The sequence below is a fragment of the Chlorocebus sabaeus genome, chromosome 17 (assembly GCF_047675955.1).
Source record: "Chlorocebus sabaeus isolate Y175 chromosome 17, mChlSab1.0.hap1, whole genome shotgun sequence".
Classification (NCBI taxonomy): Eukaryota; Metazoa; Chordata; class Mammalia; order Primates; family Cercopithecidae; genus Chlorocebus; species Chlorocebus sabaeus.
Window position 1 is genome coordinate 26,483,583 of NC_132920.1, and position 118,836 is coordinate 26,602,418.

A 118,836-nucleotide genomic window follows, 5' to 3' on the forward strand; every position below is an offset into this window, starting at 1 on the left:
AGATTCCATTTTAAAAAAGCAAACAAAAAAATAGCTGGGTGTGTTGGTGCACACCTGTAGTCCCAGCTACTCTGGAGGCTGAGGTGGGAAGATCACTTAAGCCTAGAGGTTGAAGCTGCAGTAACCAAGCCTGGACAACAAAGCAGGATGCTATCTCAATAAATAAATAAATAAATAACCAATACCCGAAGGAAAGTAACATCTCAATAGTGCCTGTTTAAAAAGTAGAGAGGGGCTCCTCAGGAAGCTGACTTATTCCTGATTCTATGTGACTCTTAAAAAGGTAGAGAAAGGGAAGAGAGAAGAATCTCCAAAGGCGAGACCCCTTCCCACTTCATGTCACATTTTCCCCATTCCTACTCACCTCCCCTTATTCTCACTTTCCTGATTCTCCTCATTTCCCATACCATATTTATTAGTTTGGAGGGATTTAAACATCAACTCCAATGGTTTCATTTTTTGTTTCTTTTTTTTCACAAGTCCTTTCTCATAATCTCTCTTATCTCCCTCCTTCTGTCTCTCAGAAAGATTCAAAACTTTTTTGAGATGATCAGGTTGGACTTGGAGCCACTGTTTCTTGCTGTAGGAGGGAAGAATGGATTGGAGCACAGATGCAGCAGGCACAGAAGGCCCTGAGTCGCCCCCGACCTCCACACCACCACGCAATTAGGGGGAAAATGCTTCCTCAGAGTTTCTCATCAACTTTTCTGGGGTATTTTGTTTTAGCTCCCTTACTCTAAGAGTGATTCTCTGCTCAGTGGCTGTAACATGCCTCAGACTTCCCATTTAGACAATAATTTTTCTTTCAGAAATGAAATGGGGGGGAAACAGAGAAACGATGAATTTACTTCCTGATCCATTTCACCATACCAGGCTATTTGTCAGGAATGTTCCATCCTGGTGGGGATTTAAACCTTAAGCATGTGCTTGGATTCATACCCTTTGTGATGATTTCCAATCAAAAGTCATCTAAATGTTACATCTAGAATCTAGAAAATGATTCTAAGTTTTTCAAAATTGGAAGGGACAATAAAAGTTATAAAAGCCAAATATGGCCAGGCTCAATGGCTCATACCTGTAATCCCAGCACTTTGGGAGGCCGATGTGGGCAGATCACCTGAGATCAGGAATTTGAGACCAGCCTGGCCAACATGGTGAAACCCCATTTCTACTAAAAATACAAAAATTAGCCAGGCGTGGTGGCGGGCGCTTATAATCCCACCTACTCAGGAGGCTGAGGCAGGAGAATCGCTTGAGCCCAGGAGGCGGAGGTTGCAGTGAGCAGAGATCGAGCCACTGCACGCCAGCCTGCAGTACAGAGTGGGACTGTCTAAAAAAATTAAAAAAAGAAGAAGAAGAAGAAAGAAAAAAAAAAAAAAAAAGCCAAAACCTTTTAGACCTGAAAGAGAATGAGGGCTCTGACTGAGAAAGAAAAAAAGCAGGCCTGACAGCTATCAGCTGAGAACAGGTCAGGCACTCCCAGCTAGGCTGTGTGTTTCCTACTGAAAATAAGAAACTTCACAGAGCACTAAATATCAAACAAGGCTATTCTGTGACTGTGATTGAGTGAGATAAAAACAAGACCACTTCATAACCATTCCAGATCACAGACAAAATGACCATACATCCCCCTCTCCTGGCTAACCAGAGTAACTACTGCTTCTTTACCAACTACAACTTGAGCCTTCTCTGTTCTCCCACCTCCTAATAAAAAGCACTGGAATAGGGCTGGGCGCCGTGGCTCACACCTGTAATCCCAGCACTTTGGGAGGCGGAGGCAGGAGGATCGCTTGAGCCCAGGAGTTGGAGACCAGCATAGTGAGACCCTATCTCTACCAAAAATACAAAAATTAGCTGGGTTTGATGGTACGCGCCTGTAATCCCAGTTACTGAGGAGGTTGAGGAGGGAGGATCGCTTGAGCCCAAGAGGTGGAGGTTGCAGTGACCTGAGATGGTGCCACTGCACTCCATCCTGGGTGACAAAGTGACACCTTGTCTCAAAAACAAAAACACAAAAAAAATTGTCTACTGCTTGATGATATTCATCCAGATAAATCCATTGCTTCCTTGAACATCTCCCAAATCACTTACAACAAATTCCTTCCATATTTTCTCGTGGGTGATGTGCTTCACCTTCCAATTCCCCATGGTATGTGTGATCTGCCCACAGGGTGTGGAATCCAGGCTGCTGTAACAAGTATCCATAAACCCACTTGGTTGGGTTCCAGGGGGCTCTGGCTGATGAGGTTCAGCATGGTCACAGGTCAGTGCCCACTATAATCCTCCCAGTGCCACTCTACCCCCCCCAAACTTGGCCCTAAGACTTTTCGTTCCCAGGTACAGCAAAATTTCCTAGCATCTAAAGCCAAAAGGAACTTCCCACAGATTTCTAAGAACAAAAACTGAAACAAAAAGCATGTTCATGGTTTACTGATAATGTTTCAGTAATCAGGTATTCACAGAAGGGAACAGTTGTTTCATTGTATGTTTCATGCACACATTCCATCTCCCTTCCCATGTCTTTAACTCAAATGATAATTGTATTTTTTTTCATTTTCTAAATACACTCATCAAAGGGCTTGAAAAACTCTGAGTTTTTCCCCCTATTGTTCCACAAACAACAAACCTTTTACAAACCCCTCTGTTACTGCAAAATGGAAAAGAGCACAATTGTGTCCAGGTCAGAGGCTTTTCACTTCTCCAGGATTCTGAGCTCCTTCCTCCCAAGGGCTCAAGGCCTCAGGATATATGAAAATGGATAATATTTGAGACCCTGTCTCTACCAAAAAAAGGAAAGTAGGATGAAGTCAGGACAACAATGAATTCGTAGGCGGCTCCTAAGATGTCTAAGTCTTGCATTTTCACATTTATCATAGCTTGTCCTCCTGCAGGAGAATGTACACCTGCTTTGGAAGGATCTACCCCACCAGGTAACAGGAAGAAAGACTAAGACGAACAGATATGGAAGATAGCTCAGAGGCTGCAATGGGATAAATTCTGGGCAGAACTCAAACAGTGGTCCACAAACCTTGATCCCTTCCCTGAACTCTTTCTCTCTTGCTCAATCCAACCTCAATTTATTGGCTCCTGTAAGTTCCCTGTCTACCTCTCTTGTTCTAGGAACTCTCCATTTCAAAAGAACTTCCAAGAATATAATTCAGGGATGTCCACACTCCACCAGATCTCAGCCTTTTGCTTCCCCAGGGCAAACCCCTGCTAATCCCTCTTCCACACAGAAGTCCACCATCTTCATCTCCACACCATTTTTGCTTCACTTCCCCTCCACTTTCACATACACAAACTGTTGTGCATAAATTATACAAATTATAATTATAACATTATATAAACTCAGTATGTATAATTTTAACACAGGCTTGATAAATAGTGGAATTATGTCACTATAATAATGTTGAAGTGCCATTAGGTCATATCTGATTATTACTACCATATCAATAGTGTGTGCCCCCAAGAAAGAGCAGCTGACCACAAAGCTGACTAGCAAGCCACAGAAGAATACAGTATTTACATGATGCCCATTCACCCCAGTCCTTTGTCTTGGCTCAGTATGGCCACATGTAAAACAAGCCTAAGACCTCGAGCCAGAATCATCCCTCAGAGGCATCTCCATAATTTATGCAGAGCTGGTAGCTGCCTCTTCACAGAAAGCTTCTGAATAAGGAGCAAGATCAAGAGTTATAGCTGGGTGGGTGCAGTGGCACGTGCCTGTATTCCTAGCTACTGGAGAGGCTGAAGTGGGAAGTCCCTTGAGCCCAGGAGTTTGAGTCCAGTCTGGGCAACATAGCAAGACCACCCCCCAACCTCGCACCCTACACCCCCCCCACCCCATCTCAAGAAAGAAAAAAAAAAAAAAGAGCTGTAGGCTGTAGATCTTGCCCTGTGGACCTGTGGACCTGTGGACCAGAGCAACCAGCAGTGAGAATCCTGGTCCTATTCCAGACCTACTAAATCAGAATCTCTTTTTAAGTAAGACCGAAGTGCTGCTCTGGGAAGAATGAAGAGAGGGGATTGATAAATTACCTGATATACTTGACTATGGAAACTGTGCTTAGAGTCAATTAGAGGAGTAGGAAAAACCTGTGAGGGGAATAAAGAAAGCTAAACAAAGGAACAAAAGTGATTCATTTCACCCCCTCCCTACTCCTAAAAAAACAAGAGGTTGTACATGAAAATAAACGTAATCATATATGATACTTGGTCCTGTAAAACTATAGTTACATAGCCACGGTATTGGAAATACGGAACAGAAGTTGTGATGTATACTACTGGTGGTATAACAGAGCTAAATCATAATTGAGCATAATAGGGTATAGAAAAGTAATATCTAGAAATGTATATATAGAGAAATAGCAGCATAGATATGGTATTGTCTCTAGAAACATGCAGATAAGTACCAGATAAAACAACTGAGCACTTAAAGAAGCTGTTTCTGGGGATTCAGGAGTAATAGGTTGGAAGTGGGAAGTGGGACTGACATTTCTTAAAAGCTCTTTGTCCTTTAAAAAAAAAACAAAAACCTGTTTGTATGTATTACTTTGACAGAATATGATACTGTCTTGAGAAATATGTAGATAAGTACCACATAACACAACGGATCTACAGTAAACTGTTTAAAAACCACATTTAAAAAGAAAAGACATTGACCAGGCATGGTGGCTCACACCTGTATTCCCAGCAGTTTGGGAGGCCAAGGTGGGCAGATCACATGAGTTCAGGAGTTCAAGACCAGCCTGGCCAACAAGGTGAAACCCCACCTCTACTAAAAGTACAAAAATGAGCCGGGCATGGTGGCGCATGTCTATAATCCCAGCTACTTGGGAGGCTGAGGCACGAGAATCGCTTGAACCCAGGGGGTTGCAGTAAGCTGAGATTGTGCCACTGTACTTCAGCCTGGGTGACAGAGTAAGACTCTGTCTCTAAATCAATCAATCAATAACTAAACACAAATGGTTGCCTCAGTGATGAAAGTCAAGTAAGATGAGAATGAGAGTAACCATTGAATTTGACAAGAGGATAACACTGAGAAATTTCAACAGATTATAGTGAAAAGCAGGGAGGGGAAATAAATGCTGACATTTTATCATTAGGTTCCATATGAAGCATATTACATTCCTCAGCCCAAATGATTTCATGTCTAAAAGGAAGAAGTTTTTGTTTCCATCTCCCAGTGGGCCTGGGAAGAGCAGGAACTTCCTAAGAGCAGCCCCACCTCACAAGGCTTCTCCCAGTCAGGAACCATGACAGGCAGGGGCATTCTAGGGGCATCCTAGAGGTTCTGTTCTCTAAACCTTGGGAAATTCAGAGATCCTGTCTTTCATTGTGTAAGATGATGACTTGGTTTCTGTCAAAATGACCCAGATGTTATCCAATCAAAATAGTGTCTGTTATGCAATAGCTTGAGCTCTAAGTACTTTCTTCTTTCCCCCAGACCCTTTCTTTTCAGTATGGCTCCCTAAGTTGCAAGTAAAAGCTCTTTTGTCCCCCTGAAAACAATCTCTTATGAGAATATAAAGCATGAGACAAAAGTCTTATTGAAAGGGGCTGATAAGAGAAGTGAGATGAGGAAGGGGAAATAGAATATAGATGATATGATCAGCAAGTTAAGCATGAAGAGGAAAATGGGACAGGAGCCTCTTAAACTAGGAAGACTAAGGAATGATGGGTTTGAATAAAGCCACAAATTATATTTCAGTCTATATGCTGATGAGAAGACAGGGAGTAAGAACTAGAAAAGCTCAGTTTAAGAGGGGAAGATAAGCTTGGAAACAAGAGATGACAATAAACACATCTGCTTCTGAAACTAGGGCTCAGATCAGATGTCTGCCATGAGAAAGGGACCAAGTGTCACAGCATACACCTGGCCCATCTTCCAGGAAAGTCTACTTCTCTTGGAGGGGACAAAGGCTAATCAGGAGAAGCCCTAGAAGTGAGGTTGCATCTGCTTGATGCAATGTCTGAAAGACATTGCAGAAGGTGCAGCCCTTACATGAGCTTTTGAGGGAAGAATAGAAGTTTATCATAAAGATAAGAGGGAACAGGCCAGTCGCGGTGGCTCACACCTGTAATCCCAGCACTTTGGGAGACCAAGGCGGGTGTATCACTTGAGGTCAGGAGTTCAAAACCAGCCTGGCCAACATTGGGAAACCGCACCTCTACAAAAAATACAAACAAAGCCAGGTGTGGTGGGGCACGCCTGTAGTCCCAGCTACTCAGGAGGCTGAGGCAGGAGAAACGCTTGAACCCGGGAGTCAGAAGTTGCAGTGAGCCGAAATTGTGCCACTGCCCTCCAGCCTGGGTAACAAAATGAGACTCCATCTCAAAAAAACAAACAAACAAACAAACAAAAGTTAAGAGGGGACAGAATATTCAGGAAGAGGGAAGGCAAGCACTGCTATCTGGAGGCCTGAGAGGCATTGTGGGTTGAGGTAACTACACCCACTTCAAATTCAGCCTGTGGGTGGATAGGCAGGGAAGGAGAAGGGGAATGGAGAAAAGGCCCTCAGGAAAGAAGCAGGGAGACTGCCAGAGTATTTTCTTGACCAGATCAAGCTAGACCTACAGCATTTTCCTAACCAGATTAAGGTGCATAAACTTGATGCTGAAGTCACTAGGGAGAAGTGGAAGGATTTTTAAGCAAAAAGTAATATGATCAGATTAGCATTTCAGAAAGATCATTCTCCTGGCAGTCTGGTGGGTGAAATGGAGTAACTGTCTTTCGTCTTAATCACAATTCCAACTCAAAGATAAATAACAAAACTGGGAAGAATGTTTGTTACTATAATTCAGGATTGATATTTTTAAGTTATTAAAAGTTCACACAGATTGCTAAGAACTAGCACCAGCACCAGTCTTGAAAACAATGGGCAACTGGCCTGTAAAGCTCATTTCTAGAATGTATTAAATGTCTAATTAACACATAAAAACTCCAGCCTTGCTATCATATAAAGGCACAATAAATAACAATAATTAACTTGACCCATCCCAATAGTAAGGATGTGAAATCATAACTTCTCAGTGCTAGCAGGGATTAGGTGACGGCACTTATATTGAGGGTGTGATGGGTTCAACATTTCAGGAAGGGACTGTAGAAATATGCTGATACCATGTCAGGCATGGTGGCTCATGCCTGTAATCCCAGCACTTTGGGAGGCCGAAGCAAGCGGATCACTGGAGGTCAGGAGTTCGAGACCAGCCTGGCCAACATGGTGAAAGCCCGTCTCCACTAAAATACAAAAATTAGCTGGGCATGGTGGCACGGCCTGTAATCTCAGTTACTTGGGAGGCTGAGGCAAGAGGAGAATCCCTTGAACCCCAGAGGCGGAGGTTGCAGTGAGCCAAGATTACACCACTGCACTCCAGCCTAGGCGACAGAGAGAGATTCCGTCTCAAAAAAAAAGAAAAGAGAAAAGAAATATTCTTATACCATTTGATCTGATGACTCTATTTCTGGAAATTTATCAAACAGCTTATCAGGACATTATCCAATTTGTAAATAAAGACTTATATATAAAGTGTATTATTTATAATAGGACAAAAATCCCAAATGTCCCACAACCATGGCAATTTTACAACTATTAACAATATTTTGAGTTACACAAAAAGTCTAATTGATTGTTTTTATGATATACATAGGCATAAAATAAAACTTGGAAGGAAATATGCCAAAATGTGAATTGAGGCTATCATTAGTTGGTAGATTAAGTGTGACTTCCATTTCATAAAAATATTTTTCTGTATTTTTAATTTTTTTCATAACAATGAGAGGTAGGTTTAGTATAAATTCAGGAATTGTGGGTCTCGTGATGAGTTGCTTCAAGAGAAATAATTGTCAGGGAGGCAACTTTGGGGCCCTATAAACAGAATTACACTTCATGAGCTGGCACATTCACAGCCTACCCTTAAGACCGGCCCTTAATGGAGTTGTGCCAACAGACACAGCACCTTCAGTGGACACTCCAGTAACGAAGACGGCTGTAGCCAGAGGCTACTGCTACCTTGGCCTCTGGGCTTTCATTGTTCAACCTACATAAATAATAATAGAATAACAATTTATCCTCTGCTGAGTTCCTACTACGTGCTAAGCAGTTTACCTGTTTAATCTCATTTAATCCTCCCAACACCTCTTCAAGAAAGGTATGTTCAACATTATTACCATTTTAGAGATCAAAGAACTGAGGCTTGGAAAGAGGAAATAACTGGCTGACACCCTCACATCTCATTTGTGTGTTTCCTTGCCTCTCTTGTTTTTTTCTCTTTTCCCCCTTTCATTTGGTCCAGCTCATCAATGCATATCTTGATTACTGAGCTGAAGACCACAAATCCAGTTTTCCATCTCTCTGAAAAACTTTTCATATCCTTTTTTTTTTTCTCAAAGTGAATATACCAGGCCACCTGGAGGCAGGCTTTCCTGAGAGCACCTCCCCCTTCCTTTTCCTGATGGCTTTTAACTTTTGCCCGGGGGGCCACTTTCTCACTTGGTAGCAGTGGCCTCTTGTGCCTTTTTCTCCAAGATCACCCAGGTCAGTATGTGCCATTACTCTCAGTTCCCTGAAAGAGTGAGAAGCCAGGAGGGCATAGCATAGTTATCTCTCTCCAGCTCTTTTCTCCTTGGTCCTAGCCCTCTACTCTTCAAGCCCTTTTGCTTGCTTCAGCTCCTGCTTCCTGTGCCATCTCTTCCCATCTTTTCTCTCTTCTCCTCCAATTCATTTCCTTGAACTCCATTTCTGCCTTTATACCCTTATCTTTTTTATCATTGCCAAAAGCAAATACCAAATTCTTGTATTTGAAAAAAGACTGGCTGGGTGCTGTGGCTCACACCTGCAATCCCAGCACTTTGGAAGGCCGACGCGGGCAGATCCCGAGGTCAGGAGTTCGAGGCCAGCCTGGCTAAGATGGTGAAACTCCGTCTCTACTAAAAATACAAAAAAATAGCCGGGCATGGTGGTGTGCGCCTGTAGTCCCAGCTATTTGGGAGGTTGAGGTAGAAGAATCGCTTGAACCCAGGAGGTGGAGGTTGCACTGAGCCAAGATCGTGCCACTGCACTCCAACCTGGGCGACAGAGCAAGACTCCGTCTGAAAAAAAAAAAACAAAAGGAGACTTTTTTTTTTTTTCAGTGCAGTGATTCCAAGAGTTGTTCATCAATGTGCAACCAACTAATGAGTGTTATGCCTCACAGTTCCCTTCTCCTAAGTTTTAGAGTTAGGGTGGTGGGTGGGAAGGTGATGATCACAGTGTAAACTAAAAATCCATACTGGGGATGGAGGCTGAGAGGAGGTTTCAGGGGCAAATGACCAGAACACTTCCTGCTGGAAAGAAGTGTAGAGAGGATTTTGAGGGTTGACAGAGCCGATAGCTGTTTCCTGTCCATTCATCTCCTAGGCTGAAGCTCCTGAGGGACTCACATCAGTTATCTTGCTGCTCCAGAAAGGTGGGAGATGGCAGTTTTCCCAAACTTTGGCCTCCCCAGATGTCTGCTCACCCTCATTCTCCTCCAGCTGCCCAAACTGGATTCAGGTAGGTCTCTTTCTCTCTCTCTGGCCTGCATAATTGAAATATCTCAATAAATGTGAAATAAACAATCCCACTTGGCTCTCCCTGGAGACCTCCACTGGATTCAAACTCAGCTGTCAAAGGAGAAGAGAGCACGGGGCACTACGCTTTGGCGGGAATCTGGTCCGCGTCTGTCCGCAGTTCCCATATCCACATCCCGTCTCATCCCACTCGTTTTTCCGCAGCTCCCTTTGATGTCATTGGACCCCCGGAGCCCATCCTGGCCGTTGTGGGTGAGGACGCCGAGCTGCCCTGTCGCCTGTCCCCGAACGCGAGCGCCGAGCACCTGGAGCTGCGCTGGTTCCGAAAGAAGGTTTCGCCGGCGGTGCTGGTGCACAGGGACGGGCGAGAGCAGGAAGCCGAGCAGATGCCCGAGTACCGCGGGCGGGCGACGCTGGTCCAGGACGGCATCGCCGAGGGGCGCGTGGCCTTGAGGATCCGCGGCGTCAGAGTCTCTGACGACGGGGAGTACACGTGCTTTTTCAGGGAGGATGGAAGTTACGAAGAAGCCCTGGTGCATCTGAAGGTGGCTGGTGAGTAGACGGGCTTTGACTTTCTCCGACGACTCCCCTGCTGTATATACTTTCGTGTGGATCAGCTACTTTGTAAACCATCAGATTCATTCTCAAAATCTCCTTTAGGTTGATGTCGCCGGGGAGGGACGACTATCTGGGCCGAAGGCGCGGTGGGGACGGGGGTGGGGGTTGGGGTTGGGGGTGGGGGTCAGGTAAAAGAATTTACCGAGACAGTTGTAAAGGCAGATTTACTTTTAAAAGTATAAAAACACTTTGCGAGGAGGCAAAGGGCAGGATCAGCAAAAGAGAAACTGATTGCCAGGAAACAAGGGCTTGCTGGAGAATTTGTAGAATAGTTTTTATGCTGTCTGTTGAAGAGAGCTTTGTGCAGTATCTGTAAGGCAAAGGTTGCAGTGAGCTACCTTGCAGGTGTTTGGTGATAGTTGGACACAGGAAGGATGACTGTGAGTTATTTGCACAGGAGGGCTGTGTACTGGACCATGAAGAAAGGCAGACTTGTAGCTTATCTGCCTTATCTGTTTGCTTTCCCCTGATTAGGACTCCACAGCTAGAAGGTACTGAAGGTCCTACAGTAGATCAGTGAGAAAGGGTTTTGAGTTGAACACAGAGAGAGCAGTGCAATGTTTTTATTGTAGAACTGTATTTCAATTATCTCCAGCCCTTTTTCAATAATAGGGTAAGCATTTCTTCATGAAATAATTAAATATATGTAAGAGTTATGTAACAGTCTTTTATACAAGTACACCATAATTTACTTCATTGAGTCCCTGAATTGTACATTTAAATTGTATTTTTCACCATTACACACCTTATGGCTGTGGTAAGCATACCACACACTTTAAGGCTGGCTTATGGATTAGTTTCTAAAGACTGACATCCTAAGATTGGAGAGCATGGCTATTTGTCACATTCCTGATTCATATAGAAAAGATTCTCTTCTTGTTCCCTTTTTTGTTTCAAGCCAGAACTCAAAGGGAAACGATAAAGAAAATAATAAGCTTTGAGGAGGAAAGTACGCATTGAGGTCTGACTTTTTCAATTCCTAGTGAATGACATCAAGCAAATCTCTTTCTGATTTTAACTGTAAAACTGAGGATGCTTTTATCTAAGATTATTTTTCAAGAGTAAAATAGTCTGGGAGCAGTGGCCAACTCCTATAATCCCAGCTCTTTAGGAAGGAGAGGCAGGAGGATCTCGTGAGCCAAGAAGTTCAAGGTTACAGTGAGCTGATGGTTGCCACTGCATTCCAGCCTGGACAATAGAGTGAAACGCTGTCAAAAAATAAAAAGGTGGGGTGTGGTGTCTCACACCTGTAATCCCAGCATTTTGGGAGGCCAAGGCGGGTGGATCACTTTTGATCAGGATGTTCAAGACCAGCCTGGCCAACTTGGTGAAATCCCATCTCTACGAAAGAAAAAAAAAAAAAAATTAGCTGGGACATACCTGTAATCCCAGCTACTCAAGGAAAATCGCTTGAACCTGGGAGGCAGAGGTTGCAGTAAGCTGAGATTGCGCCACTGCACTCCAGCCTGGGTAACAGAGTGAGACTCATCTCAAAAAAAAAAAAAAAAAAAAAGAATAAAAGAAAATTAGACAATATATGAGAAATGACCTCGCCAATTCTAAAAACATTATAGATGTATTAGCTACTACACTGTGCCTTAAACTGATCTAAAACATATAATATACAAACATTGCCTTTCACATATATATCATATATGCATGTATTATCTATATCTAGATGCATATTATATATATATATACACACATAGATATATATTCAAGTAAACATAAAGTTTGAAAAATACTTGGGTGAAATGTGGGTCCCTGCTTCACAACAGGGTCCCCCAGTTGCAGCATCATGTATAATTTAAATATTGACATTTTGCTTTTAGGGAAGAAGCATCTTAAAGGTTCATTATAAAAACCTAGAGATTTGATGGCATAAAACGTGTTACCTTTTATGAGTGGCAGACACTATTGAGAATCTGCTGAAAGTGGCAGCTCCTTCCATGAAAAGAATATACATTCTTGTATATACACACATTCTTGGAACGTGGATTTTAACCAGTGGTTGTGGAAATGTGTTGAAGAGCTCTTTTACGCAACTCAGTTTTTCTGTGCCATGTGGAATTAGAGAAAAAAATAGGCTGAACACACAAGAATAGCAGCTTTATGTTTATATATAGCAGGCCACAATTATGTGAGGGAAGATGAAGTTGAGACCATTTAAGAAAATTTCTGAATCAACATCATAGATAAAGAAAGCTTAAATTGTCAACTATAATCTCAGGTCAAAGAATCTCCAATCCTCTACTCAAGGATATTCCTCTGTTCGTCCCAGTCCTAGTTCTCCTCCTCCCCACCAAAGCCTTCTCATAATGCTCTCAACCATAGAGCTATCATTCAGCTCTGAGGCTCTCAACCTAGACTACTAACCCACCTCTGAGTTATTGGTCTTAGTATTCCTACTGGCTGGACAAGCACCCCCAAGTCTGTCCACCAAACTGCCGCAAACATTTCAAAGGCTTAATCCCAACAAGGCATCCCTCTCTGATAAGGTATATGAAATTCATTTTATTGGTACTTCAATTTCATTTAAAAAAAAAAAAAAAGCTTTTTTAGAAACAGCATTTCACTCTGTCACCCGGGCTGGAGTGCAGTGGTGCCATCACAGCTCACTGCAGCCTTGAACTCCTGAACTGAAGCAATCCTCCAACCTCAGCCTCCCAAGTAGCTAGGAATACAGGCAAGAACCACCATGCCCAAAGAGATGGGGTCTCATTATGTTGCCAAGACTGTCTTGATCTCCTGGACTCAAGCAATCCTGCCTCAGCCTCCCAAAGTGCTGATATTACAGACAGAAACCACTGTGCTTGGCCCTCAGTTTCCTTGTGTATTGAAATATGGAGATGAGTTCTTCCCACTACTAGTCCACTTGTGCCTTTCTCTCTCTCTCTGTCTTTCTCAAACTATGTACCTCTATGGTTATAAGGCTCTCAAAAGGGGTCCACTAAAACATTAATTCTCTCTCCATAGCTCTGGGCTCTGACCCTCACATCAGTATGCAAGTTCAAGAAAATGGAGAAATCTGGCTCGAGTGCACCTCAGTGGGATGGTACCCAGAGCCCCAGGTGCAGTGGAGAACTTCCAAGGGAGAGAAGTTTCCATCTACATCAGAGTCTAGGAATCCCGATGAAGAAGGTTTGTTCACTGTGGCTGCTTCAATGATCATCAGAGACACTTCCGTGAAAAATGTGTCCTGCTACATCCAGAATCTCCTTCTTGGCCAGGAGAAGGAAGTAGAAATATTCATACCAGGTTAGTGGAACCAATGCTGCTGGATTCCTATGTTGACACAGCTTCAGAGCCATACCACCTGGGACACCTGCCCACATGTGACGTCACGGCAGAGTTGTCTACTTTCCCCACCTAAGCTCTTGTCCACTGACTTAAAGGAACCCCATCAACTTTATTAGAAGAGTTAAGATACTGAAGACATAAATCTACCTTGATCTCATATAAATTTCAGATTATTTATCTATTTAATTTTTGAGACAGTGTCTCACTCTGTTGCCCAGACTGAAGGGCAGCAGCAGAATGATCTCAGCTCACTGCAAGTTCCACTTCCTAAGTTCAAGCGATTCTCCTGCCTCAGCTCCAGAACAGCTGGGATGACAAGTGCACACCACCATGCCCAACTAATTTTTTGTATTTTTAGCAAAGGCAGGGTTTCCCCATGTTCCCCAGGTTGGTCTTGAACTTCTGGCCTCAAGCAATCCACCTGCCTTGGCCTCCCAAAGTGCTGGGATTATAGGTGTGAGTCATTGCACCCAGCGAAATTCCAGATTTTCCATTTTAGGAGATCTAAGTGAGATAGAGAAGCTTTGTCCCTGGAGACCTTCCTGATCCAGAGCCTTCTCGCCTCAAGTAAACAAAAAGACTAAGTTGGCTGGGCTTGGTGGCTTATGCCTGTAATCCCAGCACTTTGAGAGGCCGATATGGGCGGACCACGAGGTCAAGAGATCGAGACCATCCTGGCTAACACGGTGAAACCCCACTTCTACTAAAAATACAAAAAAATTAGCCAGGCATGGTGGTGGGTGCCTGTAGTCCCAGCTGCTCGGGACGCTGAGGCAGGAGAATGGCATGAACCTGGGAGGCAGAGCTTGCAGTGAGCTGAGATCGCGCCACTGCACTCCAGGCTGGGTGATAGAATGAGACTCTGTCTCAAAAAAAAAGACTAAGCTATTTTTCTACTTTTGCCATTTCCACCCATACCCACTTCTCCCTCCCATCCTGTGCTAGAGTTCTGTCTAGGTTTCCAGGGTCCTCAGGAAAGCAAATCCTCTCATTATTCCCCAGATACTGTCTCTGGTTCAGCCAGGAACTTTCCTTATTCTTTGGTCAATGAGTCCCATTCTGTTACATACAGAGGCACATTTCCCTTTCCTTATTTACCTCCTTCATCCTCTTGGCTCCCATTGTGCACTGATAGTTAAGGAGGAATTTCCATAATGACATGAATTTGTCCATTATATTTATTATTTCACAGATCCTGTCCTCAAATTACTCTTCATTTCTCTCTTTCTCTGCTGACTCCTGCTTGAAGTCAATTTTTTTTCTGAAAATTTTAGAGTGGCATTGGAGTGACTATTTTTTTGCTATATGAGGGAGGAGAGTGGTCCAGGCCATCACCTGTTCCACCCTTCTTTGGAAACTGCAGAAAAGCCAGACTTGCTCAGTGTTTCTCAACTAATGTCCTTCTTGGGGATTTTGTTTTAGCTTCCTCCCTCCCAAGGCTGACTCCTTGGATAGTGGCTGTGGCTGTCATCCTGATGGTTCTAGGACTTCTCACCATTGGGTCCATATTTTTCACTTGGAGACTATACAACGAAAGATCCAGAGAGAGGAGGAATGAATTCAGCTCTAAAGGTACATCATAGAATCCACAAGGGCTACGTGTCAGGAGTGCTTCAGAGGCAGGCTGGATCCAAATCCTTTAGAATGACTTCCTTTAGGATGACGGGAAGATATTTGAGGCCGGGCATGGTGGCTCACACCTATAATCCCAGTAGTTTTGTAGGCCCAGGCAGGTGGATCACCTGAGGTCAGGAGTTCGAGATCAGCCTGGCCAACATGGCAAAACTCCATCTCGACTAAAAGTACAAAAATTAGCCAGGCTTGGTGGTGGGTGCCTGTAATCCCAGCTACTTGGGAGGCTGAGGCAGGAGAATTGCTTGAACCTGGGAGGCGGAGGTTGCAGTAAGCCAAGATCGTGCCATTGCACTCTAGCCTGAGCAACAGAGTGAGACTCCATCTCAAAAAAAGAAGAAGATACTTGATTCTAGAATTCTGAAAATTGGAAGGAATCATAAGGCTCCTGAAGTCACAGATGCCAATATGAAGAAGCACAGAGGTTTGGGGCATAGGCAGAGTCTAATCAAGATATCAGGCCTGATGTTTACTCACTACCCACCCTCAGACCCTACTCCCACTTTTAACTCAATTACTCAGTACCAATCTTATTATTAAAGATCTGAGGCCGGGTGCAGTGGCTCATGCCTGTAATCTTAGCACTTCGGGAGGCTGAGGTGGGTGGATCACATGAGGTCAGGAGTTCAAAACCAGACTGGACAACATGGTAAAACCCCGTCTCAGCCGGGCACGGTGGCTCAAGCCTGTAATCCCAGCACTTTGGGAGGCTGAGGCGGGCGGATCACAAGGTCAGGAGATCGAGACCATCCTGGCTAACACCGTGAAACCCCGTCTCTACTAAAAAAATACAAAAAACTAGCCGGGCGTGGTGGTGGGCACCTGTGGTCCCAGTTACTTGGGAGGCTGAGGCAGGAGAATGGCGTGAACCCGGGGGTCGGAGCTTGCAGTGAGCCGAGATTGCGCCACTGCACTCCAGCCTGGGTGACAGAGCAAGACTCCGTCTCAAAAAAAAAAACCCCGTCTCTACTAAAAATACAAAATTTAGCCAGGATGGTGGCGCACACCTGTAGTCCCATCTATTCAGGAGGCTGAGGCAGCAGAATTGCTTGACCCTGGGAGGTGGAGGTTACGGTGAGCTGAGATTTCACCACTGCACTCCAGACTATGTAACAGAATGAGATTCTATCTAAAAAGAAAAAAAAAAAAATCTGATCCCAAGCCAGTTCCAATATGTAGGAACTTCCTGCATCTTTCTTCAAAAACAAAGCAAAACAAAATCCTTGTTCTTGATTTATTGGCAATGCTTCAATATTCAAGTAGTCATGAATTAAACAGTTCCTCCTTTGTGTGTTTCCCATACGAGTTTTGTCCCCTCCTTTACATCCACTATACATCGAGGTATTTTTGTTTGTTTTCCAGAGAGACTCCTGGAAGAACTCAGTAAGTTCTGTCTTCTTGTTATTTCACCCACAGAGTTTTCTCTCTCTATTATATAACCTGTCAATGACTATCTTTCTCTTTTGTTGCAGAATGGAAAAAGGCTACATTGCATGCAGGTCAGTGGCTCTGAACTTCTCTAGGGCTCTGAGGCTCTATCCCCTAGGAATTCAAAGTGCTATGATACTTGGAAATGAAAACACTAACACACTTTAGTGATGAGGACAGGAAGGAAACCAGTAATGACAAATGGCTTCAACAGTTTCTGTGAGGCACACAGAGAACCCTCGGAAGATGGCCAGGAGACAAGCCCCTTCCAGCAGAGTCCCATTAGGCCCTAGGCACAGTCAGCTCTTACATCACCCTCTAGCTGCTGGTAAGAGGGGATCCTGTGGTGAATGGAGGCCCATGAGCAGGCCAAACATCTCCCCACCTCCAGGAGACCTGTCAACTCCTACAACAGTACTCTGTTTCTTAGGAGAAGGAAAGACAGTCCTGCAACCTGTAATATTCACTGATGTCAGACCTGCTGTTTCTTTCTCTCCAGTTGATGTGACTCTGGACCCAGACACAGCTCATCCCCACCTCTTTCTTTATGAGGATTCAAAATCTGTTCGACTGGAAGATTCACGTCAGAAACTGCCTGAGAAACCAGAGAGATTTGACTCCTGGCCCTGTGTGTTGGGCCGTGAGACCTTCACCTCAGGAAGGCATTACTGGGAGGTGGAGGTGGGAGACAGGACTGACTGGGCAATCGGCGTGTGTAGGGAGAATGTGATGAAGAAAGGATTCGATCCCATGACTCCTGAGAATGGGTTCTGGGCTGTAGAGTTGTATGGAAATGGGTACTGGGCCCTCACTCCTCTCCGGACCCCTCTCCCATTGGCAGGGCCCCCACGCAGAGTTGGGATTTTCCTAGACTATGAATCAGGAGACATCTCCTTCTACAACATGAATGATGGATCTCATATCTATACTTTCTCCAATGTCTCTTTCTCTGGCCCCCTCCGGCCCTTCTTTTGCCTATGGTCCTGTGGTAAAAAGCCTCTGACCATCTGCCCAATTGCTGATGGGCCTGAGGGGGTCACAGTCATTGCTAATGCCCAGGACCTTTCTAAGGAGATCCCATTGTCCCCCATAGGGGAGGACTCTGCCTCTGCAGATGCAGACACACTCCATTCTAAGCTAATCCCTACCCAACCCAGCCAAGGGACACCTTAAGGAATATCCCAGCTCATCTGTTTTCCTTTCCTCTAACCCCTCTCCTCCATAGCCTTCTGAAGCTTCACCAGCCAGCTTCAGCCAGCCTGTTTCTTCCTGTTGGGTGGCGATTAATTCATCCTGTGAAGGTTGCATTACTGCTGCTAGAGAAGGTGGGGATTGCACCTTTCGAATCTGTTTCTGTACCAATATTTGGAGGATGGAGGGGTGACTCAAACTGCTTCTTGTGTTCTCCTAATCCCTTAAGACTAGAACCTATAGGAAACTACTTGGAGCAAACTCAAAGGACAGATTAGGGATCAAGATCGGGTCAGGTTAGCATAGGGTTGTGGTTGAAATGTCTTGGTATCCAGGATAAGGGTATGTGGAAAAACAGACTTTAGGCAAGTGGAAAATTCAAAATATGCTGCAAAAGGACAATCTCAGGCTGAAATCCCATAAAGGAACTTGGAGGGAACATTATGATGGAGGGAAGTGAGGTGAACCCAGGCACATGATGAACACCTGGCTCACCCACAGAGTTTTCACAGCCTATATCTCAAATTTTCTAAGCCATGTCCCATAGGATAGAGGAGACTGGCCCCACTTCTATGGGTGCTGAGCTCTGGAAAAGGGGGAGCAGAGAAGAACTGAGATGAGCAGGGATGAAGGGTCAGGCAGAAAGTGTGATAGAGGAGAGAATTTTTGACAAAACTCGAAAGTTGTTTGCACCGCTGTCCTTTGTGCCCTATTCCTTTCTCTGTGCCCTCCTGTTTCTCCCTTGCCTGGAGATCATTCCACCCTCAGTTTGTTGACTCCACAAGTTTCCAGTTGTCCTCTTCTTTTTGTTATAGCATCTCTCCATTTCAAAGACATTCCTAGAAATCATCCTTCAGTGATATCATTACTTGATCAGCCACCATCTCAACCTTATGTCACCTCAGCCCTCATCTCAATGCCCAAACCCCTTACGCACACCTTTGGTTAGCTTTAACTGCCTCCATTTCCACACTGTGCACCTTTCAGTGTTTCCCTACCCAGCTTTTCTACATGCTGCCTCTCCTCGGGGTCCCCTGAATGCTGCATTATTGTGTTTAGCACAGCTGGACTGACTGCACCTGTGTATTTGCCCCTGAGCACTTTCCTGTATACATGTGGCTTGTCTTGCCAATAAACTCCAGGCTTACACCTTCCATTTCCATCGTATTCTCCATTTTCCAGGATAGATGTTGCTCATTGTCTTTACCTAATAAATAAATTTGCCTGATTGCTAAGAGCAGCCTCTTAACCTTTCTTTATGTGAACTGAAACATAATAAAACATAGAGAAAGAAACTTGCATGGGAATGCAGCTGTCCAAAGCTTTGTCATTGTATGTGGTCTAAGGCTCATCTCTAGACCTGATGGCAGTGGGTTCACCAGGGCAGGTGCACATAGGGGCTGATGCCTCATGAGGGAACAACTACTTACCAACGGTCTTCAAGCAGGAATACAGAATTTCAACTCAGGAACAATTTTGTGTTAGTCCGTTCATATATTTCTGTAAAGAAATACCTGAGATTGGGTAATTTATAAAGATAAGAAGTTTAGGCCGGGCACGGTGGTTCACGCCTGTAATCCCAGCACTTTGGGAGACGAGACGGGTGGATCACGAGGTCAGGAGTTTGAGACCAGCCTGACAAACATGGTGAAACCCCACTTCTACTAAAAATACAAAAATTAGCCAGGTGTGGTGGCAGGCACCCGTAATCCCAGCACTCAGAAGGCTGAGGCAGGAGAATCACTTGAACCCGGGAGGCAGAGGTTGCAATGAGCTGAGATCGTACCATTGCACTCCAGCCTGGGTGACACAGCAAGACTCTGTCTCAGAAAAAGAAAAAAAAAGATAAGAAGTTTAATTGGTTCATAATTCTGTAGGCATGACAGCTTCTGCTCAGCTTCTGGGGTGGCCTCAGGAAATTTACAATCATGGCAGAAGGCAAAGGGGAAGCAGGCAAGTCTTAAAGGCCGTGGCAGAAGGAAGACAGCAGCAGGGATAGGGGAGGAGGCGGGGGGAGCAGGGGATGTGTTACACACTTTTAAACAATCAGATCTCATCATTAGTCACTCATTCACTATCACAAAAATAGCATTGGCCAGGCACAGTGGCTCACGCCTGTAATTCCAGCACTTTAGGAGGTCAAGGTGGACAGATCACCTGAGGTCAGGAGTTCAAGACCAGCCTGGCTAACATGGTGAAACCCCGTCTCTACTAAAAATACCAAAAAAATTAGGCAGGCGTGGTGGCACATGTCTGTAGTCCCAGCTACTCAGGAGACTGAGGCAGGAGAATCGGTTGAACCTGGGAGGCAGAGGTTGCAGTGAGCCGAGATCATGCCACTCACTTTACTCCAGCCTGGGCGACAGAGAGAGACTCCATCTCCAAAAAGAAAAAAAGAAAAAGAAAAAAATATAGCACTGAGGGGATGGTGCTAAATCACCCACGAGAAACAGCCCCCATTATCTAATTACCTCCCAATGGGCCACACCTCCAACATTAGGGATTACAGTTGAACATGGGATTTGGGTGGGGACACAGATCCAAACTACATCAAATAATTTCCAAAGATCACCCACCCCATTTTTTTTCCTTTAATTACAAGGCCTTACCATTAAAGATTTCCCAAACATTTCCTCCTCTTGGAAAAGTACTGTTAATTTAAAGAGCTGGCTTCTCTTACCTATACCATCAATCAGGTTACCTTTACAGTAGTAGAAATGGAGTCACCACCCAAACAGGGGCAGAGGGTAGGTAGCCACTGGCCTTGTGGCCCTTTGGATAGCTGAACACCTGGAGGTTCCTGGAGGGCGGTGTGTGTACAGAGAAGGATTGGGAGCTGCATGCCCCTTCCCACACACCTTGGCCTATACATATTTTCCATCTAGCTGTTCATCTGTATACTTTGTAATATCCTTTATAATAAATCAGTAAACATGTATTTGTAGGATAGGTTGGATAAAATCAAGAGTAAACTGTACTGAAGGAAGGAGGAGGCTTAGTAGCATCAGTCCCTGGATTTAAAAGGGATGTTTGAATGAAACTGGGATTCCAAGAAGATGAAAGACTAAAAAAGGAACTAAAAGAAATTGCTCGATCTATTTATAATACATTATGATGCATCATGAAACTAAATACCACTCTAATACTTTCAGGATATATTATAATCCTCCCTGCACTTACTTGCTTAAATCCAACACCTGTGTCTACAATATTAAAATCCTCCAAAGCATTCTATTTGTTTTAGGGGCAAGTAGGCAGTGGAGAAGCTGTGAGCCTGCATTGCATTCTAGTGTGGGCCACAGAGAAGAGGACTCTCAAGTTGAAGAATGGATGGTAACAGCCAGAAAGAGGAAAATGGGCTTGTTTCTGGAGCTGAGGGGAGAGAAAAGGGGGTCAAATGGGAATTCACTTGGGGTTATGCATTACATTCGAGTGTGTATTTAGATACAAGCCTTTACCTCAACACCTTCCTTACCCCCATTCTGAATAGATTTCACGCCAAAGTAAAAACAAAACCAATTCATAATCATTCTATTAAAAATAGTAAATATTTAAGAACCACAGGCAGTAGTTTACTGATTTAATGTGTAATGTACATCCTAAAATGTATCTCTAAACCTCACCCAGAATAGATGGACTGCCACAGAAATCCCCCTCTGAGAGTAGGGAAAAAGAACAGTCACAGATTATAATCAGCTCTATGACTCCTCTTTCCTTTTTCCCCATGACCTTCCAGGAAAATGGTCACTGGGCACAGTACTGAGCTTGTGGTAGATTCTTAGGAGATACCATGTCCTCCTTCCTTTTTCCCTCCAGCTCCAGCCAGACACACCCCTTAGAAAGAATTTATGTGGGCCAGGCACAGTGGCTCACAACTGTAATCCCAGCACTTTGGGGAGGCCAAGGCGGGCGGATCGCTTGAGGCCAGGAGTTCTGAGGCCAGCCTGGTCAACATGGCAAAACTCTGTCTATACTAAAAATATAAAAATTAGCCAGGCATGGTTACACACGCCTATAGTCCCATCTATTCGGGAGGCTGAGGTTGGGGGATGGCTTGAGCCTGGGAGGCAGAGGTCACAGTGAGCCAACATCATTCCACTGCACTCCAGCCTGGGGGACAGAGCCAGACACTGCCTCAAAAATAAATACATAAATAAATAAATAAATAAATAAAATAATTTATGTGCTAGAGCTAAGAACCTGCCTTTGGCTCCCTGTCCTGGTGGCACCAGCTATAAGAACTGTGCCCCAGAGATAAGGAAATTATCAGTCTCAGTATGTCTGGCCTTATTTCCAAATCTTCTAAAAGACAAGAAATGTTGCATCGCCAATGCTTTACTAAAGCCTGTGTTAGTCACCCAGGCAAAGTAGGTGACACTGTGATTTCAAAAGCACTGAAACTAACTGAAGTATTTGCTAATGTCTGATTTTTTTTTAATCTGGAAACAAACACCTTTCTGCCCTACAACTAAAAATCATACTAAAAATGCACATACACCTAAAATGATAACAGCTGACTTTATTTCACACTGCCAAATGCCAGCTCTGGTAGTCACATGTTTCTGGGAGCCTGCCTCTATTTAACAGAGACTATGAGGTAACTAAACCCAGACATTCAGATTGTGAGAAAAATAGCTGAACTACTTCCCTATTCCCTAATCAATAGCACCTCTTCCATGCCATTCCTCCACACATCTTGAGTCATGTCTCTTCTGCCTACAGACAGCACTCATATTTCCTCAAATACCCCTCTTGCAATAGTCTTTGACAGTCTACTCCCAACTACATATACATTTACTCTTGCTCTCATTGTATTATTTTAAAATGGAAATAACTTATTTTCCTGAAAATACATGAAAATGTATTTTACAAAGTAAAAATAGTCTGAAATCTCATCACTCAAATATGATCAATGCCAATATTTGGGTTTATCCTTTCATTTAAAACATATATACACACACACACACATATATATAAAATATATACACACATATATTACATATTATATATAATATATATTATAATCTATTATATATTTCATATATATTATATATATATGTGGTGCCAAGAGTTTCCAAGGAAAGGTCAGATGAGCAACAATCATCCATCATAGAAGACTGGCTGACCATGGAGGAGAACGCTGCACAGGGATTCCCTGCATACTTTAAAGCATTGCTACTCATGCTGATTCTGGACTGGCTTGTTAGAACCACAAAACCTTAGATCCCACTGAGACCTCCTGAATCAGAAACTACATTTAACAACATGGTGATTCATGTGCACTTTACTGTTTGAGAACAGACTACATGTGTGCTTCAAAATATTATGCATCTACTTGGGATTGAAGATCTTAGTTGAAGTAATAAGAGTTTTTCTAGAGGAATGTCTTGCTGGGTGTGGTGGCTCATGCCTGTAATCCCAGCACTTTGGGAGGCTGAGACAGTGGATCACCTGAGGTTAGGAGTTTGAGACCAGCCTGGCCAACATGGTGAAATCCCATCTCTACTAAAATTACAAAAATTAACCCAGCGTGGTGGCCCACGCCTATGGCGCCAGCTACTCGGGAGGCTAAGGCAGGAGAATCGCTTGAACCTAGGAGGCAGCGGTAGCAGTGAGCCAAGATTGCACCATTGCACTCCAGCTTGGGTGCAAGCTGTCTCAAGAAAAAAAAAAAAAAAAGAAAGAAAGAAAGAGAAATATCTCCAAATTTTGATAATTGTGCAAAATGCATTTATGTAGCGACTGAATATGCATACTCATAGTATTAACAGTAACAAAGTATTTATTATGCATCAGGTCCTGTATTTTGCATGCTGTAATTCCTGCCATTTTTCAGACTTCTAGGAGGTAGGTAGGTATCAGTGCAGTCTTCATTTTACAAATAAAGAGTCTGAGGAAAAGAGAGATAAAATGGCTTCTATCACCTGCTGGAGAGTAAGCAGAGATGAGATTTGACTCCAGACCATCTGACTCAGGGTCCATGCTGTTGGTTAGGTACAAAGTACACTGTCCAGAAAATGACTTTCAAACAATCCTATAAGCTGAGCAAATCTTGTGTTAGTTTACAAAGCAGTATACGACTTAGAACCAGTAGGAGGTAAGAAAGTTAACATAACATCAAGCCACTGCCACAGAAAGACCTTGTGCTGGACTATACAAGAATTTTGCCTCATGTTCTTCTAAGAGAGAGAGGTGAAGGCAGCCACCAGTTCCATTCAAACAGCAAAACAGCCGTGGAAGATAATCAAGTGTCAGGACAGTGGCTTTGGATTGTAATAACCACAGTGAGGCACTGTTACATTGTTGTAGTTGTTGAATTGCAGTTCTGACGAGTTTATTGTTGTTTAAAGCCTTTTAATCCTTTTTTTTTTTTTTTTTTTTTTTTTGAGACGGAGTCTCGCTCTGTCGCCCAGGCTGGAGTGCAGTGGCGCAATCTCGGCTCACTGCAAGCTCCGCCTCCCGGGTTCCCGCCATTCTTCTGCCTCAGCCTCCCGAGTAGCTGGGACTACAGGCGCCCGCCACCGCGCCTGGCTAGTTTTTTGTATTTTTAGTAGAGACGGGGTTTCACCGTGGTCTCGATCTCCTGACCTTGTGATCCGCCCGCCTCGGCCTCCCAAAGTGCTGGGATTGAGCCATCGCGCCCGGCAAGCCTTTTAATCCTTTCAAGAGCCGCTGAAGACTGAATTTTTCTCTAGGTCTGCAACATTAACTCTCACCTATCGGCTCACTACTCCTGAATTGATGACTCTGGCCCCAACGTGGTTTCCAGATGGCCTTACTTATTCTACTGCCTCTTGAACATCTTCTCTGTGATAAATAATAGGTACCTCAAATTTAAGGGAACCAAAGTACAACTCTAGATTCCCTCTGACCAATTTACACCTTACTTAATCTTTTCTACTCCATTAATGACTCTAATTGTCATCCATTTTCTCGAGCCAAAAATATAGGCATAAGCACTAATTCCTCTTTTTATCTCATTTTCCACCTCCAAACGCCTAGTAAGTCCTGTCAGCTCTGCCTTCAAAACATAACCTGGACATGAGCACTTCTTTCCTTCTTTACCACTAGCTCCCTAAGCCATCATCACTTCTTACCCGGATTTTTTATATAGCACCTGCTTCAACCCTTGCCTCTATGGTCAGATACCCACAAAGACCAGAGTATGGTTTGGTTTGGTTTGGTTTGGTTTGGTTTGGTTTGGTTTGGCTTGGTTTGGTTTGGTTTGGAAATAGAGACTCACAGCCAGGTGTGGTGGCTCACACCTGAAATCCCAGCACTTTGGGAGTGCCAAGGCAGGCGGATCATGAGGTCAAGAAATTGAGACCATCTTGCCCAATATGGTGAAACCCCATCTCTACAAAAAATACAAAAATAGCTGGGTGTGGTGGCGTGCGCCTGTAGTCCCAGCTACTCGGAAGGCTGAGGCAGGATAACTGCTTGAACCAGGGAGGCAGAGGTTGGAGTGAGCCGAGATCGTGCCACTGCACTCCAGCCTGATGACAGAGCAAGACTCCATCTCAAAAAAAAAAAGGAAAAGAAAAGACAAAGAAATAGAGTCTCACTCTGTCACCCAGGCTGGCTATTTTTTGTTTGTTTGTTTGTTTGTTTGTTTTAGAGACAGGATCTCCCTGTGTTGCCCAGGATGGTCTTGAACTCCTGAGCTCAAGCCATCTGTCCTCCTTGGCTTTACAAAGTGCTGGGATTACAGGTATGAGCCACTGTGCCACGCCCAGAGTATTGTTTTCAAAGACAAATCAGATTATGTTATTAAAATTCTCCAATGGCTTCCCAATGCAGCCTCAGGATTAAATTCAGGCCGTACTAACACCATCTGGTCCTTGGCTATATCTGCAGTTTCATCTCTTTCATTTCCTTATTCCTTTTCTCCAGACACAGAAGCCTTTTGTTGCTCCTTCATTCTCTCCCCATGTTCTTTGCCCTTGCTGTGCCCTCTGTGTGTCCCCTGGATATGTGTGATATGTGTTTGTCTTGCCCCCCATTTCATTCAGGTTTCTGTTCAAATGATGTCTCTAACCACCCTCTGTAAAATAGCACCCGCCTCCCACTTTTCTACTTTCTGACCGGTCACCCTGCACTACTTTTCTTTTGGGAAAACTCCTGCACAATTACTAATTTTCTTAAAAGTACTTATTAATACTTGAAACTATATGCATTTTTTTAATAGTCTTTCTTCATCACAGAGGCAAGAATCCACAAAAGCAGGGATTTTGTTTTGTTTGTAAATAAAGTACCTGGCACATATTAGTTGCTCAATAAATATCAGCCGACAGATTAAGTCATGATTATGCTCAAAGTTCAAGGAAGTTTGAAACTGACCTGGAGGTCAGGGATAGTATGGTTAAACTACATGAGAGAGATGGCTGCTGGATGTTTTCAAACACACGTGGGGACAGACCAAACCCTGCCTACCAAGTAGGCTTTTATTGACTCAGCCTCTTTGGGATTTAGCAAATAATGTATTTTAATGTTGGACATACTTAAACTAAAAAGTCATTCATGGTTTATCTGAAATTCTAATTTAACTATGTATCCTGTATTTCATCTAGTAATCTTATTTGAGAGCCCTGAGCCCTTATACCCTCTGGCTGAGTAAACCCCATGCTTCATCAGAAAACAGCTTACCTCAAGAAATTTGTATGAACACTCACTCTCTATCCTCTTCTTATCTTTCACCTAATTTTCAATTTTGTGTCTTACAATTTAGTTTTTCAATTCTAAATTTTGTTTCTTCTCACTATGCTTTAAGATTACTATAGTAGATGGTTGTACAAATACACCTGGGCCCCACCCTTGTAGTACCCTCTGCCTACACTGCCTTTGGTTTGGGCCCTGTGACTTGCTTTGGGTAATGTGAGGCAAGCAGAAGTTCGATAAGAACGTGCACACTGGGGCATGACCTCTGGGAACTGCTTTCCCATCACGTCTAGCCTCCTTGGGAATGAAAGACTTTATGAAAAGAGAGGCTTGGCATCTTGACTGAATGGCAGGCATAAATGAGCCTAGGCAAAGCCAGCCAGAGCTGGGGGTGGGGGATGGAGAGGATGGGGGGGATGGGGAGTGGGGGATGGGGGATGGAGGTGGGGGTAGGGGGTGGGGGGAAATTTCATTCCTGTTGTCAAGGCTGAGGTGCAACGGCAGTCTTGGCTCACTGCAACCTCTGCCTTCCAGGTTGAAGCAATTCTCCTGCCTCAGCCTCCCAAGTAGCTGGGATTACAGGTATGTGTCACCTCGCCTGGCTATTTTTGTATTTTTAGTAGAGACGGGGTTGAAACCCCCACTTATTGGCCAGGTTAGTCTTGAACTCCTGACCTCAGGTGATCCGCCCGCGTTGGCCTCCCAAAGTGCTGGGATTACAGGCGTGAAGCCACCACGTTCGGCCTTAGTTTTGCTTTCCATATTTTTAACCATTTATTTATTTGAGACGGAATTTTGCTCTTGTTGCCCAGGCTGGAGTGCAATGGCACGATCTCGGCTCACTGCAACCTCTGCCTCCTGGGTTCAAGCGATTCTCCTACCTCAGCCTCCCAAGTAGCTGGGATTGCAAGCATGTGCCACCACGCCTGGCTAATTTTTTGTTGTTGTTCCTGTATTTTTAGTTGAGATGGGTTTTCACCATGCTGGCTACGCTTGTCTCGAAGTCCTGACTTCACGTGATCCACCCGCCTCGGCCTCCCAAAATGGTGGGATTACAGGTGTGAGCCACTGTGCCCGGACATTTTCAACCTTTTATAAAACTATCTAGCCAGGGCAACATAATAACAAAAAAATAAAAAATAGCCAGGACAGCTGATGTGTGCCTGTAGTTCTAGCTACTGTAATCCTTGCTCCTGTACTCCTCCTTGGGGAGTTCAAGGCTACAATGAGCCAGCATCATGCCGCTGCTCTCTAGCGTGGGCAACAGAGCTAGATCCCATCTCAAAAAATACATATATTGTTTCTAAATTGGACTTTTCCTCTCCCACGTCTCTTTCTTTAGAGGGCAATTCTAATTTTCATTAGGAACTAAGCTGGGATTTGTCATGAGGCCTACAGACTGCAGTTAAAATAACTACTTTATTAGAGCCTCAGCTTCTCTATTTTATTATTTTTTTAATTTTGTATTCTTTTTGTAAAAAATGGAATGCTTTGGTCGGGCACGGTGGGTCACGCCTGTCATCCCAGCCCTTTGAGAGACTTGAGGTGAATGGATCGCCTGAGGTCAGGAGTTCAAGACCAGCCTGGCCAACATGGTGAAACCCCGTTTCCACTAAAAATACAAAAATTAGCCGGGTATGGCGGCGGGCGCCTTTAATCTCAGCTCCTCGGGAGGCTGAGGCAGGAGAGTCGCTTGAACCCGGGAGGCGGAGGTTGCAGTGAGCCAAGATCGCGCCACTGCACTCCAGCCTGGGCGACAAAAGCGAGACTTTGTCTCAAAAAAAAGAATGCTTCACAAATTTGCCTGTCATCCTTGTGCAAAGGCCATGCTAATCTTCTCTGCATTGTTCCAGTTTTAGTGTAAGTGCTTGCCGAAGGGAGAACAGCTCTGTCCATTTTATTTCATGTTTCTTGGGCTCACTGCCCCATTATGGTGTAAGCCCTTCGATGGTGGAGCTTCTTCTGTCTGTTTACTGTTGGATCACCAGCACCTAGAACTCTGCCTGGCACATAGTGGGTACCCAATAAATATTTCCGGTATGTTGGATGAATGAATTGCCTCTCTCCTTTCTCGTCTCCAAAGTTGGTATCCACCAGTATACTACCCTGTGAAAAGAGCAGAGGTGACTGCATTTTAGAGGCCTTGCAGAGGACTTATTAAACACTTACTGTGGGATTCTATCCCCATAACTTCTTAATTTGCTTATTTATATTTTTAAAATCAACAAAGATATATATATATTTATGATGTACAAAATGATGTTTTGTTCTATGTGTACATTGTGGGAAGGCTAAATCAAGCTAATTAACATATCCAATCATCACATACTCATCTTTTTCTTTTTGTGGCGAGAACATTTAAAATCCACTCTCTTAGCAATTTTCAAGTATTCAATAGCGTTGTTATTAACTGTAGTCACCATGTTGGACATAGCACAACTTCTGAATTGGTAGGCCTGGGAAGAACAGAATTTGCGTCTAATTGATTCCCTGGAGATGGGAATTTAATGCTTAATTTAAGGGATTAAGCATTGTATTCTATCAATTGAACTCACGATGAAACTATTATAGGTGTCTAAGAAAGCTGTTTCTAATGTCCACAGAAGCAAAATGACTTAAGATTCTCCAGGTAGTTAGTGACCAGTTCTAGTGCTGTATGAAATTCGTATTCAGGTCCCCTGACTTCCAGTCAGTGATATTCCGACCCATGGCATCCTGACTGCTAACCCTTGCTAACAACATTTGAAGTAGGTCACCTCTGACCTTTGTTTATGTTTAGAAAAGTTGTGCTAGAGGCCTTCTATCAAGTACCCGCTGCGCCGGGTTTAGTAAAATACATAAGCTACTCCCCATTTTTGTTGCTGTTGTTTTTGCTTTTGCGTTTTAAAGTTTTTATTACAGTATAACATCCACACCGAAAAGTACACAAATCCTCCATAAACTCCGACCGAGAGGCAAGACAAGCCAGCCTACCCACGCTCCCCGCCCCCTCCACCCGCCCCGCCAACGGTAACCACGTGCTAGGAGATTTGCAGCAGAACGCAAAGGAGAGGGATCAGCGAGCACCTTGTTCCAGCAAAAAACTGGAGTAAGCCTAAAACTTCCTGGGAGTTAAGTGTAAATTTAAGCCAGGTAGTCTAGCAATGTCGAGTTCAACAGGATTGCCATTATTTTAACTAGAATTCAGTTGAGAGTAGGGCGCGATCGCGCGATCGGCGTCTTCCACTGTAGTCACTCGGCCCTGAGCTTGCTCACTCGGCCCTGAGCTTGCCCCTCGCTCCGCCCCGCCCTGCTGCTCCCCGCCCCACCCGCCGCCGCCCTCCCCGCGCAGCCTGCGAGCGACTGGGCGTTCTCTCGGGAGGCGCCGCTCTGTGGCCCAGACAACCAGTCCTATGCAGTGCTTCAACTCCGGATCGCCGTCCGAGGCAGTTCGTGGAGTGGCGGCTTACCTTTTAACCCAGTAATGCCCATATCTTGAGAAAAAGATAAACAAGGGGGTGGGCGGGGGTGGGGACTGGGGGGACAGGTGGAGGGGGAACGAATAGGGTTTAGATAGAGACAGAAGTGAGTTCTGAGCAGAGGGCGAAGTAAGGCAGTCAGGATGGCCGAGCGGTCTAAGGCGCTGCGTTCAGGTCGCAGTCTCCTCTGGAGGCGTGGGTTCGAATCCCACTCCTGACAGCTGCTACTTTTTAAGTTTACGGTACGTTTTCCTACCTGCTCTTTTAAAAAATAAATTATCTGAGTTCCGGAATGAAAGCACTCTGTTTTTATTAGCCACTCCAAGGACAGCAAAAAGTACTCTACTCAGAAAATAATTTCAGAACCTACTGGTGTTTTGAAATCTCACCTCCTTTCCCTGTTTCTCCTGTCTCTAGTTGTCTTTCCCTCTCCCTCCTTCACATGCAGAGTTGAATGAATGCTACTCTTCAGTTCATGGCTCATTATCATTACTGTAGGGCTCTTCTTTATTTAGTTATAGAATTTTTTAAATTCCCTTTCCTCAGTCTCATTCCCCACCTCATCCTGACTCCCCATAAGAAATCACTGCAAGAGTTCCGGTCCGGCAGAGAGCGCGGAGAGACGCTGAGCGCGGCCCCGCTCCTCCTGGGCCCCCCAGGCCCTCCGGCCCCGGGTCGGCGGGTGAGCTAGAGGACACCGGGACAGGCCGCGCCCTCTGCCCTGCAGATACGGGAGGCCTCTGCTGTGACTGGGCCCAGGCCTTGAAGCGGCGTTGAACCTCTCTTCTCCACCCTATCTCGGTGACTGATGGCGGCGTTGTCCTCTCCCAGCCCGTACCCCGCCGGCCGTCGGGTCTCCCGGCCCAAGCCTGCTGGGCGTGGCGGCGGGAGTGCCGGGCCGGGAAGCATGCCGGCCGCTCGAACGCTGCGCGGCGGAGGCCGTTAAGGCGTGGAGGGCCCGAGAAGGCGGCCTAGGGACGCAGGCAGGCTCGGCCGCCTCTTCAGGCCACGGAACCGCCAGATCTGGGTCCCGGGTGACCTCTCTGTCGCCGTTGGGCGAGACCTACCTAGTCCTGACGACAACGGACAAAGGCCTTAACGGGCCTGCGAGGTGAGCGAAGTCCCGAACGACAATGGGTGGAACGGTTAGCGGACGTCGGGCGGTTGGTCTTCGTACTACCAGACCTTGCTGTCGGAAGAGAGAAATGGTAGAATGACAGGCCACGTTTGGCCCATTGGAAATGCCCACCACCCTCTGGGAAGATTTACTGGCCGTTATGGAAGGCCTGTGTATATAATATGAAAAAGCTGCTCTCAACTCCACCCTAACCTTTTAATAGAAAACATTTGTCACATCTAGCCCTTCTAGTTGGAAAGAGGTTGCGGACATATGATAGGGTTAGAAAGTCACACATCTTGTAAATTCTCATTTATTTAAAAGAAATCGTAGAAAATACATGTCTTCTGGAAATGACTTTTGGAAATGGAGTTGTTAGATGGCCTCTGGAAGCGATACGTCCACGTTTGTTCAGTGGGTTAGATGACATGGAGCTGGAAGACCCGAAAAGGAAGAAAAGAACGTTCTATGCTAGACTGGTCATATTTAGAAGATATTTTCATATTCTATCCAGTATTTTGTGTGCATTTTATTCCTCACTACTGTGTATATAGTTGACAATGCTAAGCTTTTTTGAAATGTCTATTCTTTTTAGATATTCTGAAGTGTCTGATATATGTTAGAATTGGAGGTAGTAAAATCACATTTTGTAAATATCTTTTTGTTACAATTCATAGAAATGTTGTTTTTTGGGGGAATGGCCAAATCACCTGTTGAGTAATACTCATTGTGTTTGTGCAGTGGTTCAGGGGAACAGAGAGGAGGGGAGGTGCAGAGAGCTGTATGCCATCCTACTTACATTTTGTTTTACTTATCTGTGTGTATAGTACACATAAAGGACAAATGAGTCCTAATTTACAACATCTAGTCTTTCTGGATGTTAAACAGGTTGCCAGTGTATGACAAAAGTAGAGTTTGTAAACTAATATATTTTGTACATTTTGTTTTACAAGTCCTAGGAAAGATTGTCTTATGAAAATTTGAGCATTCTTGCCCACTGGGTTGATGGAGATAGGAAGGGTTCTAGGCCAGAATGTTCACATTTGGAAGACTCTTTCATATTATAACTGTTGTTACATGTTTGCAGTTTATTCAAGACTGCTGTGTACATAGTGGACAAATTAACTCCTTACTTGAAACATCTAGTCTATCTAGATGTTTAGAAGTGCCCGGTGTATGTTAAATGTAGAGGCAGTAAAATACCACTTTGTAAATGTCTTTTTGCTAAAATTCACAGGAAATGCTTTTGGAAATTGAATTGCGAAGTCACCTTTGTAAGCAGTATAGTACTGTCTATACTTGTTCAATGGTTTAGAGGAGGTGGGAGGGAAGAAATTGCAAAAGATAATATGCTGGTGTGTTCATACTTGGACATTTTCAGACACCATTTTTCTGTATGTTTTGTGTGTTTTGTTTTGCTGTGTATATAGTGTATATAATGGACAAATAGTCCTAATGTTTCAACATCTAGTCTCTTGGTGTTAAAGAGGTTGCCAGTGTATGACAAAGTAGTAAAATTAGCATATTTTGTATACTTTGTGTTGAAATTCATAGGGAAACTTGTCTTCTGTAATTGACTTTTGCATAGGAATTTGTTCAACAATCTCTAAGCATTACACGTGCCTGTACTTGTCCACTGGATTGAAGGCAGAGAAGGAAGAGTAGAGGGAATGATTCAAGGCCGAAATGGTCACATTTAGAAGATAGCTCAGATGATAACCATTGTTATGTGTGTGCAGTTTTATTTAACAGTGCTGTGTACGTGGTAGACAAGTTATGAAATGTCTAGTCTTTAGATATTTGGAAGTGCTTGATGTATTTTAAATTAGTATTAGAATAACACTTTTTGTAAATAGCTTTTAAAAACTGATGGGAAATGCTGTTTGGAAGTGGAATTGTTGAACCATGTGGGAGGTGGGAGGGAAGAAATTGCAAAAGGTTTTGCCATTGTTTATTAGAACATTTCAGCTTAATCCATTGCCTATATGTTACATGCATTTCATTTAACTTTGCTATACTGTATATATTGTGTATATACTGGACAAATGAGTCCTGATTTTATAATATCTGGTCTGTAGCTATTAAATAGGTTGCCAATGTATGACAAAAGTAGAGTTAGTAAACTAACGCATTTTGTACATTTTGTTAAAATTCCTAGAGAGGCTGTCTTGTGAAAAGGACTTTTGGAAGTGAAATAACGTCAGCTTGAAGTGACACATGTGCCTATATCCACCAGTTTGGTGGTGGAGAGGAGTTGGAAGGAATGAAGGGTTCTAGACCAGAATGTTCCTATTTAGGAAACACTTTCACATATAACCATTGTTACATGTGTGTAGTTTATTCCACAGTGCTATGTATATAGTGGACAAACTTAAGTCCTTATTTGAAACATCTTGTCTTTCTAGATGTTTAGAAGTGCACAAAGTATGTTAAAAGTAGATGTAGTAAATAACACGTTTTGTAGTTATCCTTTTGATATGAAATATTGTCTTGGAAATTGAACAATTCTCTGAGAAGTACACATTATGATATTTGTGCTGGTTCAGGGTAAAGGAGGAGCACAAAGTACAAAGGGCTTTCTGCCAGTGTCCAGTGTGTTTATGATGAGGCACATTGACCATTGTCCCTTAGGTCTGCATTTTCATTTACTGTGCTGTGTATATAGTGTATATAAGCAGACGTAGGAGTCCTAATTTACATTTAGTCGATGTTAAAGATGTTGCCAGTGTATGACAAAAGTAAAGTTAGTAAACGAATACATTAAGTACACTTTGTGTTAAAATTCATAGGGATCATTTCTTAAAAACAAGTGAAATTGTTAAAATCCCCCCTAGGCATTACAGATGGCTTATAGCTGTCAACAGGGTTGGTAGAGGTCAGAAAGGGAAGGGTTCTAGGCCAGAATGTTCCTATTTAGAAGACACTCAAATTATAGTCTATGTTATGTATATATACCATTTATTCAATGCTACTGTATATATAATGGAAAACGTCAGTGCAGTTTGAAACATCTAGCCTTTCTAGGTGTTTAAAAGTGCACAACAGCCAGGTGCAGTGGCTCACACCTGTAATCCTGGCACTTTGGGAGGCCTAGGCAGGCGGATCACAAAGTCAAGGGATTGAGACCATCCTGGCCAACACGGTGAAACCCCATCTCTACAAAAATTAGCTGGTCGTGGTAGCGCGTGCCTGTAGTCCCAGCTACCTGGGAGGCTGAGGCAGGAGAATCGCTTGAACCCGGGAGGCAGAGGTTGCAGTGGGCGGAGATCATGCCACTGTATTATCCAGCCTGGCAACAGAGCAAGACTCTGTCTCAAAAAAAAAAAAAAAAAAAACAAAACAAAACAAAAAAACAAAAGGTGCACAACATGGGTTAAAAGTAGAGGGCTAAAGTAACACGCCTCTAAGCATTTGTTTTCAGTACTTCTAGGAGTGGTTGCATTTGGGAATAGAATTGTTAAAACTTGATGCTTAGGAGTGTATGCTGACTATTCATTGGGTGGTGAAGTAGAGGAGGGGAGGAGGTATGCAGGGAGAAGGGTTCTGTGCCCCTGAGTTAGATTAGTTCAGATAGTCTAACCATTGTTCTATATGTGCATTTTAGTTAATATTCTGTATTAAAGGATAAACAACTCTTAATGCTCAAAGTATGTTAAAAATAGGTGTAGTGAATCCGTCCCTTTGGGAATGTCCTTCTGTTAATTTTTAGGAAAGCCTGTCTTCTGGGAGTGACCTTTATTAGTCCACCTCTTGGAGCTAGACGTCCTATACTTAGTTACTGGGGATGGTGGAAGAGGGAGAAGAGGAAGGGTGAAGGGAAGGGCTCTTTGCTAGTATCTCCATATCTAGAAGATGGTTTTAGATGATAACCACAGGTCTACATGAGTATTTTTAGTAAAATGCCTGTGTTTATTGTGGACAAAGTTTATTATTTTGCAACATCTAACCTTTATGAATGTCTGAGGTGACAACATATGATAAAAACTAGAGCTAGTGGGCCGGGTACGGTGGCTCACGCCTGTAATCCCAATACTTTGGGAGGCCGAGGCAAGTGGATCACAAGGCTAAGAGATCGAGACCATCCTGGCCAACGTGCCGAAACCCCGTCTCTACTAAAAATACAAAAATTAGCTGGGTGTGATGGCGCGCACCTGTGGTCCCTGCTACTCAGAAGGCTGAGGCAGGAGAATCGCTTGAACCTGGGAGGCGGATGTTGCAATGAGCTGAGATCGTGCCACTGCACTCCAGCCTGGGCAACAGAGTGAGACTCCATCTCAAAAAAAAAAAAAAAACAAAAACTAGAGCTAGTGAATTAGCCAATTTGTAAACACCTTTGTTATAATTGATAGAAAAGATGCATCTTGGACATGGAATTGTTAAACCACCTCTGAGCAGTATATGTCAGGACTTGTTCATTAGGTTGGCAGCAGAGGGGCAGAAGGAAGTATACAGGGAGAGAGAGATGTATGCAGATGTGTCCATATGTGTCCTTATTTACATTTTGATGATAGCCATTGATGTATGCATCTCTTTTGGCTGTACTATAGGAATACATTAAGTCAATGGAAATATACCTTGCTTATATTATAATGGTATAGCTCTGCTAATGAATTCTCTTAGAAACATTATACTTAGTGTATACTGTTGCTGTATGTTTCATTTTAAATTGAGCATTAAGGGAATGCAGCATTTAAATCAGAACTCTGCCAATGCTTTTATCTAGAGGCATGTTGCCATTTTTGTCTTCTATGAAATTTTTGTCCCAAGACAGGCAGGATTACATTTTTTTTTTTTAACAGATTGAGTTGGTGTAGTGTATTCTTGGTTATCAACATACTTGCATAGCTTTGGGATTTTGAAAAATATTCATGATGTGTGAAAAATCATGATACATACTGTATGATCTCAGTCCCGTAAGATTGGATGTTGTGCCTACACACGCAAAGGACCTAGAAGAACATGTCAAACAATAAACTGCTTGTGATTGTGAATAACTTTGTTCTTTGCTTCTTGTGGTTTTCAGTTTCCTATAATGTACATATTAACATATTAACTTTTAAAAATACAGGTTGTTTTAAAAGCCTGTTTAAAAGAAAAAAGAAATCACTGGAAAAGGCATCCTTTTCTTTGTATATGCTTTTGTAGAACAGGTATGATTGGTTTGGGTGAATGTGTTTTTAATTTACGTAAGTGGTACTGTGTCATAGATCTCTTTCTTATTCCATTAGTACTGCAGTTTTGAGTTATGTTGCTTGTGTACATCTAAACCAATTATTTTAATTGCTGCATAGAAGTCTGCAATGTGAAGTCACCTACTCTCCCACTTTGCCACTACAAATAAGGGTTCCATCAATGAACATCTTCGTACATTTCAATTATGAGGCCGTGTAAGATTTTCCTTGAGATACAGCAGGAACACATTGCAGGTCATGAGATCTGACAATCTACTAATTTTGCAGTTCAGAACAGGACCTGGTACCCAGGGAGCATGACGTAGACACACGGAAGTTCATGTTTAATGACATCTCCAGAAATATTCCTCAAATTCAAGTTTCCTGATGTTCAGCCTGATCATATTGAGCATTAATAGCTACCATTAGAAACATGAATAGGCAATGTTTCTATTTTGAGCTCATAATTTACTGCAAAGCCTCAATCAAAAACCTCAGATGACTGGAATTTTCTCTTCATCATTCCTTTTTAAAAAAAGAAATTCAATCTGATTACCAAGTTACCAAAGCAGAATATAGAGTGAATCTGTTTTATGATCATTGATATTCAAAATTTTTCTGCCCTCTTTCTCTCCTAAAACTCTCAAAATTCACAAAAAGATTCAAGCATGCACTAAAAGAAAAATGAATTGATATGTGTTAGAAAGATCATCATCAGCAAGGCTAGAAAAGAATAAAGTTCCCCCTTATTGCCCAAGTATTCACTCCACATATTCACTCCATTTCTGCCTACCCTGACATTCTGATCAAACATGGCTTTGAATCCCTCCTTCAGAGGTGGCAACATAAGAGAAAGGAAGAAATGACAAATAGGTGTACCCCCTAGGGTAGCAGAAAAAACACTTAAAGGTGCTTGGAAGGCCAGCAGATTAGTCGAATTCAATTCAGGCTGCCTAGGCCCATCTCTGGATGCTGCCACTTGTCACCTACTTACCTTCCAGGAAAGTGACTTTGCATCCTTGTGCCTCAGTGCCCTTCTCTTTAAAACAGAGGAAATAATTGCACCTTTCCTTATAACTATTCAGTAAGGATTACATGACTTGGAATATGTAAAAAGCTTAGAAGAGTGTCTGGCAAATAACAAATGCCTGGTACATTGTATTTTTTTTTTTCATAATTGAGTACCTGCTTGTATTAGGGTCCTTCAGAAATACCGAACTAATAGTCTATCTGTCTATTAACTATGTATGTATGTATGTATGTATCTATCTATCTATCTCTCTCTCTATCTATTTATGCCTGTCTATCAAGAGAGAGACAGTAATTTATGATAAAGAATTGGTTCACACAATTATGGAGGAGGCTGAGAAGTCCCACAATCTGCCATTTGCTAGCTGGAGTCCCAGAAAAGCAGGTCGTATAATTCAGTCTGGATCTGAAGGCCTGAAAGCCCCAGGAGTCAATGATGTAAATCCCAATCCCAATCCAAGAGCAGGAAGAAAAAAATGAGATGTCAAGCAGTGGGATAGGGGGAGAAGAGGTGAATTCCTCCTTCCTCAACCTTTGTTCTATTAAGGCCCTCAGCAAATGGGAGGGATCATACCGGGGAGGGCAATCTACTTTACTGAGTCCCTGATTCAAATGATAATCTCATCCAGAAACACCCTGAGATAAGTTCTCGCTCTGTCACCTAGGCTAGAGTGCAGTGGCGCAACCAGGGCTCACTGCAGCCTCGATCTTCTGGGCTTAAGCATTCCTCCCACCTCAGTCTCATGAGTAGCTGGGACTACAGGTGTGTACCACCACACCTAGCTAATTTTTTTTTGTTTGTTTTTTTGTAGCAACATGAGGGTCTCACTATGTTGACCAGGCTGGTCTCAAACTCCTGGGCTCAAGCGATCCTCCTATCTTGGCCTCCTCCCAAAGTGCTGGGAGTACGGGCATGAGCCACCAAGCGCAGCCAGAAACAATGTGTAATCTGAGTATCTAATGGACCACTCTAATTGACACATAATATTAATCAACACACTGCTGTTGGCCAGTCCCTGTGCTGGTCTCTGGAGATACAGCAGTGAAGAAGACAGGCACAGCCCCTGCCTTGAGAAGTAAACAGGCTAGCTCAGATAGATATGAGCAAGTAGATGAGCATTGCTGCTTAGAATGCAATGGGAAGCACAGTCCCTTCTAGTTCCACCTGCCCATAGGAGAACCTCAGCAGCCGAGCTAGAGGCCCTACTTAATCCACAACTTGTAAATTCAAATGCTATCCAAACTGCTTTGGTAAGGCATTGTCTTTTTAAAAGAAAGCATGAAACACCTGACACTTATCAACTGCCAAGTCCAATGTTCTCTAGCTATCTCCAGACAAAAAACAGTTTTAAGACTTGCACATACCCTCACCTAACTACCTTCCACTTATCTGAACTGCGCATTCTCTTCCTCACCTTTAGTTACACAGTATTTCCTTTGCCCAGAGCGTCTATTCCACTCCTTCTCCCACATCTACCCTCTTGCCTTGATAAGTTCTATGTCTCCCTCGTGGCTCAGTGCGGGTATCACTTCTTCCATAAAGTCTTCCTTCCACCTTCGCCTAATCAGGGTTTTTGTTTGTTTTTCTGTTTTGTTTTGAATTTTTCAGCCTCAACCTCCTGAGCTCAAGAGATCCTTCCGCTTCAGCCTCCCGAGTAGCTAGGGCTACAGGTACACACCATTATGCCAGGCTAATTTATTTTATTTTATGTAGAGATGGTGTCTTGCTATGGACTATGTTGCCCAAGCTGGTCGTGAGCTCCTGGCTTCAAGTGATCCTCCTACCTTAGCATCCCAAAGTGCTGAGACTACAGAGGTGATCCCCACTGCACCCAGCCCCAACACAGGTTTGTTTCCAAATGTAACTGCAGGCCTGAGCAGTGGCCCACGCCTGTAATCCCAACACTCTGGAAGACCTAGGCCAGAGTATGGCTGGAGCCCAGGAGTTGGAGAACAGCCTGGACAATATTATGAAACCTTATCTTTATAAACAAAACACAAAAATCACCTGGACGTGGTGGCAAACACGTAGTGGCACACACTGGTAGGCCTAGCTATTCAGGAGGCTGAAGCAGGAGGATTTCTTGAGACCAGGAGTTCAAGACTGCAGTGAGTTAGGATTATGCTATTGCACCCCAGCCTGGGCAACTGACCCAAACCCTGTCCCTAAAAAAAAAATAAATAAATAAGCAAATGTGGGGCTGAGTGTGGTGGCTCATGCCTGTAATCTCAGCACTTTGGGAGGCCAAGGCAGGTGGATCACTTGAGGTCAGGAGTTCGAGACCAGCCTGGCCAACATGGTGAAGCCCGTCTCTACTAAAAATACAAAAAGTAGCCGGGCGTGGTGGTGGGTGCCTGTAGTACCGGCTACTTGGGAGGCTGAGGCAGGAGAATCGCTTGAACCTGGGAGACAGAGGTTGCAGTGAGTCGAGATCACGCCATTGCACTCCAGCCTGGGCAACAGAGAGAGATTCCATCTCTAAATAAATAAACAAATAAATAAGCAAATGTGGCTCAAAGCACCCTGTACTCCCAGTAGTATTACATCCCACTATACTATAACTGCCATTAAATTGTTTTCCCCTCCCATTAGCCTCTTCACCCATGTGTGATCAGCATGGTAACTGCCACATAATTGATCATTGACAAATAGCCACTCACTAGACAAACAAGCATCTGATTGCAAACCGTTTCCACTTTTACATATAAATTGTTTCCATGATTTATCCATTTATGGAGAGCTAGGAAGACATAGGCTTTTGGGAAAGATGGTGAGACTCATCACCTGGAATATTCAATAGCTTCAGTAGCCAGTACCACTACTGCCAACTCAGTAGTACAGACCATGCAATCTGTTGAGGGCCACTTGGCTACAAGCCTCCTATAAAGGTATTTCTGGAGCTGACAGAGCAGGAGAGTGGAAATGAGGCAGGGTTGGTAAGGGAATGAATTAGTGATTTAGTGTTGACATCTGCACCAGTGATCCAGCCTGTCTTATCATTTGAGGGAAGTTTGTATCTGGGCCTAGGGAAAAAGAACAGAAGATGGAAGGCTCTAGTGAAAAAAAAAAGGGTCTGCCTTTCCATTGCTGCTTGATGTTTGTAAAGAAAACTGGGGAATTGGCCGGGTGTGGTGGCTCAGGCCTGTAATCCCAGCACTTTGGGAGGCCAAGGAGGGCAGATCACCTGAGGTCAGGAGTTCAAGACCAGCCTGACCAACATGGTGAAACCCCATCTCTACCAAAAATACAAAAATTATCTGGGCATGATGGTGGGCGCCTGTAATCCCAACTACTCAGGTGGCTGAGGCAGGAGAATCACTTGAACCCTAGAGGCAGAGTTTGCAGTGAGCCGAGATCACACTATTGCACTCCAGCCTGGGTGACAGAGCGAGGCTTGGTCTCAAAAAAAAACAACAAAAAAGAAAAGTGGGGAATTAAGCTGAATGGGAGTAGAAAGTCTCCATAAAAGTAGAGTTGCTTCTGAGCTGTTCCTCCAAGTGCTGGGGTTTTGTCTCCGGAGCTAGAACAGGAAATCATATTTCAAGCATTGACAATCTACACAAAATAATATGCTCTGAAGGCAAAAGCCAGAGAAGTGGAACTTTCTGTGCCAGGTGAGCTGGGGGCTGGGTTTTGGGAGATGGGTAAGAGGGTTGGTAATAGTTACAGTGAACTTCCATTTTCTTGTGTTCCTATGTGGAGAACTTCTTCTAAGAGTAAAACTGACTTCTTTCCTACTTCTCAATTTCTCTTTCTTCCTCTTGGAGAATTTGGGAGAAGGCATCTCAACCCTTCCTGGACTTCTTCAGGTCAGCCTGTTCTAGTGGGCTCCATAAGCAAATGGAGGCTTCTCTCTGACAGCTTCTTTTCTCAAGTCTCGGTGACAAATATTTGTTTTTGCTTTGATTTGTTCCTTTCCAAAAAACTCTGAGTACAATGCAATCTTTTAAAATAGCGAATCACAACTTGTTTTATGTGGCCAGATCTTACTGTCTGCTGTGAATTTTCAGAGATGCTACAGCCTTCTCAACAACAGATTATCAATCATTCCAAAGATTGACCTTCCAAAAACATTACCTGCAGATTCTAACAATGAATCTGTTTAGGATGTCCCCAGGAAAGAAAATAGAATGACCAAAGATTGTGATGTTGCAGGTAGTTTAAATTTGGTGTTTACCTTCGGCTTTCCCTGGTTCTTCTCGTACCTGTTGTAAGAATATAACACGTGGAAGAAAAATGTAAGAAAAACAAGAAATTCACAATTTCATTATTCTAAAAAGAAAGCCAAATTGATGTTTGCTTTTTTTTCATAAACAAGTTGGTTTCACACCAGACGCATATAAAACATTTCGAGGGAGCCCCACAGCGGAAAATAACCTTTCACATTATACTTCAACGCTTCCGTGAGTACTCCGAAGGCAGTAAAATTACGACAGGCCCCGCTGGGATTCGAACCCAGGATCTCCTGTTTACTAGACAGGCGCTTTAACCAGCTAAGCCACGGAGCCACCATGCTCGCTTCGTTCCAAATGAGCATAGAAAAGAGATGATCTTTGCCTTTGTTCTGTGTATTGATTTACTTTCTTGTTACTGAGGTTTGAAAGTACTTCTTCAGACGCTGAAGATTAACCTTGGCTTCGCCCCAAAAGACCTAAGAAACCGCTCAGTTGCAGGATGACGAAGTTTTTCGCGCGGGGGAGGTGAGGGGTGAGGAAAACACTGGCGATAGCCTGACCCCTGCCCCGGGGCGAAACAGCAAGCAGCTCATCCTAATGTGGGTGGGTAAAGTATGACCTCGGGCTTCAGTGAGAAGAGGGTAGGAAAGCGGGTAGCCAGTCACATTTACAGAACACTCCTCCGAGTCGTGTAATACATTTACACCAGAGCACTTACGGCACCAAGAACTGATCCTAGCAGGAAGCAAGCTATTTATTTCTTATTTCATGGCTTTTAAATTAAACTGGAATTAGATTAAAATTCCAGTCATTCCTTACCCCATTTCTTTCCGTTAAAATTGGGCTCCCCCTACCTGCTTAAAGATTAACTAATGGAGTTCCAGAGTTGCTTCTTAAAAACGCAAGATTTGGCCGGCTGCGGTGGCTCACGCTTGTAATCCCAGCACTTTGGGAGGCCGAGGCGGGTGGATCACAAGGTCAGCAGATCGAGGCCATCCTGGCTAACACGGTGAAACCCCGTCTCTACTAAAAATACAAAAAATTAGCCGGGCGTGGTGGCGGGCGCCTGTAGTCCCAGCTACTCGGGAGACTGAGCCAGGAGAATGGCGTGAACCCCGGAGGCGGAGCTTGCAGTGAGCCGAGATCGCGCCACTGCACTACAGCCTAGGCGACAAAGCGAGACTCCGCCTCAAAACAAAACAAAACAAAACAAAACAAAAAAAAACAAAAAAACCCGGCAAGATTTAAGAATTAACAACTTAATCTTGGAAAAAGATAAAGAAGTTCCCTTCCCGGTATAGCTACACAGAAAGAGAAGCTTTCTTGTCCTGATACTTGACCAAAGGATCTGATTTGATGTGTCAAATTATCATTATGTGTGTGTGTGTGTGTGTGTGTGTGTGTGTGTGTGTGTGTGTGTACATAGAGAAAAAAATTCTATATCGTCATGGGGGCTTATGTGTTCCCAACTTATTCTGTTCTCTATTAAAAATAAATCTGATCTTGGGAGTATAATTTTAACAAAGGGGTTTAATGAAATTCTGAAGAGTATCCAAATTGTTGGCACAGCTGTGAAAGTAACTTCCCAAATGAAACCTGTAATTATATTTGGCTTTTTTACTTGAAATCTGTTGTCCTGGTGATTATGCTGAAACAGACATTTCAGTATTTCTTAGCTGTATCAATATTTGGAGGATTTCTCTGTCACAATCTAAGGCAGACATTGGCATGTACCTTTGCCTATATATGTGATGGGGGGAACAGTAAAAGGCCACGCCGACTAGAGTTTTCATTTTTATAAAAAGATGCAAGTCTATGAACTCAGCACTCACTTTGATTGAGACTCATGGAATAAGCACTTATTACTTTATTATTATACGATTAGCCATCATATTATGAGTGTGCTTGGAGCCAATATAATCATCATAAATAGCACAGTCACACCTAAAATGGCTTTAACCCAACTGTGGCAGGCACTAGACAGCAGAGCCAATAGTATTTTATTTTGGTTTTTCCTTTGACTGGCAGCTGACGAAGTTTGCACAGAATTTCTAGGATGTCAAAGGAGTTGTTTAGCCAGAGATAAGCCTTGGAAGCAAATTGAGACTTTGAGCAATCATTTACAGAACTCTTGGTGTGAACCGTATCTTCTATTCAGTTCCCACTGTGATTAGGATGAACCGTGGAACTCTCACGTTGGCTCCGCTCCACACATCTGAAATTGGAGAGGATGCAGGTGGCTGTGTCACAGCCTGCTGACAGTCACGTAAAACAATGTGAGAGTGGCAGATGGTGGAGTTTTCCATATACCTGGGAGTGAAACTGAAAAAAAATGCACTGAAACACAGAGGAGAAGAGTCCACCACTGTGATAGTTGTATGTGTCAACTTAGCTAGGCTATATATTACCCAGTTATTCAATTAAACGCTAATCTACATGTTTCTGTGAAGTTATTTTGTAAATGTGGTCAACAATCAGTTAACCTTAAAGATTTTCCTTTATGTAGATGGGCCTTATCCAATCAGTTAAAAGGCTTTGAGAGCAAAACAAAGACTTCCTTAAGGAAGAAGAAATTCTGTTTCAAGACTTCAGCGTCAGCTTCTGCCTGAGTTTCCAGCCTGCCCTACAACCCTACAGGTTTCAGACTTGTCAGTCCTCACCCTAGATATGTATAAATATATACCTAGATTTATATATCTGCACTCTGTTTCTCCGATATATGCTGAAGAAAAGACTGGAAGTTGAAACTGGAACTGTCAGAAAAGACGTAGAAAGATTTCCAAAAACAAAGCGAACGCATTTTTTTTTTTTTTTTTTTTTTTTTTTTTTTTTTTTTTTTGAGACAGTCTCGCTCTGTCGCCTAGGCTGGAGTGCAGTAAGTGGCGCTATCTCGGCTCACTGCAACCTCCGCCTCCCGGATACAAGCAATTATCCTGCCTCCCGAGTAGCTGGGACCCACGCCAGGCTAATTTTTTGTGTTTTTAGTAGAGACGAGGGTTCACGATGTTGGCCAGGCTGGTCTCGATATGCTGACCTCGTGATCCGCCCACCTCGGCCTCCCAAACTGCTGGGATTACAGGCATGAGCCGCCGCGCCCAGCCGAAAGCATTTCTTGTAGTGAATATAGCTAAGAAATTTGAGGTACCCAAGGGAGGTCTTCAAAGCCTGCAAAACACAGATAAATTTTTATAGACAAACACTGAGGAGAGTGAATGTGGACAGAGCCAACAACCAACTGGGTTAAAGTCCATTTTTAAAGTGCTAGGTGGGACCTGTGACTTCCAGGGATGCTCTAGCCCCACCAACATGGAGAAACCCCGTCTCTACTAAAAACACAAAATTAGCCGAACGTGGTGGCACATGCCTGTAATTTCAGCTACTTGAGAGGCTGAGGCATGAGAATCACTTGAACCCGGGAGGCAAAGGTTGCGGTGAGCCGAGATCGCGCCATTGCACTGCAGCCTGGGCAATAAGAGCAAAATTCTGTTTCAAAAAAAAAAAAAAAAAAAAAAAGTTTTGGTAACCTATTTTAACATAATTAGTTTTCTTTTGAAATCTTACATATTTATTTTTTCTTTCGTATATTCAGAAGTATTATTCTGAGATAGAGTCCAGAATCGCCAAGCTGCCCTTGGGGTCCATCGTACAAAACCTAACGAGAAGATCCCTATGCTACTGCCTAGGGAGGAATCCATAACCTAGGCCTACCTTAACGCTTATGCAGAAAGAGCAGAATATTTTTTGTAAGGGCTGTTGAAACCTTATGAACTGAAAACAAATATTTTCTAACCTCAATGTGTATATTCTCAATATCAGGCAGTTTTACTCCTGTGTAGTAGACCTCAACTTACTTAAAATGCTCATCAGGCATGGGGATGATTTATTCTCAGAAATATGGACAAACTAAAACACACACATATGAGACGTTTGTTTGCTTTCAAAGTGAACAAGTGAATATTCATATGTGTGTCCGGGTTGATGCTACTTATAAAGCTGTCAAATTCTGAGATCAAGGCCCTGCAGTAGAAGCAGCATGCAGTGAGGAGGCCTAGCACAGTTTTGCTTAGTAAAATATTTGAAGAAAAAAAAAAAAAGAACCACAAAGAGACAAATAAAAACTCAGACCATGTCACTGTACAACGGCTTCCAGTTTCCTACAGAATACCAGCCAGAGTCCTTACAAGGGCCTGTAAAGTTGGCCAGAGTCCTTACAAGGGCCTATAAAGCCGGAGGTGGTCTCCCAGGATCTCCTATTCCTCTCCACTGAGCACCGGCCTCCACAACATAACTCCCAAGCCTGCTCCCACCTCCAGGCCTTTTACCTAGCGATTTTTTCCCTGTTCCAGATCACTCTTTTCCCCTGATATCAGCATTTATCTCTCATTCATCGCTTTCACTGCTGGCCTTTCCTATCCTCTTTCCCTATTTTATTATTATTTTTCTCCAATTGCTTATCACTATTATTTCGTTTATTTAGTGCTTTATTATCCGCTTCCGCCACTGCCATGTAATCTTGAGGGCAAGGGTCTCTCATGTTTTCTTCACCGTTATCTACAGTGCCTTGAACACTAATACTGGTTGAATGAACGAACGTATTAATGGAGCGGTGATACTGGGGCAGAGAGGATGCAGGGCATGCTTTTCACCGCCATCTTTCAGCCGGCAGAGACAGACCGAGAAAGGAATGAAGGCTACGGGGTGTGTGCAGAAGTAGCCACCAGGGAGTCCGTGCACTGCGAGCCTGGACCAGCGGGCAAACGCGGCTTACAGGCCCGCGCCCAGACATTACGGGTACAACCTAGTTTCTTATGAAATACCCTGCTATCAGAAACCGTGTGGGGCCAGTGGCGCAATGGATAACGCGTCTGACTACGGATCAGAAGATTCCAGGTTCGACTCCTGGCTGGCTCGGTATACGTACAGGTTTATTTTACAACTTTCCGATTCCGCCGGAGTAAGCGAATTCGTGCAAGGTAAATTTGCCTGGAAGTCTCAGAAGCGAGAGGGGCCGCTTTCGACAAGATATGGGGTTATCATTTCTCTGGGGAGCAAATTCTGCCACTGACCACGTGGTAACGCCAACTACGTCAGAGAAACGCTCGCCCTACCAAAGTCGTGCCCAGCCTCGCCTGACCATTTTGGCCGAAGAACGAAGGACCGTTCAGAGATATTAAAGTCTCTATCGTGTTCTTCCCTATTCAGTCGTTTGAGATGACTGCATGTGGCTTCAGTTTTAACACTGGAGAGGCTAGGTCTGAGCTGTTCATTGGTTTTTCTGGTTTGAGAGTTCAGTACAGAGACGCATGCGCACATCAGCAAAACTGGCACTTGGAACGAAGAAACACCAAGTGTATTTACTATACAGATAGAACTGCTTGCTCTGAGATGACAGCACCCGGTCAGTTTCCGTAGTGTAGTGGTTATCACGTTCGCCTCACACGCGAAAGGTCCCCGGTTCGAAACCGGGCGGAAACACGGCTTTTTTTTTTCCCCCCCCTTCCTACTACGAAATTCTTACAGTGTGTATCTTTTAACGATTTTTCAGGCCATCATAAATTTCCTGTCTTCCTGTCTTACGAGGTCGGGGCAGCGGTGCTTAGGGCGGGCCTCAGAGGCTCACACACGTATCGCCACGGGGAGAACCGGCTCTCTCCGGCTTGAACTCGGGGCGGCTCCCCGCCTGCAGCCCCGGAAGCGCATCCTCACCTTCCTTCGCCTTCCTGTTCCTGGCAGTGCCGGGCTCCCCTCGTCTTCTCTATCTTGGGGCTGGTGCTGGCCCTGCCCACGCCTAGGGCTCCGGCGCGTCAAGGGCCTCAGCTGGGATTCCCGTGCCCCTCGGACGGCCACGAGACTCGGGTAAGTGCCTCACAGACTTTAGTACGCTACCCGGGAAAATGAGGGGCGGGGTGGGGGGGTCCCGCCGCCCTCCATATACTTAGAACCCTCCTGCCAGCTGGCCCCGGTCATGATTAAGGGCCTTGGGCCCCGTCAGCCCCGCCTGTCTTCCCGTCTCCAGAGTAATCGCAGCATCTCTCCTGAGCTCCGAGTGTGAATCCCTGGGAAAAGCTGAATCCAGAGGTGGGGTCACAGAGAGCCGCAGGCCCGACAGGGATGAGAAGTCCTAATCGGCGCTCTTGGGCCAATAAAAGAAGGAAAGAAGGGGATTTGAAAGGATTGCTCCCGCAGGGCTGTGGCCTCGAAGAGGTGGTGACTGGCAGGTTGGACTGGCCTGCCGTGGGCTCTCCTTTCCTCCCCAATTTACCTTCGAGAAACCCTCGTTGAGGAGACACCCAAGGGCTGAGTCTTCCTCCACTTTGACCTTTCGCTATCCCATCACAAAGAAAAAATGGATCCAAGCTTAAGAAATGGACCAGCACTTGTTTAGAATCAGGACTTGTGCCTTGGTGTTTGGCCTCTTACCTCTGCCTGCCACATGGCTTGCTTACAAGTTAATTGGATTAATCAAACGCTTTTATGAGAAAGTTTTGTTGTGCCACCTGGCAGCCTGGGGTGTACCCTCAGAGAGATTTCTTTCTTAGATGTATTACTACTTTTTCTAGGGATTAGCCAAGCCTAGCCTCTTAGATCACATTGCTCCAGGTTCCCTCAAATGACTGATACGAATGCGATGTGTTTGTTTTTGTTTGTTTTTGAGACGGAGTCTCACTGTATCTCCCAGGCTGGAGTGTAATGGTGCGATCTCTCTCACTGCAACCTGCACCTCCCTCTACCTCCCGAGTTCAAGCGATTTTTGTGCCTCAGACTCCTGAGCAGCTGGGACTACAGGTGTGCAATACCACGTCCGGATAATTTTTGTATTTTAGTTAGAGACGGGGGTTTCACCATATTGGCCAGGCTGGTCTCAGACTCCTGAACTCAAGTGATCCGCCTGCTTCGGCCTCCCAAAGTGAGATAACAGGCGTGAGCCACCGCGCCCGACCGAATGTGATATTTTTATGACTACGACAAAAGAAGGGCTGCATTCTTTGGTGGGTCTGCAAAATTTAAAAAAAAAAAAAAAAAGAAATAAAGAAAAGGACAATGTTTAATGAGCTGTTTTCTTTTTACCATTTTCTTAAACAGGCTGCTTGGATAGATGTTGACTTGAAAGGTCCATTCTTTGTCATCTTGCTGTTTCCCTTAACAAGACAACATCTTGGCTAGCAAGATAATATCTTGGTTAGCAAGACAATAAACTTGGCCATGTGCTCAATAGCAATCTGTCTAATACATTTTCATTTAAAATCCACTTTCTATAAGCAAGTTATTGTGGTGCCCTGAAAGGGGGCAGAGGTTCCAGGGTCCTGGGAGATGACAAGAATTTATCCTCTTCATCTCTCTCTGATGCCAGTTAGCAGGAATACTTTAGCCTGGAAGCTGAGTGTGCCTCTAACCAACCTTTACAGATGGGTGACTGTTTGGGAGCTTATGGCTCATTCCTTCTCTTTAAACCAGATGCATTCTGGCAAGCTGCAACAGCAAACCTACCGTTTTAGACACCCTGCCTTTTCTCATCTTTCCTTTCTACCCCTGCATCTCCCAGTCTCTCTCACTTAACTCCCATGGAAACTCATGCTGCGTCTCTAATACTTCGGAAGATGAAGAACAAACAGGCCCTGGAGAGTGACTGACACCATGTGACCTCTTGCTTCTATAGCACACAGCATCTTGCCTGTTAATCTTTTTATTTTTTATTTTTTATTGAGACAGAGTCTCGCTCTGTCACCCAGGCTGGAGTGCAGTGGCACAATCTTGGCTCACTGCAACCTCCGCCTCCCGGGCTCAAGTGATTCTCCTGCCTCAGCCTCCCAAGTAGCTGGGACTATAGGCATGTGCCACCACACCCAGCTAATTTTTGCATTTTTAGTAGAGATGGGTTTCACCATGTTGGCCAGGCTGGTCTTGAACTCCTGACCTCAAGTGATCCACCTGCCTCCACCTCCCAAAGTGCTGGGATTGCAGGCGTGAGCCACTGCGCCCAGCATTGCCTGTGATTTTTTATTGTATTTTAATTATATCCTTTATTCTCTCCTTCCTAAGCTTGGTGTTCATAACTTTCTTCCACGTCTTCCTTGCAACCCCCAAACACGATCTTTCCTTAAGTAAGAGGCAGGGAAGAAGAGGGGAGCCTTCTGATTTTGGGGTGGGATTGAGGCTAAAACCCAAGTTAGAACTACCTCCCAGAAACACAGTTCTGTATCCATTGAAAGAGCAAAAAGATGCTGCTAAAATGTGCCTTGTGTTTGCTAGGGATGAGGTGAAAATGAGTATTGAATGAGGTGGCATTTTGGTCCATGGATTTGCTTGCTATGAAAGAGAAAAAACATGGAAAAATATATTTTGAGAGCTGGGTGAGACCCCCAAATTAATCCAAGATGTTTCCCTAGTCACTAAATTATTTATTTATTTATTTATTTATTTATTTTTTAATAGAGTCTCACTCTATTGCCCAGGCTGGAGTGCAATGGTGCAGTCTCGGCTCACTGCAACCTCTGCCTCCCAGGTTCAAGCAATTCTCCTGCCTCAGCATCCTGAGTAGCTGGGATTACAGGCACGTACCACCAGCCCTGGCTAAGTTTTGTATTTTTTAGTAGAGCCAGGGTTTCACCATGTTGGCCAGGCTGGTCTTGAACTCCTGACCTCGTGATCTGCCCACCTTGGCCTCCCAAAGTTCTGGGATTACAGGCATGAGCCACCATGCTCTACCAAAGTCACTAAATTCTTACACTGTTCCCTCTTATGTTAGTCCGCTAGGGCTACCAAAACAAGGTACCACAGGCTGGGTGGCTTAAACAACAAAAATTAATTTTCTTTGACTTCTGGAGGGTAGAAGTCCAAGATCAAGATGTCGGCAGGTTTGGTTTCTTCTGAGGCCTCTCCTTGGCTTGCAGATGGCTGCCTCCCACTACGTCCTTAGATGTGTTCCTCTATGTTGTCTGTATCCTAATCTCCTCTTCCTATAAGTACACCAGTCATTCGAATTAGGGCCCACCCATAAGACCCTATTTTGCTTTTTATTTCACTATTAGTTTTTTCTTTTTAAGCTATTTCTGCCAGTTAATTTAAACATCATGATCTTTTTCTGATGATAAAAATGCAAGTCTTCATGCTAACAAAAGGATTGGAAGAAGGATGAAGCAGATGTTCCTTCTCTCCTACAGCAATCTCATTAAATGAGGAGTTAAATTGAGAACGTTCATGAGAATTTCAGTCCAGTTCTGTGCAATGAAGAGGAGTGATTCAAAACTTTCACTAACTTGCTCTGTTGTTTGTTAATATAATGTTATTGGAAGAGTTATTTTAACAAAGGGGAATTGTTATATTTCTAAAACTTTTTAAATTGTTGCCATGTCTTGGGAAAATAACTTCAGTATGTGTCTTGATAATTTCTTGCCCTGATGATACCACTGAAAGTCATTTCTCTCTGTTTCCAAAAGTTACACAATTACTAGTAAGATTTATCTGCTAGTTAATATTCATTTCTTCCACATGCATGAAGGAGTATTTGTAATGACTTTTATATTTTATCATTAACATTATTTTTTTGAACTCTTAAAATGTGTATTGTTTTTACATTAATAGACTTCCTTTTTTTAGAGCAAGTTTTGGTTTACAGAAAATTGAACAGAGAGTTCCCACATACTTCCTTTCCCCCACCTCAGTTTCTCCTAAGTTATTAACAACTTGCACTGGTGTGGTACATTTGTTACAAATGATTAACTAGTATTGACAGCTTATTATTAACTAAAATATATAGTTTACATCAGGGTTCACTCACTGTATGAAGTTCTGTGGGTTTTGTCAAATTGATAACATCTACCATTATATAACATATGCCATTACAGCAGCATACAAAAGAGTTTCATTTACCTAAAAATCCCTTCCGTGCCACCTCAGATAATTTCTTCTAAGTTAAAACCACTGTGTGGTGAGAGCTCCTTCCTTTTCGAACCTCCTTGTCCTTTATGGAAATAGTAAGAGTTTTTACCCATCTCTCTGGCCCCTTTTCATTATATGTGTATCTGTCTCCTACATTTGTAAGTTCTCTATAGAGTCGGTGACCTGGTCTCCTAATCAGCTTCCTAAAGGTGAGTTTCAAGAATTAAATCGTTATTTATATACTCAGATACAGCATCCAGGCAGTAGCCTATTTTTCCTGATTTTATTTTGTCACCTGCTGTATTTTGGCCTTTGACATGTGGAGATAATGGCCCCCCTACTTGGGATGGACTGCAATGGATCTAACTTGAAGAAAACTGAACCCAGGAAAAGAGATTGTGTGAGCATTCCCACACCAGGAAATGGGCTGAGAAACAATTTTGAAGTGAGATGGAAGGAGAATGGTATGGGGTATCCATTCTTAGGGAAATGTGTGCTAGGCCAAAAGCTCACTCTTTGGTTAAACACTCTCATTCTCTGGTAACATAAAGGTCTCTAAAAATATATGCAGAATATTTGGGATAACCTTTTTTATTATTCATTGCCCAAGTTGGGTCACTTTTCAAAGTAAAAGGTAACATTATGAATAATTATACTAGGGCAACAGGTATAAATCAAGTCACCCTACTATTAGACCAAGTGATTCTCACTGGTTCCTTCATTGTAAGAGTAGCTCCTTTTGTTTCCTAAAAATTGTTAAAATGATTCCTTAATGTTGCATTTGAAAGAAAGGGAAAAGGACAAAAATTAGCAATAAATTTATGTAATGGCAAGGATTTCTTCAGAAGAGAGCAGGTCAGGTGTAGTTAGATCAGTAGAACTGTATGTCTCAGTGGCACCATTACTTTTTTATTTATTTATTTATTTTTTGAGGCAGGCTCTCACTCTATCCCCCAGGCTGGAGTGCAGTGGCACGATCTCGGCTCACTGCAACCTCTGCCTCCCGGTTTCAAGCAATTCTCAGGTGGATCACCTGAGGTCAGGCGTTTGAGACCAGCCTGGCCAACATGGTGAAACCCCATCTCTAATAAAAATACAAAAATTAGCTGAGTGTGATGGTGGGCATCTGTAATCCCAGTTACCTGGGAGGCTGAGGCAGGAGAACTGCTTGAACCTGGGAGGCAGAGGTTGCAGTGAGATGAGATCACACCACTGTACTCCAGCCTGGGTGACAGAGGGAGACTCTGAGACTCCATCTAAAAAAACAAAACAAAACAAAAAAATTCAAAACTGGAGCAATTTGGAGACAAGATTAAAAAAATAATAATAACATTGTAGAATGGGGCCACTCACAAGGTTACAGAATTTCCCAGAAAATGTTTTCAAGGGTGGGGCAGAAGGTATGATAGACAAAAGCTTTAAAAAAGTTACACAGTGCCTGTGAGTGCCAGCCCTAGGCCTAAGTCCTAATTACCCAAACTCAAACTCTTTTCTATTTCCTACCTGTGTGGCTCTCAATCTGTGCTCTGGGCTACCCACATTTTTTAGTATTTTTATTAATTCTTGAGCAGGCACATACAATTTTTCTGTGTAAGACAGATAATACTCCGCCCATGTGCTTCCCCTACAGCTTAAAGAAGAGAACTCAACATCCCCCATCTCTGGACTAACCTACATGCCTTCTCCAACCACATCCCTTTCCCAACTCCCAAGAGATAACCACTGGCCAATTTTTATTTATGCCTTTTTTTTTTTTTAAGTTTTGCTATATGTTTGTGGCCTCAACATGTCATAGTTTTACATGTGTAAATGGATCTATAGTGTACATATTCTTCTGCAACTTGCTATTTTTGTTCGTCATTATATTCTTGAGATTGATCCTCGTTTTTGAACCTAGCTGTAATGTATTTGTTTCTGCTGCTGAATAGTATTCCCTTTTATAGATACTACCAAAATATATATATCCCTTCTACTATTGAAGGACATTTGGGTGATTTACAGGTTTTTGAAATTACAGTGTTGCTGGAAACATTCTTGTGGAGATCTCCTGTCCACACCTCCAAGAATCCCTCTAAGTAAACACCTAGACATAAAATTGCTTTACATAATACCACTGTTTCCAGCGTGTTTTACAAATAACCACTGTTTCCTGAAGCAAATACACTAATTTGCATACACACACAGCAGTACATAAGCATTTTGATTGCTCCCTATCAGTTGAGTCCTTGATATTGTCAGACAACTTGGTTTTCTTCAATTTGATAGATATGAAATATTATGTCTTATGCTTTTAATATGTACTTCTTATCTATTTTTAGGTGCTTATTCCTCACTCATGCTTCCAAGAAGTACTTGTTAACATTTTTTGCTATAGTTTTAAAATTTTCATTTTGTCCTTTTCTCATGGATCTGTAGGAATGCTCTATGTATTCAGGATTCTAACATTTTGTCCATTATATGTGTTACACATATCTTTGCCGAGCTGGTAACTTATTGTTTTACTTTTACTGTGCTGTCTTTTTTGATATACACAAATTATTAACAATATAGTCAAATTTGATTTTTAATGTTTACATTGGTCAGTCTTTCCCTTTGTGGTTTACACTTTTTGTGTCTTGTTAAAGACATCTTTCCAGGAGCAGTGTGAGGAGGACAGAAACACCCACCAGGACTGCTCAAGCCGCCTGCCAACACTGCTGCCACCATGCCGAAGAGAAAGGCAAAAGGAGATGCCAAAGGTGATAAAGCAAAGGTGAAGGATGAGCCACAGAGGAGATCAGCGCGGTTATCTGCTAAACCAGCTCCTCCAAAACCAGAGCCCAGGCCTAAAAAGGCCTCTGCAAAGAAGGGAGAGAAGCTTCCCAAAGGGAGAAAGGGGAAAGCAGATGCTGGCAAGGATGGGAACAACCCTGCAAAAAACCGAGATGCCTCTACACTCCAGTCCCAGAAAGCAGAAGGCACTGGGGATGCCAAGTGAAATGTACATTTTTGATAGCTCTGTCTTATAGTGATTCTACTGTTTGAAATACTATTTTTTTAAATCAAGTTTTATAAAACCGTAGAATTTTGGCTCTCTTTTTTAAGTTATGTTGTTAGCACATAGGACACTTCCTTGTTGTCTTTTGTGGAAAGGGCAAATACCACTAATAGGGTGTATCTCAGAAACTGAATTGAAATAGGGGAAAATAGGATTTTCTGTCCTGTTTGAAGATTATTCTTGATTCCCTTGATTCCCAGGAGAGATTCTCTGACATTCGCATGTCAGCCACTTTGGCACAGAAGCCTTACAGTGTGGGGAACCAAAACTTCGTGTCTCCTCTTTCCCTGATGCCATCAGCATAGACTTGACTTCCTTACACCAAGAGTCTTGATGTGGCCTTGGCAATCCTAAAATCAACTGTGTTAGGTAACAAAACTCAGGCTTTCTGTTGATAACATCGAGATGGTGTCACTCAAAAGAGCCAAGATTCCTGTTTTCAGTTTGTGGATCCATCCTGCTGGTTTTACTTTATTCCCTCCATGTCGAAGTGGGCCTGTGAAAAGCTCATACAGGCATGTGAAGTGTCCACCCTTTCTGAAAATCTTTCTTGTTCAAAACAGCAACAACCTATGTTGTTAACTTTTACAGTGACTTTTAGAGGAGGGGAGTTTGGAAATTGTAAAATGTTATAGATTGTTGCCTATTTCCTGCTGAAAGTAAATGTTTTTAAAAAGTATCATATAAAGCTGAATACAAGTTGGTTTGGGGGGAGATCCTTTCCTACCCAAAGTCATAAATATGTTCTTTACTGCCTTGTAGAAATTTTATACTTTTGCCTTTCACATTTGTCTTTAGTCTCTCCTGAATTGATTTTTGTGAAAATTAGGAGTTAGAAATTCAATTTAACATTTTTCATATTTCAAAGTGGTTGTCTCTGCACTATTTACTGAAAAGTTCATCCTTTCCCCAGTGATTTGTAACACTGCCTCTTTCATAAATTAAATTTTTGTGTACGTGTGTGGGTCTTTTGATGGTTTCTATTCTGACTGACATCAATGTGTCTAATCTTATAGCAGTACAATACAGTCCTGATTATTGCAACTTTAGGAAAAGGTCTGATAAAAACCAAGATGCCTCCACATTTTGTCATAATTTTAGCCAATTTCACCTCTGTCTCCAATATCACCACAAAATTTTTCTTCCTTGGAGTGTCTTGGCTATTCTTAGCCAACTGTTCCTCCATATTACTTCTAGAATTAGATCAACAACTTGTAAATCAAACAAACCCAAGAACATTGAAATTTTGATTGGATTTGTATTGAATTTATAGATTAATCTGGTAAGCCATGTCATCTTTACAATGTTGTCTTCCAATACATGAATATGGTTCAGCTCTCCATTTACTTAGGCCTTTGAAATATCTTTCAATAAAGTTTATAATTTTCTCCATAAAGGTCTTCTTGTTAATATTTCCTGGGAACTTTATGCTTTTTAACACTACTTTCTATGGCATATTTTTAGTTATTACATTTTCTGGTTTTAGCTAATGTTGATTTCAATTTTTGTATCCAGCAACCTTGCTACCTTTCATTCTTGTATCTGCATATTGTGGGGTTTTTGTTTTTTACATAGACAACCATATATTCTGTGTATACAAACAATTTTGTTTCTTTTTAGTCCTTATACCTATAATTTCTTTTTCTAATGCTCAGTGTAGTCTAGGTGTTGGTGTCGGCTTTTTTTTTAATTATTATTATTATTATTATTATTTTTTTTTTCCCAGCCAGAGCCTCACTCTGTCTCCCAGGCTGGAGTGCAGTGATGCGATCTCGGCTCGCCGCAACCTCTGCCTCCCGGGTTCAAGCGATTCTTCTGCCTCACCTTCCAAATACGTGGGACTGCAGGCATGCACCACCACACCCGACTAATGTTTGTATTTTTAGTTAGTAGAGACGGAGTTTCACCATGTTGGCCATGCTGGTTTCGAACTCCTGACCTCAGGTGATCCACCCGCCTCAGCTTCCCAAAGTGCTGGGATTACAGACGTGCGCGACCATGCCCGGCCGCGTCTCTTCTTTTTTGTTTCTTTTGTTTGTTTATTTTTTGAAATGGAGTCTCACTCTGTCACCCAGGCTGGAGTGCAGTGACACGATCTCTGCTCACTGCAACCTCCGCCCCCGATTCTCCTGCCTCAGCCTCCCGAGTAGCTGGTATTACAGGCACCTACCACCAGGCCTGGCTAATGTTTTTATTTTTATTGTTATTATTTGTATTTTTAGAAGAGATGGGTTTTTGCCATATTGGTCAGGCTGGTCTCAACCTCCTAGCCTCAAGTGAACAGCCCGCCTTGGCCTCCCAAAGTGCTGGGATTACAGGCATGAGCCACCATGCCCAGTGCCCTTAGAGTTTTGAGCAAAGAAATGGCAGTCTAAGGTGTTTCATATATGCGTGTATATGTATGGCTGCTGCATGAGCAATAGACTGTAAGCTGTCACAGCAATCTAGGCAAAACATGTTGATGATTTGTACCTAGTATGGAACCATGAAGAGGTCTGGGAGAGTTGGCAGTAAATAATGCCAAGTTTGGATGATTGCTTAGCCTTTCTAAGCCACAGTTTCCCCTAGCAAAGCAAGAACTAATACCTATTTTGCAAGGTTTTGAAAAGAATTAGAGATACTTTATGGAAATGACTAATATTGCAATTTACCTAATTAGCATATTGATGCATAAAGCTCTGTTGGAGATTTGAAAAAAAATTAATATTTCCCAGAATCTTACATCACCACTGAAAAACAGAAGGAAAAAAGATGATTCGATTACTCCACAAAACTGAGGCCCAGGACACTCCATATGGAGCCCTTACTAAAACCAATAAGTAGCATATATAGTAAAATTGGAATTACATAATAGCATTTTTTTCCTTTGTAATAGTGAATTGCTGGCATTTCTACTTTGTCATGCTGTATTACCATCCTTCATCTGCTCAACTATTCCCACTCCATTTTATTTGTTAAACAACAAACACTTATCTGCACTTTATGCCTGACAACAGATTAGGATCAAGGATAAAAGAAATATTCCCTGTTCTCAGCTCAAAATTGAATGAGAGCCAGGTGCAGTGGCTCACCCCTGTAATCTCAGCACTTTGGGAGGCCAAGGCAGGCAGATCATTTGAGGTCAAGAGTTCAAGACCAGCCTGACCAACATAGTGAAACCCTGTCTCCTACTACAAATACCAAAATATTAGCCAGGCATGGTGGCGCATCCCTGCAGTCCCAGCTACTCAGGAGGCTGAGACAGGAGAATCGCTTGACCCGGGGAGGTGGAGGTTGCAGTGAGCCGAGATGGCGCCACTGCACTCCAGCCTGGGTGACAGAGTGAAACTCCATCTCAAAAAAACAAAACAAAACAAAACAAAACGTTGAATGGGATAGAGAGATAGGTCACCATACAGTAGTGTGCTCTCTGTTATAACACAGCAAGAGACCCAAACCCCGATGCCAGAGCATGAAGAGGCCTTAGGGAAGACTTCCTGTAGTATGTTGACACATGACCAACAAAATGAAAACAGAAAGGAGCTGGTCAAGCAAGGAGTGGGAAAAAGCCTTCTAGTAAGAACAATAACGTTTACAAAGATGTTAAGAGAATGGTGCATAGATGTTTACTTTTATTCTTTTTTCCCCCTCTTGCTGTCATCTTAGGTACACAGATGTTCAATAAATTATTGTTGGATCAAAAAATAATTAAGATGAATAACCAAATTATATCAGGTTTCCGACTATAATAAAAGAGAATTATTAAGTGTTGTTTGCCCAACTGCCCAGTGACTTATATGAATAATTTTATTTCGAAAACCCTATGAGCTGAGTAGCATTGTTCTCATTAAACTTTACATTTAGACAAACATAAATTTAGACATATATCAGCCTGAGTGATCTAGAGTATTTTGTTTGATTGCATTGGGAGTTATACCTGATGTAAATGACGAGTTGATGGGTGCAGCACACCAACATGGCACAAGTATACATATGTAACAAACCTGCACGTTATGCACATGTACCCTAGAACTTAAAGTATAATAATAATAACAAATAAATAAATAAAGGAAAGTTAAGTAGTGAAAGTACAGCTACTCCATAGATAAGTGTAGGGTGTTCCTGAAACACTGAGGAACGCATCCACCCTAGGTACAATACTTATATATATGGGGAGATGTGCTCTGCTACAAGGGTTTGTGATAAAGGATTAATTTTCTTATTATATTTTGTAAGAACCGATAATATTATATTTAAAGCAAAATTTCGAATGCCTTTGTTCTCCAGATGTAGGGACATCTGGACACTCCCAAGTCTGGGTCTGTTTACTAAACATTATTAATTTGTTTCCTTAACCATAAATATCTAGAGGCTAGGAATGCCTGACTTTTTGGGAATGCAGCCCAGCAAAAGTTCCAGCCTCGTTTTCCTAGCCCTCACTCAAAATGGAGTCGCTCTGGTTCGAATGCCTCTGACAGAGCTCCTGGTAAAATGTACCTCCCTCGGTTGCAGTGAGCCGTGATCGCTCCCCTGAACTCCATCCGGTCTGGGAGATAGAGTGAGACTCCGTTTCAAAAAACAAAAAAGAAAAAGAAAAAGAAAAAAAAATACCTCCGGCTTCTCTCAAAACTCTCCAATGGCTTTCAGCCTGGGTCATCAACATGGCCTGGAGGAGCCCTACTTGGGGTACCCAAGAGCGCGGCCCAAGCGCCGCGACGCCCCGCCCCTCTGGCCGCTCGCTCTGGGACGCACTTCCGATGCCCTCGAGGCCTGGGAGGTCAGCGCCTCTTGGTGTCGCCTGGCGGGGCCGGCTCTGGTTGGCTCACTGATTCCCAGTTGGGTAGGGGAGGCTTGACTGAGCTCCCACCCGGAATTTCACCTTAGACCTTTAAAGACCTTGTTCCGGCCTCAGGAGCCAGAGCTAACCCCTAGTCCTCATTAGTGGAGTTGCTGCGGAAGGGGATGGCAGGTACCCGACAGTGGTCTCCTCAAAAATGGCGAATTTCTGCGGGGATTCATCTTTTAGCTCCCAGGGAGACCTCTGGCCCCAGCAGGAAGCCCATGGAGCCCTTTTCAAAAATTGTAGTTTTGAAAAATTAAAAAAATACACAGGATTTCAAAGAAAGCCAATTATACTACAAAACAGTTATCAAACGATTAAAATAATTTCAGAGTAATGTGTGCTTCTCATTAAGGCATTAAATATTAAACTTCAAGACCCGTCTTATGACTGCTGTAATTTTGAAACAGTTGTCTTGGGTATTTGTAACAACTGTATTTATATTGTATACAGAAATATGTGATTTTTCTTGGTGACAGAGTCACAGTTACTTCTCTTTCAATTGTATTAGCAGGTGAAAGATACGTAAATTTCAGTTAGAATAGACTAGAATCAGAAATAATCAGAACGCAGTGTCTGGTAAAAGGAACAGTTCATGCAACTTTTGTTTCTGTTACTTATGTATGACTGACGATGTACACTAAACTTCAAATTGTAGGTCACTACCAAAAACATGAAAGCTACTGCCACTAGGCCCAAGTTCTGAGTGAGGAACCACGTCTGTTTACCTAGGCAGCCCCAGGGCTCAGCAAAACAGGGGATCAGAAAGGAGCACGCTAATGGAGAAAACAGGGAGCCTTTGCATTTTTGTTGCTTTTCAAGAAAGAGTTTAACCTTTAACAACTTGTAACCATTGTTATTGCAACTTTATTCCTATTCCAGATGAAAAACTTTGTGCACTGAGGCTCCCTTTCCAAAAGGCCCATCTATTTTCTAAACAGCTCCTAGGTTATGAGATCTATGGTCAGCTCAAGAGTCCTTCATTTATTCGGGGATATCAGCCTGTGACTTGACCTTACCTTCCTCCCTTTAACTGCAGTAACCTCTCTCGCCTTGTCCGTAGTTTCCCTTCCGCTGTCTCAGTTACCCCCTTCAACCGTGGTCCAAAATATTAAATTAAACTTCCAGAAATAAAAAATGCATAAGTTTCAAATAACTCCCCTTTCTCAGTAGCGTCATGAAATCTCCCACTCGCCCGAGGATCATCACTTTGTCCAGAGTATCCACGGGGTATGCTCTCCTCACACGTTAATCACTTAGTACTCATCCTGGTTATCAGATCGAAAAAACATAGTATACTATGGTACTATCCGAGGTTTCAGGCATTCACTGGGTGTCTTGGAACATATCTCCCGTTGATAAGGAAAGAATACTGTACATATTGGGTTAAAAATGAAGAAATGGAAAGAAAAAAGGAGAAACACAGCGACACCTGAACAGGGATTTGAAACCTGGGCCCTCAGATTAAAAGTTCATGGCCATACTGACCGAGCTACCAAGGTTCGAATGTCCAAACCACATCAACCCTGGTATATTAATCTATATATCTGACCTAGAACGTGATTTTAGAAGGTTCAGCTGTGATTTTAATAAGGTGCTGGTAATTTAGAAATTCTTGCTAATGACAGCACAGAAACAGCCACAACGAGGGTCCGTTTTAAGACCGAGGTCTAACCATATTACAAATTAATACTAACATCCCCCCCAAAATTCTATCTATCTATCTATCTATCTATCTATCTATCTATCTATCTATCTATCTACCTACCTACCTACCTACCTACCTACCTACCTACCTACCTACCTATCTACCTATCTTTCTACACGCATATATATGTATTCATGTAATTCAGTCCAGTCAAAGACTAACAGAATGCTCGCCTTCAGTTCCGAGGCTTCCCAGATAAATATCTCAAATCCTCTCTCCAAACTTGGGCCCAAACAAAACATTTTCAAAAGTAGCCTGATCTGACGCTGGTGCACGTAAAGGGGAGTAATTGAATCACCTTTTCGGCGACATACTTAGGGAAGCTGATGTGAGACGAAGGATAGAGAAAACTGTTTGATTTAGCAGTGCTTGGTTTCACCTGCCTTGGTTTGCAGTGTTCGGTTTCTTTGAAAAAAGGAAAAAGAAATTAAAGAAGTTTGTAAAGAAGCGTCCTCACTCTCCTTTTTCTTCTCAGATTTCCAGGTAGTTATCAATAGTTCTATCCCTGGGTCAGTAGGTTAAGTATTTGAGTGTGTCTGATGCCTGGAAGGTTTTACACACTTTGAAAACTGATGGATGCTGCCCCATTAACCATTTCAGGATTTTGTTCGACAAATAAAAGAGAATTTAACTTCAGCAGTTAGCAAACCTTAGAATTTGGGGACCGAGACGGGGACGGGGGCAGATATGGGAGGACGAACGCGCGAGGGTAGGGAACAGAAATCTCTTACAAACAACTAGGGAGCGCCACAAAGAGTGGGCTTGTAAGGATGGGGATGTAGCTCAGTGGTAGAGCGCATGCTTCGCATGTATGAGGCCCCGGGTTCGATCCCCGGCATCTCCAAGTCCTTTTATCCTTTCTGCCCAATACTATTAGAAAGTATATTTCAAAATGTCAAATAACCATATTTTGTATCCTCCACTTCTTTAACTTTTTATGGCGTTCTTTTAGCCACTGTGTGTAGAACTGTATATGGAGTACGGGGAACAAGGTTGCTTTGAGCTATTTTGAACTATGTGAAACAAATCAAATTGAGAACACAGGAAAACATGCCCAATGGAGAGATGACAGAAGAGGAGCAACCCGGAAAGTTGCCCAGAACCCATTAATGAGCCCTATTTGTGGTATATAGTTTGCCTTTAGGGCAAAAATAATCTTGGCTTGAGAACACGGAAAGGGGAGGGAGGACGGGCTATTGTTAGTCCTGTGCGTCATAGGATGATAAAAATAGGACAAATATCGGGGGAAGGATGAATCTCAGCTAGCTCAGCACGGGCGAATTTGACAGCTCTAGTGCACCGTTCTCCCGTAGGGGAATAAGGAAAACGAAAACATTCCGAAACACTGATGAAATTCTTAATGCAGTTTTTAAAACCTTCGCGACGTAGGTGGCCGGTTAGCTCAGTTGGTTAGAGCGTGGTGCTAATAACGCCAAGGTCGCGGGTTCGATCCCCGTACGGGCCACGGTTGTTTTCTTCCATCACGTAACTTACACAAAGATAAGGAAAAACCAATTGTTTGAGGACTGTTACAAGAAAGGCTGTGCTAACCTCTACAACTAACACTTTGCCAGAAGTCCAAACATTGGTAGTAACTTCAGAGGTCCTGTTTTCTTAAGTCATGGTGCTCAAATTGTTTGCTCATGAGAAGCAGAAAAGCTGCAGGATATTTTAGGAGATTTGAATTCAATATAGGGCAAAACAATGACACCAATTTGTTTAGTGCTCCAACACTGTCCTTGAAATAGTCTGAAAACAGATAAATCTTCAGATACTGAAATGCAGGGCAAGTGTGAGAAGGCAGTGTTCATTATCTCTGATTGCCCAGTTAAGGATCCCTACTTGGGAAGCTCAACACTCACACATCAAGACAGAAATTCCATTCCGAGAGAAACATTTTCTTGCTACTTTGATTTCCCAAGAAAGGACTAAGCCCCTTTCCAAAAATCTACCTTTTCCACATCAGCAACCTGGACCCTTTGGTCCAGGTTGGCCAACTCCAGGAATAACAGTTCAGTCCACTTCTTGATGTTAAATATCCCCCGTTCCTTGTACAACGAACGTCCTTTGTTTATTTACCACCTCAAAGCTGTATATCCTGTCCAGTGAATTTTCACGTGTTTTACTATTTTCTACGGAAAATGCTGATCTCAAGTCGCGAGCTCCACGTGGGCTTTGTTAGCCCCATACCTGTGGGTGAGCTCGAGCGCTTGTCAAAAACGAAACTTATTGGGCCTCGCCTCCAGATACTTTGACTCAGATTTGAGAAGGAACCCAGATTTCTGCGTTTTAAACAAAAGCCACAGTTGTTTCTTTTAGAAAGGATGGGCCAAGGGCCCTTTGAGATAACAGTCCTTAGGATTGGATTGAGGGGAAATTCTGAGAGTCTCGTTGACCTGATAATTTTTTAAATAAAGTTAATTAAAGGTATTATAAATTATAGTTGCATATAACTACACGTACATTTTTTTAAAAAATAGTAAATATTAAACATATTTAAAATGGGTAATATTCAGGTGGCTCGTTGGTCTAGGGGTATGATTCTCGCTTAGGGTGCGAGAGGTCCCGGGTTCAAATCCCGGACGAGCCCAGATTCTGTTTTTTGCTTTTTAATCTAGCTGCCTTCACCAAACCTTACTTTCTAAGTTAAAACTTTCCAGTTAGAAGTGCCGGTAATCGTGGCATCGATATGCATTCAAACCCAACAAGTGAGTTGCGATCTCTAGTTAAGGACTTTTTTTTTTTTTTGGCTTCTCTTTAGTTTTCCATCCGCTCTACAGAGACTTTTGCAAGGGCAAACGTTCCCGGATCTTCTAGAACTTCCGACTCCACGATTGTGTTCATGTGAAATATGTTAGAAATAAAATGGCCACATCTTAATTCAATGCTGCTTATTATTGATTCATTACATCAAAAGATGGATTTAAATGGGAAGATTAAGAGTCAACGTGTTAGGAACCTTTGAGTTATTTCGACTTTCCTCGTTGCTACAGCGTCAAGTACTACCTTGTGATACATATCAGGGTTCTGCTTTCTTCTGAGAAGGAGCATTTTTTCGCTCCTCCTGGAGCGTACCGTTGGTATACTCATTAAGTAGATTTTTTTTTAATCTATTGTGCTGAATCTACTTTTGCGGTTGGCGGTAAACACAACATACAAAAATCACTGAATCCTATATTGTAGTGGTTGTCAGATTCTTTATATTAAAATATAATTGCAACCCTGCCCCATTTTCTGTGTGTGCCTTGATTATGAAGGGCAACAAATGAGAAAACATACGAGTCCAGCAAAGGTGAGAGAACACCGCAGACATTTTCCTGAGGGCCATATCCACATAGCTTGGCAGGAGGGGCAAAAATTGATGGGTTATGAGAACAAGAGAGGAACGCCTCACTGGACCACGGAGAGGGTCCAAGATATTGTTTGGGCTCGAAGACCTAAGGTCCTTGGGACTATGCTTGGAGCCACATTGGCAACCGGGTCTGGAGTTTTGGGAGTGCCAGTGCAGGAGTCACTCTGGTAAGCATCCAATGACACTGACTTTTAGGTTCTGGAAACATTCTGTGGTCTATCAACACAAATTGGTGAGAATGGGGAAAAGAGGGAAGATGTAGAGAAAGTGAGTGGAATGCATACTAATGATTCAGATAATGTTTACGTCCTTTGAGTTTCATTTCATCTTGCCTATAAAATCAACATAAACATAAAATCCACAATCCCAATTGTACAAAAGAAGTTATGTATACTCTTAGCCTTTTGGGGAAGACCTAACCATTCAAGAGCCCGGCTAGCTCAGTCGGTAGAGCATGAGACTCTTAATCTCAGGGTCGTGGGTTCGAGCCCCACGTTGGGCGCTTTGTTTTAATTCGTCCTCAAATGTTTTCAGTTTCCTCATTGCTGTCCAAAAAAAAGGGCATTATTAAAGCTCACCTACTCTGAAAGAATGTGATCGTGGTGACCATTTTAGCCTTACTGACTTGACTGACATATTCCAGCCTTCTCTGAAATTCTAGCTGAACTTAGTCTCAGCTATCCCTGGTGTGGATACACTTTTCTCTAGCCTAGAGGTTTTGTAAAACCAGAGATACTTAAACATAGGTTATGTAGGTCGGTGGTAGGGCATGAGCTCTTGTATATTTAACAAGTTCCTGGGCTGATTCTGAAGCACAAATCCCAGCAAAAAAGGTATATGAGGCAGGAAGAAGGATCCATGACTATGAGTTTAAAAAGCGTACCATACACCTCTTCGTTGATTTCAAAAGCCCAGTTAGCCACATACTTTCCTCTCACTTCACTAACATAGTTCTCATCTCTTCAGGTCTCAGGGCAATATAAAGAAAATGCTCCAGCTCAGACTGGTTGTACATGTGAATCACCTGAGGCACTTCTAAAATTTTAGATTCCTGGGCCCTAACTCAGATTCACAGGATCTGAATCTCCAATGGTTTAGAAACCATTGTTTTATAAGGTCCTTTTTTTATTTTATGATACATATAGCAAGTTGGCTGCCTGTTCAGTCTAGAATTCCACAGGAAATCAACGCCTTATGGAAAACACCACCATGTTTCTATAATAGATGTAAGGTATTAGCTTTTTGGGTTGAGAAACTTGATGTTACATGTTTTCCTGCCATTCCCAGTTCAGGGAAACTCCAGAAGGATGAGCTTCTGATTAATACATGTTTCATACATAAATGAAAGGTACTTATCCATTCATTCATTACACACGTTTATTGAGAACCATAGGTGTTAGGCATTGTTTTGGGTGTTTGAGATCCATGAGTGAACAAAACTAAGATTTCTGCCCCTCACATTCTATGGAGGGAGGCAAACAATAAGTATTAAGTATAAAAGTAACAAAAAGGTAAGAAGAAAAAAAAGTCAGCTACGTAGGATGTTAGAATGTAATTGGAAGCGCTAGGAATGCTGTGGTGCATGTTGCAGTATTGGCTAGGGTAGTAGAGCTGGGCCTCATGGAGGTGACATTTGAGCAAAGACGATCAAAAAATTTTATCAAAAAGAGTTCCTGGACCGGCGTGGTGGCTCACGCCTGTGATCTCAGCACTTTGGGAGGCCGAGGCGGGTGGATCACTTGAGGTCAACAGTTCCAGACCAGCCTGACCAACACAGTGAACCCCGTCTCTACTAAAAATACAAAAATTAGCCGGGCCGGGTGGTGCACGGCTGTAATCCCAGCTACTCTGGACGCTGAGGCAGGAGAATGGCTTGAACCCGGGAGGCGGAGGTTGCGGTGAGCCAAGACGGCGCCACTGCACTCCAGCCTGGGCCACAAGAGCGAAACTCTGTCTCAAAAATAAAAATAAAAACATTAAAATAGGCCGGGCGCGGTGGCTCACGCCTATAATTCCCAGCACTTTGGGAGGCTGAGGCAGGCAGATCACCTGAGGTCGGGTGTTGGAGACCAGCCCGACGAACATGGCGAAACTCCGTCTCTACTAAAAATACAAAAAAAAAAAAAAATGTGCCGTGTGTAGTGGCGCATGCCTGTAATCCCAGCTACTTGGGAGGCTGAGGCAGGAGAATCGCTTGAACCTGGGAGGCGGAGGTTGCGGTGAGCCGAGATTGCGCCATTGCACTCTAGCCTGGGCAACAGGAGCGAAACTCCGTCTCAAAAATAAAACATAATAAATAAAAATAAAAGAGTTCCTAGCTGGGCGCGTAGCTCAGGCCTGTAATCCCAGCACTTTGGGAGGTCGAGGTGGGCGGATCACTTTAGATCAGGAGTTAGAAACCAGCCTGGCCAACACGGTGAAACCCCATATCTACTAAAAATACAAAAATTAGCCGGGTGTGGTGGTGTGTGCCTGTAATCCCAGTTACTCAGGAGGCTGATGCAGGAGAAACGCTTGAACCCGGGAGGCGGAGGTTGCAGTGGGCGGAGATCTCACCACTGCACTGCAGCCTGGGAGACAGAGTGAGACTCAAAAAAGAAAGTTTCTAAGTAGAGGAATCAAGTAGAGCCTAAGGCAAAAGCACAGTCTGGTATACTATAGAAACAGCAGGGGGGCAGTGTGGCTGCAGCAGTATGAGAGAAGAATAGTGGGAAGGAAGTCAAAAAGATACGGAGCCTTCCGGGCTTTAAGGACTTTAGATTTAACTGAGAGATGGGAAGTCTGTGAAGGTTCTGAACAGAAGAGTAACAGTGTTGCGGGAAGTCCGGGACCCCGAACGGAGAGGCTGGCTGAAGCCGTGGCTTAAGAATATAAATTGTGAAGATTTCATGGACATTTATTAGTTCCCCAGATTAATACTTTTATAATCTCTTACGCCTGTCTTTACTGTAATCTCTGAACATAAATTGTGACGATTTCATGGACACTTATCACTTCCCCAATCAATACCCTTGCGTTTTCCTCTGCCTGTCTTTACTTTACTCTCTTAATCCCGTCATCTTCTTCGGAAACTGAGGAGGATGAATGTCGCCTCAGGACCCTGTGATTGTGTCAACTGCACAAATTGTTTGTAGAGCATGTGTGTTTGAACAATATGAAACCTGGGCATCTTTAAAAAAAGAACAGGATAACAGCGATGTTCAGGGAACAAGAGAGGTAACTTTGAACTGGCTGCTGGTGAGCTGGACGGAACAGAGCTATATTTCTCCTTTCATAAGCAAATAGGAGAAATATCGCTGAATTATTTTTCTCAGCAAGGAACATCCTTGAGAAGAGAAAGCGCCCTGAGGGTAGGTCTATAAACGGCCCCTTTAGAAGCGTGCCGTCTTTTATGGTCGAAGCCCAAGGCATGAAATAAGCCCCGGTCTCCTTTGGCGTTCCCAGGCTTATTAGGAGGAGGAAAATTCCCGCCTAATAAATTTTGATCAGACAGGTTGTCTGCTCTCAAACCCGGTTTCCTGATAAGATGTTATCAACGACAATGCGTGCCCGAAACTTCATTAGCAATTTTAATTTCGCCTCATCCGGTGGTCCTGTGATCTCGCCCTGCCTCCATTTGCCTTGTGATATTTTATTAGCTTGTGAAGTATGTGATCTCTGTGACCCACACCCTATTCGTGCACTCCCTCCCCTTTTGAAAATCGCTAATAAAAATTTGCTGGTTTTACAGCTCGGGGAACATCACGGAAACTGCCGACATGTGATGTCTCCCCCGGACACCCAGCTTTAAATTTCTCTCTCTCTTGTGCTCTTTCCCTTTATTTCTCAGCCCAGCCGAGACACTTAAGAAATAGAAAAGAACCCACATTAAACTTCGGGAGCGGGTTCTCCCGATGTAACAGAATCTAACTTACCTTTTAAAAAGATAATTTTAACTGTTGTGTTGAGAAAAGACCTTAGGGGGACAATGATAGAAACAAGGAAACCAATTAAGAGACTCCTGGTGACAAAAAGTATCAAGAAAGATCAGAGTACTAGCAGGGAAAGCGGAGAAGTGGGTCTATCTGGAAGGCTGAATCAGTAAGATTTCCTGGTAGATTTGAATGGGAATGAGAAGAATAGTCAAGGATAACTTTAAAGTCAGAACACCAACCTTATACATCCATACCAACGAATAAAAGTGTTAAGTGGCCCAGTGTATTTTTTTAAAAATTGCCCTCAAACTTGGAAAGACTGAATTCACATAAAATGTTCTCCCCTACTATTTAATCAGAGCAAAAGGGGTTCAATGACAACAAGAGTTATATCACTGTGAAGACTTGATATATCAGGTCTGCAGCCCACTGCATCTGTAAGGAGCCCCAGAACATGGATATTGCATGGAGAGAATGCTCACCTCTGAGCACACTGGAGACACGATGACAAATTACCACTGTCTGTCCTCTGCAGCCAACCTTTTCTCCTTCTCCTTCTCCTTCTCCTTCCTTTTTTTTTTTTTTTTGTAGATCTCCCTATGTTGCCCAGCCTGCTCTCAAATCCCTGGCTCAAGGAATCCTCCTGCCTCGTCCTCCCAAAATGCTAGGATTACAGGCATAAGGCATCACAGGCCCTTTTTTCTTTACTCAGTAACCTGAATATTAACAGTAATTTATCACCTGCTCCATGTGATGTTATATCCAGTTTTAAAACGATTCCATATTTTATTTACTTAGATAAATAGCACATAGAGTTGGGCACAGGAAATTACAAGTATTAAACTAGATGGGGACTGTCGCAGTGTTTTACGTCTGTAATCTCAGCACTTTGGGAGGCCAAGGTGAGCGGATCACTTGAGCTCAGGAGTTCAAGACCAGCCTGGCCAACATGGCAAAACCCCATCTCTACAAAAAATACAAAAATTAGTTGGATGTAATGGTGCTCATGTCAAGTTCCAGCTACTGGGGAGGCTGAGGTGGGAGGATCGCTTGAACACAGGTGGCGGAGGTAACAGTGAGCCATGATTGCACCACTACACTCCAGCCTGGGTGACAGAGTGACACCCTGTCACTAAATAAATAAATAAACTAAGTAACTAACTAGATGGACTCCCTAGGATTTGGGTGTATTGGTGTATACACCATGAAACTGAGAATTATGAGTTAACATAAAATGGATGAATTTGACCACAGTAATTTTCTTCAGTACAGTGAGACTTGACTGTTCTCTAAGTCTACTTTAAAAAAGATACAGTGTCTTTCAAAACAATTGACAAACACATTTTTATTAAGCACCTTTTCATTGCTGGACATTTAATAAAAATATGAACATGATATAGTCCGTGCCTTTAAGAAAGCTGCCATCAAGACTACTTTCAGTGGTCGTTTCCATAGTTTGTTACCAGAGAAGTTTCTCTGAATGTATAAAGCACTGTAAGAAAAAAGAAAAAATAAAATTGCCATATATCTACTGGGTGAATGTGACTGATTTAACAAAAATTACATCCACAGCTATATTTTAATTGTCTGGCAATAGGAAATGAAGATGCAGCCAGGTGCGATGGCTCATGCCTGTAATTCCAGCACTTTGGGAGGTCAAGGCAGGAGGATTGCTTGAGGCTAGGAGTTCAAGACCAGCCTGGGCAACATAGAGAGACCCTGTCTCTATATTAAAAAAAAATTCTTTTTCAAAAAATACAAAAATTGGCTGGGTGTGGTGGTGCACACCTGTAGTCCCAGCTACTTGGGAGGCTGAGGTGGGAACATTGCTTGAGCTCAGGAGGTTGAGGCTACAGTGAGCTGTGATTGAGCCACTACACTCCAGCCTTGGTGACAGAGCAAGACCCTGTCTCAAAAAAATTAAATAAAATAAAAAAGGAAAAAGCATGTGCATTGCTTTATGTTTCTGTAAATAATTCTAGGATTTGAGTGCTAGAAATAGCATCAAAAAGGCCGGGCGCAGTGGCTCACGCCTGTAATCCCAGCACTTTGGGAGGCCGAGGCGGGTGGATCACCTGAGGTCAGGAGTTCGAGACCAGCCTGACCAACATGGAGAAACCTCGTCTCTACTAAAAATACAAAATTAGCTGGGCGTGGTGGCGCATGCCTATAATTCCAGCTACTAGGGAGGCTGAGGCAGGAGAATTGCTTGAGCCTGGGAGGCAGAGGTTGTGGTGAGCCGAGATCGTGCCATTGCACTCCAGCCTGGGCAACAAGAGTGAAACTCCGCCTCAAAAAAAAAAAAAAAAGAAAAGAAAAAAAAAAAGAAATAGCATCAAAAAAAGTTAGTGGGGCCAGGCATGGTGGCTCATGCCTGTAATCCCAGCACTCTAGGATGCCGAGGCAGGTGGATCACCTGAGGTCAGGAGTTCGAGACTAGCCTGGCCAACATAGTGAAACCCCATCTCTACTAAAAATACAAAAATAAGCAGGACGAGATGGTGGGTGCCTGTAATCCCAGCTACTCGGGAAGCTAAGGCAGGAGAATAATTTGAACCCAGGAGGTAAAGATTGCAGTAAGCCGAGATCACGCCATTGCACTTTAACCTGGACAACAAGAGCAAAACTCTGTCTCAAAAAAAATAAATAAATATTAAAAAATAAAAAAAAATAAAAAAAATTAGCCTGCTGGGCATGATGGCTCACGCCTGTAATCCCAGCACTTTGAGAGGACAAGGCAGGTGCATCACCTGAGGTCAGGAGTTCGAGACCAGCCTGGCCAATATGGCAAAACCCTGTGTCTACCAAAAATACAAAAATTAGCTGGGTGTGGTGGCTCGCGCCTCTAATCCCAGCTACTTGGGAGGCTGAGGCACAAGAATTGCTTAAACCCAGGAGGCAGAGGTTGCAGTGAGCCGAAATTGCATCACTGTACTCCAGCCTGAGTGACAGAGTGAGATTCCGTCTCAAAAAAAAAAAAGTTAGCCTTGTATGGATATATGATTTTAAATATAATCTTAAAAGCAATCTAAAATGAAAATTGAAAATATTTGGGCCATCTAATGTATTACAATATGAAATACCACCATCATCTATGAAATACTTTAGCCAAAAATATTTTAAGTTGAATTGAATCAAGTTTCTAGACATACCTTCTAATTTATAGAACATAGAAGATCAAATGCAACAAAACTATGAATCAATGGTCTTTAAAAAGTCAACGTTATAAAAATATTGAGAGACTAAAGACATTACAACCACATGGAATGAGTGACTCTATACTGAATTCTAGTTCAAAAAAATAAATACATAAATATATTCTTGGGATAACTAGAGAAATTGGATCATAAGCCAGTTATTAGATACAATGAAATTACTGATACTTTTCCCAGGAGTGATAACAAGTTTATGATGTGTAGAATGCTCTTACATGTAGGAGTGCTTGCTGAAGTGTTTAAATGGTAAAGTCATCACATCTGTCACTTATTTTCAAACAGTTTAGCAAAAGAAATGTACATGCTGTATGTGTGCACACACAAGAAAGAGAGATTGATTTAAAGCGAGTATGGCAAATACTAGCAATTGTTGATTGTGGAGTGTATATATTGTTCACTGCAATATTATTTCAATTCCTTTTTGTAAATTTAAAACTTTTCGGCCGGGCGCGGTGGCTCAGGCCTGTAATCCCAGCACTTTGGGAGGCCGAGACAGGCGGATCACGAGGTCAGGAGATCGAGATCAGCCTGGCTAACATGGTGAAACCCCATCCTACTAAAAAAATACAAAAAACTAGCCGGGTGAAGTGGCGGGCACCTGTAGTCCCAGCTACTCCGGAAGCTGAGGCAGGAGAATGTCCTAAACCCGGGAGGTGGAGCTTGCAGTGAGCTGAGATCCGGCCACTGCACTCCAACCTGGGCAACAGAGCGAGACTCCGTCTCAAAAAAAAAAAAAAAAAAACAAAAAAAACTTTTCATAATAAAAAACTATAGAGAGAAAATAACCTCCTTCAAGAGTAACATATAAAAAACACGACACAACTAAAAACTGTAATAATTGTGTCCCTTTTGTAATTTCTGAGAAATCTCCAAACATTTTCTTCTATTCTTTTGTAAAGGAAGAAAGTTTAGGCAAGAGTTTATTTTAGGGACAAGTCTAAGAACATATTCTCTTTATTATTTCTGTTTTAATCCAAAGAGCTTCTTTAGATGTCAAAAGTCATGTAAAATTTGTGTATGGATGAGATTAGAGCAAGGCAAGTTCCTGGCTAATGATTCACATTAAGAGGCTGAATATACTGGGTTTGAAAATGGCTCAGGCTGGGCACTGTGACTCATTCCTGTAATCATAGCACTTTGGGAAGTCGAGACCAGCCTGGCCAACATGGTGAAACCCCATCTCTACAAAAAATACAATAACTAGCCAGGCATGGTATCAGGTGCCTGTACTCCCAGCTAGTCGGGAGGCAGAGTAGGAGGATGGTTTAAGCCCCATGAGGCAGAACTTGCAGTGAGCCATGTTCATGCCACAGCACTCCTGTAGCAGAAGGAGTCATAGACAAAAATCCCTCAGACACCGGATTGTGGAAGGAAAGAGCTTTATTCAGCTGGGAGCATTGGCAGACTTACGTCCTAGAAACTGAGCTCTCTGAATAAGTAATTCCTGTCCTTTTTAAGGGCTCACAACTCTAAAGGGGCTGCGTGAAGTGGGGGTCGTGATCAATTGAGCAAGCAATGGGTACATGACTGGGGGCTGCAATGCACCAGTAATCAGAATAAAACAGAACAGAACAGGGAGTTTCACGATGCTTCTTCATACAATGTCTAGAATCTATAGATACCACAAGCGGTGAGATCAGGGGTTGAATTTTAACTACCAGGCCTGAAATGTGGCACCGGGCTGTCTGACTATGAATTTCACTTCTGTCTATTCTTTTAACTTCTACCTTTTCAGCAAATAAGAAATTAAGTGTAAGACAATTATGAGGAGTGGTCTCCTCTCTCACTCCAATCTGGGAACAGAGCCAGACCCTGTCTCAAGAAAAAAAAGAAAAAGAAAAAAGAAAAAACAAATAAAGAAAAGAAAATGGCTCAGTAATTGAATTGGGATTGTTGCAAAATTTGAGAAACTAGGTGTTAAAGCATGTACAGTGACAGCACATTGTATGCACTATATGTTAATAAATAATTACTTAATACTGGTGAGATTTGGCAGGGTAATGGGTATGTGTTAATTGAAAGAGGACACCAACATCTAAAAAAGGCAACGTTCTTACCAGCTGAGAGCTGAAAATACAGCTAATATTTAATTATTCATAGAAGGAAAATAAAATGAAGGAAAATCTCAACTGATCTATCTTCTAATGTTCTGAAATTTACAGCTTGTTGCTTAAAGTAGGCCTAGCAAAGAGAATGGAGTCAAAGCTCTTTTTTTTTTTTTTTTTTTTAGCCAAATAACGTCTATTAACATCTCAAAGAACTCTTGATACTCAAGGAACTAACATTTAGCAAAAATACATTTTAGAAAATATGGTTCTTTTCAAATGTAAATTATTGCAAGAGGCAAACAACCAGGAAATAAAAGACTGGAAGAACTGGTTAAAGACACATCTAATGCCATAAAAGTTCACAAGACTACTTAAATATAAATAATAGTTTATTAACAATCTTGTACTTTTAAAATTCACATTGGTAATTCTAAAATGCTTTGAGTGACATCAGAATCACCTAAGATGTGGGAATGACAATCAATTAATTAATTTATAATTAATCTAAGAAAAGTTATATACATTTTAGAGACCAGGAAGACTAAAGTGGCTTCTGAATTACTGTGTTTATGAACCAAGAACTGGATTATGAAGACTTTTATAAAATCATCTTGAGGTAGGAAAAAAACCCCAACATTCTGGGAGTACGATGCCCATTTGTGTGTGTGTTTACAATATTGTGATTGCTGTAATAATCAGGCAGTAAGAATACTAGCCCTTCATCTGATAAGCCACTGTAACCCTCAGATCCTTATTAATCCTTTATAAAGCTGGTGATATGGTGTGGCTGTTTCACCACCCAAATCTCATTTTGAATTGTAGTTCCCAAAATCTCCATGTGTCATGGGAGGAAGCCAGTGGGAGGTAATGAAATCATGGGGGTGGTTGCCCCCGTGCTATTCTCTTCATGATAATTGCTCATGAGATCCAGTGGTTTTATAAGGGGTTTCCCCCTTCACTTGGTTCTCAGTCTCTCTCCTGCCGCCCTGTGAAAAGTAGGCACCCTTCTAGGGGCATGCATTATCATGTGAAAGTATACCAATGTTAAATGCAGAAACAATAGACTCTAAGGAGACTTCAGAAAGGAAAAACAGTAATATAAAAGAGGTCAGAGTCGGGCGTGGTGGCTCACGCCTGTAATCCCAGCACTTTGGGAGGCCGAGGCAGGTGGATCACGAGGTCAGGAGATTGAGATCATCCTGGCTAACACGGTGAAACCCCATCTTTACTAAAAGTACAAAAAAAAAAAAAAAAAAAAAAAAATAGCTGGGTGTGGTGGCAGGTGCCTGTAGTCCCGGCTGCTTAGGAGGCTGAGGCAGGAGGATGGCGTGAACCCGGGAGGCGGAGCTTGCAGTGAGCCCAGATGGTGCCACTGCATTCCAGCCTGGGCGACAGAGCGAGACTCCGTCTCAAAAACAAAAAGATAAAAAAGAAAAAAAAAAAAAAGAAAAAGCGGTCAGAAAAGGGATACCTCTCATTGACACCTATTAGACAAGTACAGGACAAGATCTTGACAGGGAGTGGAGGGATATCCTGCCCTATCTCATTAGGGTTACTCTGTGAGGCAAGACCAGGAGTGGGGATAGGTCTGAAACAGCCATGTTGTAATAAGTCTTTCCAAGAAAACGTCACTACATTATTTTGGAGGACAGTATGAAAGGTAAGGTAGCAGAGAGAATTGGGGATAATCAGAAAATAGGCTATCTCACTCAGCTTTCTTCCTATTTGTCTATTTATGCCACAAAGTCTCCCTCTGTTGCCCAGGCTGGAGTACGGTGGCGCGATCTCAGCTCACCGTAGCCTCGACTTCCCAGTGAGGCAGGAAAATAGGATCTGGAAGCAGGGAACACAAGGCCAACTCACACTTCAGCTATAACAGGAAATATCCTCTCCCTAGGGCATACACGGAGTAAATGACTTTTTAACTTTACTTCATCCTCTTCATTTACATAGGGTGTACCCCAAGTAGACGGTATTTAAACTCAGAAAAACTCTGTAACGGGGCCTTTGAGCCCCTATGCTCAGCCCCACTCCCACACTGTGGAGTGTACTTTCATTTTCAATAAAACCTTTCATTCTTTCCTTGCTCTGTTTGTGCGTTTTGTCCAATTCTTTGTTCAAGACACCAAGAACCTGGACACCCTCCACCATTAACACCAGGCTCTAGTGATCCTCCCATCTCAGCCTCCTGAGTAGCTGGAACTGTAGGCACATGCCACCACGCCCAGCTAATTTTTGTATTTTTTGGAGAGATGGGGTTTTGCCATATTCCCCAGGGTTAAATTTATTTATTTTTATTTATTTATTTTTTTTGAGATGGAGTCTCCCTCTGTTGCCCAGGCTGGAGGGCAGTGATGCGATCGGCTCAACTGCAACCTTCACCTCCCGGGTTAAAGCGATTCTCCTGCCTCAGACTCCTGAGCAGCTGGAATTATGGGCACACAACACCATGCCCGGCTAATTTTTGTATCTTTTAGCAGAGACAACGTTTCACTATGTTGGCCAAGCTGGTCTCGAACTCCTGACCTCAGGTGATCCGCTGGCTTCGGCTTTCCAAAGTGTTGGGATTACAGGCGTGAGCCACTGCACCCAGCCAAAAATTTCTTTATTAAGCATTAATAAATGTTATCATTTATTAAAACCCTGCCACAGTCAATCAAGGCCCTATACTATGTGCTCGAAGGCTAACTGAACACAAGACAGACCTCAGTTAGTGAAGGCTACATAAGTAATGCCTAAACATATCAGGTACTTTGAAATGTTAGATGTTTTCCTGACAGTTATCTAAAGTCTAGTAAAAGTTTACGGACTTTACCATTCACTTTTTCTACTTTCCTAGCTCTTTTGATTTTTACTTTTAAAAAATCTTACACTTCCAGTATAGAATACCTTTAACCAAAAGTCATGGGGGAAGGAGAAGTTATGAATCAATTAAAAAAAAAAACTCAAGGAAAAAAATGATAAAATTTCACTCTGAAAAGCTTCTAAAAATACTGATGTCTGCTGGTATGTATAAAGCATGTTTTAACCATCTTATGGCATTCTTCATGTTAGATATTTGCAATCAATCTATATAGCATACCAGGGGAGAAATTTATCTTAAAGCAGGGAAGTTGTTGGCAAGTATGATTAATTTAGCTTTGCCTTGTGTAATCATTTTTAGTATCTGTCTGTGTCCCAGCACATATTTCCTAATTTTCATAACTGCTTGCATCTAGAGTTCAGAGAGTTCCAGGACTTTTTCCAAAAGATATATGTTTACATAAGCAAAATACACTTTTATTATAGTATAGTGTAAATCACCAACCAGAAAGGTTCTACAAACTTAAATTCCAAGCATTCTGATTCAGACCTTTAAAGCCAAAAACCTTTATTTCCATAACTGACTCATGACTTACTCTTTGAGCTTTTAAATTTTGACAGCTTTTGAGGACAGAGGCTGTCTTGTTTCTGTGTGTTCCCAGAACTTAGCATAGGACCTGGAATAGTCAGTGATCAATACATGTCTGTGAATATACAGGTCACTGCTGTGTACATATTGCTTCCTTTTAGTACTTTTATTCTCAAAATTACAACAGCTGAAATGTTCACTCATTTGACTACCAAGATCACTGTAAAATACACAAATAAAAAAATCAAGTAACTTTTAGCTCTTGCTCACACATACATAATCCTAGGATGGATTCAAAATGTCTCTACTTAACTTTTGTCAGGAATCCATTCAAAATGTCACTACTAACTTTTGTCAAAAGTGATTCTGGGCAGGGTGCAGTGACTCACGCCAGTAATCCCAACACTTTGGGAGGCCAAGCTGGGAAGATTGCTTGAGCCCAGGAGTTCAAGACCAGTTTGGGCCACATAGTGAGACCCCATCTCTATTTTTTTTTTTTTTTTAAAGTGATTCTGGCCAGACACAGTGGCTCACGCCTATAATCCCAGCACTTTGGGAGGCTGAGGTGGGTTGATCACGAGGTCAGAATTTCGAGACCAGCCTGGCCAACATGGTGAAACCCTGTCCCTACCAAAAATACAAAAATTAGCTGGGCACGGTGGCGGGCACTTGTAATCCCAGCTACTAGGGAGGCTGAGGCAGAAGAATTGTTTGAACTTGGGAGGCGGAGGTTGCAGTGAGCCAAGACTGGGCCACTGCACCACTCCAGCCTGGGTGACTGAGCAAAACTCCGTCTTGGGGGAAAAAAAAAAGTGATTCTGATCAATCACTTTCTTCAAAATTCCTATCTAAGCAAGGGCAACATAGTGAGACCTACGACTCAACATACTGAGTCTCTACAAAAATACAAAAACAAAATAAAACAGCCCATTAGTTGGGCATGATGATATGTGCCTTAATCCCAGCTGCTCAGGAGGCTGAGGGGAGAGGATCCCTTGAGACTTGGAGTTCAATACTTCGGTGAGCTCTGATCCCACCACTGCACACCAGCCTGGACCACTGCACCCCAGCATTACCAACACAGTGAGACCCTGTCTCAAAAAAAAAAAAAAAAAAATCCGCTGTAAGGACTATAACTCCATCTATGAGGCTTTCCTTAATTAATCTCAAACAAATCTGATCTCTTACATAGTCTAAATTCTTGTGTACTTAGGTTTTTTTGTAGTACTGTTTGGGACTTGGTTTAATGATTACGTTATTACTCGTATGCTTCCTATGGTGTTATTCTTGAATTCTTTATACTCTAATTTAACCAAAGATAAGGCCCAGCTAAAAGGCTTTCCAAGTACCCTCTGTGGGTTCCCCTGTTTGAGCCTGTGGGAGTAAGGCAGTAGACAGCACACTCTGAGAAATGTGCGCTACAAATTCTGTTTCATTTGATATTCACAACTATCCCCTTAGGATCTGTATTATCTTCATTATCATCATCCCCATTTTGCATAAGGCATGAGGAAGTTAGGGAAGTCATACTGCTTGTGGGACATAGATTCAAAAATGGACTAAGTGGCTAAAACACCTGTCCGTGTTCTTTCCATTACATCACACACACGAGTAAATAGCCCGTCATGTTGCTGTAACTTCTACTACCAAAATTCTTATTTACTTTTAAATTGTGTTCAAAAGGGTCTATGTACACAATTAGTACAATACGTATTTACTCGTTTTAGGAAGTATTACAATACAGTTACTGTTGAAACACATGCCACAGAAATTGGTTCTTTACTCACTCCGGAAGGACCCAAGCGGCCTCCACTTGGGGTTCCTCCGGGTTTATCTGGCGCTGCTGCACCACGTCCTCCCCTACACGTGGGGGTTGGTGGTCCGATTTCCTCACCCTCAACGGACCACGCGCTCGCAAAGAACCCAGGGCCTCTTCCACCAGCCCGCAGCAGGTACGCAGTAAATCTTTACCGAATGAATGAATGGAAAACTGCGAATTAACCGCATGTTACTTTGCAACATGGGCTGTATGTATGTATGTATGTGTGTATTTATATATTTTTTGAGACGGAGTCTCGCTCTGTCGCCCAGGCTGAATGCAGCGGCGCGATCTCGGCTCACTGCAAGCTCCGCCTCCTGGGTTCACGCCATTCTCCTGTCTCAGCCTCCCGAGTAGCTGGGACTACATGCGCCCGCCACCAAGCCCGGCTAATTTTTTGTATTTTTAGTAGAGCGGGGGTTTCACCGTGTTAGCCCGGATGGTCTCGATCTCCTGACCTCGTGATCCGCCTGCCTGGGCCTCCCAAAGTGCTGTGATTACAGGCGTGAGCCACCGCGCCTGGCCCGCATTTTTTTTAACGCAGATGCACAGAGCGCCACTATACAACCTTTCATGTCACCCGCGGAGTTCTGCAGCCGTGACGGCAACTGCGCCTGCGCACCTGGCAACACAAATAGGCCACACCCTCGCCACCATGTGACCTCCTCCCCATCACGGGACGCGTTGCTCCCCACCCTGGCCCAGGACTGCAAGTTCCCGGTTACCTTTATTTCGCTGGTTTTCCGAACCTCCAACGAAACGCACTCGCCGTCCGCTTGCTGTCCTCTTGCTTGCCGCTAGCTCCAGATGGCTACCATTCGGAAAATCAGCTCCGCTACCAAACACAAGTGGAAAGAAAGCGTAAGCGGGTGAAAAAGCTGAGAAAGTGGAAGAGGGCGACGGACCCCCAGCCCCTTAGCTCAAAATGACCACCCGGGAGCAGAGATACCCTTTGCGAAGCTTTCTTTTTCTTTGTGTGTCTATTCGTCAACGCAGGTGCCCCCCTCGCCACCCCCTCTTCACCTTTCCCTGTGCGAAAGGCTTTGTAGTCTTCCAATTAGCAAGTCAATGAAACCGGACGCCAGGGCACCCACCCTGGGCCCTGGCCTCTGGCGCTACTGATACTCTCTTCTCTTGCACTACCGCGGGAGTGAGGTGGGGGGCTGGGAGAGGCAGGTGGGACTGGAGACTCATCTCCCACCTGCATCTAAGAATACTATTTATGAAGGAGAACAAAGGAAAGCAAAACCTTTCCAGCTTCCCGTTTTCACATTGGGTTATATTTTGTTTTGAAAATGAACACATAGAAGATAATTTTAGCCATATATAGGATAATCATAATTCCTAACCTACAAGAATACAATTTGTCATGCCCGTCTCATAATCCCTCAAATCTAACGTTTGTTCCCATCACTTTCCGCTGTCCCTCAAGTTTCCTTCAAGCCTGTCTTCTCTGTCTGAATTGTCTGTAATTTGGCGCTGGAGAAATGAAGGAGTGGATCCTGCCTCAGGGCGGGTGTAGGATTACACACAAGTAGGGGCCCCAGTCCACAAGCAAAGGCAGGAAGGACTTGTGCTTGGAAGACTTCATAAATCACATTTATCTTACACTGGATGGTTCTGTTAGTAGGTCAGACTTTTAATATGAGTGTTCACGCTCCTTCTTGTGAATCTGTTTTAGGGGAAACCTAATTATTTTCTTTCACAATAAAGGGTTTGTTGGGAGAGTGGCAGGAAGGAGGAACTTTTTTTTTTTTTTTTTTTTTTTTTTTTTTTTTTTTTTTGAGATGGAATTTCGCTCTTGTTGCCCAGGCTGGAGTGCAATGGCGCGATCTCGGCTCACCGCAACCCCCGTCTCCCTGGTTTAAGCGATTCTCCTGCCTCAGCCTCCTGAGTAGATGGGATTACAGGCGCCCGCCAACATGCCCAGCTAATTTTTGTATTTTTAGTAGAGACAGGGTCTCGCCATGTTAGCCAGGCTGGTCTTGAACTCCTGACCTCGGGTAATCCACCCGCCTCGGCCTTCCAAAGTACTGGGGATTACAGACGTGAGCCACCGCACTCGGCCTGAACTTCTTTCAATGGTGCCAATCTTACGGACCTCAGACACCTCTCAGTGAGAACTTGCCGGCATTTTGTGTGGAGAACAGAACCGAGAGGACCAATCTGGACAAGGGGAGCCAATTAGAAAACTGCAGGCCCAGGATTATCTTATTTTCATTCTCTAGAGCAGAGTTGCAATAGAGCGCTATTGACATTTTGGACTAGATATTATAATTCTTTGTTGTAGGGGCTGTTCTATGCATTACAGGATGTTTACTAGCATTCCTGTTCTTTACCTACTATATTCCTCAGTCACAGCTATTTACCTACTATGTTCCTCAGTCATAACAATTAAAAATGTCTTCTTACATTGTCAGATGACCCTTGTGAGGGCAAAATTGCTCCATTACATAAATTACTGCTCCACGAATATGTAGCATTGTTTTGGCTTACTATTTATTTTTGAGACAGGGTCTGGCTCTGTCGCTCAGGCTGCAGTGTGCAGTGAAACAATCATAGCTCACTGTGGCCTCAAACTCCTGGGCTCATGGGATCCTCCCTCTTCAGCCAGTCCCAGTAGCTGGGGCTACAGGCACCCAACCACTACTCCTGGCTAATTTTTGTATTTTTTGTAGAAACAGGATTTCACCACGTTGGCCATGGCTGATCTCGAACTGGTGATCTCAAGCGACTTACCTGCCTCAGGCTCCCAAACTACTGGTATTACAGGCCTGAGCCACCAAGCCCGGCCTAGTTTACTATTTATTGATTAGGGTATTTTTTCAGCTTTGTAAGGGACAGCCGTTAACTTGTAGACAACTATGATGATGCAAATGAACTTCGTCTGATATTTAGTTATTTTCTGTCCTGTAGAAACAGTAACAGTTATATTGCCCTATGGGGCAGTTTCTAGTTCTCTATCTCACTTAGCAAAGTTAATGTACAGCATCGCTTCTTTCAGTGACTATCAATAAATTCTTTGAATCGGTTTTACCATCTTGATGATTCCCTCATTAGTGAATTAAACCTTTGGCAAATGTTTATTTCATATTCGTATAATAATCATGCATTTAACCGTTTGAAAAGTATATTTTGACCAAATGAATAATAGTAAATACATCTATGAAATAGGATAACTTATTCAGTCCATTGAAGTTGGAGAGGAGATAAAACATTACATTTAATTCATCCAGACTCGCCCCACTCAAATAAATGTTTCATGGACTTGAGGAGATTAATGGCCAAGTTAAATGTGCTTTCAATTCTTGTTCAGAAAAGAAAAAAAAAATCTGTGTGCCATAAAGGAGTGAACATTGGGCTCAATGGACTACTTGTACAAGGAGGATCATTTGCCCTGTGCATGTTGTATTACATGACAAGGTAATTATCTTTAATTGAACATGAAGAAGAATGAAACAGCTTTCTTTTCCTTTTTCTTTCTTTCTTTTTTTTTTTTTTTTTTTTTTTTTTTTTTTTTTTTTTTTTTTTTTTTTTTGGTTTTTTTGTTTGTTTTTTGAGAGGGAGTCTTGCTCTGTCCAGCACCTGGAGTGCAATGGCAACATTTCGGCTCACTGCAACCTCTGCCTCCTAGGTTCCAGCGATTCCCCTGCCTCAGCCTCCCGAGTAGCTGGAATTACAGGCGCCCACCACCATGCCCAGCTGATTTTTGTAGTTTTAACAGAGACGGGAGTTTCTCCATTTTGGCCAGGTTGGTCTCGAACTCCTGACCTCAAGTGATCTCCCCATCTCGGCCTGCCAAAGTCCTGGGATTACAGAGGTGAGTCAACATGCCAGGCCATAATGAAACAGATTTCCGATGCCAGATTCCACAAGTGGATTTCTTCGTTAATGAGGGAGGATAATAGCTATTCTGAGCTTCAGAGTCATAGAAAACTAGACAAGAACCTTACACTTTGCAAAACTAATATTTGAAATATTACCTTGTGTTAAAGTTGATCATTTAAAAACGTATCATTTTAGCACCCCCATGGATAGGTTTCTGCTGAGTTAAGAATTAATGTGATGGCCAGCTGCTGTGGGCTCACGCCTATGATGCTAGGACTTTGGGAGGCCAAAGCGGACGGATCACTTGAGGCCAAGAGTTTGAGACCAGATTGGCCAACATGGCAAAATCACATCTCTACTAAAAATACAAAAATTAGCCAGGCGTGGTGGCTTGCGCTTGTAATCCCAGCTGTTCGGAGACTGAGGCGGGAGAGCGGGAGAATCGCTTGAACCTGGGAAGCGGAGGTTGCAGTGAGCCGATATCGGGCCACCGCACTCCAGTCTGGGCGACAGAGCGAGACTGTGTCTTAAAAAAAAAAAAAAAAAAAAAAAAAAAAAAAAATAGTATGCTTTCGAAATTGCGTTATTTAGCCTGCTCTTCCTTCTCCTCCTCCTGTCAATTATCTCAATAAAATCTCATTAAAATTGCAGTGTTAAAATGTTTCAAATTCTATTTTTAGGTAGAGATTAAAATTGGTTATATAATGCATTCATCACAACAGAAGATGGTCATTGCTAAATTCTTATCAGTTCTTTGTATCTCCTTAACATTTTATGTTTCTTTTTGTAAACTAGTGAGAGTGGTGCTCCTGTTTTCTCCCTGTTTCAGAGAAAAGGGCCTCTGAATATCAATCAATTCCGAAGGGGTACTGGATGTCAAAAGAATATCAACAACATAGGTAAATAGGACGGCAAACGGCCACGATTGCCCAACCTAGCGCAGAGATGGCATCCCCAGCAGAGAGAGAACGTTATGTGAATCCTTCGATAGCTCAGTTGGTAGAGCGGAGGACTGTAGTTGGATATTTCCGTAGACATCCTTAGGTCGCTGGTTCGAATCCGGCTCGAAGGAGCTCATGCTTTTTTGCGTGTAAGTTTTAAGACTCATTCTCAGAAATGAGTATTTCACTTATACATATCCTCGATGAGAATCTATTATAAAACTATTTTGGATGTGCAATGAATCTCTTTAATTTTTTATTATTCTCCGTAATAATTTTTAACACGCGCCATCAAGACTTCATCCCTGTAATTCATATAATCCAACTCTGTTAGAAGTCCTGGGCACTGAGGAAGTGAATGAGACACTGGTCCACTGGGCTAGAGATCCACAGAGGCCTCTCCACCCCTTAACTCCGGATCCACAGCCTGGGGAAAGGGGCGGCTGGTGGGAATTACTCGGAGCAACTGGTAATTGGTGGGGCACGCGCGTCCCCTGGTGTTCAAAGTTCTGAATCGTTGAGAGTTACATGCCGAACCACTAGCGTCTGAACCCTACACATCTGAAGCCGGGATGACGTTCAAGGAGTCTATTCGCCCTTCTCCTTTTAATTGTCAAGGTGGTGGCTTTCAACCCTACCTGAGAATATGTGGTAGATATTAGAATCACCTGGGGAGATTTTACAAAGCATCTATGCTTGGGTTTCTTTGGAGGTAAGATTCAGGTATTGTAGTTTCAAAAGCTCACCAGGTGACTTTCATGTACTGCAAGTTTTGAAAAACACTGGTAGAAGCGAATTATTTTAGAAGAAAATAATACATACGGGAAAAAAATGGACAGGATTTCCTACCCACATAGGGAATTAGCTCACGAAGTAGAGATCTGGCATAACAGTGGTACATATTTGGTAATTTTGTGTCAATCTAATTACAGTATATTAATCCCATTGTATCCCTTTGTGTCTGAAAATGTGATCCCAGGTACCTATGGTAGAGTTCTTAATGACAAATATCTTTGTCTAGATCAAAGTAAGGAAGCGTTTTCTGAGGAATTTGTGCCTGGCAATTTCTTGTATGTGCCTTCCCATGTTTCCAAACTTTTATTTTTTATGAAAATAATTCTCAAACTTGGATATGTATCAGAACCACGTGGAAAACTAATAAAAAAAACACAGAAGCCAAGGCTTATTGAATTAGGGTGGTGGTTGGAGAGCCCTGCCCAAAACGCATTGGAAGCCACTCCTATTAAGGGCTGGAGATGGATCTAAACTGATAGCTCCCCATGAACTTGCTTTTTGAAAGCTGGTTGGGGGCAAAAGAAAAATGGCCTTTTGTTTGTTTTTTGAGAGGGAGTCTCGCTCTGTCGCCCAGCCTGGAGTGCAGTGGCTCCATCTCAATTCACTGCAAGCTCCGCCTTCAGGGTTCAAGAGATTGTCCCGCCTCAGTCTCTCCAGTAGGTAGGATTACAGGCGTCCGCCACCACGCCGGGCTAATTTTTGTGTTTTTAGTAGAAACGGGGTTTCACCATGTTGGCCAGGCTGGTCTGGAACTCCTGAACTCAGGTGATCCACCCGCCTCGTCCTCCCAAAGTGCTGGAATTACAGGCGCGAGCCACCGCACCCAGCCAGAAAACAAAACAAAACAAAAAAATAGGTATTTTGAAAGGTAATGTTTGAGCCTTGAATGCGACATTTATTAAATAGTCCTGAACTAAAAATCTTCTTGCCAAGGCACAATAGATTTTGGTCCAGATGGATTCTCTATCACAATTCTCCCATATGCCAGCACCAGGAACAGCAGAAGACCCCCCACCACCCTGCGGCAAGTTATAGCAAGATGACTTCAGAAGAGGAAGAGTGAATGTCAAAACAAAACAAAACAAAACAAAAACCCTCAAACATACCTACATATGCTTTGGCCCTCCCTCATTTTATTTTATTTGTTTATTTTTTTTGAGACGGAGTCTCGCTCTGTCGCCCAGGCTGGAGTGCAGTGGCGCGATCCCGGCTCACCGCAACCTCTGCCTTCCAGTTTCAAACCATTCTCCTGGCTCAGCCTCCCGAGTAGCTGGGATTACAGGCATGCGCCACCACGCCCGGCTAATTTTTGTTGGGATTCATGCACCACCAAGCCCAGCTAATTTTTGTATTTTTAGTAAAGACGGGGTTTCACCATGTTGCCAGGCTGGTCTCGGACTTCTGACCTCTGGATCATCCTGTCTCGGCCTCCCAAAGTGCTGGAATTACAGATGTGAGCCACCACGCCCCGCCCATCCATTTTATTGAGATAATGGGAGTGCATTTGTTACAGTTGTAACAACTTGAGGTGGTCCTCAATAGGTCGGACATGTAGGAAATACATTCTAATAATAAAAATGTAATTTTAAAAATCTTTTAAAATTTGTAATACAGGGCCAGGCGCGGGGGCCCACGCCTGTAATCCCAGCCCTGTGGGAGGCCGAGGCGGGTGGATCACTAGAGGTTAGGAGTTCAAGACCAGCCTGGCCAACATGGTGAAACCCCGTATCTACTAAAAATATTCCGGGTGTGAAGCGGAGGTTGCAGTGAGCCGAGATCGTGCCACTGCACTCCAGACTGGGCGACAGAGTAAGTGTCTCAAAAAAAAAAAAAAAAAAAAAAAAGGAAAAGAAAAAGAAAAGAAAAAAATTTGTAATATGTCCTCAGTCTGCTCTGATAAAAATGTAATACATAAACGTAATACATAAATGATCGAAGTGCATAATAGATTTGCCAATGCACCTGGCAGAGACCAACGTTCAGAACTGAAAACCGTGAGAGAAATTCCAAAGAACCCAGCTCTGTCTAGGATAGATAGAACAGCCTGAGGACTAGGTGGCGAGGGAATCTTGAGCTTGAAGGAAAGACCACCCCCATTATGATATGGGAGTGTGTTGTTAGCTGTTTTTGAGTCTGCAAGATATTCATGGAAAGATAGGAGTAAAGGCCAAAGGGTAAGGTGTGAGAGGAAACTACATAAAACTGGAGAATGCGGGCATCGATCCCGCTACCTCTCGCATGCTAAGCGAGCGCTCTACCATTTGAGCTAATTCCCCTCGTGGAAGAGCATCTTTTACATCCTTTACCCTCTTTGATATCTGAAAGTAATTCAGGACTCACTGCTATTTCAATTGACTTTTCGTCATTAGCCAATAGGAAAAAAATGAAGAACTGTGTATCAATGGTGACTAAAGAGCCTCAGCATGACTTCCGCCCCTCAGCGCCATCTATAATCTGTTTTACCATGTCGGATCCCGTCGGGAGGAGACGACGGAGTGCAGGTGAACCAGGGAGTCAGGGTCCTTAGAAAAAGCTGTCTTGGGGATCCGGGAAGAGGTTAACACTGGAATCACATCTACGGAAACCGGGAACTGGAAGCAAATTGAGGATGCAGCCAGAAGGGAAAATCAAGTTTTTCAAGCAATGAGGTTCGGCCTTGGCCTAACCAATAGTTTCTACCTCTCTCCGCACCCCTAAAATTTTCATCTATTCATCTGGTTCCAGAAACAGATTATCCAGCGTCTTTATAGATCTACGAATGTCCCTTAAAGTCGGGAGCGGTTGTTCACGCCTGTAATCTGAGCACTTTGGGAGGCCGAGGCGGGTGGATCACTTGAGATTAGGAGTTCGAGACCAGCCTGCCAATATGGTGAAACCCTCGTCTCCACTAAAAACACAAAAAATTAGCCGGGCGTGGTGGCGCACGCCTGTAATCCCAGCTGCTCGGGAGGCTGAAGCAGGAGAATCGCTTGAACCCAGGAGGCAGAGCTTGCAATAAGCTGAGTTCGCACCACTGCATTCCAGCCTGGGCGACAAAGTAGTAAGACTCCCTCTCAAAAAGAAAAAGAAAAAGAAAAAAAATCCACTTTTTGTCTGGCTTTGTCACCGCCGGAGGACCTGTGGCCACGAGGGGGCGTGCGTCCCATTGGATTTCTCTATTCTGGTTTCTGTAGTCCTGATTTCGATCAAGGGGTGTACAAATTATTTTTCTAAGGTAAATATTAGCAAGAGAAGTGAATATACTTATGGCTGCAGACTTAGAGGCAGAGTGTTTGCACAAAGACAAATGCTTTAGTTGCCACTTTTTCTTCTGGGCCTACTGAGTACCAGGTACTGTGCCAGGTGCTAGGTGCTAGGTACTGTTCAGCAGAAGCTAGTTGAGAAAAGGAGGATCCGTTGGGCATTGCTAGAGGCCCATCACTCTCAGAAATGCCATACGAAAGCTGTCACCCAATATCTGCACCTTCAACTGCTTCTTTTCCAGAAATTCCATCATTAGAAACTTCCTTTTTTTATTTTCTAGTCTCAATGGAATTGGGGCAAGATGCTAAAAACTGAAAATGGAGAAGACAAAATATCTTATTTAAGAAAGTGACTATGCTGCTCAGGACATAATAGGTCTTTTAAAGACCTTAAGACAACCTTTAGTACTTGCTCTTCTCTTTTGCTTTTTCATTGCAATCATGGCTGACAAAAAGTGGATAACTCTGTGGGAAGAAGACCTCCCAATTTCCTGCACCCACCATTTTAGACAAGAGAGTTAAAAACTCAGATATTAGACAGGCGCAGTGGCTCAATCCCGTAATCCTAGCTCTTTGGGAGGCGGCTGGATCATTTGAGGTCAGGAGTTCGAGGCAGGAGTTCGAGACCAGCCTGAGACCAACATGGCGAAACTCTGTCTCTACTAAAAATACAAAAATCAGCTGTGGGCCGTGGTGGGTGCCTGTAATCTCAGCTACTTGGGAGGCTGATGCAGGAGAATCGCTTGAACCTGAGAGGCAGAGGTTGCAGTGAGCAGAGATTGCACCACTGCCCTCCAGCCTGGGCGACAGAGCAAGACTCTCTCAATAAACAAAAAACCAGATATTCTAAGTGTGTGTAGAAACCCACCACTCATCTTGGAACTTGGCTCAAAGTCAGCCTTGCTTTGAGGTTCACACCACCTAGGTGCTTTCTCCTTCCACCCTGGACAGAATTTATCCAGTCAGTTTGGCCTCCCCTTACTCTTTTCTGTTTATTTTCTATGACTCTATTAGCAGCGCAGGTGTGGAAATGAGGTGAAAGAAAATTAGCCCAATCCCATAGTTCAGATCCATGGGTTGTGTGTTGGCATGACTGCAAACTGGGAGCAATTGGTTTGCCTAGGGCTTTTGAGTTGGGAGTTCTGGTTTCCAGCAACATTGGATTAGGTATCAAATTTTACAACTTCTTAGCTTCCACAGAAGTAAATTAAGGTCAAGAAACCCCATCTCTACAAAAAGTACAAAAATTAGCTGGGCTTGGTAGCGTGTGCCTATAGTAGTCCCAGCTACTAGGGAAGCTGAGGTGGGAGGATCACTTGAGGAGGGTGAAGTTGCAGAACTGTGATCATGCCTCTGCACTCCAGCCTGTGCGACAGAGTGACAGACTGAGACGCTTTCTCAAAAAAAAAAAAAAAAAAGAATATCTTAAAGTTCACATGGAAGTGTTAACAGTTGTTAGCAGTAGTTAAACTATTGACTCTCAACTCCACACCCACTGCTATGGACTGAATTGTGTTTCCTTAAAATTCTATGTTGAATCCCGAACCTTTAAAGTGACTTAGTTGGAGTAAGGAAGTAGTTTAGGTTAAATAAGGTCATAGGGATGGGCCTTGATCCCTAAGATTAGTTTCCTTATAAGAGGAGACAGAGTACTCAAACCATGTGAAGACACAGCAATAAGATGTCCATCTGCAAGCCAGGAAGTGAGCCCTTACCAAGAACCAAATCAGTTAGCAACTTAATCTTGGACTTCCCAGTCTCCAGAACTGTGAGAAAACAAATTTCTGTTGTTTTAAGCCACCTAGTCTGTGGTATTTTTGTCATAGCAGCCTGCTAGAGTTTGAATGTCTGTGTCCTTCCAAAATTCGTTATACTGAAATCTAAGACCCAATATGATAGTGTTAAGATGTGAGGACTTTAGGAAGCCATTTGGCCATCAGAGCTATGCCATTTCTTTTTTGTGGGGGGCCTTCTCTTTCTTCTGCCATATGAGAACACAATGTTTCTTCCTTTTACCCTCCATTTCTTCTGCCATGTGAGGACACAAACATAGGTGCTATCTTGGAAGCAGAAAGCAGGTCTCACCAGACACTGAATCTGCTGGTACCTTGACCTCGGATTTCCCAGCCTCCAGAACCGTGAGCAATACATTTCTACATTTTTATTTTATTTTATTTTATTTTTGAGATGGAGTCTCGCTCTATCACCTAGGCTGGAGTGCAGTGGTGCAACCTCGGCTCACTGCAGCCTCTGCCTCCCGGTGTCTCCTGCCTTAGCCTGCCCAGTAGCTGGGACTATAGGTGTGAGCCACCATACCTAGCTAATTTTTGTATTTTTAGTAGAGATGGGTTTTCACCACGTTGGCCAGGCTGGTTTTGAACTTCTGACCTCAAGCGATCCACCCACCATGGCCTCCTAAAGTGCTAGGATTACAGTTGTGAACCAGAGCACCTGGCCTCCACTCTTTATAAATTACCCAGTCTCAGGTATTTTGACACGCAGAACAAATGGATTCATCATACCGAATACTTCCAGTGTTCTGAAAAAACTGCGTTAAAACCAATTGTAGTTTAAAAAATGAGTATCAATATAATTAAAACTGAGTCTCCTTAATGCAACAAGACTTGAAGACCCAGAAACTTTCAGGACACATATTTAGGAATTCTAGAGAACAAACAACTGTATGTCCTTTGATAGCTCGGTTGGTAGAGCAGAAGACTGTAAGTTTGTTTAAACTTAAGGCATCCTTAGGCCGCTGGTTTGAATCCGCCTCGGATGATGTCAGTTTTTGAACTACAGGCTAATTAACGAACTTTACGAAAATAAGGCTCTAGACGGGAAAACGTATTAAGCTGCTCTTTAATCCCTTCTTTAATCCCCTTTATGATACAGGAAGTAAGACTCTTAATCACATTGCAGTTTTACCACTTGACCCTATGGGTAAGCTTTGCCAAAAGGGAGGCTACAGACTCCAAGGCTGGAGGTGAGAAAGTGAACTTGTTTTCTTTCTGGGGCCTTCCTGTTTCTCTAGGTGTCACCCCAGTAACCCTAACAGAGACAACAGCTTTGTAGCAGCCCCGTCTCGAAATTTCACTTCTTATTGGCATCTCTGTAGCTTTTCCTCGTGGTGTCCAAGGTACAGATAGGATACACAATAATGTCAAGAGAGGCTGTCCACATCCTAGGATCACTCCTCTCTAGCTGCTAGCTCTCTATTAGGTTAGAAACATTGAAAGTTATCATCTACTATTTTCTTAGTTACTCATGCAAGGGACTTAATTACGGAGTTCAATATCAACTGTATGCTATTAATATTTCTGACAAGAGGCACTGGCAGTTGCCATTTGAAGAAAAACTTGGGATTTTTCCTTTTAAAGCCTTTCTTGCGTGACAGATTTAACATATTCCCCATTTCTGCCTTAGATATAAGGAAGCTGAGCAGACAACAGTCTACACAGAACCTCTCACTATGTTGGACAATTTGCTTTGAAAAAGGAATATTTATATTTCCACGTAAAGTTTTCAAGAGTTTTTGCTTCATTTTAACTGCTCCACCATGGTTATGTAATATACACTCAAATTTACACAAACACGCACAGATGACACTTCCATGTTTCAACACTACACTTATGAATGTACACAATTTATCATTCGACTTTCAGAAAGGAGAACTGCAAGGATACCGGAATGCTTTGTTCACAACCCTGGGATCCTCATCAACCCAGTTGTCTGTATTTAGGGCAACCATAGCATTTATCAAGGAAATCCAGACACTTTTAAGAGAGAAAGGAGGAGTTAATCACACAAAACAGCAGGACAGAGGGCGTAATCTGGGAGATTGTGTATATCTAGGGGAGGAGGACGGGGGATTCCAGTAAGGTTTTTGGTTTGAACTATACATAAATATCCTAATGTTTTCAATATAAAACCCAATGCCTTTTACATATTTATAACCATGAAGCCAATTACCTAGATCATTACACAGAATAATTCCGGTGTCTGAGAATACTGCTTTAAAGCCGATGGTAGTTTAAAAAATTAATATTAATATAATTAAAACCTAGTCTCCTAAATGGAACAAGACTTGAAAACCTAAGAACTTCCAGGAGGCACATTATTTTGGGGCTTCTAGAGAGCACAGAACTACGTGTCTAGAGAGCAAGGAACTTTGTGTCCTTCGATAGCTCAGTTGGTAGAGCGGAGGACTGTAGGTTCTTTAAACCAAGGTATCCTTAGGTCGCTGGTTCGAATCCGGCTCGAAGGACGGTAGTTTTGACCTACGGGTGAATGATTCCAGACATATGATCTTTACGAAAATAAATAAAGATCCAGACAAAAACATGTAACAGACGGCTCCTTAGGCTCAACCTTGCGCAAGGAGACAATTTTTGGTTACATGCGTAAAATATTTTAGGAATAAACCAGAAACGTGGTAGCTTCACCAAAGGGCGCCTGCGTAGATGAAAAGCAGTGTTTACAGTAAGTCTGAGGCTTCACTTTTTCCTTGTGAAATTTGTACCTCACAACACTTCACCTCCACTCCCTCCCTGAGTCTCCTCCTGGCTCTTGGTTTCTTGATGCCATTCTTATTTCCCGCTACTGATCATGAAATGCAGTTTTTATTCCCACTTTCCCTCCCCAGCCCCGACCCGAGTTGACGTTCCACCAGCAAACCACAGCCAACGCCCGCAATGGAGTTCAGTTAAGAAGGCGCATGGGAGGTGTGGGGAATGCCACGAGCACCCTGGCCCCAAGGTTTTCATTTCAGTTTTTATTGGAGGTTAGAATATACGAAGACTTTTGGGGTCCTCTATCTTGTTACTTTTCTTCTTCTCTCCTTCTGTTTCTCTGTGTGTGGGGGTTTTTGTTGTTGTTGTTGTTGTTGTTGTTGTTATTTTAGACAATCTCGCTCTGTCGCCCAGGCTGAAGGACTCACTGGACTTCCTGGGCTCAAATGATCCTCCCACCTCAGACTCCCGAGTACCTGGGACTACAGGCTCGAGTCATCACCCCTAGCTATTTTTGGAGAGAGGAGGGGTGTGGTCGGAGAGTCTCGCTTTGTCGGCCAAACTAGTCTCGAACTGCTGGATTCAAGCGATCCGTCCGCCTCGGCCTCCCACAGTGCTGGGATTACACGAATGAGCCACCGCGCCTGGCCAATACTTTTTTATTCTTCCGGCACAGAAAATGAAGAATAAAATTTGAGAACTTTTTTATTTTTAAATTTTTGGTTCAGGGGCTACATAGGCAGATTTGTTACGTGACTAAATTGCGTGTCGCTCGGTTTTGGTGTACGAACATCCCCATCACCAAGGTAGTAATCATAGTACCCGATAGTTTTTCAACCCTCATCCTCCTTCCATCCTCCTGCCTCTAGTAGTTCCCAGGGTCTATTGTTCTCACCTTTGTGTCCATGTGTACTCAGTGTTTAGCTCCCTACTTGTAAGTGAGAGAACATGAGGTATTTGGTTTTATGTTCCTGAGTTAATCCACTTACAATAGTGGCCTCCAGCTGCACCCATATTGCTGCAAAGGACGTGATTTTGTACTTTTTCATGGCTGTGTAGTATTCCATGGTGTATATGTATCACGTTTTCTTTATTCCACCCTTAGTGGGTATGTAGGTTGATTCCATGTCTTGGCTATTGTGAATAGTGCTGCAACAAACATACTTATGCATGTGTCTTTTTGGTAGAATGATTTATTTTCCTTTGTGTATATACTCAGTAGTGGGACTGATGAGTCAAATGGTAGTTCTAAGTTATTTGGGAAATTTCCAAACTGCTTTGCCCAGTAGCTGAATTAATTTACATTCCCACTAATAGTGGGAATGTAAGCATTCCCTTTTCTCTGCCACCTTGCCATATATGCATTATTTTTGATGTTTTAATAACAGCCATTCTGACTGATGTGAAATGGTATCTCATTGAGGTTTGATTTGTGTTTCTCTAATTAGTGATGTTGAACATTTTTCGTATATTTGTTGGCTGTATGTATGTCTTCTTTTAAAAAGTGTCTGTTCGTGTCTCTTGCCCATTTTTTATTGGAGTTATTTGTTTTTTGCTCATGGAATTATTTAAGTTCCTTATGAATCCTTAGCATTAGAGCTATGTCGGATGCATAATTTGTGAATATTTTCTTCATTCTGTAGAATGTCTATTTACTCTGTTGACAGTTTTTTTGTTTGTTTGTTTTGTTTTGTTTGTTTTGACACAAGAGTCTCACTCTGTAGCCCACGCTGGAGTGCAGTGGTGCGATCTCAGCACATCACAATTTTGGCCTTCCATATTCAAGTGATTCTCATGCCTCTGCCTCCTGAGTAGCTGGGACTACAGGTGTGTGCCACCATGCCTGGCTGATTTTTGTATTTTTAGTAGAGATGGGATTTCACCATATTGGCCAGGCTGGTTTCCAACTCCTAGCCTCAAGTAATCCACACGCTTCCACTTCCCAAAGTGTTGGGATTACAGGTATAAGTGAGTGAACCAGGCCCCTTGATAGTTTCTTTTGCTGGGCAGAAGTTCAATTACATTCCCCTTAACAATTTTGGTTTTTGTTGCAAATACTTTTGGAGACTTAGTCATAAATTACTTGCCAAGGCTGATGTCCAGAATGGTATTTCATAGGTTTTCTTCTAGAATTTTTATAGTTTGAGGTCTTACATTTAAATCTTGAGTTAATTTTTGTATATGGTGAAAGGTATGGGTCCAGTTTCAATCTTCTGCACATGGTTAGCCAGTTATTTCAGCACCATTTATTGAACACAGTCCATTCTCCATTGCTTGTTATTTTGTCACCTTTGTCAAAGATCAGATGGTTATAGTTGTGGGACTTTATGTCTGGGTTCTCTATCCTGTTCCATAGGTTTATGTGTCTGTTTTTGTACCAGTACGATGCTGTTTTGGTTACCTGTAGCTTTGCAGTATAGTTTGAAGATGAGTAGTGTGATTCCTCTGGCTTTGTTCTTTTTGCTTAGTTTGCTTTGGCTATTTGGACTCTTTTTTATTTCATATGATTTTATTTTATTTATTTATTTAGAGATGGAGTCTCGCTCTGTCACCTAGGCTGGAGTGCAGTGGCATGATCTTGGCTCACTGAAACCTCTGCTTCCTGGGTTCAAGCGATTCTTGTGCCTCAGCCTCCAGAGTAGCTGGGATTACAGCTGTGAGCCACCACACCTGGAATATTTTTAGTAGATACGGGGTTTCACCATGTTGGCCAGGCTGGTCTTGAACTCCTAACCTCTAGTGATCCACCCGCCTCAGCCTCCCACAGGGCTGGGATTACAGGCATGGGCCACCGCGCCTGGCCCTGTATTACAAATTTTAAAAGATTTTTTAAATTACATTTTTATTCTTAGAATATATTTCCTCAGTCTCCCTAGTAGCTGGGATTACAGGCATGAACCACCACACCCAGCTGTTTTTTGTGTTTTTAGTAGAGATAGGGTTTCTCCATGTTGGTCAGGCTGGTCTCGAACTCCTGACCTCAGATGATTCGCCTGCCTTGGCCTCCCAAAGTGCTGGAATTACAGGCGTGAGCCACCATGCCTGGCTTGGATGCTTTTTATTTCTTTCTCTCGCCTTATTGCTCTGGCTAGGACTTCGAGGACTTTTTTCTTTATTCTGAGGGCAATAGATAGGCTTTACAGCTGTTTATCAAATATAGTTACCCTCTTAGATTTGTTTTTTATAAAGCATCTAGTAGCACCATGAGAGTGGGGAATACTGTTGGAAAGAGGAAGGAAAAGGAGTTTGGGGGAAAGGGAGAGAGGTTATCTAAAAGGTTACATGAGAGATAGTGAAGGGTGATACTGATGTACTATGCTGGCAGCAGAAATGGAAACATTCATTTATAAACATTCTGGGTTTCTAAAAAGTGATTGTTACCACTCTCTTGCATAGTGGAAGATGCTAGTCTGAGTCCAGAGACTATTGTAGCCTCCCGAATAGAGGCTGTCAAGGAAGCAAAGGTCTGTCAAAAAGGGAGGTTCAGGATCAAGTGTGAATAGTGGATCTCTATTTGTATGCCAAGCTAATGGACAATTTACTTTGATTAAACAAGTTAGTAGAGGTACTGATTTTACAGATACTCTTACATAATCGTATTTGTCCTCCTGGGCACTAGATCCCATTCCATTCTCAAGGATGACACTCCAGCTGTTGTCCTGATTCTCATTCCTACATCATCTCTCCTACCCCCTCACTTCCTGATATTTTATGTTCACCGCTGGCTTTATGCATATACAACCTGTGCAGCTGCACATGACTTTGTGTTCCGAAAGACCAGCTCTTGGTTTAATACTCTGTTGTTGCCATCTTGAGATTCACGATAATATAATCTTTGAATTTGTGTTTTGAATGTGATGTCCAGTAGGACAACGGAGCATTCACATGAACCGACGAGACAGGTCAGGTGGCAGCCTCAATTCCTTGCCACCCTTTTCATATACAGCATTGGCAATGCCCCATGAGCACAAAATTTAGGAGAACCATGATGCTAAGACTCAAAGCACATATAAACATGTTACCTCTGTGACTAAAAGAAGTGGAGGTGCTGACAGCCCCCAGAGGCCACAGTTTATGTTCAGACCAAAACTTGCTTAAGGGTGCAGAAAGAAGGCAATGGCAGAGTCTAAGGAACAGCCCATCATATCCTTGTTTATTCATGTTATATCCCTGCATAAGCTAATCACTTACACTGAAAATATTGACATAGGAGGAAATGGAAAGACAGGGCAACCCATAGTTCTTTTTCCTTTTAATCTTTCCTTATCAGTAAACCAAAGATAGTATTGGTAGAATATGTGTGAATTAATTAATGAGTTAGTTTTAGGCAGTGTTTCCACTGTTGGGGTAAGAACAAAATACATAGGCTTGTGTTGAGCTATTAAATATAAATTGTAGAATGTCAGTGATTCCAAATATGAATTAAATATCCTTGTATTTGCATTTAAAATTGGCATTGAACAACAAAGATTAACAGTAAAATTAATAATGTAAAAGTTAAGCTTTTACTTAGTTAGAATGATATTAAATAGCAAATAAAAGCACCATGATAAATCAAGAGAGAGACTGTGGAAAAAAGGAAAATGTTTTTATTTTAGTATATTTAATGAGACTCTCTTCCTGATGTTTTGTTTTGAGAGGGAGGGATGTGGGGGCAAGGAGGTCTCATTATGTTGCTCAGGCTGGACTTGAACTCCTGGGCTCCAGCGATCCTGCCTTAGCCTCTTGAGTAGCTGGGACTACAGGCACACACCACAGTGTCTGACATTTTCCGGATTTTTTTTTTTTTTTTTTTTTTTTTTGAGACACAGTCTCGGTGTCTCACCCAGGATGAAGTGTAGTGGTGCCATCTCGGCTCACTGCAACCTCTGCCTCCTGGGTTCAGGCGATTCTCCTGCCTCAGCCTCCAGAGGAGCTGGGATTACAGGCACCTGCCACCACACCTGGCTATTTTTTTTTTTTTTTTTGTATTTTTAGTAGATACTGGGTTTCATCATATTGGACAGGCTGGTCTTGAACTCCTGACCTCTGGTGATCTGCCTGCCTCAGTGTCCCAAAATGTTGGAATTACACTGCGACTGGCCAAAATTAACTGATGTTGAAATTAACTTTTCTTGACTCTTTAGCCACACCTGGCTAAATTTATTTTGTATTTTTAGTGGACACTGGGTTTCACCATGTTGGACAGGCTGGTCTTGAACTCCTGACCTCTGGTGATCTGCCTGCCTCAGCGTCGCAAAGTGTTGGAATTACACCGCAACTGGCCGAAATTAACTGATCTTGAAATTAACGTTTCTTGACTCTATCCGTTGATAGTGAAATAAACTTCTCCCTGATCTTTTCTTTTTTTTTTTTTTTTTTTTGAGACGGAGTCTCGCTTGTCGCCCAGGCTGGAGTGCAGTGGCGCGATATCCGCTCACTGCAAGCCCCATCTCCCGGGTTCACGCCATTCTCCTGCCTCAGCCTCCCGAGGAGCTGGGGACTACAGTACAGGCGCCCACCTCCACGCCCGGCTATATTTTTGTATTTTCGGATAGAGACGGGGTTTCACCGTGTCAGCCAGGATGGTCTCGATCTCCTGATATTGTGAGCTACCCGCCTTGGCCTCCCAAAGTGCTGGGATTACAGGTGTGAGCCACCGCGCCCGGCCTCCCTGATCTGGAAACAAACCTTTCTTTATTGTTTATCCTCTGGCAGCTACTGCTTCACACATCTTGAAAGAATGGTCCTCGGTCTTTCTTGTCTTTGCACTCAGTCTTTTCTTTTCTTTTCTCTTTTTTTTTTTTTTTTTTTTGAGACAGGGTCTGGCTCTGTTACTCAGGCTGCACTGCAGTGGCATGATACCGGCTCACTGCAGCCTCAGCCTCCTCAGCTTAAGCTGTTCTCCCACTTCAACCTCCCAAGTAGCCAGGACTACAGGTGCGTGCCACCACACCTGTGGCTAATTTTTGTAGAGATGGGGTCTCTCCATGTTGCCCAGGCTGGTCTCCAACTCCTGGTCTCAAGCGAACCTCCCGACTTGGCCTCCCAAAGTGCTGGGATTACAGGCTTGAGCCACTGCATCCAGCCTGTCCTCTGTGTTAAACTTACTCCAATTTGTCTCTCATCTCTACATAAATGGCTCTTTTCAAAGTTCCCATGGACCTCACTGTTGCTAATCTAATGATCAATTCTCTGCCTTCTCTTACATGGTTCATCAGTAGCAGCGTTAGATTGGGACGCTCAATTCTTCTTGGTATATTTTCTTCATTTGGCTTCTGGGGTATCACACTCTCTTTGAGTTACTCCTTCCGCATTGATAGCTTCTTCCTAGTCTTCTTTACTGGTTGTTCCTCTTCTCCCTGATTCCTTAATATTGTTTTTCTCCCCAGGCTTTAATTCTTAGTCCTCTTCTGTTATCTGTTTACACCCAATTCTTTGAGAGTCTCCTCCAGGGTCATGAACTTAAGCCTGTTTCTGTGCAGATAACTCACATTATTATATCTCCAGCCCAGACAGTTTTGGTGGTTATGCATAAAGCTACTATAAATATTCACATAGTGTTATGGCAAACTTATGTATAATTTCATTTTTAAAAACTGACAGTGTTTTTCAAGGTGGAACAGTTTTTATTCCCACCAGCAATACATGAGAATTTCAGTTATTTCACATCATCATCAGCACTTGGCACTGTTAATTTCTCACCTTTTTTTTTTTTTTTTAACTTTAGCCATTCTCTTAGGTGTGTAAAGTATCTCATTGTGGCTTTAATTTGCATCTCCCTAATGAATAGTGATGTTGAATATCTTTTTATGCTTATTGGCCATCAGTACAGCTTCTTTTGTAAAATATCTGTCCAAATCATTTGTCCATTTAAAAAAATGTATTGTCTGGTCTTATTATTGAGTTGCAAGAGTATGTTATATGTTCTGGTTACAAGTCCTTCATCAGGGAAGTGTTTTCCAAGTATCTTTTTCTAATCTGTGACTTGACTTTTTTTTTTTTTTTTCTTTTGGTAGAGACGGGATTTCGCTGTGTTGCCCAGGCTGATCTTGAACTCCTGGACTCAAGCGATCCACCGGCCTCAGCCTTCCCAAGGGCTGGGATTACAGGCGTGAGCTACCATGCCTGGCCTGACTCTCTTTTCTTAACAGTATATTTTAAGGAACAGATTTTTTGTTAAACTGTGATGAAATTCAACTTATTTTTTCCTTTACGGTTTATGCTTTTATGTCCCATTTAAAATCTTTTTGCTTAACCTAAAGTCACAAAGAGTTTCTTCTACATTTTCTTCTAGAGGTTTTGTGTTCTAGTCCCTGCATTTAAGTCTTTGATTCATTTTGAATTAATGTTTGTACATTGTGTGATATAAGGGTCTAAGTTCATTTATTTGCATATGGATATTCAGTTTTTGCAGAATCATTTTGCAAAGTTATCTTTTTCTTATAGAATTACCTTGGCACTTCTGTCAAAAATCAATTAATCATAATCATGTAAGTTTATCTCTAGACAGGGTCATGCTCTGTTGCCTAGGCTGGAGCGCAGTTCTTCCATCATAGCTTACTGCAGGTTGGAACTCCTGGGTTCAAGCCATTACAGGCATGACACCAGGCCTAGCCTCCCATGTTGTTTCTTCTTCTTTCTTCCTTCCTTCTTTCTTCTTCTCCTCCTCCTTCTCTTTTCCTCCTTCTCCTTCTCTTTTCCTCCTCTCCTCTCCTCCTCCTCCTCCTTCTCCTCCTCTCCCCTCCTCCTCCTCCTCCTTCTTCCTCTTCTTGTTTTTCTATTTTGGCCTTACTGAATCACCATGTTTCTTTTATACTTAATTTCTTCCCCTATCTTCTACCCCAGCAGCAACTATGGATATTTTCTGTCCCTATAGTTTTGCACTTGCAAGAATTTCATAGGAATACCATAGTATGTAGCCTTTTGTATCTGGCCTTTTAAATTCAGCATAATGCAGATGAGTTTCATCCCTGTTGTTACATTTACCAATGGTTTGTTCCTTTTTATTCCATAGGAATATTATAGTGGTCTGTAAGCTTCAAGAGAAGTTAAAACCATCTAGGTAGGACTCAATTCACAAGTTGAAAAGGTACTAAAGCAATAGAGAAGGTACAGGGTGAGATTGTAATCAAGTGATGATGACACATCTCCAAGAATTATTTCAGAGAATTAGATTTATCCATAAACCCATTTTGAACTTGTGTCTGCAAGAGGGAATAGAATGGTCATTCTGACACCAGATTCTGTAAGAAGAGGAAGAAGGAAGTCTTCCCACAAAGCGATACAGATATCTAGTGTGGAAAGGTCCTAATTACTTGTTCTTGTATTCCCAGGAGGCAAATCTTGGGGATCATCAGGGGAAAGAGCATTTCAGGCAAATGAAATTCCAACTTCAACAGCCCTGAGGTGAGATTCTCATGCTAGGATTAGTTTATAGGTAAAGAAAATAATTGATGAGATTAGCAATTGGAGTTCTTCCCGATCAAAATCAACTCTATAGTACCATGTCACTGGGAGGTATGAGGCTCTGGGAGCTTGTGAGCATAGCAGTAACTGATGAGAAACATACTGAGCATTTTTTTCAGTATGTTTGCTGCCCTCTGTGAAAATTAGTGAAGCTTTTATTCGAGAAACCATGCGAACTGAGATCCTGGGGTTTGGTGGTGAAATGGCAGGGTTGGTCAACTGCTTTTACATCTGGTGTCCAAGGCTCAGGTAAGTACACTTCACATGGGCAGAGACCATCTCATACAGAATCTGCTCATTTCTCTTCTCTGGCTTCTCGTATTTTCCCCTGCTAGGCTACATTATTGAAAAGGAATTTACCAGACCATATATTCTTAGTTTCTCATGACAATGAATTGAATAACTGAATTACATATTAGTTATGTTGCTGCAGATATTTCCCATGGGAAACGCTGGAGAGGATCTTTTGGAAAAAAAACCATATTTTTGTCAAGATTACAATTATGGAGAACTTTAATAAGTGATGATCTTTCATAGATAAATTCACCAGAACTCCTTTCTGTAAATTTCACAATTTATAATTTCCATATACTTTTAATAATTTTATAAAAAAGAAAAGTCTCTCCAGACACCTTCCCATTTTTCCCATTGGTGTTCATTTCTGTCTTAGGCACCGGGAAGCTGAATACCATCATAGGCATTTATTAGCTAAGCATGACAGCATACCTGTGTGAAAACTGTCAGAATCAAAATGGAGTCACTATTGTTAAAACACACAAACACACAAACTAAGAACGCTGATTAATAGAGCTGGAAAAGGCCATGCTTGATAACAAAAACTATCACAAAAGACTGCAAAAACCATAACCTTGCACAGGCCATCACAATCCTACACAAAAAAATACTTCTATGAGGACATCTGCCCCACAACTGCCTGTCCAACCTCGGACTAGCTTCCTCTCTATGACCCATCTTTGTAGCACATGATAATTACTTCAACACAGTTATATAATCCTTCTCATTTTTTCCCTTAAAAATCTTTGTCGCTGGGCTCGGTGGCTCACGCCTGTAATCCCAGCACTTTAGGAGGCCGAGGCGGGTGGATCATGAGGTCAAGAGTTTGAGACCAGCCTGGCCAACATGGTGAAACCCTGTCTCTACTAAAAATACAAAAATTAGCCAGGTGTGGTGGCGGACATCTGTAATTCTAGGTACTCAGGAGATTGAGGCAGGAGAATTGCTTGAACCCGGAAGGCAGAGGTTGCAGTGAGCCAAGATCGTTGCACTCCAGCCTGGGCGACAGAGCCAGACTCCAACTCAAAAACACCTTTTTCTTCCTTTACCTCCCTGAATATACATAGTTGCCTATGGCACTCGTATTTTCTTTGCAATGTTCTATTCCCAAATAAACATCATTTTCTTTCAGAGAGCTTCTCTTTGTTATTTAGGTTGACACCTGTAAATAGAATGTTATATTTCTTTTTTAAATTGTGGGGGGAGGGAGAAGTGTTGTGTTTCATTTATTTGTCCTATTACAATTGTGCAATATCATATGAGCCGCTCAATTCCTAAACATAAGTACACACACAACGCACTTCTTGTCTCATGTTTTGTGTCTCGAACACAAATTACAAATTATACAAATTGTGCAATTTTCCTTGCCCTTCAGAAAGGAGAGTCTCAATGTTTCCAAAATGAACTGGGCAGTAACTCCGCTTCAAGGTGGTAGGTCCCCCCTTTTCAACCCAGTTGTCTAAGATAAACTTGTCTTTATTATTCACTTCCTAAAGAGAAAGGAGGTGCTAAGCGGCCAGGACAGCTGGACAACACGTGCAATAAGGGCAATGGTTCTATCTACTCTATCTAAGGGAGCAGTACACGGAATACTCGTGGGTTTTTTTTTTGGTTTTTTTTTTTTTTTTTTTTTTTTGGACCTATGTGAAATTTTAAATGTTCAAGGGAATTGTTCGTACACTTGTATAGTCACTATCCCTACTCAGATGAGAACATTTTAGAACATTTTGGAACATTTCTAATATCCTCGAAACTTTCCTCACGTTTCCCTATATTTTCAAAATGAACGAGAATACAGGATAGTCAAAAGCAATGGGTAAATTCTGATGTATCCAAATAACATGCAACAACATCCTTCGATAGCTCAGCTGGTAGAGCGGAGGACTGTAGGGGTTTGAATATAGTCATCCTTAGGTCGCTGGTTCGAGTCCGGCTCGGAGGAGTTCCCTTTTAAAAGGGTCTCTCCTGGGCCTGAAATATAGAAACTTGAAGAACGCAGTGTGCAGCTTGCTTATACATGAATTTGTAAGACGCTCAGAGAAGGAAAATAATCCACCTTGAAAATTGCTAACAAGGGTTGCTTCACGGACAGTCGAGTGAGACTCAATTTTCACCAAGTTGAGGAGGGATCATGAGGAATGTGGGGAAGGGGATTTTGATATCCCGCTCCTCTTCAAAAAAGGAGCAGTGTACACCTGACAGAAAGTTCTCTTCAATAAAGTTAATGAAACAGGCGTATTTGAATTCGAAGAATCTATTATTAGACTTTTAGACACTCCATGAAAGAGTGTGGGCCCTGTTACTTTAGAAATATACTTGGGGACTGGCAAAAACTGTCATCTCTGATTTTAATAGTGGACACATTTACTCCCTGCTTCCATTCTCTGGGCTACTCTGCGCTCTTGGAGCGAGATGGGAAATTTTGTCAGGCCGCAGCAAGGGCGGATTTATATTGATGGTCCTCAAACTTGCCCCGGGCTGCTTCCAGAAAGCTAATCGGATTATTTGTACTCGGTTCCCAGCAATATCTTTTGCAGTCAGCTTGTCACTGGCGCGGATCGCAAGAACTGAAACGCCTTAAGGGTGGGGACGGCGCCCCCTGCTGGTCGCGCCCTCGGGCGACGGTAAGAGATTGAGGACTCGAGCCCGCGCGGGGAAAACGGCTATGGGCTTGGCTTACCGATGGTTCGCAGGTCGCCTGGTAGGAGCAGGACCGCCGGGGCCCTGTCCGTTCTGTGGTTACGTAGGTCATAGAAGGAAAACTGGTTTGTGATCTGACGGGGAATCTGTGAGGACAGACCCAGGGAGGGCAGAACTAAGCGCACCGCCGGGGGGGGTCGCCAGAATTGGAGGCGTGTGCGCCTCTGACAAGTATTTGCAACGTAAGTATGCATATGGATAATGTATCAATACACATGTGTAATAGATGCCAAACAAATTATTCAAATAATTGTCACACATTTAAATTTTCAGACATTCACAAAATCAAATGTAAAATATTAAACTGAAAGTTCGCAATTTAAATTTTCAAAAATTAAATCTAATTAAATTTCCAAAATTAACTGTTTTCAAAATTAAATTTTAAAATATTCAAAATTCCAAGGTAAATTTCCAGAAATAATTAAAACTTCAAAACTCAAATCTTTTAAATGAAATGTATAAACTTTAAAAGGTGAGTCATTCCTCAGCTGGAATCGCACCCAGGGCCCTTGAATAAAATGCTATTTTGATCGCTAGAACACACAGAAACTCCCCTAAAACTGCTCTACAAAATTCCCTAAAAACCCGGCATCAACCCGCCTTTAGCGGCGTTCTATAGGGTAGGTTATATCTGGGGATCTGCCTTTTCTGGTTCTGCCTGTCCTGAGTTGGAGATGTTACAGGGAATCTGTGAACCTAACCCAAGCTTCCTATCCCGCTTCCACGCTCTGAATCTGGCTTTCGACCTGACACCCCACTTCCGCCCTCTCCCCTCGGCCTTCCCCTGGACCCGACTGCATCGCCAATCATATCCTTTCATTTGTCATCACCGCCTTGGCCCCGCCCCCTCGTCTCAGGCCGTCGCACACGTTTTGCGTCAGTAGGCAAGGCACTTTACGGCCGTCGTGCCGCTCATGTCAGTCAACATGGAGGCAGAGGAATCGGAGAAGGCCGCAACGGAGCACGAGCCGCTGGAAGGGACAGAACAGACACTAGACGCGGAGGAGGAGCAGGAGGAATCCGAAGCAGCGGCCTGTGGCGGCAATAAGCGGGTAGTGCCAGGTATTGTGTACCTGGGCCATATCCCGCCGCGCTTCCGTCCCCTGCACGTCCGTAACCTTCTCAGCGCCTATGGCGAGGTCGGACGCGTCTTCTTTCAGGCTGAGGGTAAGTATGCAGACCCTGACGGTGAAAGGAGGAGGTTGTCGCTCGCTGGCGGGGTGCAAGCATGGATGTCCTGTTGCTTCGCTGCGCGAGACTGAGGCACGAGTTGTTGGATTTTGGGGGTGGGGAGTGCGGTGCTCGGCTCCTGGCTGGTGAATCAGTTTGTGAGGATGCTGGGGTGGGTGGGCGGAGGGGATATGGGGAGAGTGGGTAGCGCAGTGCGTCTGGTGGTTCTTTAGTTCTCGGATTGTTACTATTCGTGTTCTTATCCCGGCCCTGCTCACCTCTCTTTCCGGATCTGTTTACTGGTTTGTTACATGAGTACAACTGAGTAAAAGCCTCGTTAGCTTTTCTACAAAACTGAACATACCCCTTTAGCATCGCGGCCTAGGTCAAGAAACTGATCAACCGCCCTTCCTCTTTCCACCCTCAATTTTACATTGAGGTTGGGGACTTGCGCGGGTTTTAAATAGCGTTCAGAGCCGGCCAGATTAAGGAGTGGACAATTAAGGAAAGAATTGAGTTAGCTAGAGGAAAGGGTGCAATTTACAGTTCCCGCCCTCCTGGGCAAAAACTCTCAGGTGGGACTCCCGCTGGCAGATGTGAAGAACGATGCGGGCAGTAGGAAGTGGTTTTGAGTGAGTGCTGCATAGTCCCTGACGGGTCTTTTTGTCTTTGGCGCTCAGACCGGTTCGTGAGACGCAAGAAGAAAGCAGCAGCAGCTACGGGAGGAAAAAAGCGGTCCTACAGCAAGGACTACACCGAGGGATGGGTGGAGTTCCGTGACAAGCGCATAGCCAAGCGCGTGGCGGCCAGTCTACACAACACGCCTATGGGTGCCCGCAGGCGCAGCCCCTTCCGTTATGATCTTTGGAACCTCAAGGTGAGGAGATAGATCTTTCTGCCACACCTCTCACCCTCCCTTCTCCCCAGCTCTGGCCCAAGTATACCCATGGCTTCTTATTGGTCTTGTCCCCCGTCTCATCTTTCTCCCTAATCTGCACTATCCTGATCTTTTCTTATTTTCTGCCCACAGTACTTGCACCGTTTCACCTGGTCCCACCTCAGCGAGCACCTTGCCTTTGAGCGCCAGGTGCGCAGGCAGCGCCTGAGAGCGGAGGTTGCTCAGGCCAAGCGTGAGACCGACTTCTATCTTCAAAGTGTGGAACGGGGACAACGATTTCTTGCGGCCGATGGGGACCCTGCTCGCCCAGATGGCTCCTGGACATTTGCGCAACGTCCTACTGAGCAGGAACTGAGGGCCCGGAAAGCAGCACGGCCAGGGGGTCGTGAACGGGCTCGCCTGGCGACTGCCCAGGACAAGGCCCGCTCCAACAAAGGGCTCCTGGCCAGGATCTTTGGAGCCCCGCCACCCTCAGAGAGCATGGAGGGACCTTCCCTTGTCAGGGACTCCTGAGGGCGAGGGTGGCCCCTTCCAGCCCCTAGCCCTGCTCTGCTTCCTGTCTACCTCATACTAGAATGATCGTGACTATCCAGGCAAACATTTTACTGTGTTTCTCAGACCAAGTGTCTCTGCTAAGGGCCCAGACGTGCAAGTTTTGAGGGCTTCCGCTATCCCCACTCCGAACTCCTGTATATGCCTGGCTGAGTCACCTAATTCATACTGTCATACTAGCATGATTATGACTATTGCATATGCTTGTTTTGTTTGACTCTTGGCTGCCTTCGTCTATAGGGTCCCCTAAAAATCCCACGTCCTGCCCCCAGGAAGGGCCTTTATTTCCAACTAGGGGGATAATGCCTAGTCCCGGCAATCTTTCTCTGTTTAGCAGTCACAGGTGAGGGTGGTATTAGCATCTTTTTTATGTAGAAAAAATTGACAGTTAATGGGGTGGACTGAGTTGGGAAGAAATACATTTCCTAATGTATTTATAGAAAATAAAAATATTTTTATATGCCTTTTTATTTTTGTTGGGGAGGATCATTGGACAAGTTCCAGCTTTCATCTCCTTGTGTTCACCTTCATCTCCTGATCTTAGAACCCCCCCGCCCCTGCCACCCATCTTACTGTTTAACCTGGATTTTTTTTCTATTTAATTTCTGTCTAATATCTTAGCCCAGTTTATCAATTAGTTATCTTAAGTCAGCATTTTCTAAGCCATTGTTTGAGGAAACAGTGACAATAGGTAATAACACATCTTAGTATTAAGAGTTTTACAGGCCACTAGTATAAGATAGGCATTGTGGTAGATGCATATACGGGGTGGAATGGGGGCCACGGCATGTCATAGAGCCCTCTCAAGGGGGACCTGATTGATGATCACAGTCTTCAGTGGTGAGTCAGTCCTCACCAAGTTTTCCAGGTCATTCCTACAAAATAACTGTAAGAATAATAAAGGAGAAGTTTGAAAGAGTCTGGAGTGCTCCCACAATTGCAAACAATGCTTCCTGGGTGGAGTGTTGAGTTGGAACCATTGTAAAGGTGGGCAAAGCCTAGTAGAGAACCAGTGCGCCTCAGGTGCACTTGTATATAGTGGGGCTGAGGCAAAGGAGCCCTGTAGGATTCAAAGAATCAGTGTAAGCAACTAAAAGGAGCTGAAAACCTAGGTGTCACAATAAACAGTCTACACAGTTTCATGTAGACAAAAATTCTGATCATTTTCCAGGCTGAAGTGGTAGATGATTATAATTAGTATTTTGCTTGTGCTGTTTGTTTCTGGTTTTTGTCTGTCAATGTGATGATCTGTGTTTTATGGGGTAGAGTGGATTTGTCTACTTTGGCTGTAAAATATCCTAACCACATTATGATCTTGATAGGTGCACTTTACTGGGTAGAGTAAAAAGGACCACACAGTAAAGCTTGGTATAACATTTCTCACAACCCACATACCTCTTATACTTGGCACACAAACTACATTTCCACTTAGAAACTTTCATTTTGTTTCTGTTTTTATTTCTTGTGGGTTTGTTTCATGTGAATTGTTTCCTCAGGTCATTGATGTCTTCAAGTGAAACAGAAAAATCCAGAATCCGAATTTGACAGGCTGGCATATTCATTTATTCAGAATTCCAAGTAGCCCATTGCTACTTCTGCTAGATAAAGAGATACCAACGTGAAGAAGAAACTTTCCCTCCAGTTGCTAACAGCTTAGAAAGTACAGTAGACATACTGGGGTTTTATTTAAGACTTTCTTGAATGAAGAAAGAAATTGCATTCCCAGGGTGGACAGACAGCATTAGATAACAGTATGTTCAAGGGTTGGTATTTCAGGCTTTATCTCCAAAACAGTTCGGTACAAAGAGCTCACACCTGCGGCCAGGCAAGCTGATTAAGTCACAGGTGGAGTGAGGAATGAGAATAAGTGGGTGGAATAAAATATCCTAGGAACTTTCACCTTGACTTTAAGCCTATTGAGGGTAGGAAAATAATTTTTTTACATCCACAATTTTCTTTCTTTTTAAACAGCACTTTGTTTTTTTATATGAAGTAACTTATTTAATCCACAACTATATAATATTGTTATCCCCCCCCCATTAAAACTGAGCTCAGAGATATGACTCAATTTGCCTCTTAATATTTTATCCTTTGTTCCCCACATTTTCCCCAGCTTTTCCCAGTATGCATATAGTGAATGCTTATTACATGAAACTCATGAGAAATGCACGTCATAAACTAGAGAATGAAGTGTACCTGCAAATATGAGTGGACTTACTTTATCTATAAAGACCAAGAGTAGCAAACTGAGTAATAATTCTCAGTCATGATTCTGTGGTTGCAGTGTATACTCTGATTCAACTTAGTTTCACTCCTGTCTGAGAAGCTGGGACTCTGCATTTGATGGCAATGGAGTGGGCTGATTTCTTTCCAAATAAGTTGAGGTAGGACTCCTGGTAGAATAAGAGGGCTTTAATAGGGTATGTCTGGGTGCCTAAAAACTGCCTTTTTTTTTTTTTTTTTTTTCCAGAAGCAGGGTCTCTCTATGTTGCTCAGGCTGGTCTTGAGCTCCTGGGCTCAAGCGATCCTCCCTCCTCGGCCTCCCAAAGTGCTGGGATTACAGGCATGAGCCACCATGCCCTGCCCTAAAAACGTTCAAAAGTCATACTTAGAGCTACTCTCAAATTACTTTTCTTGTGATTCCACATAAAACCTTTCTCCCTGAAATTTGTCTTGTTACATCACAGTAGAATTATGAGGGGAAAATCCTTTGGTTGAAGTCTAGGGACACGCTCAGCTCCCCAGGAGGCTTTATATGAATTTTAGCGAATTGCTTAAGATACAATATTAGATCTGCTGTTCCCCACCCACCCCCCTTTTATTTTTTGAGACAAGGTCTCACTTTGTCATCCAGGTTGGAGTGTAGTGGCACGATCCTGGCTCACTGCAGCCTCCGTCTTCTGGCCTCAAGCGATCCTCCCACCTCAGTTTCCTGAGTAGTTGGGACCACAGGCATGCACCATCATGCCCAGCTAATTTTTAAAATATTTTTTCTAGAGATGAGGTCTCACTGTGTTGCCCAGGCTACTCTCGAACTCCTGTTCTCAAGCGATCCACCCACCTTGGCCTCCCAAAGTGCTGAGATTACAGCTACAGCGCTCAGCGCCCATCTTGAAATCAATACCTGACAGAATATTAAAGAAAATGAAAATTGGCTGGGTGTGGTGGCTCACGCCTGTAATCCCAACACTTTGGGAGGCCGAGCCGGGTGGATCACTTGAGGTCAGGAGTTCAAGACCAGCGTGGGCAACATGGTGAAATGCTGTTTCTACTAAAAATACAAAAATTAGCCGAGTGTAATGGTGGGTGCCTGTAATCCCAGCTGCGCGGGAGGCTAAGGCAGGAGAATCGCTGCTTGAACCCAGGAGGCAGAGGTTTCAGTGAGTCGAGATTAAAAATCAATCTTCTGTCACCAGGGCCATTGAAACCACCCCTTGTTAACTGGAGACACGAAGGCGGGCTGAGGGGAGAGACTATCAGAAACCTGGCAATGTCTTTTGTAGCTGCGTGGTGTGTGTCCAGCTACCTTCAGCAATTATTGTAGTGGCCAGTCTGTGGCTGACCTGGGCTATCAGGGTTAGCACACTCCAATGAGGTCCCCCAGCACGGTGGCTGTAAATGAATTCAGAGAACTTCTTTTTGTTTTTCACCTTTGCCTCCAATTCCAATGTGTCAATTATCATTGATTATTTAATCAGGACTTTATGGATGGATGTGCAGCTTCTTCTAATCTTTTTTTCTTTTTTTTTTTTTTTTTGAGACAGAGTCTTGCTCTGTCGCCCAGGCTGGAATGCAGTGGCCGGATCTCGGCTCACTGCAAGCTCCGCCTCCCGGGTTCACGCCATTCTCCTGCCTCAGCCTCCCGAGTAGCTGGGACTACAGGCGCCCGCCACCTCGCCCGGCTAGTTTTTTGTATTTTTTAGTAGAGATGGGGTTTCACCGTGTTAGCCAGGATGGTCTCGATCTCCTGACCTCGTGATCCGCCCATCTCGGCCTCCCAAAGTGCTGGGATTACAGGCTTGAGCCACCGCGCCCGGCCCATCTTTTTTTAAGTGTTTAAAAGAATAATGCTGACATGAGTCAATTTTAGTTGTACAAATATACCTATTGTGTAAAAATTGTCAGAAGCGAAATTGCAGAGTCTAAGAGAGACCATCTTTGGTATTCATTTTGTTAGCAGGAAAAAAATAGAGAGTCTGGTAATTTAGGAAAATACCAGTCACAGGAAACCTGTAGATATCCTAGCTAGAGGTCTCCACCCCTTTCATTCGTGGTCTATTGTGACGTCCAAAGCCTGACCCAAGGCACTGATTCAGGTAGAGGCAACACCAGCTCAGTGTAGAGGGCAAGCTCTGCAAGACCTTGGCCGAGTGACTTCTGCTGCTTTTTGCTGTGGGGACTCTACTGGATGGACGAGCACATTGAGAGAGATGGAGTTTGGAAACAAAATAAGTGGTTCAGAACAATGGGATTTCTTTCAGATCTAGAAGAGCTTGGTAAATTTAATCAAGAAACAAGCAAATGAAGAAAGCCAAGGAACATCAGGGGAAGAATAATGGTTGGATTTTCATTTAATTTGCCAGACACAATCCCTGAAGTAAGAAAATACCATTTCTCACGAAATTCCAGCACCAGAGGTTCAAACCACCAACCCTACGGTTAACAGCTGAACGCACTAACCAATTGTGCCACAGGAATGAATGTGGTGGAACATCTCCATTCCAACAAGGTTATTTTACTTTTTTTCAGTCTAAACAATACGTTAGAAAGGAGGCTTCTTCTCCGTGTATTGGAAAAATGTTTTCCCATTTTTTGACTTTCATTGTTCCTATGTTAATGTATTTTAAAAACAGAGGTTTATAGGCTTGGCGCGGTGGCTCACGCTGTAATCCCAGCACTGTGGGAGTCTGAGGCGGGTGGATCACGAGGTCAGGAGTTCCAGACCAGCCTGGCCAACATGGTGAAATCTGTCTCTACTAAAAATACAAAAATTAGCCGGGCATGGTGGCGGGCACCTGTAACCCCAGCTACTTGGGAGGCTGAGGCAGGAGAATTGCTTGAATCCGGGAAGCAGAGGTTGCAGTGAGCTGAGATGACACCACTGTACTCTAGCCTGGGTGACAGAGCAAGACTCCATCTCAAAAAACAACAACAGCAACAACAAAACACAGGTTTGTAATAATACAGATATTATTCTTAGAGAGGAACATCAAAGTGTTAATTGGGTGGAGAGCAGGACGCCGGATAGCTGCGTTTTTCAAAATAAGTATGAGTAGAATCAAAGGAGAGACATCAGACTCAATTTATTTTCAGTTCAATAAGGAAGTTTTCACTGATAGTTCAGTTGAGAGAGAAGCCACTGGAAGGCTGTTGCATGGAAGAAAATATATTAAATGAGAAAGACACCAGCAAGAGCAGAGGGGAAAATCATTTAATGCAAAATCTGATACAAATATTAAGGGATAGTACAGTAATTTAAGGGGCCAAACCCCAGGACACGAAACTAGAAACTGCTGTACATTAGTGCTTGGCCACCAAACTGCGAGCCTGAAATTGCGATCATGACTTGTATTTGTTTTTTAAAGAGTAAGTTGGTGACAGATTTTATTTCATTTCTTTTCTGCCTGTCTTCCTGCTTCCTCTTTTTCTTTCTGCTTTTGTCTAATTCTCCAGTATGTATACCTTCTAATAATTTTCTTCTGGGTTTTATTCTGAATATTATGATTTTCTAAACTTGTGCCTGTTTTTCTCATTTTCTTAAGCATATGTGGGTTGACCTTGGAAGTATGATGATGGGTAGGAGATGGGTGAATGTGGTGATATTCACTACCCTATTTGTCTTTCTAGTCCTTTCAGTGACATTTAAGCCCAGGAGTCAGATTACATTAGGATGATTTCCTCAACTTGGAACTGTTGATTCTTGGATGTCCTCTATTCATTTAGTCTCCCAACTAACAGTTATTGAGTGTCTGCTAAAAGCTAGGCACAGTTCTAGGCATTTCAATACATCAACAGTATGCAGCAGAGACTAGGGTGGATTTTTCAAGCTGGGGAGAAACACACAATAAACACAAAAAAGTAAATTGTATATATTTGAAGATAATAAGTTCTATGGAGCAAAGAAAAAGTCAAGCAGGGTAAGGGGACTAGGGAGTGGGAGGTATGTGGTTTGCAATGTTAAACAGGCAAGTTAGGGTGGCCTCTTTGTTTATGATGTTTTGGAATGGCTTGTTGGAGTTTTGATATATCCATCTTTGTCTTTAAAAGATGTCTCTCTGAGAATCTAGGCTGAAACAGACAAAAGAGACTGGATAGATCTTTCAACAGCAATTATGAGGAGTTTTGAGAGGAGGTGCTCCCTGGGATTGGATAAACATACCAGTTAGAGAGGATGTAAATGCCTATTATTTAGGAATAGACAAACCTCCTAATCTATTTTACAACCATGAATTATGTGTTGGCCATTTTCAGAGATTTGGGTAGGGGGCTCAATGTAGAATGCCCTTTTCTATGGATCATTATATTCCATGCCAATGGGTCTCTTGGCTAAGGATTCAATGGTGCATGTGCAAGAAATGCTACTGATAAGTAATATTAGATCAAGTTTCTCAAGAGTGGCTAAAGCTGAGCAATCTCGCCACTATACTTGGAGAGGATAATATGGATGGTGTAAATTAGAATTGTATATAAGTAATAAGTTAGAATATGGACAGTTTTTTTTTCCTTTTTTTTTTTTTTTAGGAAATGGACATTCTTTCATGATTCATCAAAAGAATCATTGAAGAAACTGATTTATCATGCTACCTCAAGTGTTTCTTGAAAACCTGTTGAAGGAAAAAGAAATTAAATATGCTGAATTGGCTGAAAAAATATAGAAGAAGCACTTTCAGATCATATTAATATATACAAACTGGAAATAATCTATGCACACAGAAAACACCCAATTTGAAGTGACTTTTAAAGTCTTCAGCCGAGTTAGAGGCATGACAACAGAATGAAATGAAAGTCTGGACAATGTTGGCTCCACTTAATATGGAGAAGAAAAACTTCCCAACATGGATGATCTGAGCCATGCACATGAAAGCTGCATTTCTACAGAAAATGGGCCAAATATCTTACAGAAAATCCTGAAAGTGCTGTTTGTTCTTCACAAAGCCAGATGAGTTCCCATGAGGAAAAATTATGATAACTGGAGGTCATCGACTCTGCTTGCTGAGAAAAACTTAGCTACATAAGAAAATAAAATGAGCCAGGCACGGTGGCTCATGCCTGTAATCCCGGCACTTGGGGAGGCTAAGGTGGGAGGATTGCTTGAAGCCGGAGTTCAGAACCATCCTGGCCAACATAGTGAGACCTCATCTCTATTTTTTAAAAAATGAAAAATTTGTTGTATGCATTTTATATTTATTTTATATCATATATAAAGGAAAATAAAATGCATACAGCAAACAAAGTATATTGAAGCCAAGATCATATGCGGCTTTTGGGAAGAGGATCCATATGCTCCTGTTCTAACAGGGCCACTTTGGAAAGGCCCAGGACAATAGGTTTCCCTGGAATATCAGATCACCAAGGAAGGTTAAGGTAGGTGGGCTCAGAAATCTAGGATCCATAGTTATCCTGTGAGGACCTGAAGAAACTTAGGATAAAAGACAAATTATTTCCCTAGAACAATTCCATACTGATCCAGGTCTTGCTCCAAAAAGCCTTTTGACTTTCATAGACTTGCTGAATCTGAAGACTTCAGAAGTTTCAGTACACCTTAAATTGAAATGAAGTCCAATAGAAATACTACAAAGATGTACCTGATGAGAACAAGTGACTTGTCTCCACCACCTGAAAGTGGAACAGCTGGCTCAAGCATAGTTCTGCCATCTCACAGTCAGAGTCCCAAACATTCTTATGAACTCCAGGGGCATTTCACATTCCAAAGACTTCCATTTGCTCGCCCTTTGGAGAGTATATACGGATGTTCCCCAAGTGCTTGTTCTCTTAAGTGATTTCCAGGACCTAACACACTCTCCATTTACAATGTCAAGTTATTCTCTCCTAATTGCTGTATTCCTCCCCTCCACTCCCATTTGAAAACCCTGAAGGTAGATGTGACCCACACTTAGGGTTAGTTGAGCTTTCATATAAAACTCAATCCAAAGATCTGAAACCATAGTAAGGAATTCTTCAGTCCCTTGTGTCAACTAATTCTGAATTATCTGTTATTTAATGCAAATAATCTTAGTTAAGTAGTTACAAAATTGGATCAAATGGAAGCCTGATAGAATTTTAAATCTTAGTGCTTCCACTATATCCTAGAAGAGATAGTATAAGTATAGTAATTGTTATTACCTAGTCTTCTATAACAAAAACTTGAGTGGAAGTCTGACATGAGCAGTTTAGCATTTGGAGAAATTTGGAAGTGCAAAGGCCATTTTTCTATGTCAAAAATTGTGTTTATTATAATTCTTAGACAAATGTTAAAATAACTTGTTTACTAATACAATTTAATTTTTTAAAAAAAATTATCTGTATATTGTCAAAATTAGCATGATAATTTGGGATACGGGAAGAAACATTGAGGACCATGGGGTAAAGTAATGTGTTGCTGGTTTTAGGGCTGTTTGAGGGAATGAGAAGTATATATTTACATGAGCACTACATATTCCAGTAACTGAGGCAGATCTAGAGTCCAGGTTTTCGACGTTCAGATTTGGATCTTAAGCACAGGGAAAAAGGAATTTTATAAGAAATTTTAAATCATTTCCTAATTTCTATTCAATTTACTTTGCAACAAACATGTAAAGGTATAATTTTACCTCTGCAATAGGTCTGGAAATAATAACACTTAAAACTTCTTGCAGTGGGGTAACTTGTAGTACAGAAACTCACATAAACACACAAATTCAATATAAAAATGTTACCAGTTATCATATGTGCCAGTTATCACATGATTGTGTCCCAGCCCTGAATTCACCCTCAAGTACTCCAGGCTTTGAGATGCGGGGCTTGGGCTCTGCAAAACATTTTCTCTTTTGCTTGCGGTTCCCTGTTAGATTCTGACACTAGCGGGCCCCAGGAGCCTGTTGGTTCTCTGTTACTTTATTACAGGGCAACAGTCCTTCACCATGGCAGTGATAGAACAGTTTGTTCCACTTTCCAGATTTTGAAATGTGCCTGCAGACCCAGGCTCATTGCACCTTCAGCAGTGCCAGCGTCATCTAGGAAGTGTCTCCTTCTCAGATACTGAGTCTCAGCTCCACAAGGCCCCAGTCCTAGGAGCTCCTGAGGTACTGACAGCAGCCGGGATGCACTTTCTCTTCAGAGCTCTAAGCCCCCATGCCGGGATCTCTCTTCTCACTTTCCAGTTTCTGATACCAACTCCTTTCCTTTATTCCCCACCATAGTGGGTGGGAGCTGTTTGCTGCAGTTTTCAACTCTGTGTTACCTTTTTGTGTTTTAGATTTCTAAAACCTGAGCAAACAATTCGCTGTATGAACTTCATGGTGAAATGCCTCACGTGGTTTTTGAATTGCTGACTAATTTATTTCTCCTTGATGTCTATCCAAATCTTGCCCGCCCTTTCAGGCCCAAGTCTTTCCCCACAGTTTTTCTCTTTGCAGACTGGATGAATCTCCAGGTCCTCCAAATGACTACATTATATCATGCACACCTCAGTTATAGACCTCTGGGTAGTTATTTTAGTATTCATGCTTTATTACAGACTTCTAGGTTTTTACAGTCATATTGAAGACATGATATTTTGTTATTAACTAGCATATATGCTCTTCAGGGACAGAGAACAAATCTCAATGTTCTTGGGATGTTTTTTGTGTTTTTTTTTGAAAATCAAAATGGTAAAAGTGAAAATAAATATGCCCCATCCAAACTTCGAATTTTCATTGGTTACAGAGCTGAGATGACCCAGGAAGCTGCCACCTAGCTAATAAGCCTATCCTATTTGCGAGAGTATGGGCATGGGGGATAATTCTATGTTAGGAGAAAGGTCTTTAAGCGTTAAAAAGACAATTAGGCTGATCATGGTGGCAAACACCTGTAATCCCAGCACTTTGGGAGGCCAAGGCGGGCAGATCGCTTGAGGTCAGGAGTTCAAAACCAGCCTGGCCAACATGGTGAAACCCCATCTCTACTAAAAATACAAAAAACAAACAATAAAAAATAGCAAGGCATGATGGCACATGCCTGTAATCCCAGCTACTCAGGAGACTGAGGCAGGAGAATCACTTGAACCTGGGAGGCAGAGTGAGCCGAGATTGCGCCACTGCACTCCAGCCTGGGCAACAGATCAAGACTCTATCTCAAAACAAAACAAAACAAAAGACAATTATTCCAAAGTATGTTCATTAATTCAGAATTCTTAACACACACTAGGGGTGACATAGACTGTACTGAGGTCAAAAAGATGGACAAGAACCAAGAGAAGAAAGAAGCAAGGGTCAGCCATGCCCCTATTCCTTCCCTGTTTCCTCTGTTTCCTAAGTCCTCACTGATGAAAATCAATGCGTGGTTTGACAGTTCAGAAATTAGTATTTGAAGACATAAAATGGTGCTGCTTTCTTTATCCTGAAAACTTGGCCCCAGAATATGTTAAGCAGTAAAGTTCAGTTCTTACCAACATACCATCTTTGGTAGACAGAATGACCCCCTCAAAGATATCTAAATCTTAATCCCTGTAACTTGTGAATATGCTGCATTTCATGGCAAAATAGACATTGCAAATGTAACTAACATTGTGAATCTTATCATAGGAAGATCATCTTGGATTTCTGGGTGGGCCTAATCACATGAATGCTTATAAGCAGAGAACTTTCTCTGAATTCAGAAAGATGCAGAAGAAGAGAAACCAGATATTTGAAATAAGAAAAAGACTTGACAAGCCATTGCTGGCCTTAAGATAAAGGAGTCCATGAGTCAAGGACCTTAGTTCTAAGAACACTAGAAACTGAAAAATGCAAGCAATCTGAATGATCTTGGAAGCAAAATTTTTTTACAAGCCTCCAAATAAGAGTCCAGCCCAGCCAACACCTTGACTTTGGCCTCATGAGGTCCTGAGCAGTTGGAACACTCTGTGCCCAGACTCCTGGCTCAAAGTACTGTGAAATAAGAAATGGGTGGTGTTTTAAGCTGCCGAGCTTGAGGTGATTTATTATGGAGGCAAAGTAAAACTAATTTATCATCTTTCATGCAAGTCAATTCCTCCTCCAACTCAAAGAGCAAATATACACAAATGTCAGACAAAGTCACAAGAGAAAGGCTTTTCATAAGCAAACCAGGGGAGACAGAGATTAGTCTAGTAAAACAAATGGGGAAGGAAGGGGAGATGACAGCTGTAAGTAGCAATGGGCATTCAGCCCACTCCAACATTGTAGGAAAACTGCCTAAGAGGTTCTTTCTCAAGGAGCAAGGAATCTGACTGATGTTTTCCAGGCTAACAGTCTTAAACCTCTAGGTGTTTAGGGCTAAATGGGCAGAGAGAGGATGGGGATGGAACATCATTTTTCTTTTCTTTTTTTTTTTTATTTTTTGAGATGGAGTTTCTCTCTTGTTGCCCAGGCTGGAGTGCAATGGCGCGATCTCGGCTCACTCTCTGCATCCCAGGTTCAAGCGATTCTCCTGCCTTGGCCTCCTGGGTAGCTGGGATTACAGGCATGTGCCACCACATCCAGCTAATTTTGCATTTTTAGTGGAGACAGGATTTCTCCATGTTGGTGAGGCTGGTCTCAAACTCCCGACCTCAGGTGATCCACCCACCTCAGCCTCCCAAAGTGTTGGGATTACAGGGTGAACCACCGCGCTCAGCCTGAGCATCATCTTTCTAATGGACAGTGCAGACTTGGTGGGAGGAAGTGATTCAGCAGGAGCAGCATCCACAGTGTCTCTCAGGGGATGATCAGTATTTCCCAAGGATAAGCTAGATTCAAGATTTTCTTAGAAAGAGCTCCTCCAAGGACTGTGTATGAACAACTAATGAAAAGTGAACAAACAGGCTCCCTATGAAGCAAGAGAGGGCCATGCCTGGTGGCTCACACTTGTAATCCCTGCACTTTGGGAGGCCAAGGTGGGCGGATCACTTGAGTCCAGGAGTTTGAGACCAGCCTGGCCAATGTGGCAAAACCCCATCAAAAAAAGCCAGAGGAAGAAAACCACACTTTACAGCCAGACCAAGGAAGGGAAATATTAAAGGCAAATGCAGTTTCCCATCCCCAAGATGCAAATGAAGAAAGACTATCTTCCTTATTTTTCAGGCAAGCATATTCCCAGGGAAAAGCAGGAAGGTAAGACTCCTATCTGAGCTCACATATTGAAAAGAGAAATGTTGGCCAGGTGCGGTGGCTCACGCCTGTAATCCCAGCACTTTGGGAAGCTGAGCTGGGCAGATCACTTGAGGTCAGGAGTTTGAGACCAGCCTGGCAAACATAGTGAAATTCCTCTCTACTAAAAATACAAAATTAGCCGGGTGTGGTGGCAGGTGCTTGTAGTCCCAGCTATTTGGGAGACTGAGGCAAGAGAATCACTTGAACCTGGGAGGCAGAGACTGCAGTGAGCTGAGATTGCACCACTGCACTCCAACCTGAGTGGTAGAGGGATGCTGCCTCAAAAAATAAAAAATAAATAAAGATAAAAAATAAAATAAAAAGAGAAATGTCAACAGCATGGGCAGAAAAGTGGAAATTTTCCAAAGGTTGTTGCTTCTGGGCTTGCAGTTGCTGAGCTCTTGTCTTATATCCCAAACTGATGGAAAATGAAGGTGATGATGCTCTGACGGGTTCTTCTCCCACTGAACCCTAGTTAGGGAGCATTGACTCCCTAGGGGCACTTCTGCTGCTTAACAGGCCCACTCTAAGCAGGACACTGACTGAGGCAGCAATTAAGAGGTTTTGTTTTGTTTTGTTTTTTTGTTTTTGTTTTTTGAGACGGAGTCTTGCTCTGTCACCCAG

At 43.0% G+C, this 118,836-nt stretch overlaps 3 protein-coding genes, 2 long non-coding RNA genes and 13 other non-coding genes across 18 annotated transcripts; 14 read left to right on the plus strand and 4 right to left on the minus strand.

Annotated features, from left to right (window-relative positions):
• The first annotated feature begins 8,483 nt into the window (after window positions 1–8,483).
• Window positions 8,484–18,952, plus strand: BTN1A1 (butyrophilin subfamily 1 member A1). Its single transcript, XM_007973436.3, has 8 exons — window positions 8,484–8,537; window positions 9,399–9,533; window positions 9,755–10,102; window positions 13,145–13,426; window positions 14,891–15,040; window positions 16,463–16,483; window positions 16,573–16,599; window positions 17,028–18,952. The coding sequence occupies exons 2-8, from the start codon at window positions 9,455–9,457 to the stop codon at window positions 17,699–17,701; spliced, it is 1,581 nt and encodes a 526-aa protein (XP_007971627.2). The 5' UTR covers window positions 8,484–8,537; window positions 9,399–9,454; the 3' UTR covers window positions 17,702–18,952.
• Window positions 18,953–28,153: 9,201 nt separating this feature from the next.
• On the minus strand, window positions 28,154–28,261 carry LOC119626909 (U6 spliceosomal RNA). Its single transcript, XR_005243087.2, has one exon. It is a non-coding gene; the product is annotated as a U6 spliceosomal RNA (small nuclear RNA).
• Window positions 28,262–29,972: 1,711 nt separating this feature from the next.
• Window positions 29,973–30,055, plus strand: TRNAL-CAG (transfer RNA leucine (anticodon CAG)). Its single transcript has one exon. It is a non-coding gene; the product is annotated as a tRNA-Leu (tRNA).
• Window positions 30,056–41,587: 11,532 nt separating this feature from the next.
• On the minus strand, window positions 41,588–41,661 carry TRNAT-AGU (transfer RNA threonine (anticodon AGU)). Its single transcript has one exon. It is a non-coding gene; the product is annotated as a tRNA-Thr (tRNA).
• Window positions 41,662–46,166: 4,505 nt separating this feature from the next.
• Window positions 46,167–46,239, plus strand: TRNAR-ACG (transfer RNA arginine (anticodon ACG)). The gene has a single exon. It is a non-coding gene; the product is annotated as a tRNA-Arg (tRNA).
• Window positions 46,240–46,730: 491 nt separating this feature from the next.
• TRNAV-CAC (transfer RNA valine (anticodon CAC)) lies at window positions 46,731–46,803 on the plus strand. The gene has a single exon. It is a non-coding gene; the product is annotated as a tRNA-Val (tRNA).
• Window positions 46,804–46,936: 133 nt separating this feature from the next.
• Window positions 46,937–55,640, plus strand: HMGN4 (high mobility group nucleosomal binding domain 4). The gene is made up of 2 exons (XM_007973435.3): window positions 46,937–47,184; window positions 53,832–55,640. The coding sequence occupies exon 2, from the start codon at window positions 53,912–53,914 to the stop codon at window positions 54,182–54,184; it is 273 nt and encodes a 90-aa protein (XP_007971626.1). The 5' UTR covers window positions 46,937–47,184; window positions 53,832–53,911; the 3' UTR covers window positions 54,185–55,640.
• A 5,903-nt stretch (window positions 55,641–61,543) lies between these two features.
• Window positions 61,544–61,615, plus strand: TRNAA-CGC (transfer RNA alanine (anticodon CGC)). The gene has a single exon. It is a non-coding gene; the product is annotated as a tRNA-Ala (tRNA).
• A 547-nt stretch (window positions 61,616–62,162) lies between these two features.
• Window positions 62,163–62,236, plus strand: TRNAI-AAU (transfer RNA isoleucine (anticodon AAU)). Its single transcript has one exon. It is a non-coding gene; the product is annotated as a tRNA-Ile (tRNA).
• A 1,053-nt stretch (window positions 62,237–63,289) lies between these two features.
• TRNAP-AGG (transfer RNA proline (anticodon AGG)) lies at window positions 63,290–63,361 on the plus strand. The gene has a single exon. It is a non-coding gene; the product is annotated as a tRNA-Pro (tRNA).
• A 1,191-nt stretch (window positions 63,362–64,552) lies between these two features.
• On the plus strand, window positions 64,553–64,625 carry TRNAK-CUU (transfer RNA lysine (anticodon CUU)). The gene has a single exon. It is a non-coding gene; the product is annotated as a tRNA-Lys (tRNA).
• A 4,731-nt stretch (window positions 64,626–69,356) lies between these two features.
• On the minus strand, window positions 69,357–79,599 carry LOC119626719 (uncharacterized). Its single transcript, XR_005242861.2, has 3 exons — window positions 79,460–79,599; window positions 79,236–79,345; window positions 69,357–69,529 (listed from the first exon to the last, which is right to left on the minus strand). It is a non-coding gene; the product is annotated as an uncharacterized lncRNA (long non-coding RNA).
• Window positions 79,600–83,045: 3,446 nt separating this feature from the next.
• Window positions 83,046–89,116, plus strand: LOC119626724 (uncharacterized). The gene is made up of 2 exons (XR_005242866.2): window positions 83,046–83,991; window positions 86,444–89,116. It is a non-coding gene; the product is annotated as an uncharacterized lncRNA (long non-coding RNA).
• Window positions 83,320–83,410, plus strand: TRNAY-GUA (transfer RNA tyrosine (anticodon GUA)). The gene is given in 2 exon segments: window positions 83,320–83,356; window positions 83,375–83,410. It is a non-coding gene; the product is annotated as a tRNA-Tyr (tRNA).
• On the minus strand, window positions 86,278–86,350 carry TRNAA-AGC (transfer RNA alanine (anticodon AGC)). The gene has a single exon. It is a non-coding gene; the product is annotated as a tRNA-Ala (tRNA).
• Window positions 89,117–91,490: 2,374 nt separating the features above from the next.
• TRNAY-GUA (transfer RNA tyrosine (anticodon GUA)) lies at window positions 91,491–91,580 on the plus strand. Its single transcript is given in 2 exon segments — window positions 91,491–91,527; window positions 91,545–91,580. It is a non-coding gene; the product is annotated as a tRNA-Tyr (tRNA).
• Window positions 91,581–102,419: 10,839 nt separating this feature from the next.
• Window positions 102,420–102,508, plus strand: TRNAY-GUA (transfer RNA tyrosine (anticodon GUA)). The gene is given in 2 exon segments: window positions 102,420–102,456; window positions 102,473–102,508. It is a non-coding gene; the product is annotated as a tRNA-Tyr (tRNA).
• Window positions 102,509–104,153: 1,645 nt separating this feature from the next.
• On the plus strand, window positions 104,154–106,356 carry ABT1 (activator of basal transcription 1). Its single transcript, XM_007973434.3, has 3 exons — window positions 104,154–104,433; window positions 105,117–105,313; window positions 105,467–106,356. The coding sequence occupies exons 1-3, from the start codon at window positions 104,181–104,183 to the stop codon at window positions 105,845–105,847; spliced, it is 831 nt and encodes a 276-aa protein (XP_007971625.1). The 5' UTR covers window positions 104,154–104,180; the 3' UTR covers window positions 105,848–106,356.
• The last annotated feature ends 12,480 nt before the right edge of the window (window positions 106,357–118,836 follow it).

What these genes read in the sequence shown, in the direction of transcription:
- BTN1A1 (XM_007973436.3), top strand. Translation starts at nt 9,455, where the DNA reads ATGGCAGTTTTCCCAAACTTTGGCCTCCCCAGATGTCTGCTCACCCTC. An exon ending in AGTAGAAATATTCATACCAG is followed by an intron (nt 13,427 to 14,890) that starts GTTAGTGGAACC and finishes ATTTTGTTTTAG; the next exon opens with CTTCCTCCCTCCCAAGGCTG. An exon ending in AAAGGCTACATTGCATGCAG is followed by an intron (nt 16,600 to 17,027) that starts GTCAGTGGCTCT and finishes CTTTCTCTCCAG; the next exon opens with TTGATGTGACTCTGGACCCA.
- HMGN4 (XM_007973435.3), top strand. Translation starts at nt 53,912, where the DNA reads ATGCCGAAGAGAAAGGCAAAAGGAGATGCCAAAGGTGATAAAGCAAAG.
- ABT1 (XM_007973434.3), top strand. Translation starts at nt 104,181, where the DNA reads ATGTCAGTCAACATGGAGGCAGAGGAATCGGAGAAGGCCGCAACGGAG. An exon ending in CGTCTTCTTTCAGGCTGAGG is followed by an intron (nt 104,434 to 105,116) that starts GTAAGTATGCAG and finishes TTTGGCGCTCAG; the next exon opens with ACCGGTTCGTGAGACGCAAG. An exon ending in ATGATCTTTGGAACCTCAAG is followed by an intron (nt 105,314 to 105,466) that starts GTGAGGAGATAG and finishes TTCTGCCCACAG; the next exon opens with TACTTGCACCGTTTCACCTG.